Source organism: Bos grunniens, chromosome 18 (genome assembly GCF_055505025.1).
Source record: "Bos grunniens cultivar Pamir isolate PY7600 chromosome 18, Bosgru_T2T1.0, whole genome shotgun sequence".
Classification (NCBI taxonomy): Eukaryota; Metazoa; Chordata; class Mammalia; order Artiodactyla; family Bovidae; genus Bos; species Bos grunniens.
Window position 1 is genome coordinate 11,113,451 of NC_141182.1, and position 119,315 is coordinate 11,232,765.

The following is a 119,315-nucleotide window of genomic DNA, read 5'->3' on the forward strand; positions in this document are numbered from 1 at the left end:
AGGCGCCAGCGCCTCCCGGAGGCCGCCAGGCTCCTAAGTGGGGCGAGGCCGGGAGGGGCGGGGCCGGTGGGGGTGGGGTGGGGCGGAGCCGAAGGCGTGCAGGGGCGGGGCCACGGCGGCGCGAGCCTATTAGGGCCGCCGGGGGCGTGGCTCCTGGGTCTGGGCAGCCTACAAGAGGCAGCGCGTACGGTCCTCTGACCCACTGCATCCTTCGGCGGCCCGAGAGTTCCTCATCCCGCGATCTGCCCGCTGTGTCTGCTGTGCTTGCGCTGCTGTCGCTGCCACTCCGCGCAGGAGACGCCGGCAAGGAGGTGGTTGAGCCCTGCGGAGGGAGGTGAGTGTGCCTTAGATTCCTCTCTCTGCACCGTGCTCTCCACCCCCTCAATCTCCTAGGAGCTGGAATAACCAGAGCAGATGCCATTTCTTAGGGTTTACTGTGCGCAAGCAAGTTAGCTGTGCATGCCTCCTGCATTTGAGAACCATACTCGGCGGCATCCCCTTCTGCAGATGGAGAAACTGAGTCTCAGGGAGAGCAAGTTGTCTGAGACTTCACATACTAGAAGCTAGGGAGCCTGGGACTCAAAGCAGTTCTGACCGCAGAATCGTGCTCCCTGAGGCTGTGTGTACTCTTGCCTTCCCTGTGCAATTCGCCAGTATCTATTGCATCCCTGTGTACACTGTGGGCGTCAGTAAGTGGAGAGCGTGTGGCAGGAGTTTGAATGTGTTCTGCCCACGTGTGGAGGCTGCGGTGATCCTAGCGGCGTGTGTATTCTGCTGGGCCGTTTACAGAGCCACGCCCCTTTACGGTAGTGTTTGCGACAAACCTTCCAGGTAGTCTTCCTCTTCTATTTCAGAGGAAGGCATTGAAGGGTCAGGGAGGTGAAGTGTCCGGGCAGAGCGGAGGCTGGGACCCAGTTCCGTCTGCCTCCAAAGCCCCATAAGGCTGTGGATGTGTCCGGGCGTGGCGCATGTCCAGTTTCTACAGGTTTGGGAAGAGTTCCCGGGTTTCTTCAGCTAGAGTAGATATCTGTATAAACTTCTGATGGGGGGAACCGCTGGCAGCTGAGGGCTCAGCTCTGGGGTCTGGGAGATCTGCGACCCCCAGTGGAAGAGCCAGGGCCAGCCCCCTGGGCAGTGGAGACCCAGAGCCTCCCTGGAAAGGGCTGGGCTGGTGGACAAGCCAGCTGGCTAATGCCAGCTCATTGAAGTCCAGTTTGAATTGGGTGTCTGTTAGCTGGAAGGTGAGTTACTGCTCTGGTCAGGGAAGCAGCTGGGAGTTGACAGATGCTTAGCTCACCTTCCAGCCAAGAGTGGGCTTGTGAGTTTCCACTTTGAGCCTTTGGGCTCCTTACCCTGGCAGAGTAGGGTGAGCCTGCCTTCCCCAGAAGGGTCAGGGCATCTAGGGTCTAGAACCTGATAGATGAGAGGCCAGGATGTGAAGGACAGGATGAAAGGCGTGCCCCCTTCTCCAAACAGATCCAGAGGGGAACTCTTGGGCCTATTTGTTTTGTGCACTTGATGGCTGTGTGTGATGCTGTCACCTCAGGTCTATCTGTCTGCACTTAGCCTTCACACTTAAGGGCTGAGTCCTGCCTCCTTTAAGACACTTCTCTGTCCAATTGCTAACTCCACCTCTGAACCTGACCTTCAAACCTGAGGGATCATTTTGTTTGAGAGGGGCTCCAGGTAAAACACAGTTAGCAGAGTTGGGGCCAGCCCGTCCCTGACGATGCAGTCAGGGAAGAGAATGAAGAGAGTGGTCTTGATTTTTACAGTCTCTTAAAAAATCGGAGTAGGAATAGTAATGATCGCGTTTGTAGTCCTATCAGCAGCTGACATTCATCTGGCACTTACTGTGGGCCAGACATGCCTGGGGTTTTACATGGATGACCACTGACTTATTTGTGAGCTGGACTGTCCTCCTTTTTACAAGGAGGAAATTGAGGCTCCGAGTGATGAAGGCATGTACCCAACATGACATGGGCAGGGTCGGGGACAGCTGCCATCCTAGCTGGGTTCTCCCTCAGATCCTGGGAAAAGATGCTGGTCCGATGACTGGCCACATGACTGTCAGCTCAGAGCTTGCTTCTGGGCAAGGCTTCTGCCGTGTGGGGTCTGAATTCCCTGGCCCTGGTTAGGGGTGGGGCTGGAGAGGAGACACTGACACGGGGGCTTGGGATCCACTCTGCCAACAGGTACCTGCATCAGTAAGCAGGGGCCCTGCTGGGGAACCCAGAGCAATGCCAGCTGCTCCCACAGCCCTGCCTCTGGACTGCCAAGGAGAGCTGGCTGGATAGGGAGGGGCTGGAGCCTCAGGAGTGGAGCATGGGCCTCTGAAGAACCCCACACTTCATCCTTCCCTCAGCGACCCCACATTGGATACCTGGGTTTTTCTGTAGGTTGCATTTGAAAACCAGCTTTTAAAGGCAGGACCTCTGAATGCTGACCTCTTTGGCCTCATGGGAGCTGGAACATTTCTTTTCTCTGTCACCAGAGTAATTTACTATGTATGGGAGGTGCCTCTGTGTCTGCTTACTCCCGACCTAGGAAGACCCCCCCCCCTTTTTTTTGCAGACTCACTGGTTTTTGATCAGTCCCAGATGTGCAAACCCAGCATCACTCAAAGGGGCTGATGGCTTGTCAAGAAAGGAAAACGGAACATAGGCATCATTTCATCTTCAGTTCACTGAGCTGACTACGATTGGGATCTGGAGCCCCTCGCAAAGTCCCAAGGGGAGCACACTCTGTTCTGGAACAGGGAGGGACAGGCTGCTCTTGTTTTTTTTTTTTTTTCCTTTCCCTTGGAAAAAAATGATTTTAGTATTGTAAAATACTAATAGCATGAGACTTATCATTTTAAAGTACATAGTTTGGTGGCATCTAGTACATTAGCTGTGTTGTGAAACTATCAACGCTGTCTAATTCCAGGACATTTTCACCACTCTGAAAGGAAACCTTACAACCAGTATTAACAGTCACTCCACATTCTGTCCTCCTCAGCCCCTGGCAACTGCTCATCTGCTTTGTCTCTCTGGATTTGCTTAATTCTGGACGTTTTGTGTAAAAGAAACCATCCGGTATGTGGCTTTCTGTGTCTGGCGTCTCTCACTGAGCATGACATGGTCAAGGTTCATGCATGTTGGAGCCTGTGTCAGTGCTGCGCCCTTTTTCGCGGTCGAATACTCTTCCACGGTATGGGCAGGACAGACCACCCTTAGTTGATCCTCTCATCCACTGCTGGAAGTTTGGGCCATTTCCCCCTTTCGGCTGTTGCGCATAATGCTGCTGTTGACATCTGTGTACACTTTTTTTTGTACACCCATTTTCAGTTGTTTTGGTTCTTCCCCTGTGAGTAGAATAGGTGGGTCCCCTGGTAACCTTATTTTTACCTTGTTAAGGATCATGTGTCCCTTTTTCTAGAGTTTCATCTTGAAGAGGCATCAACTGAGATCATCTCCTTCCAGAAGGAATCAAGGCCCTCTGCCATGAGCATAGAGAATGGGGCGCCTGGGTGTTTTAGGGGAAGTGTTCACAGTATCTCCCCACCCCTCACCCTGGAGAGCAACTGGCAGAGATTCTTGTCAGAGATGTTGTCCTGGGGAACATCTTGTACCCCAGGCTGTGCATTTGTGGGTACTTGGTGATAGACAACCCCCCCCACCCAAGATTGTGGGGACAGACAGTTTCTTGTGGTCCAGCCCCAGGGAAATTTATCTTCTCTGATTGCCCCAAGTGCTGCGTCAGCTTAGAAAAAAACCACAAATTCAGGGGAAAAAAGAAAAGTCCTAATGAGGATTATGCAACTTTTGGACCATCATTTTAAAAAAATATTATAAATTATGAAATCCCACATTTTCAGTCCAAGTTTCTGGATCATTTCCCACTGTGAGTGCAGAATGGTAAAATCCTGGAAGGAAAAGAATCCAGCTTCCATTTTGTTTGTAGTCAAGTGGTCCGAGAATGGACCCCTCCCTGACGTTCTTTTGGATTGAAAACTTCTGGATCTCTCTAGAACTAGGGACTGGCATCCAGCTGGCAACTGCTGTGGCTGATTTGATAAGATCCTAGAAGTTCTTTTACTGGTGGCTCAGTGGTAAAAGGAGACGCAGGAGACTTGGGTTTGATCCCTGTATTGAAAAGATCTCCTGGAAGAGAGAATGGCAACCCACTCCAGTATTCTTGCCTGGAGAATCCCATGGACAGAGGAGCCTGGTGGGCTACAGTCCACGGGGTCACAAGGAGTCAGACAGGACTAAAATGACTTAGCATGCACACACAGAAGTCGTTTTAGAGCAAAGAGGCGGTGTTCCTGGCAAGGGAGGTGACGGTGGGTGGGTGGGACGTTGAGGGGTGTGCTGGGAGAGGGACCATGTTTGTGCAGAGGCCTGGAGGAGGGCTCCCCTGGTACCCTGAGAGTGACAGGAAGCTCAGCTGTCTGGGGTCTAGGGGTCTGGAGGTCAGGCTCAGGGTGGAGGAGCCTGCCCTGTGATGGGGTCAGCTGTGCTGAATTTGGAGCTCCTGCTCTGAGCTGTGGGGCACAGAGGAGTCACGGTGTGGCCTTCGTCCCTGAGAGTAGGTCACGGTGGGATGATTGGTGTCCCCCGCAGTGTGTGAAGCCCATCCCGGCCCATCCCCAAGGTGACTGAGCCTGTGTGCTGACCCAGCAGCAACCCACCCTTTACAAGACTGACCTCCCTTTACAACAAAGACAGAGCACCTTCTACAGTGAGGCCTCTGGTCCTAGCTCTGCTCCATGTTCACCCAGGTTCATCTCACTCCTGCTTTCCGGTCACAGCAGGAGGGATCAGGTTCTCTGCACATGCTGATCACAGAAGGCCCCTCCTCCCCACTTTTTTTTTTTTTTTTAAATTTTTGGCTGCCCTGCACAGCATTTGGGCTTAGTTCTCAACCAGGGATCAATCTGTGCTCCCTGCCTTGGAAGTTCAGAGTCTCAACCATTGGACCACCAGGAAGTTCTGAAGGTTCCCTTTTTAACATAAATTTCTTTGAACTCCCAAAGTGAACCAACAAATAAAAATAAGAAATATGAACTAGAACAGGGAGATGGTAGGAAGGTGGGCAAAGCTTGGGGTAGCGGGTGTGCCAAGGGCTAGAGTTTGCGAAACACCGGACTAAGGTGCAGCATGGGGAGATTTGAGAGGCTGGTGCCACCTAGAGCAGCAGTTCTCAAAGTGAGGTCCCAGGGCCAGCAGCAGCACCCAGGGGAGCTGTCAGGATGCCGATTCTCAGCTCCACTGCAGACCTCCAAAAGCTCGGGGGATGGGGCCAGCAATCTGTGCTTTAGCTCAACTTCCAGCAGTTTCTGGTGCAGGCTCCAGGGTGGGACCCACTGCCTGGGAAAGCCTGGAAGACTTTCCCTGGGCAGGGGCCCAGAATGGGGTGGGTGGGGCGGCTGATTGGGGCGGATGGTTCCGTTTACAGGACCTGGTATGAGCACAGAGAAGTCACGTGGCAGGGATGGAGCCAGTGGCTTGGGAGCTATAATGACCTCTTCTGTCAAGTCGAGGCCCCTGAGAGCAAGTTGCTGGCGTGTTCCTAGGCCTTTCTTCCGGGATGACGCTAGGTTTGCCAGCACCCATTGCTCTAGGGCTTGAGCAAATGTCCTGAGGGTTCCAGCCTTTTCCTTCAGCTGTGTTTAGAGCCCGTGTGCCCAGGACCTTGTGAAGTCCGTCTGTTGGTGACCCCTAAGCGGCCCCTCTGAAAGAAAGGGCTGTTTCCTCTCCAGCGTTCAAAATACATCTGTGTGTCTGTACATGTCTGCTGCATCTCTCCATCCCGCCCCCAGCTGGCTCCCAACACAGCCAGTCTGTTCTCATGGGGGGAAGCACTGGCTGCTTTAAAAACACTGTTTATTCCCGGGAACCGTCAAGGCCGGGCTTCCCGGGGACTGAGATATTTTCAGCTTTGGCATCGCTGGACAAAGTGCCCTCTCAGACCAGGATGAACCGGGCCCTGTCTGGCAGAGTCGCTGTCTGGCCGAGTTGGGAGGCCCCGGCCGCACAGAGCCTGCTCTGGGCTCCAGCACCTTCAGGTTCACTTCGAAGGGCTGTCGGAGTCCAGGCCCCGGACTTGTCTCAGCGCTGATACTCAGGGAAGAGCCCAGACGGTAATCTCTTGCCCAGTGCTCTTCTCCTGCTTCTGTGGAGGCATTCTTCCAACAGAAGCCAGAGCCTCTTTAACTCTTCTCTTAAACTTTTTATTAAAGTTGAACATGCTAGAGAAGGAAGCACACGCATTCATGCACAGGGGGATGGCGTTTTCTCCAAGTGCGCACGTGCAGGCTCGGGCCCCAGCGTGACAGAGCCTGACTCCCCCCAGGCCCCTCCCACAGCCCCACCCCCGAGGGGAACCATTTCTGTGCTTCTGTTGGAGTAGGTTGGTTTTGGCTGGTTTTGAAGTTTACATCAAGGGCAGCATGGATGTTTCATCACTGGAGTCTGGCCTCTTCAGCTCAGCATTAGGTCTGTGAGCCCCATCTGCGGAGCTGCATCTGCCGGGTTCTCAGAGCATAAATCAGACCCTGTCACCATTGGCTTCATCTGCTCTGCACCTGAAGTGTGCGCCCGTGTGCGCACGCACACACACACACACACACACACTCACACACACACACACACCCCACCCCCCACTCCGCTTTGCATTTAGAGTAAAATCAACACTCTTTGTCAAGGCCCTCGGGGCCCCAGGCTGCCTGGCCCTGTTTGCCTCTGTGACCCCATTTCTCCCTGGTCACACTGCTCTGACCCTTCTTGTCCAGGCCAAAGACAGTGACCATCTCAGAGCGTTCGTCCTTGCAGTTCCCACTGCCTGGAGTTCACCCCAGCCAGAGTGGTCACTGCCCCTACCTCTGTCCACCCTCACCGTCCGGTGTCCCAGGCTGTCTTCCTTCAGCCTCGGTATGGTCTCCTCTGCTTGCTGCGATGCCCGCCCCCCCACTGCGCCCCACTCCTGGGGACAGAGTCTTGCTCACTGCATACCCCAGGGACTCCCTGGCCACCTGAGGGCTTGCCCTGGGGATTTCTCCTGAGAGGCCACGTGCAGATTCCATAGCCTGGTGCTATATAGAAGGCTTGAGTTCGGTTCAGGGCTGTGACTCACCCTTGCAGGCACCGCCTGACACCGGTGCACCCTGCACTTCAGGTGGGAGGATAGTCCCGGTGCTGCCAGCACTGGAGCCTGGAGAGGAGGTGTCGGGGTGGCTGGTTTCACCCTCAAGGGGCGGGAAAGAAACACTAATTGAACACCAGTGAGTCTCGGGACTCTGCCGCTGGGCTCCTTACAACCACTATTTCCATAATCGGCAAATTCTCCCCCAGCCCTGGGAGAAACTCAGTACTTTGCTTTGCCGGGGAGGAACTGGAGACTCCGAGGGACTGAGGGACCTTCTGGGCAGCCCCAGGTCTACGTCACAGAGTCAGGATTCAAACCAGGTTTGACCCACTGTCCACACTTTTCTTTGATGTCTCCTGAGAGTCCTCGATTTCTTGTTTTTGGGAGCTGGAGGTTTCCTGCCACTTATCTAAAGCTTTCTGGGAGCATTGTTTCCAAGGAAACATCCACATGTCTGCGAGAAGGGAGAAAAGGGCCCCAGGCGTCATGTACTAGGTATTTGAAGAGTATATTAATTTATTATCCAGTCACTTTAAAGTGGCTTCTCATATATTATCTTGGCTTGCATTGAACAAACCTGTTTTTTTTTTTTTCCCGCACGGAGTAGATTAAGCGTAAGTGCGCTTTTTGTTCAGAATTGTGTATGTTCCCTGCATAGTATTTTAAAAACTGAACGGGTTTTATATATTATATTCAGTTAAACATACCGAGTTGTTGCCCTGTGTATCCCATAAGGACATATCTTTTGCTGAGGGGACAGGAGGAAAGAAGGTGCCCGTGGGGGTGGCCTTTTTTGTTAAGCCTAATGTCCGTCTTTGTGGGGTTGGGGGCAGAGCAGTTGACAAAGGAAGGGACAGTCCTCCATGGTCTTTCCCTAATTCTGTCGAGAAGGATTTAAGGAAAACTGGCTCCCGTGGAGGAGGGAGATCCCCGCCCTCGGCGTGTCTGGTACTTACCCAGCCGCTCTTCCCAGCCCTGGGATCTGCCCGAGACAGGCTGGGGTGTCCCGCCCCCCTTCTCCCAGCCGCCACTTCATTCCTGGAATTTCTGGGTGGTTTGTGGGTCTGACTCTGCTCTGCCTTTGGCCTCGCTCACATTCTGAGTTCTCCTTTATGCTCCTGAGGAAGCTTGGAGCCCTGATGCCCCTGCCTTTGGGGCAAGCTGTGGGGGCTCTTGCTGACATGGAGGTGCAAGTCAGAACTGCCCTGATATTTTGGAGGGCAAGGCAGGCAGGGAGTCAGAGCGTGGCAGGCTCCTTGCCGTCGTCTGCAGGCATTCTGCACAACTGTGAGCAAGTTGCTCGTCTGTGCTGAGCCTTAGTTTCCTCATCTGTAAAATAGGAATCACAGTCATAGTGACCCCAGCAGTCTGCAGAGACAGTAAAAGACAAGATTCTGGGAGTAGAGGACCCAAAACAGGTCAGCCACGTTGTCCTCACTCATCACGTGTTGGCTGGGTGATTGGTGAGAACTGTTTGTTGGGCAGTTAATACGCCCCGAAGTTTCGGGTTGAGTAAGACCCATTCGGCCAGTGCCATGCTGGAGCTGGCTCATACCGGCTTATGGGAGCTGATGGTTAAGTTTCCGGAAAAGCTGTGGGCCAGTTCAATCCCACCATCATTTTTTTTTTTAATTGAAATATAGTTGATTCCCAGTGTCGTGTGAGTCTCAGGTGTACAATACAGCGATTCAGTTATACACGTGTGTGTGTGTGCATGTGCGTGCCCAATTACTCAGTCATGTCCTTCTCTTTACAATCCCTTGGACTGTAGCCCGCCAGGCTCCTCTGTCCATGGGATTCTCCAGGCAAGAATCCTGGAGTGGGTTGCCATGCCCTTCTCCAGGAGATCTTTCCCCTCTAGGGACCTGTCTCCTGGGTCTGTGGCATTGGCAGGTGGATTCTTTACCACTGTGCCACCTAGGAAGCCCTCCATATACATATTTTCGGATTTTTGCTCTTATAGTTTATTACAAAATAATGGGTATAGTTCCCTGTACACACAACCACCATTATATGTTATATAAACTTACAATGAAATAAGTCTTACTTAAAATAAAAGTAGACTTCCTGGTCACACTGTGGACGCTTTAGCTGCTTCTACTTTTCACGGACTACGCGTCCCGTGTGGCTCTGCGGCAGCGGAAGCGGAAGCGAGTACGGAGTGGATACCGAAGACTCCCTCGATGAAGGACCCGGGGCCCTGGTTAAAAAAAAAAAAAAAAAAAAGTAGTAACTAGTCCAAACTTATTGCATCCTAATCTTTTACCCTGCTTCACTGTTCTCTCTGTTCTTGGGGTGGTTGCTGTCTACTCCATGTGTATGGTGGAAAAGTTGCATCACAGTGTGTTATCGTGGGACTCTTTCCAGAAACTCCACACTCAGTGACCCTACATCAATGGCTTGAAATTGCCGTGGTGGGGATATTTACACCAAGGGAATGGGTAGACACTACAGATTAGGGTGAATATTTCAAGGTTTTTCAAATGTCCATTATTAAACATTTGCCAGTCTAGCACTGGTTCCAGCCTCTCGAGAAGCGCCAAGTCTAGCTGGCAAGGCAGCTGGTGTGAGCAGACTTGAGGCAGGCTGCTGGCTCCTTGACACCCAGGGCTCAGCTGAGCCCTGGAAAGAGACCCAGCCTCAGGGCAGCAATGGCCACTGAGCCGGATAACTGTCATTGTGAATCCGGTTCCTGGCCAGCTGATCATATTCGTGCTGCAGACCCTGTCTGTGACATCTCGAGTCATCACTTCCCCAGAAAGCTGAGAGAAAGTGGCTAAGGCCCCAGGCATGTAGGGAACTGAAGCACATTTCAGATTTAAGGGAGGCCTTTTTATTTTTTTTATCATCCCCACCAGCATTAGACATCTAATAGGAGTTTTAAAAATTAGATTTGTCTCCAAGAAGAGACTTTGAAATAAGAGAGAATAGCCTTTTTCATTTCATTCACCATTATTAATCCCAGTCTTCCTCAAATCTCTTCAAACAATGGATCTGTGGAGCATTTAGCATCATTATTATTGTCATAGCCAATACGATTAGCCATTAACCACGCAATGAACCCTGTAATGTTGTGACCCTGTGATTCCTTGTCCCACGGCTCATCCCTTGATCCCAGCCTGGCTCCTCCCCTCACAGGCAGATCAGTCTCTGTTCCACAGAAAGACTCAGTGGAGGAGTCAAAGGGTCACCACTTTCCGGAAATCTCCGGGAGCTGAATCACGCCTGCAGACCTGTCGATCTTGTTCACCGACGAAGACGCCAACAATGTTCTATAAACATTTACGAAGTGAATGTACAGATCTCCTCGTTCAGACGAGGTCAGACTTTGGCGATTCAGTGGTGAACAAGGCGGACAGGTCTGGGGCCATGATTAAGCTGCGACCCCAAAGTTGAGTCCTAATCCACGGGCAGGAATTCATCCGCCGGGCCCCGGCGGGGGCGGGGCAGGTTGGGGTCACAGGCTGAGCCACGGGAACAGCGTGTGCAGGAGCAGAGAGCTTGGCACGGCCTCAGGGCTGCCGGCTGGCGGGTCCCATGAAGATTCATCTTTCTGGCAGACTTTCCTAAACACAGGCGAAAGCAGCCTGGTCAGAGTGACGCCTCCAGGTTCATCCACATTCTCTTTCTTCATTTCGCTCCTGAGAGTTGAGTTGAGTGGCAGGAGACCCTGAGGTGGATTGGGGGCATGTGAGGCTGTGGGTGCCCTTGACGTCCACAGACTCTTAGGCGGGGCGGAGGGTGATGGCAGAGCTTTGTGGCAGCAGCCAAGTGTACAAAGCCCTCCATGCTTCCAAGAAGTGGGATCTCAAGTCTTGGTTCCACATCAGTCCAGCCCCAGACATCACTCATACCATGGAAGATCACCCGGGCTCAGTTTTGTTTTCCAGAAAACAGAGTGGAAAACAGCCAGAGTCCAAATGTATCCTGGCGATGCTGCAGGAATCCGACCCCAGATTGAGTGGCTGTCGACCGAGGGGTTTGAAAGCTCTGTTGGTGTCTCCCCGCCGCTGCCCCCCATCCCTGGTGCCCTTATCTTGTTTGTGGTCTCTCAAGCTGGGAGTTTCAACTGCTGCCAAGGAGACCTCTCCGAGACTGCATTTCTGTCAACTGTGTGGCATTCACTCGGGTGTTTGATGCTGTTGGTTGCAGGCCAGGGACAGAGAGTGGAGAGGGCTTCTCTGGAAATGAGGCCTGCATTTGGCCACCCTGGGAGAAGCTGGGGGCAAAAGAGCCAATGAGTGTTGGCCTCCATCTCCAGGCCCCAAGGGAGCTCAGATAACCCACTTGCCTGAAGTGTGAGCCCCTCGGGATATCAGGAGGGCTGGAGGGTTGCAGAAAGAGTCAGAGCAGGCGTCATATTTGAGTCACAGGCAGATGGAGGCTGGGTGGGTGCTAGGCTCGGTGACGGGGCACGTCGTGGTGCAATGTCACCATGACGTAAATGTTTCACTCCCCTGGGGATGACACGTGGGTGCCTTCTTCTCGACAGAGTCACTGGCTGACCTGGAGTGGGGGTGGGGCCTGTCTCCGCTGAGCCCAGCCATCTGCCCAGGAAGCAGAGAAGGGCAGGGAGGGTCACAGTGTGAGCTGGGTTGTTTGCGGGGGTCCTGCCCCTGTGTGGGTAGTGATGGGAAATCCCCAGGGAAGCTCACCCCGGGGAAGGCGTGGTAGCACTGAGGAGGGGGCTCAGAGGCCAGACAGAGCTGCGTTCCAGCCCCAGGTTTTCTGCTTGCAGTTGTGTGACCTTGGGTGGGTTCCCAAAGACCCAGGGGCCTTAGTCTCCTCATCTGTCAGATGGGAGCAGTAGAACACAAACCCCTGGATCATCAGGAGGGTGGAGTGAGAAATGCAGCCACGGGCATGCAGTGGGTCTCCCTCCCGGTAAGCCCCCACCGGCCTCCCTGGTAGGAGCCTGTACTTGTCATTGGAAAGCCCCAGGTGGCAATGTGTGGGTCTCTGTTGGAAAACTTAAAAAAAAATGTATTTTATTGAAGTATAGTTGGTTTACAATTTTGTGTTTATTTCTGTTGTACAGCAAAGTGACTCAGTTATGCATATGCTGCTGCTGCTGCTGCGTCGCTTCAGTCGTATCTGACTCTGTGCGACCCCGTAGATGGCAGCCCACCAGGCTCCGCCATCCCTGGGATTCTCCAGGCAAGAACACTGGAGTGGGTTGCCATTTCTTTCTCCAATGCATGAAAGTGAAAAGTGAAAGTGAAGTCGCTCAGTCGTGTCCAACTCTTAACGACCCCATGGACTGCAGCCTACCAGGCTCCTCCATCCATGGGATTCTCCAGGCAAGAGTACTGGAGTGGGGTGCCATTGTATATATTCTTTTTCATATTCTTTTCCATTCTGGGTTTATCACAGGATATTGACTCCCTGTGCTCTGCGGGAGGACCTTGTTGTTGATCCATTCTGTAGATAGTTTGTTTCTGCTAACCCCAGCCTCCTGCTCCGTTCCTCCCCCACACCGATCCCCCTTGGCAACCACAAGTCTGCTGTTATGTCTGTGAGTCAGTTTCTTTTAAATTATAGATGGAAAGGGGGCTGAAGTGCTTTGTGCATAAGTTCTGATCGAGCTGTTTGGGCAGCAGAAGTTGAATAGTCTGCCCAGACCAGGGGGCTGGCGGGGCCTGGTGAAGTCGCCTCGGCCGATGGCCTTGTGCTGAGACACAGCACCAATCGCCTCTGCCCAGGTTCCAGCCGCAATCTCAGTCTTGGCTGCCCGATTTGCCTCCCTGTTCCCCCCTTACCCCCTTCCATACAGCCACCAGCAGGATGTTTAGAACCTAATTTTCATTTATTATCTGATGCTTGTATTAATATTAGTCTGCTAGGGCTGCCAGGACCAAACACCCGAAACTGAGCAGTTCAAACAATAGAAATTCATTCTTTCACCCTCATGGAGGCTGGAAGTCCAAGATCAAGGTGCTGGCAGGGCTGGTGTCTTTTAGGCATTGCTCCTCGGCGTGTAGACAGCAGTCCCCTCCCTGTATCTCACACGCTCATCCCTCTGTGCATGCCTGTATCCTAATCCCTCCTTCTTACAAGGACACCAGCCATACTGGAGCAGGGCCCACTTGTATGATCTCATTTTAACTTAATCACCTCTTCTAAGACCCTGTATGCAAACCCAGCCATGGTCTGAGGAGCTGGGGTTGGGACTCCAACGATGGAATTTGCAGAAGGCATAGCTCAGTCCACGATTCTGTGTTTCCCTCTGTATGCCAGCCCTGTGCCGTGGTCTGGAATAAAGTTGTGGGACACCAGACCTGTTACTGCTACAGTTCTGCTTGAATCTTCCGTGTTCTCCTTGGCCCACACTTAGAAGCCATCAGGATCCAAGCATTGCCCCCTCCCCAGCATGGCCCCCCAGCCCCCCAGCCCGCCACTCCCCGTCCCCGCCCCAAGCTGCAGACACGCCAGGCCACTTTCAGACCCAGCAGTCCTACCCGACATGATGCCGACCCAAGACAAGTCGGCATGTCTGTGCCAGCGACCGTCTCGAGGTGGAGGAACCACTTGGAGAAATGCCTCTTTACACTTGTGTTTCTCCCCAGGGGAAGGTTTGACTAAACCCCGTGGTTCTCCCAACTTTGAAGCTCCACCCGAGGCTTCATCAGCTCTCTCCTGTACCTTGGAGAGAAGGCCCCATCTGTGGGCCATGGACCGTGTGAGGCCGTTGAATGTTCAGAGTGAAGGCAGCTCACCAAGTCTTCTGGAATAAGGTCGCCCTTGTTGAGGAGAACATGCCAGGAGGGTGCACTTCGAACCAGCGGTGGTTTCATTGTCCTTTCATGCTTTAGCATTTTGCTTTCTTATATTCATTAATATTTTTTAAAAATTTGAAGTAGACAAGTCCAAAGGATAGACGGCACTCACCAGTGAGGTTCGGCCCTCAAGGACGCCCTGCTCTGGCTACCGCATCACAGCTAACTCACCTGGTCCACCTTGCATGAACAGAGCTTACGCTTTGCCACACGTGCTTGAGATTTTAAAGCAGAAACAATATATTAAAGATGAGTCCCCTCATATTCTCATTCCCGGTTCAATTTCCCTCCTAGAGTCAACCACCACCATGAACTGGTTTCACTGTACAAACACGTGCATGCACACCGTATGATATATGTACAAACACATGTAATACATGTCTGTGTAATACACACATACATACATATGCATGTGCACCTATGATATCCACAAACTTGTCTAAAATATAGTTTATATGCCTTAAAATGTACATAAATGGTACCGTTAGCATAACATTCTACGACTTTCTTAGCCCAACATTGGATTAGAGCTTTGTTGCTGCTCACAATCCCAGAGCTCCAGGTCTTTCTTTTACCTGCTTTATAATATTCCGCCCACACTGACCCACAGTTATTTTACCCCTCCCCCTACCGAGAGTTATTTGAATTGCACCCATTGGTGATTTAAACCAAACCCAGGTTTTGGTCCAGTCGAGTCACGTAAACAATTCCTGTTTCATGCCTTTGGGAGTGCCCTGCCCCTCAGGATGCTGAAGCACAGAGTAAAGCAAATTGGATGTTTCTCTGACGACCGGGTGGTCATTTTATGATGTCAGTCTTGCTCCCGCTTTGTCCCAAATCTTAACCCAGTGTCAGTACTTTTTGGCATCCTTTTCAGCCTGGCCTCTGCAGCTGGGAAATGGTCATATATGGTGGTGTGACTAAGCGGGAAGGCGGCAAGGACCCTGGGAGCGTCTGTGTTACTGACTTGATTCCCACGGGGCGAGTGAGCACACAGAAGCCCTCCCGTGGTCCCTGCGGCTCTGCCCCAGAGGGAACTCCTCGGCCGAGAGGCCACGGAGCTGGGCCTCCGCCTGGATGTCGGCTGCTTTTATCTGAAGCGTAAGCCTGGTCAGGACCCTGGAGAGTTTCCAGGGATGGAGATGGGAACTGCCACGTTCCCATCACTCCAGGCTCTGTGCTCAGCCTCTCAGGTGCCCAGGGCAAGCCCCAGAGGATCCCTGCCTTCCGCTGCCATCTTGCAGCCCCACGCCAACGCAACCAGTGAAACCCTGGCTGTTGCTCACGTGGGAGATGACAGGGGGGCCTCCTGGGGTTCTGGGTGGGCCAGCCTCCAGGCTGCCTCCCTCCCTGCTCACCCAGGGGTCTCTGGAGCCCTCCCTCCAGCTCTCCGTCCTGTCTTCAGCCAGGCCTATCCCACTGGTCAGGGGTTGGGGGCTTCCCTGCCGGTCTCCCCAGCCTAACTGGGAGCCCCTTGAGGCCAGGGACAGTGCCTTGTCCTCCTCTCCCAGTGTGCAGCACAAAATAGGTGCCAATAAAGGCCACTGGGTTACGACCAACTCTCCCTGCGGGTGAGACAGAGGTGAGAGGGTGAATGACAAGCCCTGTCCTGTCTTCTTGGACCAGACAGCAAGCCATCAGGAGGACCACACCTCGTGACCTGTAGTGTGACCCCTGGCCCCCCAGGGTGAGAGGAACCAGCGCAGCATGGTGGAAAACCCCAGGCTCTCAGGGACATCACACCTGGGTTTGAGTCTTACCAGTAAGCAGCCTTGGGATCAACTCTCTGAACCTCAGCCTCCCCGTCTGTAAAGTGGTTGCAAGGGCACACCGACCTCCTGGGTTGTCGTAAGGGCTGGAGATGACATGGATGAGGCGACTGGCCCCCGCAGAGGCTCAGGAAGGGCTCTGGGAAGGAGCACAGGCACAGCGGAAACTCAACCTAATAAATTATCTTCGGGCCAGGGAATTTTAGAATTAGTAAGTGTGTTCCAAGACTAAGACAGCTTTTCCTAAGATGCCTGCCAAGGAAGAAAGGTTAGTGAGAGGCGGTGTTTGGGAAAAGGGCCCAGAGCCCAAAGGCAAGGATGGATCATGAAGATCGTTGACGGGTCATAAAATGACAGCGTCAGGCACTGTGGATCTCAGAGGGGGTGAATCCCAACTGATGTGACCACGAGGCGTGCACCACAGCCCCTGGCCTGGCACGTGTCAGGAGCTAGGGTTCCAGAAACACTCCTTGGGAAGCACAGCCCCAAGAGGGGCTGGGAGGTCCGGAAGTCCTAGCCACCGTCTTCCATCCCTTCCTTGACCCCGCTGATGCAGCTGTTGGGTGCTAATCACCCATATGAACCATTCACTCAGCAGCCAAGAGGGTCACACCCGGCAGTGCTTTTAACAGGCCCACTGTCAGACAGAAGCTGGCCAAGGGAGGCTGCGTGCTGGACTGTTTGGGGGGTTTCCAGGCAGGGGACAAGGTGAGAGTGGGTACACAGGTGCCCCTGGGAGGCCCGTCTCTTTCTCTGAGGATCAAGCCAGCAGAGCATGTGGCTGGGCCCTGGGAGGCTATGTCATAGAGTGTGATGGTTACACACCCCGTGGAAGGGCCGTGACAGGAGGAGCCTGTGCAGGGATGGGTCTGGGGGTGCCTGACGGCCAGTTTGGGAACTGAGTCCTACTTCACAGGGACTAGGAAGTTTGCTACCCCTGTTGGTTCACGGCACATCCTTTGCTGACGTGAAATGGCTTTAGCAGTCTCTTTTGGGGGCAGGAGATGGAGTTTAATTCAGGCCATAGACTCACCGGAGCCTGAATGAGTCCAGATGCTGACTCAGAGTGAGGAAAAGGAGGCGCCACGAGAAGCTGAGTCTGGGAGAGACCGAGCCAGGATGTCCATGTGGCATCAGGCCGCTTGCCGTGCTGGAGGCCGTTGGCTTGAATCCCAGCTCCACCACTTCCTGCCTGCTGGATCTTGCTAGTGTGGCTTCTGTGAGCCTCAGTCTCCACATCTGCACAGTGGGGAGATGGGTGCCCGGTCCTCTCTGCCGTGGCGGGTTTGGCACTGACGGACTTCTCTGGCTGCCCTCTGCTTCCTTTCAGAACACGAGATCGCCCAGCTCTGCCTCAGGCGCCCAGGCCGCCCGTCACTCCCTGCCCTCGCTGCCGGCGTGGAGCCATGAGCTGTGTCCTGACTGGCGTCGTGCCCTTGGGGCTGGTGCTGCTGCTCTGCGGATCCCAAGGCTTTTTCCTGCCCAATATCACACAGTTAGAGAAGCTGCTCAGCAAATACCAGGGGGACCAGCCCCACTCACGGACGCGGAGGGCCATCTCCAGGGCAGACCGGGAGGAGATCCTCACACTTCACAACAAGCTTCGGGGCCAGGTCTCGCCACCCGCCTCCAACATGGAGTACATGGTGAGCGCGGGCCCAGGGCGGGGGGCGGGGCCCAGGCCCCGGGGCTCCTGGGCAGAGAGGCTCCCCTGGCTGCACCTCTCTGAGCTCAGCCCCAGCTCCATGCCCTCGACTCTCCCCCTAGGCCCTCCTGGAGTGGGGGCGGTGAGGGTCACGGGCTGGGCTCTGGCCTCCGTGTCTCCTTCGCTGGGCTGGGCCTTAGCACTCACTTGGTAGCTGGTGGGCACGCCCATCGCGTGCCCAGCACAGATGCTCAGCCCTGGGGCTGTGCTGGTGCCGTGGCCTCCGTGCAGCATGATCTCCACCCCACACTCTCCAGGTGCTCCTCTGTCCAAACAGTGAGGGGCAGCTGAGTCTGTGAGCAGTGGGGTGTTCTGCTGGGAGGAGGAGGCCGAAAAGGGATGGTGGAGGGTCCCCTGTACCTCAAGAGAAGCCCCCGCACTTAGGAACAGAAGGAGCGACCAGCTCCAGGTGCCCGTCCCCAGCCCCACCCTCACTCATGTGTCTCCATGTCTGGTTTTCTCGGCCCCATGAAGTGGGCACCGTGGTTCCCCCCAGCTTTACAGACTAGCCCGGGATCACACAGCTGGCAGAGGCAGAGGTGGATTCCGACCTGGGTCTGGCTGAGTCCAGGACCCACACCCTCGTTTGCCTGTCCATGCTCAGTCTGAACTCTACCCCACCCTGCTGCCCCTCTAGGTACCCGGGGCTCTTTCTCCACCTGTTTTCATCTTCCCTGCCCATGCTGTTCTCGCCTTGATTAGCGGGGCAGCCTCAGCCCTGGAGGGGCTCCCATCTTGCCCTCTGAATCCTGGCATCATGTTGTAATTCCTCAATCTTTATTCTTCCAGCCTTTCTCCTGGCAGGAGCCTCGAGGGCCCTCTGTGCTTCTTGCCTGGCACCCGAGGCCTCCTGTCAGGAGCCCTGGTCTGTCTGGTTAGCTTGTTTCCCTTCCTCCTCTGTGGCCAGAGAGGTCTCAGGGTGCTGTGCATACAGCCCCCCTCTGCACCCCAGGCATCTGCACCCTGTCACTCCCGTATCCAGCTCCGTGCAGCCCAGGCCCCTCTCCTTCCTCTGGACTCAGTTGCCGCTCTCTGTGTTGATCATGCTCTGACCTTGGTCACCCTCACGGTCGGGCACCTGCCAGTGTGGCTGTGGGCCCCTAGGCATTGCTGTGCCTGATGAGGTGGCCCGTCACCAGGGATGAGTGGATGCCCGCCTGGGAAGAGCCTGAGAAAGGCTGTCCCCTGGGGACTCCTTATGAAACCATTTCTTTTTTTCCCCTCAAGAAAATAGTCCAGGGGTTTGTTCTGAAGGGGCTGTGCTAATTTTAGGAGGCAGAGTGGGCACCCTTTCAAAATGTTAGTGTGCAGGGCAGCCATGCAGAGCTCTTTAGGGTTAAAGATGGAGAGAATTAGGGTAGGTTTCTTTTTAGGCTCTTCCTGCCCCCTGCCAGGATCCTCGCCTGCCAACGTGCAGCCACCCAACAACAGGTGGCACTGACTGGAAGAGAGTGTCTCAAATCCATGGCTTCCTGCTCAGCCCCGCTTCCTGGGGCTTTGAGCCACAGCCCTCTGAAACAGGCTCATCCCAAGAGGTGGACTATAAAACCCCATGGAGTTAAGACACCCTGTTTTGAGGTTTTACGAGTAGACAGGCTCTGGAGCCAGCCTGTCTGGGTTTAGGACTTGCCCCTGGATGTTGAGGAGTGCAGGTATCTTGGCCAGAAGGAGACGCAGGACTGGAGATGGGGGCAAGGGGTGGCTCCACGCTGGGGTCCCGTGGTTGGTGAACCAGTCTCCTGGAACGTCCCAGGGCCCTCCCCATACAGGCTGTCAGTGAGCACCTATTGTGCGAGGGGCTGGGCCTCCTGCCTGCCTGGTGACTCTGGGAGGGGGCGGGGCAGCCGCTGGCTCACAGCCTGAGGGCGCTGGGCATCAGATTCTCGAAAGAGAGAAGTGGTCTCCCTCACTTGGTTCACCGTTTTCTCTTTTGGGGAGTTATGTATGGGCCCTGTGCTGGCTGGGAGGGGAGCCGGTGGCAGATTCTTTGTCCTGCAGGTGGCAGGGTGGGCTTTGCCGGAGGGGAGCAGGACTGGGTGAGTTGAAGGCATTTCTTGCTACTTAGAAAAAAAAAAAAACTATATATACGTGTGTATATGTATAGGGTTATATATAGGCTTCCCAGGTGGCACTGGTGGTAAAGAACCTGCCTGTCAGTGCAGGAGATATAAGAGATGTGAGTTTGATCCCTGGATCAGGAAGATCTCCCGGAGGAGGACATGGCAACCCATTCCATTATTCTTGCCTGGAAAATCCCCATGGACAGAGGAGCCTGGCGGGCTATAGCCCATAGGGTCACAAAGAGTTGGACATAACTGAAGCAATTTAGCATGTGTGTGTATAAAGAAATATATATGTATATATAAAATGGTAAAATATACGTAATATAAAACTTACCATTTCAACCATTTTACAATGCACTGTTCAGTGGCATCAGGTACCTTCACACCATTGTACAGCCATGACCACCATACATCTCCAGGTTATTCATTCTCCCGTTTCACATATGAGGAAACTGAGGCTGAGAGGAGGGACTTGCCAGGGTTCCCAACAAGTTACAGGATGAGCAGGAGCTCTGAGCATCCAGGCTCCTCCAGGTTCTTTGCTGACCAGAGACCATCGAAATGCTCTAGGAGTCCTTGAGTCCAGTGTCGCAGAAGCTGAGCCTGCTCCTTAGGGTCGTCCTGGGGCCCGAGCTGGGGGCATCTGTGCAGTTTGAGTTCTTCCACACACTCCTGACCCTACCTCCTGGTGCCCATTTCTCGTCCCCTGCAGACCTGGGATGAAGAGCTGGAGAAGTCGGCGGTGGCCTGGGCCCGGGAATGCATCTGGGAGCATGGGCCCACCAGCCTGCTGGTGTCCATCGGGCAGAACCTGGCCGTGCACTGGGGCAGGTGAGAGCCGCCGTGGCCCCCTACTTGTGACCTGGGGTCTCACTCACACTGCCGGACCTCTGAGCATCTGTTAAATGTCACCCACCGACCTTCGCCCAGGTCAACTGGGCCGGTTTCCTTAGAGGAAGCGGGGAAGATGTCTTCTGACAGATTAAGACTTGCTGGCCATGTGCAAGGCACACGAGCTCTCTGAGTAGAGGCCCAGGAGTCGCTAGGGTTCCAGGGTCTGCTTCCACTTTGCCCCATTCATTGAAAAATCGATATGGATTGGACAGAGCCCCTGAAAACACAGGACGAGCTTTGCTGGCCTTCAGACCTACCATATCCAGTTTGTGAGCTTGGATTTTAACGGGACCCCAAGCCCCTGCACTCTCCTTTAGCCAGGGTTGTTCTGGGCAGGACCTGGGCAAGGGGTCATCACGGGGCTAGAGGCTTGACTTCGTGGAGGCATAGCAACCCGGTGTTGTTTTCTGCTTTTTATCCAGTCAGTCTTATGACAGCATCACCAGAAAATGTCTAAGAGGAACCCAACCCATGGACCCGCTGACCTGGTCAGCTCTTTCTGTGTTTCTGGGCTCCTGGGCTGCATCTGGCCGACATATTTTCGAATAGTTGTAACTGTGGCCAGGACAGCTATTGATTTTTTTTCCTTCTCATACGACATCAGTTTTTTAGTACATACTTGTCACGGTTATCACATTTTAAAGGCTGCTTGTGAGCCATCAGGTTGACAGACCAGAATTTAGGCATTCCATTCTCGTAGTTGGGTTTTGTTTTTCTCTTTTTCCCTTTTTGCTCATTTGAATGATTTCATTAGGAAAACTCCAAGGAGTAGGATTGATGGGTCCATGGCAAAAAGGCTGTTCCCTTTCTGTATCAATATTGCTGACTCACTTTCCAGAGGAGCCCCTCATCTGAAAGCCCCTCAGCAGCTGAATGTTTTCTTTCTAAAACTGGCCCAGCCTGGCAGCAAGCTTGTGGGACATGGATAGATGGGGTGGTGGGTACCCTGTGGCCCTGGAGCTCTGATGCTCTCTGTGTGTCCTTCTCCAAGCTGGCCCCAAGCAGAGAGGCGCTTTCCCTGGCCAGGGCACTGACGCCACCATTACCTGAGTCCTGACGGTAATCATTACAAGACCGCTGACTGCCCTGCTCCCCACGGTGCCCTCAGAAGTGCCCAGTTCCCCCTGCATCTGTTCTGCTTATTGAAACCACTTTGTATACACTTGCTGGTGACAGCAGCCGGGGCTTGCATCTGGCTTATTTTCTTTCCCAGTGCCAGCCTGGGGCTGAAGAGAGGGCCAACGGTCACCAACAAGAGGTGGGGAGGGTCTTCTAAGTGCTGGGGGCGAGGGAGGGCTCAGGTGATAGGATCCCAAATGGGAGCTTGGAGCAAGGTTTGCCCCCCTTCGGTCTTTTCTTATGCAGTAGTATCTGTGAAACACAGGATTCAGGGACTGCATATATTTCCCCAAATGTATATAAAAAGTACATAATTAATAGTATAAAAAAGGATTCACTGGGGCCAGATACATGTTTCCCATACACACAGGTGGTGTCTGGGTCACCCAGGCATACTCCTGGACTCTGAAGGAGGCCAGTTCGGGTTTTAAGCACTTCTAACAGGTGCCAGGTGGATGTGGGGCTGTTGGCCTGAAGGAGCGCACCCCACCGCCTCTCCCCCCCAGCTCCACCGTGGGTGGTGGTGCTGCCAGAAGGGGTCTCTGCTGTTGTGTGCATGTGGTGGCCGGAACTTAACAAGCTGGTCTGTCCCTCTGTCCCTGCAGGCCTCGTTCCCCTGGCTCCCATGTGCAGTCCTGGTATGATGAGGTGAAGGACTACACCTACCCCTACCCCCACGAATGCAACCCTTGGTGTCCGGAGAGGTGCTCCGGGCCCATGTGCACCCACTACACCCAGGTAAGGCCAGAAGATCAGGTGTGGCCTCAGCCTGGCAGCCCCAGAGCTGTGGGGCTCTCCCCCAATCAGAGGACCTCTGTTCTATCATTGCCTTAGTTTTTTCCCTTTAATTCAGTCCTACTCAAAGTATAACTGGTGGGTTGAGCTGTTTGTGGCTGGTTCACAAATATGGAAGCTGAGAATGAGCACTAGAAACTTCTATGGCAGTTTTACACTGCTGGGGCATTTTCCTTGTTTTGTTTTGTTCACTTTTCTGTTTTTGATTTAAACAAATGTCTGGATTGTTCATGGGCGAGGGGAAGAATTTGGGCCTCACTCCTTTACCACACACCCGTTTACTGTGGGCACCTTACGGATTCAGGCCAGATTATGTCACCCTGGCCATTTTCCCCTTAAACTTTGATGTATGGATGTCATCTTTTCAGATAGTTTGGGCCACAACCAACAGGATCGGCTGTGCCGTGAACACCTGCCCGAGGATGAATGTCTGGGGAGATGTTTGGGAGAATGCGGTCTACCTCGTCTGCAATTATTTTCCAAAGTAAGAACAAGTGACATGGTTTTATGGGTTGGGGTGTGTTTGCTTGCAGTGGAAGACCCAACTAGTACTGGCTTAAATGGTAAAATCTCTTCATTACTTCACATAACAAGGCATTCAGATATTAGTGTGTCGAGGTTAGCTTAGTAGCCCAGCAGTGTCAATGAGAACGTTCTGTCTTCTTACAGTACTGTCCTCTCCGCATGGTCATAAGAAGGCTGCAAAACATCAGGCACCAAGTCTTCCCAAACAGAAGGGAAGAGAATGGTAGAAAAGAGTTCTCTCCTTTGGCTTTTCTCTTGCCTGGCCCACTTTCTCCTTAAGTCATCTGCCAGAACCGGGCTACTCATGGACAAGGGGGAACAAGACTGCCCCAGTTGGCTTCGACCAATGAACTTGTCCCGGTTGGCTTGGCAAATCGTCCTCTGGGACTACTTGAATAAGTCGGAAGCAGGAATAGCTGTTGGCTGGGCAACTGGTGGAGTCCACCGTAAAGATTCTTTTTTTCTGAAAATATGCAGCAAAGAGCACTCTGGTAAATAGGTATTTTGCGTCTTTATATTTCCCCTCCCAGAAGGGGCCTCGTCAGGCTTTGTGGTCACAGCCCCTCTTCGTCTTCACGGCGTCCTGATGTCATCAGTGTGTCTCTTATCCCTTTACTCATTCGCCTCTGTTGCTCATGAGACAACTATGTGCTGATTCTCGGAGAGCAGCTCACCCAGTTTACAGCCTGTGGTTTGCGCACTGGCCGTGGGGCTGGCTGCCATCCTAGCACTGGGCCCTGCATGCAGGGGCCCTTAAGGCATATTTTCTCAGTGACTGCATGAAGCAGGAATGACCTCATTTACTGGGTTGGGTCAGGAGTGGCCGTGAGAAGGTGGGATGAAGGGGAATCGCTGAGGTTGGGAGGAAAATAGAAACTCTCCGTAAACCATCCGGCACGCTAGTGGTGGCAGTGTCTCCACAGCCACAGGGATGAGGTTAGGGGTTGTGTCATCAGTGGGGGGACCAAGCCCCACGGAAGGGCAGTAAGCTGGTCAGAGCTCCTGGAAGAGTGGCAGGTGGGGAGTGAGGAATCATTCAATTTGACTGTGTATTAAAAAACCCCAAACACTAGAAGATCCTACTAGAAATACCACTTCCCCCTTATTTAGCGCCTATCCCTTTCTTAAAAAAATTAATATCCTGTGTATAGTAATACACTAATCCTGAAAGTACAGCTGGTAAATTTTCACATGTATATACATGTATTAGTCAGCACAGGCTGCTGTAACAAAGTGGCTTCAGCAGCAGATTTCTCTCTCACAGCCCTGGAGGCCAGAAGTCCAGATCAGGGTCCAGCAGGGCTGGTTTCTGGTGAGGATTCTCTTCCCAGCTCACAGATGCCCACGTTCTCTCCATGTCTCCACATGGTGTTTCCTCAGTGTGTGCAGGGGGTGGAGGAGAGAGATGGAGGGGAAGTTGAGCTTCCTATGTCTCTTTCTATAAGGACACTAATCCTATTGGATCAGGGTCCCCACTCTTGTGACCTCATTTAACTTCAGTCACCTCCTCTGAGGCCTCATCTCCAAATGCACCTACCCTGGGGGTTAGGGTTTTAACATATGAGTTGGGGGGTGTGCACATACGTTCAGCCCATGCATCATGTATCTATAACATAGCACCCAGGTTGGAAGACAGGCTCCCAGGACGCCTGGCACCCAGCCCACGTCCACAACTGCTAACTCTGAGAGTTACTGCTCCAGTCCTGTGGCAGGCATGGTTTGTCACTGAGGAAACGTGGAGCCTACATATGCTGGCAGACTCAGCTGGGGGAGGGGAAGAGCCCATCTGGGGGCCCAAATGGTCTGAAGAACCTACTGAGCCCCACCCAGTGACAGGGCAGGTGCTGGGGTACCCAGGGTCCACCTGGTGATGGTCCATTTGTGGGGGTCAGCCTGAAGCCCTCTGTGAGTCCCGGCCAGCCTGCACGTGAGGCAGATGTGCTCAACAAAGCAGTGTCTGCAGCCTGCTGGGGATGTTATTTTGCCCTCTCTGGGTGCAGATTATGACAGCCCCTGCCCACCATCCCCGGCCGGACACCCACGTGGCCCTGGGTGGTTCCATTCCGCTATTTTGTGCTGACCAGGAGCAAACAGTATGTTTTCTGCAATTTGTCCCTTGGCCAGCACTAACGGGACCCCTCCCTCCCTGGCCACCCTGGACAGCCGTCAGCCCATCACCCCATGAGGTTGCTGATTTAGCAAGTGCTCAGAGACTGTGTCACCATCACCAGAGGCCAGCCCCGACGTGAGGCGTACATACAGCCACCTCCTTCATCTCACGACCAGCCCCCAAGGTTACCCTGTACAGAGAAGGGGGCAGAGGTTCTGGCTGGCAGGGCCAGGTCTAGCCCCGGAGCCTGCTCCTCATGGCTCGGCTACCCTTGGCCCAAGAGTAGGGCCCTGCATCTATTTCCTGAGAGGATAGCTAGTTGACTGGGGCAACCCTGAAGGAGGTTACTAGAACAGATCGCAGAGACTGGCCCCCAGTCACTCACTGCTCCAGCCTGTGCTGCCAAAGGCACCACTAGAAGGGCCTTGGAATCCTGCTCACCACCCACTACCCAGGCTCTGGAGAAATCCCATCGAGCGGCCTCTGGTTTTCCTGCCCTGGAAGCTTAGAGGGAGGCAGATCAGTGCCTGTGATGCCCAGAGGGACCTTGGTCCCAGCCCCACGAGCAGAGTATGGTCAAAGCTCTGAACCGCACAGGCTGAGGTCAAATCCCAGCCCTCACACTCACTTGCTGTGTGACTTTGGGCAAGTCACTTAACATCTCTGAGCCCGTTTCCTCTCCTGATAAAGGACTGAACTCTAGCATGTCCTTCCTAGGGTGCTGGAAGGATGGAGTGAGCAGGTGGTATGCAGTGAGAAGCCAGTAACCTCGAGGCCCTCCCTGGAACAGGCTGCCCATCACTCATTTGAGAAATGGCTTAAAAGGGAGGGTCCCAGCAGCTTCCCCGGCGTTGGTGTTGGGGCTGGGGGAGGGGGCAGTGCCACCGGCATTCAGAGTTGTGCGAGGGAGCAGCGTGCATAGGTGGGGGCCACAGGACAAAGGATGAGAAGGGGAAGGACGCTTCATGGCTCCTGGCTAGATTATTCTGTAATTCTCTAGATGCTGTGCACAGAGGGGCTCAGGGCAAGTGCCTGTCCCCCTCATACCTTCCTTCTTCCCTGACCGTGTCAGGGCCCCAAGAGGGTCTAGAACAGAAAGAGGGGTCCCCGGGCTCTGGCATGGCAGCCCTGTGATGGTGTTTCTGGTCTGTCCTCAGGGGCAACTGGATCGGAGAAGCCCCCTACAAAACCGGCCAGCCTTGCTCCGAGTGCCCGGGCAAGTACCGCGGTGGCTGCAAGAACAACCTCTGTTACCAAGGTAGGAATCCACTTCAGAGCCCTTGGGAGCGGGCTTCTGCTCCCACCCCTGAGTCGTAGAGCTGCCAATGTGAAATGGGGATGTTGGACAGCTAGGGGGAGAAATTGATCCCTTCCACCCTTGGCCTCTGCTCCCCTCCTCCATCTCCAGACTCCAGCCCACACTCCCCTCCTCCCCTCCCCATCTCCAGACTCAGGGTTGAGCCCCAGCTCCCCTTGGGACATCCCCCAGTGGGCGTCTCCCACGGGCGGCACTGACCAGAGGCATCCTGCCCTCTTGGTGCTCAGACTTTGGTATAAAACAGACAACAAACGAGGAATTTAAAGCAGCCGTGTGATGGATGGTCCAGGCCAGCTGTGGGCCGGGTGGGCTATCGGAGCCCCTCCTGCTTGTTCTTGTCCCCACCAGACCCCCACCAACCCACGTGTGTGGCTCACCCGGCCCTTACTCATCATAAACATCTACGTTCCCCCCGCCTCAGCTCAGGCCCAGCTAGAGCTTTCAGGCCATGTATTTTCCAGCAACAGGGCGTTTCCATTTACCCCACTCCTGTAAATAATGCACATTTTTCATGCCTGAAGTGCTCCTCATATTTCGGACTATTTCCTCCAACTCCATCCCGGCTGAGGCGCTGACCATGTGTCTGCGGTTAAGGTGTGTTTTTTTCACGTGGCTGCATCAACAGGTCCTGTGACGGTTGAGAGGGGCCTTTCAGGAGGGTTGGCACGGGCAGGAGGCAGCGGCCCTTCCCTGCTGGGGGTTCGTGGGGTCAGCCCAGTGGGCTCCAGGGTGAAGAGTGGATTCCAGCCCTCTTGGGCCAGTTATTCCCTGCTGATTCTGCCCACTGCAGCGGGGCGGTGGCTGGGGGAAGTCCTCTGAGGGGAGAAGCAAGGGTCTGATGGTGCGGCAGTGTGGCCCAGTCCATGTGGTCCCCTGGGTTATGACTTACGTGCGGGGAGCTGAGTCTCCGGGGGAAGCAGGGGCTCAACGCAGAGTCCAGACATGAGACTTCCGGCTCTGGATCTTAGTGATTTGAGGCTCTTTGCTCAAACCCCTCGGTCTCTCTGCCCGGCGGCAGAATGGGCCTGGTGACGCATCTGTCCGTGACGCATCTCAGACTCAGATGAGAGAGTCAGTGCATTTGGTGTGACCATCCTGAGTGCCTGCTGTGTGCCAGGATGTTGGTAGGTGATGGGGTGGAGTAACTATGGGGACCAGTCCCGGCCCTGCCCCGGGGAACCTGACATCCAGCGGGGCCGTTGCCCCTTTCAGGGCATGATACAGGTGCCTCGGGGCTGTAGCACAAGCCCCCGCGTGGGCCGGGTCAGGGAGGGCTTCCTGCGCAGGCAGCTGTCGAGGAAGACTGAGCCTGGTGATGAAGGAAGGGAAGGGCGCGCCTGGCAGGAAGCTGCTGTGCCATGGCACGGCGCACAGGTCCTGGCAGTGCCCGCCGTGCAGTAGGGTGCTACAGGCGTTTGTTAGGTGGAGTTCCTCCTGCTCCCCCTCTCCACCGTCTTCGAGACAGGGTCCCCACGCCCATCCTTAGTGAAATATTTCCACGCAGTCCCACTCCGATACCTGGATTCCTGGGACAAGCGTGGGTTTTAGAGTCTAGTACACCTGCTTGGGGGCTATCAACCCTGCACGTTCCAGCAGGGGGACCCCGGCAGGTCACCTCATCAGTCTGAGCCTCAGTCTTCCTGTGTGAGCATGGGGTGACGTGTCAGCCCCTGGGGGTAACAGGAGGGCTGAGAAGGCAGGCCGACACTCGAGCCATGTCAGGCTCCAAGTTCCCATTCAGGCGGGTCCTGTGGCTGCTATCTGGTCGCCCAGAGGGACAAGTCCCCTCTCAGATCCTGAGGGCTGGTTAGGGGACTGTGAGGGAGGGCAGACTCCTGAGGGCGCCCCCTCAGGTCTCCTGTTGGGGGACTCCATGTGTGCACGAGGCAGGCTGTTGCGATGCAGGGCGGGCAGAGGGGCCGGGTGTGCCAGGCAAACTGCTTGCCTTCTCTGAGCCTCAGTTTCCCCATCTGTAAGAGTAATGCCATCATCTCCTGCAGATGGTTTGCTGGGAGGATGTGGTAAGGAAGGTACAAGTTACTAGGACAGCAGCCTGCACATAGTCACCACTTTATGGACCCAGCCTGTTACTTTCTTGGAGAAGCAGGTGAGGAGGTATGACCTCACTTGTCACTTGGCCTGGAGTTCTTCACCTTAGGGGTTACTGGGGCCCCCATCCATCTCAGGATCCTGGCACATGCCTTCTTTTCTTGGAAAACACAATTGTGGTGTCACACCTCCTCTAGGAAGACTTCCCTGATTTCACAGCCAGGCTGCTCACTTGCCTCCACGCCCTTACTGCACCCAGACTCTCCATGAACTTGAATCACCTGTAGTTACAACCGCTGGTTCATGCCAGGGCCTCCAGGGGCACCTGGCAGGTGTGTTCTGCATGTTGTCTGAATAAATACACCCCCAAAGTCCACAGAGGGGCCTTGTCAGAGAACAAATGTACACAAAGACAGCCTAGATACAGGTTAACCCACCCAACGAAACCTCCTGGACTTGCTTCTTTATTTTTAGTGGAAAATACCCAACTTCACTTGGAGGGCATCCTGATTTCCTTAGCTAACCATGCAGAAAGTCTCCTCTAAAGCAGCTTATCTGCATAAGCTACTTAATAAGCGTTTATTGAGGTGCCTGGCAAAGCCTTGACCTCTCAATGGAGATGGAGCAGGGATAAGGATAGACCGTAAGAGGCGTTCCCACCCCTCTAGCCTGTCCCTGTGTGGCGATGAAGGGTGTGGGGTTCAGGGAAAGGAGTTTGACTCTCAGCTGTGTGAGCTTGGGCAGGTCACATAGCCTCTCCAAGCCTCAGTTTTCCCATCTGTGAAATGGGGCTGTTCACACCTCCCAGGGCAATGAGAGGATGACACGAGAACTTGACATTAGCTATGAGCTTTGTCCACACTTACAGAACCAGATGGAGTCTGCAGAATGATGTAGAAATGCTCGGTGCCCTGGGACCCCTGGTCCGGAGCTGGACGGTGCACAGGGTAACCTTGGTGTGAACTTGGGCACGGAATTTCCCCAGGCCTGTGCTGGTCCACTCAGGGGATCTTAATTAGGATGTGCTCAAATACAGCCCATCCTCTGGGTAAGCATTCCACTTTTCATGTGTGTGTCCGAGGGTGAGGACTGTCTGCCCATTTTCTTAAATAGTGAGCCCTCAAATGCTTTAGGCTGCTCTACCCAACTATATTCGGCTAAATAAAGCTGCGATTATGAGGTATAAAAATCCTAAAGGCCAGTGGAAGAAAACCCAGCTTATTCCAGAGACAGCTCTGGCTTTCAGTGAAGGGCAAGCCTGAATAGCCACATTGACGGGAAGACAGACCAGAGACCGCTGCTGGGTTCCAAGTGCTGTTTGCAAACCCAGCATCTTCGTAAAGATTTTGCCTATAGAGTTTAGCTACAGATAATGTTTCCTACATTACCCTTCCTGAATATCTTTAAACTTTGCTGGGACTATTTTTTTCCTCTCCAAAGGGTTCAAAGACAGAATTCATTGCAGGGGTTGGAGGGGGTTGACGGTCCTTCATGCAGCCAGTTTTGTTGAGCAACTGCTGTGTGCTGGAGCTCGTTGTAGAGTGGGTGTGAAGCAGGCTGGCTGCTGCCTCAGGGAGTTTTCAGCTGGTGGGGGAGGCAGGTGGTGGTGAGCCTGTTGTCCAGGAGCCGGACATGAAGGCCCACGAGCTCTGGTAATGAACTTGGGACTCAGGATTGATGTTCTCCTCTGGCTTCAATCCCGTCCATCCTCCTCCTCCCGTCCTATCCCCAGGGTTCCCCTGGGGCGGTGGTTGTACGGTGATGAGTCAGCCAGTGAAATGCCTGCAGAGTATCCTATCAAAAGGCATCCAGAGAAGATCTCTTGAAGAAATCTTGAAGTCGCCCTTCAATTGAATGGCTTGTGTCAACACAAAACAGTTGGTCTGCCCTTCAGAGAAGAAATGTTGTCACCCTTAAGGAGAAATGGAGATAAGGCTCAGAATTGGTGGACATTTGATGGGACTTGAGTCTTAATCCATTGACACAAAGAAGCCTGCGAGGGCCCCATACCTGCTCCTTGAACTTCTTATCAAAGCACATCTGTTGTCTTTTCTCACTGGAGAAGCTTAGAAGGCAAGGGTTTCCAACTCTGGTCCACGGCATCCTTGGCGAGTCCCCCAGCAGATGTGCACCAGCTCATGTTTGATAAGGGCACGCAAGCAATACTTTGCTTTGCTTTGGCTGGAGTGTAGGGCTTGGTATCCAAGTGGCCTATTACAGATCACAGTGACTTTCATGATGAGAACTGATGCTTAATAAATGCAATTTGTTTGGTGAATTAGAATGTTTTGAAACATGAAGGTTGCAATCATGTTTGGAGAAATAACCATATTTGGGTGGGGAAAAGATTGGGAGCCAGTGAACTAAGTTTTTTTAACCAAGAGTTGGGTCTTTGGCTCTTTGTAGGTGATGGTTCCAATGTTACTGGGTTTCAGAACTTCAGTGCAGAGAAAGGTTAAGTGATCTTGACCTTCGGGGGTGGGGAAGGGAGCAGAACGTGAGGGCGGTAAAGGGCAATGTGTCTAAGACCATGGACACGGGTATTCTTGCACCCCGATGGCATGTATCTAGGAGGACCCCTCCCTCAGTGAGAACCCAGGGCAGAGGGACCTTGGGGAGACAGCTGCGGTTTGGGGTCAGAAGATGAGGTAGCTTCCTGAAGCTGCTTCCTTGGGTAGGCAGTGGTGAGTAGGCAGAGATGTGACAAGAAGTCATTCTGACCATCCAGGGGTGGGTGCCAGGGCCTTCTAGCCTCCGGTCAGCCCAGCTGCTCTTGGGTTCCAAATCAAGCACAGCGAGCAGAGAGCCATCCGTCGCCTTTGGGGGAGAGAATCCCACCTGGCCAGTCGGCCCTGAGGTGGGACTTTCTCTTTGCTGCTGAAATGACCCTTTGTGAAAGCAAACCTCAAACTAGTTTCATCTCCAGATGGCTTTTTTACTTCTTCCCAAGTGCATTTCATTTGGATCCCAGCATGTTGCTTTTCTCTCCCCCCTTCACCATTAAGAGACTTATGGCCAGGAAACTGAAACGGACGACATGAACGAGGTGGAAGCGGCCCCTATTCCGGATGAGAAGCACGTCTGGGTCACCCCGAGGGTGATCAAACCCAAGAAGCCCAAGAAAGACTCTCCTGTGACCTACATGAGTGAGTGGGGCTCTGCCCTGCCGGCCGCCTCTGGAGGGGCCGTTTTCTCTGGGATGGATGGAGTAGGGGAGCCAGTGGGTTGAGAGGTCTTCAAGTCGACAAACAGCGGGGACCAGGGTGGGGTGTAGCTTGCAAAAGCACCACCCAAACATGTTTCTAAAAAGTGATATTTTAAAGTCATTTCAAAAGAAGCATTACAGGAGCTGTGCTTGGGTAGCCTTCCCCCCTCCCCGCCCCATGCAATTATTTTAAAGTTAGACCTTCTCTTGTCCTTTCAGAGAGGACCGGGGCTGAGGTCGGGTTCCAGTTGGGGTGCCCACCTCCCGAAGGATGAGTGAACAGGCAGCGTGGGGCCCAGCTCCCGGGGCCGCCACGCACACGGGTCCTGTGACTCGGACCTGCCTCTTTGACACTCCACGTGCTCATCTGTAAAGTAGGAGCCCTGATGCCTCTTGTTAGCACTGTTTTAGTTTAGAGACACGGGTGTGTGCATTTCCCGTGTCCGTATTTTAGGAGAGGCATTGTGTTCTTGACAGAGAAGAACAGAAGCAGTCACTAAGGAGCTAGGCTATGAATTCTAGACCTGGGCTGCATGTTCTCATCTGTCCCTCCTCACCCATCTCCTTGCCGGAGTGGCTGCAACTCAGTCAGGTTGCTGTGAGGACTCTTTACAGTCACATGGGTCCCCCCGTGTCAGCTGTACTGTGAGGTCCTCAGCGTTGCCTCCAACAGCTCCGTTAAGGTGGGAAGTTGGCTGTTTCCCCAGAGACTTTCGGAGGTCCCCAGATGCCCTGTTCTCACGCTCACCTCTGGTCTCCCAAGACCCTTCCCCTCCTGGGGCTCGCTTCTCTCTGCCTTTCCTTGCTCGGCTCTGATTCCTCCCTCCCCGGCCCGGGTCACGTGTGTGTGCGGCACGTTTACTGAAGTTTGGGGGCTCTAGAGAGCATTTTCTTACAGACACGGCACTAGGTATGGCTCCTCTGCCCGCCAGTGTCTCTGTTTTCCCTCCACACCATCACACAGCACACAACTGGACTCGGCTCTGAGCAGGGGGCCGGCTCACGCCCATGTTTCTCAGAAAGCCTTGGCTATTTTGTCAGTTGCCCTCCCGCCACCCGCACCCAGCCGGTGTTCTCGTGGGCCTTCAGTTATCTCTCCCCTGGGCTTCCCGCCTGTTTAGTCAGCCCATAGCTCTCTGTGACCAGGAAATACCCTGATGTCCTTGTCTGTCCAGAGGTTCCAAACTCTTTCATTATTATTTTATTTTTCCATAATGTAAAATTACAAAGTAATACGTGTCTTTCTGTCAAACTATAATACTACTCCAAGATTCTGATATGTCCCTATAAACCAAAATGAAAACTTGGCAAAGTCCTCTTGGCTGTAGGGGAGATGACACTGGGGACAATGGCTGGGTCCCCGCTTCCTGGGCTGCACAAGGCTCGCCCTCCAGGGCCCTGTGAGGCTGAGGGGAGCTCAGTGTACCAGGCTGCCTTCCAGGGTTGGTTCACTTTCTCTTCAAGGCTCAGAGAAACCCCTGGAGGTGGATACTGTACCCATCCCCAGTAATAAGTGGGATTTGAACCTCAGAGAGGGGAAGTAAGTGTCCGAGGTGATAGTGCTACTAGAAAAAGGAGCCGGGATGCAAACCTCCACCCTGCGCCTGCAGCCAGTGGGTGACGCTGCTGCTCTCATTATGATGAGGCTTCCAGGATATTCCAGAAAGTTCCTCAGGGTGGGGATGGGATCTGCTAACTCAGACTCATCTTCCCGTTTCTTGCCGTGACAAGTGTTTCTGCATTTCTCTCCTAGCCCAAGTCGTCAAGTGTGACACCAAGATGAAGGACAAGTGTAAAGGGTCCACGTGCAACAGGTAAGTAAGGGCTGGCCCCTCCCTCTCCTACCACCTGCAGCCCTTAGATACACCTGCTCTGGGTCAGGGGTCCCTTCGTGACCTGTCAGCTGATCTGCTGTGGAAATGCCAGGTGTGCTGTAGACAGGGAGATCCTGAACAATGTTTTGGTGCAGGTGGGTGCTCCTTTCCACCTTCTGCATGAAGGGGTCCCAGAGTGACCTGGAGCTCTGGGCCGCGGCAGCGTCAGGGCAGGCGTGGCCATGGCCGGGTCCGGCACAGCTGCTGCAGAGTCCCAGTCAGCCTGCTTCCCCAGGGCCCCACCAGACGAGGAGCAGCCAGCATCTCCCCCAGAGTGGAACGAATTAATCTAGCCAATGGAGTCACTTAGTATCATCCATTTCGGATGTTGAAAAACATCTGCCAAGAAGAAGAAGCTTGGTTTTGGCAACATAGCCACTGAGCTGCTCCTTCTGGCAGCGAATGGCCAACAGGTGCAGTGGCCACGTGCAGACCCTCAGGTTCACGGCAGGAAAACCGTGTCATTGGTGGAGGGGCCCTTGCTCTTCTTCCTATAGGTCCTGGCGTCTGTTCATCTAAAGCTGAATCGTATTATTTAAAGCACATGCTCATTGTGTATGCCCAGTAGTGGGATTGCTGGGTCATAACACAGTTCTATTTCCAGTTTTTTAAGGAATCTCCACACTGTTCTGCATAGTGGCTGTACTAGTTTGCATTCCCACCAACAGTGTAAGAGGGTTCCGTTTTCTCTACACCCTCTCCAGCATTTATTGCTTGTAGACTTTTGGATCGCAGCCATTCTGACTGGTGTGAAATGGTACCTCATTGTGGTTTTTATTTGCATTTCTCTGATAATGAGTGATGTTGAGCATCTTTTCATGTGTTTGTTAGCCATCTGTATGTCTTCTTTGGAGAAATGTCTGTTTAGTTCTTTGGCCCATTTTTTGACTGGGTTGTTTATTTTTCTGGAATTGAGCTGCAGGAGTTGCTTGTATATTTTTGAGATTAGTTGTTTGTCAGTTGCTTCATTTGCTATTATTTTCTCCCATTCTGAAGGCTGTCTTTTCACCTTGCTTATAGTTTCCTTCATTGTGCAGAAGCTTTTAAGCTTAATTAGGTCCCATTTGTTTATTTTTGCTTTTATTTCCAGTATTCTGGGAGGTGGGTCATAGAGGATCCTGCTGTGATTTATGTCAGATAGTGTTTTGCCTATATTCTCCTCTAGGAGTTTTATAGTTTCTGGTCTTACGTTTAGATCTTTAATCCATTTTGAGTTTATTTTTGTGTTTGGTGTTAGAAAGTGTTCTAGTTTCATTCTTTTACAAGTGGTTGACCAGTTTTCCCAACACCACTTGTTTAATACATTGTCTTTTCTCCATTGTATATTCTTGCCTCCTTTGTCAAAGATAAGGTGTCCATAGGTGCGTGGATTTATCTCTGGGCTTTCTATTTTGTTCTATTGGTCTATATTTCTGTCTTTGTACCAGTACCATACTGTCTTGATGACTGTGGCTTTGTAGTAGAGCCTGAAATCAGGCAGGTTGATTCCTCCAGTTCCATTCTTCTTTCTCAAGATTGCTTTGGCTATTTGAGGTTTTTTGTATTTCTGTACAAATTGTGAAATTATTTGTTCTAGCTCTGTGAAAAATACCGCTGGTAGCTTGATAGGGGTTGCATTGAATTTATAGATTGCTTTGGGTAGTATACTCATTTTCACTATGTTGATTCTTCCGATCCATGAACATAGTATATTTCTCCATCTATTAGTGTCCTCTTTGATTTCTTTCACCAGCGTTTTATAGTTTTCAATATATAGGTCTTTAGTTTCTTTAGGTAGATATATTCCTAAGTATTTAATTCTTTTCGTTGCAATGGTGAATGGAATTGTTTCCTTAATTTCTCTATTTTCTCATTATTAGTGTATAGGAATGCAGAATTGAAAGAGACACATGTACCCCAATGTTCATCGCAGCACTGTTTATAATAGCCAGGACATGGAAGCAACCTAGATGTCCATCAGCAGATGAATGGATAAGAAAGCTGTGGTACATATACACAGTGGAGTATTACTCAGCCAGTAAAAAGAATACATTTGAATTAGTTCTAATGAGGTGGTTGAAACTGGAGCCTATTATACAGAGTGAAGTAAGCCAGAAAGAAAAACACCAATACAGTATACTAACGCATGTATACGGAATTTAGAAAGATGGTAACGATAACCCTGTATGCGAGATAGCCAAAGAGACACAGATGTATAGAACACTCTTTTGGACTCTGTGGGAGAGGGAGAGGGTGGGATGATTTGGGAGAATGGCATTGAGACAGGTATAATATCATATATGAAACGAATTGCCAGTCCAGGTTCGATGCAGGATACAGGATGCTTGGGACTGGTGCACTGGGATGACCCAGAGGGATGGTACGGGGAGGGAGGTAGGAGGGGGGTTCAGGATGGGGAACATGTGTACACCCGTGGCAGATTCATGTTCAGTTCAGTTCAGTCGCTCAGTCGTGTCCGACTCTTTGCAACCCCATGAATCGCAGCACACCAGGCCTCCCTGTCCATCACCAACTCCTGGAGTTCACTCAGACTCACGTCCATCGAGTCAGTGATGCCATCCAGCCATCTCATCCTCTGTCGTCCCCTTCTCCTCCTGCCCCCAATCCTTCCAAGCATCAGAGACTTTTCCAGTGAGTCAATTCTTCACATGAGGTGGCCAAAGTACTGGAGTTTCAGCTTTAGCATCATTCCTTCCAAAGAAATCCCAGGGCTGATCTCCTTCAGAATGGACTGGTTGGATCTCCTTGCAGTCCAAGGGACTCTCAAGAGTCTTCTCCAACACCACAGTTCAAAAGCATCAATTCTTCAGCGCTCAGCCTTCTTCATGGTCCAACTCTCACATCCATACATGACCACAGGAAAAACCATAGCCTTGACTAGACAAACCTTTGTTGGCAAAGTAATGTCTCTGCTTTTCAGTATGCTATCTAGGTTGATGTATGGCAAAACCAATACAATATTGTAAAGTAATTAGCCTCCAATTAAATAAATTTATATTAAAAAAAAAAAAAGCACATGCTCAAAAGAGAAGGTGTATTGTGTCACCTGAAAGAGAGGGTCCTGTTTTACACCATGGGGACGTGGAGTCAGGTTTGTCAGGAGAACGCTCCACTCGCCTTTGGCAGGAAAGTCCTGGGACAGAGAGCAGCTGGGATCAGACGTTCAAGGGGCTCATGCGTTGTCCCACCAGCCTTGGTGATGGGCCAGCAAATACCACGAAAGTAGAACCAGGCAGTTTGGTGGTGAGACGAGCAAGAGGTGGCAGCGGGGGAGGTGGAGTAACCATCTGCCCCCACCCTGAACGTCGTCCCAGAGGGTCTCCACCCACAGACTCCCAGGTCTGGGATGCCCGGAGGCTCCCGAGCTGCCCCGTGGCGGTGCCGTGTCTTTCGAACCGCTGATTCATAATAAGAGCATCATGCCTGAATAGTCAGTGGGGAAGATGACAAGGTTTGGAAAACATTCATTGTCAGACGGCATCAAAAGAGTTTCAGGATTGGAGGTAGACGGAGCCCTCCCCAAGCATGAAGAAGGCAGGGGTCTGTGTACATGAAACCTCTTAGACGCCTCCTGTCAAGAAATAGAGCTCAGCCCATGTGTAACCCCCTGAACTCTCACGGTGCCCTTCCTGGATGTCGTCCCACCACCTGGCACGTCAGTTGTCTGTACATGGCACTTTTGCAAGAATAATATTTACTGGGATTTTTTTTTTTTACTTTAAGGGATATCCTTGTTCATTGTAATTCAGAAAAACAACCACCAAAACAAGTATAAATAAAATAAGTGTCCTAGAATCTCATTAGTATCAGTAATAATTTGATGTCATTTCTTCCAACCTTTGTTCTGTGCTCTGATTAGGCCTTTCCTATTGTACAATTTTGTATGTTACTGGTTTCACTTAAGATTTCCAAAGTCAATAACTATTCCTCAAAAACTTCATTTCTAGTGGCTGTATAATACGCTGACATTTGGCCACACAGAAATACATTTGGCTATTCCTTTGACACCTGCTGACTTACTTCCAGTTTTCCCCAGTTATAAACGGTTGGAATAACATGGAGGTCTGACTTTCTGACTTTTTTCTTGGGAGAGTCAAGAATCAAGAGATATAAATTTTTAAATTTTTTAAAATTGAAGCATAGTTAATTTACAGTGTTGTGTTAGTTTCAGGTATGTAGCAAAGTGATTCAGTTATACATATATATATATTCTTTTCAGATTCTTTTCCATTATAGGTTATTATAAGATACTGCATATAGTTCCTATATACAATATACAGTAGGTCTTTGTTGGTTATCTATTTTATATACAGTAGTGTGTATATATTAATCCCAAAGTCATAATTTATCCCTTCCCCAATTTCCCCTTTTGTATTCCTAAATTTTCTACGTCTGTGAGTCTGTTTCTGTTTTATAAATAAGTTCATTTGTATCTTTTTTTAGATTCCACACATAAATGATAGCGTATATTTGTCTTTCTCTGACTTCACTTAGAATGGTAATCTCTAGATCCACCCATGTTGCTGCAAATGGAATTATTTTAGTTTTATGGCTGAGTAATATTCCATGGTATATACGTACCATCTTTTTTATCCATCTATCTGTTGATGGACCCTTAGTTTACTTCCATGCGGATATTGTGACTATTGCTGGCATGACCATTGGGGTACCTGTATCTTTTCGAATTAGAATTTTTCGTCTTTTCAGGATATATGCCCAGGAATGGGATTGCTGGATCACTCGCTGGTTCTGTTTTTAGTTTTTTAGGGAACCGTCATCCTATTCTCCATAGTGGCTGCACCAACTTGCATTCCCACCAAGAGTGTAGGAGGCTTCCCTTTTCTCCACACCTCTACAGCATTTGTTATTTGTAAACTTTTTAGTGATGGGTGGTACTTCACTGTGGTTTTAATGTACATTTTTTCTATTAGCAACATTGAGGATCTTTTCATGTCCCTGTTGGCCATCTGGCTGTCTTCTTTGGAGAAATGTCTATTTAGATCTTCTGCTCATTTAGGGGGCTTTCTGATGGGATTATTTGTTCTTTTTTTTATATTAAGCTGTATGAATTTATATATTTTGGAATTAATCGCTCGTGGGTCACTTCATTTGCAAATGTTTCCTCCCAGTTTGCAGGGTTTATGGTTTAAGGGACATGAATTGTTAAGGCTTTCTGGAAAGATTAATTGATATGTGTTTGTGAGCATGGTCACCATCAATGAATTTTATTCTATTACAACACCCTTGTAGTTTGACACCTGGAACTTTTAGTCTGCACATCTTTGATGATTGATATCTGAGGACTTTTTTGGTGCCTTTGAAGCCACTTGTCTTTCTTCTGGACAAGCCATTTGTCCATCTGTTCATGGAAATGTCCATCTATTTGACTTGAATCTGAAGCACATGAAAATGGTCTTTAAAGAGGCCAAGTTGAATCTGTAATTGTGTCCATGTGTCTATACACTTCAGCCTGGGTAAATTGTGACTTGCTCCCAAACAGTGTATGCTAGATCACTGACACTTTTCTATATGTAATAATAGCTTTTGAAGGGGAATAAAAACAATAAATTCATGGCGAGGTTTTATCAACGTATTTTATTCAACTTATGAAAATCATCTTCTTTCTTTCCCATCAGGTACCAGTGCCCCGCAGGCTGCCTGCACAGTGGAGCAAAGATCTTTGGGACTCTCTTTTATGAAAGTGTAAGTATGGCCAGAGCTTCTTTAAATGGCTGGCGTGGACTCCTGTCTCTGTGTTAAAAGCAGGTGGCTGGTTTTCAGGTGAACAGATTTTCTTTTTGCTCAGTAGTCAAACCCCCCTCTTAGCTGAGGCTAATAGGCATAGCTGATCCATGCCTATTTCTGGGGTCACAGATTTGTGAAGCCACTTTCGGAAATGGGGGCTGACCCCTGAGCCGATCAGTCTCTATGTTAGCCCCAGCGTTAATATGCTCCACTGGAGGGGGAGAAAGGGCTGTTTGTCACTGTTCTTAGTTTGTAAAGCAACACAGATGAGTTTTTAAAGATAAGCAACCCCAGAAACAAAGACGTGTTATAGAGCGAGGTCGGAGTCAGCAGTGGGGTGAGCCTTGGCCCGGCTTTTTGGCTTTTTGTGGGTTGAGGACAAACATCTTGTGTGTTCCTGGAAATGATTGCTGACAAAGGTGAATTCAGATGTACTTACATTCCGGCCCCGCCCTGCAGGCGTCCAGCATCTGCCGGGCCGCCATTCACTATGGGATCCTGGACGACAGGGGAGGCTTGGTGGACGTCACTAGGAATGGGAAGGTTCCCTTTTTTGTCAAGTCAGAGAGAAACGGCGTGCAATCTCTGAGGTAAATATTCTGTGATCAGGGCTCCTGAAAACTTCTTTTCTGATTGTGAGAGTATTGTTGAAACCTTGGGAAGTTCTGGACCATATAAAGAAGTGGGAAATAATACAGATGACAATGCTATAACTCAGAAATCACCCCTATAAGCTGTTTAGCGTATTTTATTCCACTGGGTTTCTGTGTGTGTGTCTAATGTGTTGAGCTTCTTGTTTGTATGTTTGCTTGTTTTTGTAGCTTTGAGGAAAGTTTATTCCATATTTGAAAGTTAATACTGCTCTTAATTATGAAATGTACATATAGCCATTAAGATATAGAAAAACAAATAAGGAAATATTGACCCCTTCTTTCCCACTTGCTCGAGATAGTCTCGGTACACAACCTTCGAAAGTGTATAGTCTTGCAGTCTGACGTGAGTTCTGAATCCTGCTTTTTCTCCCTTGCTTGTCACTGAGACCTTTTCCAACACCTCAGTAATGACTGATAGTATCTTTGAGTTTGCAGGCTAATTGTTCACTGGCATTCCCTACATACCCCCCTACCCCCGAGAATGAAGCTTTTCATTTTTTAAAAATACCTACTTGTGTTTGCAAGGTGCTTTTCACATAAGGTATGTGGATGGGTCACAAGGCAGACCATCCTTGCCGTCCTGACTTTTGGGGGATGGAGGGGGCATGGAGACCAGCAGGAGGCCGTGTCTTCATCTGTCCATGGCACCTGAGGCATAAGGTGACCAGGAGATGGTGGAACCCACTGCAGGCTCTGGGGTCAAACGGACCCAGCTCTGCCTCCTCCCCGTCTGTTAGCCATTAGGCTAACACAAATTTGTTTTCATACTTTGATAATGATATTAATAATACATGACTTCCTTTTAATCTTTTAAATGTATCATATGCATTTAAAAAGCATTGTTCTGAGGGGGCATCCAAAGGCTTTACCAGGCCTCTAGAGGGATCCTTGGCACAAAGAAGGTTAATGAGCCCTGTTCTAGAATGTTCTCAGTCTAGACCTTGCTCTGGAATGTCCTAAGGGCTTTCAGGGTGATGGGAAACAAGTAGGAAGATATGAAATTGAGGTGGAAATAAACTAAGTACAGTAACAAGGGTGCATGTTTAGAAGCAGTTCTGTTTTGTATTCACCTAATGCTTCCTTTTACAGCAAATACAAGGCTTCCAGCTCATTCACGGTGTCAAAAGTAAAAGGTAAGCTGGACAGTCTTCTCTTATATGACCACAATCCACAGGTTACCCTGGAATTTTGTTCCCCTTAGTTACTGATTTAATGGATATCATAACTGTTGATACTGCTTTTCTCAGCATTGCCACAATATTGAAGAGGTTCCTGAGAAGGATTCCTTAGCTAGTTTCTAAACATATCTGAACTTGGCATTGGCCCTAGATGGCTAAGGCTGAAACACAGGCCCGAGTTCCCAGCTGACTATCACAGAAAGACTATCGCCTGGGTCTAGAGTAGCTAACAGGCTTCATAGGCAGTATTGATTTCTACTGAGTGGTAGTGGCTACCTGGAACATTGTGTTGAGAAGGATTCTGAGGTCCAGTTCTGTGCTCAGCAGAAAACGGAGCTGGAGAGGTTAGTCATGTCTGCCACAGAGGAGAGAGTGAAACCTGGGGAAGGACGTGGCCTATATCTGCTGTATCTCGTCCAGCTTTGTACCTGACCTGTGGCTTGTTCCTTTGGCAGGGCGGCATGTGACCATGGGAGAGCAGGCTGTAATCAGAACTGGGGTTGGATTTGTAGTTGCCCAGACTGGGCACTTGCCTGGAGGGGCTCAAGCAGGCAGGGGTGCATGGGCACCACCAGCCTTCCCCTCCCTGCTGGGAAGCTGCCCGCCTACCCTCTCTTCCTTTGGGAAAGCCATGCTTGTCATTTGGCCTGGATGCCAGACACGTTGTTCAGTCGTTCAGTCGTGTCCAACTCTTTGTGACCCCATGGACTGCAGCACGCTAGGCCTTCTTGGCCTCCACTGTCTCCTGGAGTTTACTCAAACTCATATCCACTGAGTTGGTGATGCCATCCAGCCATTTCATGCTCTCTCGTCCCCTTCTCCTCCTGGATACCTGACTACCTGGTTAGATATCTTTATAAAAATATGTACCATATTTTTATAAATTTTAAAAATTTTACCACATTACAAAATTAATACCTATTTATTCCAGATAATTTAAAAATATGGAGAATCAGTAGGGAAAAAAGAAAAAAGAAGACCTAAATTCCACCACTCAGAGATAATTACTCTGAACATTTTGGTGGATTTCTATAGAGTTTATTTTCTCTCTTCATTGAGTATATACTTTGGTAATATATACACTGATATGTTCTTAAAAATTGAAATTGGTAGCCTGATTTAGTTTTTGAATAATAATATACCAAGAGTATACTTCTATACCTTCAAGTGGACTTCTGAACCTAATTTTAATGGTCTCCCCAGCATCCCATTGTGTAACAGACCCTTGTTGGACCTCTGCACAGACCCCTGCCCATCTAGATGATAGGCTCTGCTAGAGGCAGGCAAACTACAACCTTCAAGGCCAAACCCTGCCTGCCATCTGTTTTGTAAATAAAGTTTTATTGGCATGGAGCCATGCCTATTCATTTCTGTGTTGCCTAAGAATGGTTTTTCAACAGTATGTGAACTGTGAACTTCCAGATGTTCAAGCTGGTTTTAGAAAAGGCAGAGGAACCAGAGATCAAATTGCCAACATCTGTTGGATTATCAAAAAAGCAAGAGAGTTCCAGAAAAACATCTATTTCTGCTTTATTGACTATGCCAAAGCCTTTGACTGTGTGAATCACCACAAACTGTGGAAAATTCTGAAAGAGATGGGAATCCCAGACCACCTGACCTGCCTCTTGAGAAATCTGTATGCAGGTCAGGAAGCAACAGTTAGAACTGGACATGGAACAACAGTCTGGTTCCAAATAGAAAAAGGAGTATGTCAAGGCTGTATACTGTCACCCTGCTTATTTAACTTATATGCAGAGTACATCATGAGAAATGCGGAGCTGGAAGAAGCACAAGCTGGAATCAAGATTGCCGGGAGAAATATCAATAACCTCAGATACACAGATGACGCTACCCTGCATTTAGTGAAGAAGAACTAAAGAGCCTCTTGATGAAAGTGAAAGAGGAGAGTGAAAAAGTTGGCTTAAAGCTCAACATTCAGAAAACTAAGATCATGACATCTAGTCCCATCAATCACTTCATGGCAAATAGATGGGAAAACAATGGAAACAGTGTTAGACTTTATTTTTTCTGGCTCCAAAATCACTGCAGATGGTGATTGCAGCCATGAAATTAAAAGACGCTTACTCCTTGGAAGAAAAGTTATAACCAACCTAGATAGCATATTAAAAAGCAGAGACGTTACGTTGCCAACAAAGGTCCATCTAGTCAAAGCTATGGTTTTTCCAGTAGTCATGTATGGATGTGAGAGTTGGACCATGAAGAAAGCTGAGGGCGGAAGAATTGATGCTTTTGAACTGTGGTGTTGGAGAAGACTCTTGAGAGTCCCTTGGACTGCAAGGAGATCCAACCAGTCCATCCTAAAGGAAATCAGTCCTGAATATTCATTGGAAGAACTGATGCTGAAGCTGAAACTCTAATACCTGTTGCGAAGAACCAACTCCTTGGAAAAGACCCTGATGCTGGGAAAGATTGAAGGTGGGAGGAGAAAGGGATGACAGAGGATGACATCACTGACTCAATGGACATGAGTTTGAGTAAACTCTGGGAGTTGGTGATGGACAGGGAGGCCTGGCGTGCTGCAATTCATGGGGTTGCAAAGAGTCGGACACGACTGAGCAACTGAACTGAACTGAAGGCTGGTTTCTATTACAACAGCAGAGTAGAGTGGTTATAACACAGACCATAGGGCTCAGGGAGCTGGAAATATTTACTCTGACTCTTTAAGAAAGAGTTTGCTGAGGCCTGGACTGAACAAGGACAGGCTGTTAGAGACCACAGGTATTCAGTATTAGAAGTACTTCCTTAGACACAGCATTTGACCTTGAAGGAGTCACCTACCCCTCAGGAAGGGTTTGAGCAATGAGCTGAGGCTGGGAATCAAAAACCAGACCTTCAGCCTGTCCTGTGCAGCCTCAGGGGGTCTCTTAGCTCTTTTGGACCTCAGTTTCCTCGTATACGTAATTAGAACAATACCTTCCATGAGGATCCAGCGTGATAAGGTAGAGGGAAAGACTTCAAAGTAGAAAAGCACAATGCTGGCCCCACAGAGAAACTGGTAAGTGTGATGACCTTTGACCTGTAGACACACTTGGGCTGTGAGTTTTGTCTCATTCCTTGAGTGGCCCTGGGGGAGGAGTTGGGAGCACTGGGGCCTGGTGCCTGCTGGGTGCTCACCCTGGCTCTCATCCGAGTTCAGAGGCCCTAGTAGCCCCCAGGACCAGCAGCCCCTTTCAGTCTGGAAGCCTGAGGCTCAGGCCCGCCCATGACCTGTTGCTCCCATTCACAGTGCAAGACCTGGACTGCTACACCACCGTGGCCCAGCTCTGCCCGTACGAGAAGCCGGGGACACACTGCCCAAGGTAAGGCTCCCTGGCATCTGGATTTGCAAACACGGGGTCTGGGCTGCGGGGTGGGTAGGGTGGTCAGCGCACGCAGCCACGCACGGCTGAGTTCTAGACGCGGCCCTGGCATGTGTCCACCTAGGAAGTCATTTGCTTTGTGGTCTGAGTCAAGGGCCCACCCAACTTCTCCCTGAGACCGCTCATTCTCAGCCCTGGCTGCACACTGGACTTGCCGCAGAGGCATTAAAAGGACGAATCCCGATCTCCAGGGGTGGCCCAGGAGGGCATCGCATCTTTGGAGGCTTCTGCATGAGTCCCTTGTGCAGCCCAGTGCCTGCAGCCCGCCATGAGGGACTTACCTGAGAAGGTGATTTGCCCTGCTCACTGTCGCATCCACTAGCAGGAGAGAGTATGTGCTTAGTTGCTCAGCCGTATCTGACTCTTGCGACCCCGTAGACTGTAGCCCGCCAGGCTCTTCTGTCCATGGCAAGAATATTGGAGTGGGTTGCCGTGTCCTCCTCCAGGGGATTCTTCCCAACCCAGGGATCAAACCCAGGTCTCCCGCTTTGCAGGCGGATTCTTTACCATCTGAGCCACCAGGGAAGCAGAAGAGAGTATTTGACTTCATTTGCTGCTAAGCTCTTCCCAGGCCCCAAGACAGACCTCAGGACCTGTCATTCTTGACCCCTTAGATCAGCTGAGAACTCTGGAAGCTGGTTGACACTGGTCCCCTTGGAATCTGCTCTTTGATTCTTATATTTGATCTGTGATATTTTCTGTGGGTCACTTTAGAACAAGCTTGTTAAAATCCAGCTTTTTGGAGGTAAAACTTACACACAGTGAAGTCCACCAGTAATAAGCATACAGGTGGGTGTGTTTTGAACAGTGTGCACCACAGTCCCGATAGAGGACGTTTTCATCACCGCAGCAGGTTCCCTTGTAGTCCGTTCCCCTCCCTCCGCCCTCTCCTGTATCCCTTCCAGCCCCTGATCAGCTTCCTGTCCCTACAGTCGTGCCTTTTCTGAAATCTCATGTACATGGAGCCATCACAGCAGAGACTTGGGTGTCTGGCTTCTTTCACTCCACACGATGCTTTGCAATTCACCTGTGTCCTAGAGCCAACGGGTGATTTGTTTCTTCTTTCACATTGCCGAGTGGTGGTCCACTCTGTGGATGTACCACAGTTTGTCTAAGGAGTGAGTTTTATACACATCTGCCTGAACCTTACTTGGCTGGTTTTTGGAAGATGGTGCGTCATAACTAAAGAAGAGGTGCCTCTGAAGTACCTATTAGACCCTCTCAGAAGATGGGGATGTAGCACCCCCTGAGCCCTTCTCCTGGCCTGGAGGCCTGTGGGTTCTCCAAGGGGAAGACTGACCTTAAAACCAACAGGTGAGGGACTTCCCTGGTGGTCCAGTGGTTAGGACTCCTGCTTCCATGGCAATGAGCACGGGTTTGATCCCTTGTTGGAGAACCAAGATCTTGCATGCTGGGTGCAGCGGACCCCCCAAAACCTAGCAGGCGGAGACCCCGAGGGTGAGCAGGAGGAACCCCGGGAGGGTGCTGACGAGGGAGAGGGGGCTGGACTGGGCCCCAGACTCCTCCCCTTGGCTACTCACGTTCCCCTTGGGGCTTTCTCACTGCCACTGCCACCTCCACCACCACGCTGACCTGCCCTGAATGTTCAAGGGAAAACGTCCCTTTAATATTTCCCCGCATGTTAAAGAGAAGCAGAAGGAAGTAATTTCAGAAAGTACAAACAAAAAGAAAAACTTGACATACTACAAGTATCCAGAATGTTTCTGACCTCTCATTCTAGAAGCAGGAAAGAACATTCTTACCCAGATTCTCTTTTTTTTTTTTCTGTTTAAATCTCAGACACATCCTTGTTCTCTCTGCCCACTCTGCCCCTTCGCCCCAAAGGACCCTTTCCACTTCCCGGTCGCTCTGCCTGGCTCTCTTCCCCTTCGGCATCCTGCCTGTCTCTGGGCCAGAGGGCTTCCGGCTGCCTTTTTGGTTTCTTGGTCCCTGGGCTCCAGCCCATGTGTGCCTGTGGCAGATGAAGACAAAAGACCTTTTCTTAAGTCAAGCTTGTGCTCTTTCTTGGTTTGAGAGGCTCCAGTTTGAGGCACTGTCCTCATCCCCTGTGGCAGGGATGTGGTGACTGACATAGCAGTGAGCAAACCCTTCCTGCCCCAGGTTATCAGTGTTCCCTCCCTGGAATATTCTGTGACTCACAGAGGTGAGCACCCCCACCCTTTCCTCATCCAAAACAGGGCAGTGGCCTTAAAAAAAAAATCTATTGATTACAATCTCTATAAGGTACCCGCAGTGTGAACCGGCAAACACCCAAGAATGGGAGATACAACCCCTTACAATTGCATACTCACCTCTGCTAGATTTTTGTTTCATTTCACCTCATTGTTTGTGCATGTCTTTTAATATGAAGAGCTTTTTTAAAAAAAATTTTATTGCAGTGTAGTTGATTTACAATGTCGGCTTAGTTTCAGGTGTACAGCAAAATGAATCAGTTATGTAATCAGCTATTGCTGTTGCTCAGTAGTGTTAGGCTCTGTGACTCCATGGGCTGCAGCATGCCAAGCTTCCCTGTCCTTCACCGTCTTCTGGAGTTGGCTCCAACTCATGTCCATTGAGTCGGTGATGCCATCCAGCCACCTCATCCTGTCACCCCCTTCTCCTCCTGCCCTCCATCTTTCCATCTATATCTACTCTTTGAGATTCTCTTTCCTTAGTCATTACAGAGTACTGAGTATAGTTGCTCGTGCTATACAGTAGTATAGAGTGGGATCTTACAGTAGGTCTATTTTATATATAGTAGTGTGTATATGTCAATAAAATTCTACATGTGCTTTTAAGAAAAGGAAAAATATCTTTTATCACTGCTAGGGCGAGAGAGGTATATATGTATTTTTTCTTAAAGAGTAGACTGTGGTAATAATTGCCTTTCATCTAAGTACTAAATCTTGATGAGCAAATAGAGGGCCAGCTGCTTTTCTCAAGAAGTTTTGTTTTCTGCCGATGATAACCATTCCCTAAATGCTTCTTGTTTTCCAGAGTTCGCTGTCCAGCGCACTGCAAAGACGAGCCATCCTATTGGGCTCCCGTGTTTGGAAGCAACATCTATGCAGACGTGAGTATTCTGGCCTTATCGGTGACCGCCTCACAGAAACCACGTCCCAGGGTCTGGACATCAGAAACTTAAAATCTCATTCCTGTGCCTCTAGATAAATTTATACCATCCATTTCTGCTACCAGTGCTCTAGTTTCTGCATTTTCAGAAGTATTTGTGCTTCCACCAATGTGTGCTGATGAACGCAGACATGGGTGTGCCTCCTCTTACCCAGACAGCTTCAGAGTTTGGTGAACTGACTCCTGCTCCCTCACTGACAAGCTCTTCTCATGTGAAGGCTGCCATGCATCACATACTGCACTCCCCCAGATACTTAATAACCTTTCTGGCTCTCCTGATGCTTGTGCAGCTGTTGGTCTTCTCTACTCATTGCATTTCTTTTTGGCTATGTACATACACTGAGCTAAAAGCACACAGAAGAAAATGCAAACTCCCACCAATTTGCCTCCTGTGATAACCACTCTTATTATATTCCACTTTTCCATCCTAACTTTAGCAAGGAAACTTTAGCTTGGTTGTTTTTTAAGTTTTATTGAAATATAGTTGATTTACAGAGTTGTGTTAATTTCTACTGTACAGAAAAGTGACTCAGTTACACATACATATTCTTTTTCATACTCTTTTCTATTCTGGTTTGTCACAGGATGGTGAATATGGTTCTCTGTGCTCCAGAGTAGGCCCTTGTTGTTTATCCATCTTACAGATAAGAGTCTGCAGGTGTGGCTCCTACAGAACAAGGTCTCTCCCTCCTGTGATCCAGGGTTTAGGGACACGGTGACCCAGGAGATGTGAATACGGTCACAGCTCTGCCCGGCAGGCTCTGTGATCTTCTTGACCAAGCCATTCACCTCTGTGTAGAATGAGCCAGGGCTGGGGTTTTCTAGTTCGGGGAATCCTCCAGATCTGAAAGTCCATGAGTAGATCAGCTTCACTCAACCCCAGCTAATGTTTTTGCTCAGCTTTCCTCATCTTCATTTCTGTAGTTCCCCTGCATCCACTATCGCCACCCCCACCTTTGCCTCCATCTGCCTTCATTTATTCTGGACTCCTGTAGTGTGAGCTCACTGAGTTCTATAAAGTCAAAGCAAACTTCATGACTGACCTCCCCCCACTCCTCATCTTTTTTTCCTCTCCTCTTTAAATGAGCCTTTTTTTTTTTTTTTCTCCTTGAAAGGTGCTTAGCTAAAATGGAGCTCTACAAGTTTAATGAGGGAATAAAACAATGTGAATCAATTGTTATACCAAATATTTAAGCCAAAACCTGCTACTGAAAGACAAAGTCTTTGATTTTCAAGTGCTTTAAATATAAAAGGACGAGCAAGATGATTCTAGTAAAGTACAAAAAGACAAATAGATAAAGCTGGAGTGGCAATATTGCTATCTGATAAAGTGGAATTTAAACATACTGAATGGGACGATACAATTCATTATGCAGTGGCACAAAAGGTACAATTAATGTAAATGTGAAATTCAAGTCCATGTGCTCCAAACAGTGTAGCAGCTAAACATATAAAGCAAAAAAAAAAAAAAAAAAGTTTAGAAATGCAAGGAAAACTTGATGAAATTTTAATAATAATATAAGGCTACATTTTACTTTGTTATAGGTTCTTAAAAACATCATCACTAGGTATTGTTACTCCCATCTTACAGAGACGGACAGGGAGGCTCAGAATAACCTGCCCCAGATCACGCCACTGGCAGTGGCAAAGGCGAGATGCAGATGAGGGCGTGTCTTGTCTTTGGGTCTGTTCTGCCTGCATGAATATTGCTGCACTTCTGAATACACAGGTGTGAACAGGCCTGTGTGAAAACCTGTATTCAGTCTCTAAGTTATTCACTAGGATTTTGAGCTTTTGACATCACTGTGCCGGTGCCCATGACAGGGCTTGGCGTATAGTAATTGTTCAATTAATGTTTGTTAAAAGAATAAGTAGATAAAAATACTGCAGTAGTCAATGCCTAAACATCTCTTGAGAAAATTTTTTAAAAAAGGAAGGAAGGAAGGGAGAAAGAAAGAGAAAACTAACCCCGTTTCAGAGGCTCTTTTCTGGCCTCGGTTTCTAGGTCACTCTGTATTCTGGGAAATGATGATGCCCCTGGAAAATGTCTGTTTAGCTAAGAGATTTATTTTGGGAGAGTTGTCTCCAGGCCTTTGAAGGACCCAACAGTGCCTCCCTCGGCGAGCGTTCCTTGGCAGACCCCGCACTTTGTGGTGAGCTGCAGGCAGGGGGAGCACCAGGGTACAGCCTGTGAACCACGTCTGGGTCAGAAGATGCAAAAACTCAAGCCCTGGCTGTGACATTAAACAGGCCTGGGATGGTGGATGAGCCTTGCCCTGTTCTGAACCTCAGTTTTCTGATCTGTCCCATCTCCCTCTGTGGCTCCTTGAGTTCTCACACTCGTGCGTGCACCAGAATCCCCAGAGGGCTTGTTCAGACAGAGTTCCGGGTCCCACCCCCACCGCGTTTCAGACTCGGGGGTCTGGGGCAGAGCCAGGGAATCTGCATTTCTAGCAAGTTCCCTGGTGGTGCTGATGCTGCTGGTCTGAGATGGCACTTCAAGGACCCCTCGGTTGGAGATGACAGTCCTGTGGGAATTTTCGATAATGGTGATGGTAAGAGCAATGATTATGGTGGTGTTTGTTTTGTTACCTGACATCTGTTGAGCACTTGCTGTGTGCAGGCCTGCATTTAGCCTGTGATCTTTACATAATCACCTCGCTAGCCCCTCTCGGGGTCTTATTGAACCCTGTGGAATAGTGTGCAGCTTGCCGGCTCTGAGCAGCAGTCCTGACTCTGCTGTTTGCCAGCCCAGTGATTTGGGGCAAGTCTTTAAACCTCTGTTAAGAGGGAATAATAGTGGTGGTGGTGATGATGACATAATAATAATGATGACGATGATGATACTGTGTAGGTTACTGGGAGTTACTGTATCAATCACTTGAAACACTCAGAACTTGGCCTGTAGTGATAAATGCTCAGAAAGATTACCTATGATGATCCCTGCTTTATGTTGAGAAGATAGAGCCTCTGAGGGTTAAAATAGGTCATCCAAGGCCACCCAGCCAACCAGTGGTGGGGGCAGGGGTGCTGAGACCAGATCTCTGTTGATAGTGCTTGTGAATAAGTATCCAGATACCGGTGTTGCCAATATGTTGGTGTTGGAGAAGACTCTTGAGTGTCCGTTGGACAGCAAGGAGATCAAACCACTCAATCCTAAAGGAAATCAACCCTGAATATTCATTGGAAGGACTGATGCTGAAGCTGAAGCTCCAGTATTTTGGCCATCTGATGTGAAGAGTCGACTCACTGGAAAAGACCCTGATGTTGGGAAAGGTTGAGGGCAGGAGGAGAAGGGGACGACAGAGGATGGGATGGTTGGATGCATCACTGGCTCAAAGGATATGAGTTTGAGCAAACTCTGGGAGATGATGAAGGACAGGGAAGCCTGGCCTGCTGCAGTCCGTGGGGTCGCAGAGTCGGACACAACTGAGTGACTGAACAACAACGAAGTTGGTGTTGCCTCGGGTCTTGAGGAGAGAAAGCAGATACCTTGTACCTTTGGGGAAGCAGAGGTGAGAGGAGACGTGTGGGAGGAGGAAGCGGAGGAGAGTGTTTGTCTGCCATCAGCAGTGGAAGGCGTGTGCAGTGATCACCAGCCCATGCAGTGAGGAGGATGAGGTCCTGGGTGTGAGGGTCCCATGCCTGCTGTTATCGTGGGAACTTCTGTACCGCTGGTGCCCAGACACCCTCGGGGGCCGGGGCAGAGGACCGTCCCAGAGGCCCCAACACCGGAGCACCTGGCCTCTTGGCAGCTGTGGTCAGAGGATATGCCTCCTGGGCAGGCCCTGGGTCTGGTCACTCATAGAGTGTGAGCAATACAGAGAGGGAGACGGAAGAACCCCCAGTCCTGCCCACCGGCGTACAGTGAGCCCCAGCTCAGCCCTGCAAACAGCAAACGTAGGAGGATTCCACAACGATCATTTCCTTCGTAGAGTCTCCCTGCCTCTCTTTGAGACGGAGCAGACTTATTGCTTGTTAATCTTCTAGGGACACAAACCCTTCTGAGAACTGGAAAGTTGTGGATCCTTCCTCCGAGGAGGTGGGGGTGGAGAAGGCTTCTTTGTATTGATAAAGTTGACCAACCATCCCAGTTTGCCTGGGATGCTGGGTTTCCCAGGCTCAGTGCTAAAACCTCGAAAGTTCTTGCCAACACTCTAGGCCCACAGAGTTCTGCCTGCAGCCTCAGGGCCTCGCAGATGTCCCGGAGCCTGCTTCAGGCTAAGGAATCCGGCCCTTATCTGTTTAATGTATGAACTGAAGACAAGATATGTTCACGCAGGATTAGAAAAACTGGCCTTCAGCGCCTCAGGTCAGTCAGTGGCGGGAAGCAAGAAATCCAGTTCTCTCGTCGTTAGTGTGAGGGTGCCAGTCGGCTCTGAGACTCTCCAGCTTTTAACAGCAATATTAACTTCCCAGGGAGCGGGCAGGGCGGGGCCTTCTATCGTGAGTGTTTTCCCTTCTTCTGCAAAACCAGCAGCTTGTTTGGAATAGCCTGGATTTGGAAGGGACATGGCAGGAGCTGGCAGTCTGCAGGGATGTTGGGTCTTTCTCTCTGCCTCTGACCCTCCAGTCTACCTCTTGCAAGGACCCTTGGAATTCCACTGGACCCACTGGGGTAATTTAGGACCCTCTCGTCTCGAGGTCCCTAGCTTTGTCACGTCTTCAGAGTCTTTGTGCTGTGTCAGGTCACGTGCCCACATGTTTCAGGAATGAGGGTGGGCATCTTCAGTGGGCATTTCCGTTATTCTGCTGACCACAGAGGCTCAGACTTGACCCTTCGCCTGATCTTGTTTGGAATTGCTACTAAACCATGAAGTGTCTTCAGGGCCTTGGCAATGTTGTCCAGTCTCACTGAGCCTGTGTTTCTGGACTATAAAATGGGAGTAACGTAGTCACCCATCTCACTGGAAGATGAAATGAGATGACAAGCAAAAGCAGCCCAGGGCTGGTATTCAGTAAGCTTAGTCGCCATCAGCTCTGCTCGCCGTGGGAGCCTGTCGACTCCACAGGTGGGCCGGCCCCCCTCGTGCCTGCAGCCCTGGCTGCACCTGGCAAACACAGCCTCAGGCTTCACCCCAGAGCAGCCAAATCTGTGGAATCAGGGGGCATAGGAAGGGCATCACCAGGTAAAGACCACAGCTGCAGTGAGGGTGGAGGCTCGCTGCCAAGGCCAGCGTCGGAGTCCAGCACAGGCTGGATAAAGGACCGCAGAAGGGTGTTACTTTGAGTCGGCCTCAGCATCACCTGGCCCTCACCTGAGGGGATGGTTCTGAGTCTGTAGGTACGTCAGGGTGAGCTCCAGGAGCCTGCATCTTTCACAAGCACTGGCCTCCCCAGCCCTGAATGAGTCTCCCCAGCTTTGAGAAACGTTGATTAATTACTCTCAGACAACCCAGTCTGAAGAGCGTTTTTCTACTGGATAAGTCAAGACCCTAATGGAAGTTGAACCCGACGATTGTCCTACCCAGGGATTGGATGACTCAATGACTTTAGAAAACAGCGTCTCCTGCCCTTGCTTGAAACAGGGGCTTGTGTGGCACCTGGAGTGAACCCAGATGCCCCAACGGCCCTCATGGCCCCAAGTGACTGGCCCCTGCTCACCTCCTCCCCCCTCTCCTGCTGCTTGCTGTCTGACTCACTGTGTTCCAGCCACCCTGGCCCCTTTTTCTATTCTTTGGATATGACAAGTTCACTGTGCTCCAGGGCCTTTGCACGGGCTGCTCCCTCTTCCTGGGACACTCCTCCCAGAGACGTCCCCATGCCTGTGGGAGTCTTCCCATATTAACTGTTCTAAAAGAGCCCCTTAATCTTATCTCATGATCAGGTTTTGTTTTCTTCGTGGGTGAGTTCCTCGTTTGTGTATTTGTTTGTCTGTCTCTCTTGACTCCGTGAAGGCAGAACCTTTATTTTGTTCCCCCCGAATCCTCTTGCATCTAGTACAGTGCCCGGCACATAGTAGGTGTTCAGAAAATATTTGTCAAAATAGGAACGAATGAGGGATGAGGCCAGGTCTCGCTGGAGAGGCCGCGGAGGAATTGAGGTAGTGATGGTTACTTCCTAGGGTTTGGTGGGGTCAACATCCTACCAACCAGCAAGCCAAGGCACGGTTGACCCCATGAGGGTGTGACTGAAGGCCTGACCTTCACACTAATCACAGCCCTCCTGCACTTTCAGACTTCCAGCATCTGTAAGACTGCCGTGCATGCAGGGGTCATCCGAAACGAGAGTGGGGGCTACGTGGACGTGATGCCCGTGGATAAAAAGAAGACCTACGTGGCCTCGCTCAGGAATGGAGTCCAGTCTGAAAGGTAGGGCTGCTTTCTTGGACACTCAACACCCAAGGCCTGTGGTGGCCGTTGGAGAAGGGCCACAGTCAGTGCCCTTTAATATAAAGCTTGGGCAGACTTGGCGCGTGTTCTCAGTAGAACACCCAGGACAAGCCTGTCCTTCTCTCTTCCTTTCTTTTTTCAAAATAAGAGCTTGTTTCTCTGCCCAGCGCATGTTTTTGTAGACAATTTAGAGGTGTCAGAAAAGCCCCAAGGAAAACCATCACCCATTTCCTCTCACCTGGGGGAGTTAGAGATCTTTGGTGTGCGTCCCCATGGTCCTTTTTTCGGAATGTATGTGTGCATGCCCCCCCGCCCCTCCCCTCAAAAGACAAAGGGATCAAGTTATAGTCACACAGCAGTTCTCTAGCTGCGTCACAATATAGCTGCATTCCGTTACCCAGCTAAGAGCCGAGTCTGGAGTGCAGCAGACCTAGGCTCTGCTCCTTCCCAACTTTGTGACCCAGAGCCGGTTGCCTGGTTTCTCAAGCCTCCGCTTTCTGGCCTGGAACGTGGGGAGAACTACAGTCCCCACCTCTGGGGGGTGTTGCAAGGCTGACGGGGCTGTTGCCCAGCTTTTCTGGCCAGGACACCAGCCACATTGGACTGGGGCCCACGCTGATGACCGCATTTACTTTAATCACCTCTTTGAAGTCCCCTTCTCCAAGTACAGTCACGTTCCGAGGGCAGCGGGGATTGGGAGGTCCACATGGGAACTTGGGGTGGGGGCGCACAAGCCAGCTAGCCCACTCCAGGGGAAATGATGAAGATGTTGTACTTGGGGGACCGCTTTGGAAAAGGCATATAGAGTCAAGGGTACAGACTGTGCCGGGCCCCGTGAAACCCAGGCTGTCGTGGCTCCCTGGCACTCTGCCACTGTCCGCACCCTCCCAGCCTCCTGGGGCGCTGCAAGGGCGGACCCTGCAGAATCAAATGACAGGGATCCTGGCAGGGGGTAGGGGCGCACGGGGTGTGCTCGGTCACAGCCATCAGCCACAAACACCCGGAGTTAGTGGCTTCTGCGTTTTCTCCTTCAAAGCCTGCAACCTCTGTGTGGGAAAAGCTTAATGAAGGGAAATTCCATTGATTTAATGGGAGGGAAATGAAGCAGCTGATTAGGTGGAATTTCCTGGTGGGGCTGGAAAGAAATCCCAGGACACCCATCTCTTGAGTTCACTGTGTCCCTTTGAAAGAGAAAACGCCTTGGTGAGAAGCTGATAGGCTGGCCTTCTTATCCTTGAGAGGGCCCCAGCAGCTCCACCCCCGCCCTAGGCTGGGACACAGGGGGGTCTCTAGGGAGGACTGGGGACCAACAGAGGGTCCCCCAAAGTGCCTTCTTCCCCACTGTTGACTGCCCCCGTCCATCTGTAGTTCTCTCTGCCCAAGGAGCCGCCTGAAATGCTGTCGTTCTACCTGCCCTTGATGCTCACGGTGCCTTGGCTCCAGGGCCCCCCAGGATCCCCCAGCCCGAGGGTGCTCAAGTCCTTATTGTCGTTGTGGTTGTTTAGTCGTTCAGGCACGTCTGACTCTTGTGACCCCATCAACTGTAGCGCGCCAGGCTCCCCTGACCATGGGATCTCCCAGGCAAGAATACTGGAGTGGGTTGCCATTTCCCTCTCCAGGGGATCTTCCTGACTCAGGGATCAAACCCACGTCTCCCACATTGGCAGGCAGATTCTTTACCTCTGAGCCACCAGGGAAGCCCCCAAGTCCTTATATACAGTGACAAAGAACAGGAGGCCGTCCACATCCATGGACTCCACAGCCACGGGTGGACGTGGAATGGATACAGAGGGCTGACTGTGTCTCACGGGCAGCCTTCCCCAGGCCCCGGAGTGGTTGATGCCCACTACTCAGACAGGTTCTACTGAGCAGACAGTTTGCTTCCCTTCCTTCTTGGGCTCTTTCCCCCTGAGTAGGTCGTGCAGGCTGAAATCTGTGATCAGCTGAATTCTGTGGTGAGCTTCCCGACCTGTAGAGGGAAAATGATAGCAGCCACCTCCAGTGTTGGGGAAAACAGTGGGTCTCCAAGTAGGCTCTGCAGAGCAGCATCCAAATTGACTGGGAGTTTGCTAGAGAAGCACATTCTCTGGCCGACCCGGGACAGACACTTGGGGAGCGTAGCCTCCCCTTGGGGGCCCTGACTCCTGCTGGAGGGTGACCGCTGCTGCCAGAGGGGGTGATGCAGGGTGGCCACGTCCCGGCACACACAGTTGCACTGTCCGTGATTCTGATAGTTTGTGAGGTAGTGTATCTGCGGGGGCCCAGACCCATGCCGGGATGGGTGGGCGCCAGGGGTAGTCTGCCCTGCGTGTGCAGGGGAGAGGCCAGCCCAGAGGGAACATGGGGTCTGAGGGCAGCTGGGAGCCCTCTGCACTGCTCGTCAGCCGGGTGTCCTGGGGCAGGCAGTCTCCCCAGGCCTCCGTCAGTGTCTGCTGTGAGGATTAAATGAGAAAGTATGTGCAAAGCGCTCACCAGCGGCTTAGAGCAAGTGTCTAATAGACCCGCTGGTCTGGCCGTTATGACACCTCAAGGCCAGTTTTGAACCTCAGGACGCTTTGGTTCTTTTCACGTAGGGTCAGGTAACGCGACTCTAGGAAGTAGCCTACATGGATTATTCCAGGACAAGGGAGAAAGCATCGTGCAGGAATTACTCTTTCATCCTGATATCCATCCGTTCCGCATGCTCTCACCTATCAGATGTAACACATGGGGTGAACCCTTACAGTGTCCCAGGCACTGGGACCCAGCGGGGAACACATAGTCCCCATCTCCGCCTCCCGGGACTTGTCACCTGGTTGCAGGACAGACAGTGCAGAAATAACAACTTCAGTAGCAGGGCACAGGCATCTCTGCTGTGGAGGGTGGTGCCGGGAGCCGAGCACACCCAGCAGGGCCCCATCTTACTGTCAGGAGGGGCCTCTGTGGTAATGTGGCTCCTGCAGAGATGTCTGGCTGCCCCAGGCAGGGCAGCCCCCTCCTCCCCTTCTTTAGATGGGACCTCAGAGCCCCTCTGCGTACAGACCAGTGCTGAGAAATTTCCCTGGAGCCTGTTCCCATTAGGGACTGTGGGAACCCAGCCTGAGGCTGGTGACTCTGTCCTCAGTGTCTGCAGGGCCCCTGGAGTGGTCATAGCTGTCCCAAGGGAGACTGTGGACACTGGACATACAGCACCCGTTCACAGAAAGCCACCTTTAAATTTAGGGAATCCTTCAATCAGTCAAACAAACAAACCTCCTCAACAGAATTCTCAGTACACGGACCAAAAGTTGGTTCTGCGTCAAAGTGTCTTCAGTTTAGCAATTGTCTTTTTCTAGAAGAGGATTTCCTGAAAGTTTTGAAAGATGACCATGCAGAACCGGGACCACGTAAGACGACAGGCACTTTCTCTCTCTCTCACACACATGTGCCCATGAAAGCATGGAAGGGAAAGGAATCCGGGAGAACTTTAGATGTTGGGACCTGGGTTTGTCCAGATGTTCTCAGAAAGAAGTGACAGCTGGAAGAATATCAGTTCAGGATTTTTTTTTTTTTTCCTGAGGCCAGGACTGATTTTAAAGACAGATTTCACAATGAGATTGGGAAATATACCAAACAATGACAGATAATACTCTTGGTCACAATGACCTGTTTACAGAGGTTGATGGTATATACGTGGATCAATGTTTACCCAAATAGTAGGCCACCTGGAGTAGCATTTATGGGGCAGCTCCTGTGTGCTGGGCACTGTCCCTGGGGCTGGGGCCACAGCAGGGTCAGAAGAAGCCAAAATTCTTGTCCTCAGAGGCCTCTGTCTACTGGGGCATGTACAGATACATACCGTGAGCCACACAGGGGATTTAGAAACAAATGATTAGAGCACAGTTGATCTACAGTGTTGTGTTAGTTTCAGGTGTACAAGACAGTGAGTCAGTTCTACATGTGCATATATCCACTTTTTTTTTTTAGATTCTTTCCCCAACACATGGGGATTTTAAGGTTTCTAGTAATCATAGTGAAAAAGAAACAGAAGGGAGAATTTAGAGTACATTCATTTCATCCAATGAATCAACATTATTATTGTTTCAATATGTACAAACAGAAGTGTTGGTGGGAAACTTGCACTCCTCTTTTCTCATAAGAGCTGGGAAACCCAGCGGGTGTGTCACACACACAACGCGTCTCAGTTTGGGTGAGCTGCATTTCAAGCCCTCGGTAACCACCGTGAGCTCCAGGAGTCTCGAGGGTCAGGTGTCTGAAACTCTCTCAACTTGTGCAGAAACTCTGGGAAGCAGAAACCACTGGGCCATTATTTCCAGATGGAATGAGCTTTGCACTCTCCCCCAGGCTGGCTGGACCAAGCTGGGCTGGTTTCCCCCGGCGTCTCCCTCCCTCTCTGCTCCTGTTTCCCAGCACTCTCAGATCTGTACTACCATTAGCTCAGCTCACCTCCCAACAGTCCCATGAGGCAGAGACCACAGTTACCCACATGTATCAATAAGGAAAGGGAGGCTTAACAGAGAGGTTAAAGGACTTGCCCAAGGGCACCCCAATAAGCGGCAGGGCCCATACTTGAACTCAGGCTGGTAACCAGCACATGTGACTTCTCACTGCAGACAAGTTGTTGACCGAAGAAGGGGCTGGGGTGAGCCTTAACACTCCTAAGGTACACTTGTTTGTAAACTTTACGAATATTAATTAGAAGAGAAATACTTATTATTTAAATAATAGTGCTTCCCTGGTAACTCAGACGGTAGAGAATCGCATCTGGGACCCCTCTGTACTGCTTGCCAGCTGGGTGTCCTCGGGCCGGCAGTCTCCCCTGCCTCTGTCAGTGTGTCCTTACAATGCAGGAGACTCAAGTTTGATCCCTGGGTCAGGAAGATCCCCTGAAGGGAATGGCAACCCACTGCAGAATTCTTGCCTGAAGAATACCATGGACAGAGGAGCCTGGCGGGCTGTATAGTCCAAGGGGTCAGCAAAGAGTCAGACATGACTGATCAACTGACACTTTCACTTTCTATTTAAATAATATGTCTAGGGATTAGAAAAGAAGTGTTCCTATAAGCATTCTGTTAATCTCTGTTAACTGCTTTTTTTTATAACTTTTCCAGGCTTCCCCTACCCCACCCTGGGCAATACACATAAAAATGAAAATGGAGATTGTATTTTTTTCCCTAAAAAAATATTTTCTAAAATTGTTTTCTCCTAAAAAATATTTTCTATTTCATGAAATGAGATGAAGAGGTTTGAGGATTCCTTGGGGATTGGGCTTATGCATGGATAATTCACTCGCCGCCGTGCACCTGCCCACCATTCCCTTGATGGGAGAATGTGGTTTCAGTCTTGTGGGGTGACGCTGTCCATGGCCCAGGGCTTGAGCTCCGGTCAAGTGCACAGCACTGACCCAGAACCTTCCCTGGATGAGCTCATTCACCTCCTACAGGGCCCCTGAGGAGGGGGTGCTTTTGCAAATTCTGTCCTCAGAAGCAGAAACTGAGGCTCAGAGAAATGGATTAACCACCCCAAGGTCTGATAGATAAGATCTGGAACTATTTCTGTCTGACTCTTGAAGTTTCCTGGAAGATCAGTAGAGGGTGAGAATCTGGGAGAACAGATTAGAATATTTAAAAAAATGTTTATGTATGTATAATACGCTATACATATAAATACATACATGTTCTTGTATGCATATAAGTGATATTGCTTAGTACTAAAAAAGATGTTGCACATTTAAAGCCAGGATAGCAATCCTCTGCCATCCTTTTGTCGCTGGGTTCCATACCCCCGGGGTTAGCTGCCAACTAGTGGACCGTCCATCCCAGGACAGAGGTACACTGTCCTCTCTCTTTAATCCAGTCTCTGTCATGTGCTGCCAAACGCCAACCACTTCCTCCCTGAGTAATTTTCGCCCGCAGGAGTGAGCTTCCAGGAAAAGCCTTATGCTTTTGGCTCCTGGCGGACCTGCAACCTCCCCCCCTCCCAAGGGGCTCCCAGAGTTTGAGCCCCAACTGCCATGTGGGGTTGGCCAGTGTGGTCCTCAGCAGTGGTGTGGCCACAGCCCATCCATTTAGGATGAGGGTTGGGAAAGGGTCCCAGAGCATCCACAGAGCTGCATCCGTGTCCCAGCTGCACCTGGAACAGGTGTTCTGTTTGGGGCAAATCACGTCACCTCTCAGAGCCTTGCTTTCCTTTCTGTAAGTGGGAGGAACCCTGGAGATCTCTCGGGGGGCTGCGGGGACTGGATGGGGTAAGATTACATAACGAACGGAGGCGGCAGTGGGGTGCGGCGGTGTGTGTGCCAGACACAGCCGCTGGCTGGGAGAGCTGAGCACTGGTGCCCAGGGCAGGTGAGGGGCCGTCACAGCACTCCCCAGGGCTGGGCTGTGACACCACCCGAGGCTACAGTGCCTCAACCTTTCCCAGATCTCCCATCCCAGCTCGTCAAGTAGATCAGTGACCCTGGGGATGCCCCAGAGGCTTCCCAGGCCAGCTCCGGTTCTTCCCCAGTTCTCAGAGGGGGTTTTTGTGCTGGTTTTCCCTCCCTTCCCCCTCCCTTTCTCTTTCTTTCTCCCTTCCTTCCTTCCTTCCTTTCTTTCTCTTTGTCTCTTCCTCCTCACCCCCTAACTTTTCATAGTAAGATTAGAGAAATTTCAAGAAATAGTGCAAATAGTTTTAAGAAACTACTATCACAGAAAATGCCACTGTAAACACTCTAGTGGTTTCCTTCCAGATTTTTTTTCTGTTTGCACAGTAACAGTTTATTTCTTAGCTTTCTTAATTAATTTTACTTTTGGTTGCGCTGCATCTCCGAGGGCTTTCTCTAGCTGTGGCGAGCAGTGGCCACTCTCTAGTTGTGGTACACGGGCTTGTCTTTGCAGTGTCTTCTCTGGGTGCAGAGCACAGACTCGAGAGCACATGGGCTTCAGGAGTTGCAGCTCATGGGTTCTAGAGCTCAGGCTCAGTAGTGGTGCACAGGCTTAGTTGCTCCATATAACGTGGAATCTTCCCAGACCAGGGATCAAACCCGTGTCCCCTGAATTGGCAGGAAGATTCTTATCCACTGTGCCATCAGGGAACTCCCTTGTGATTTTGTTTTTTTTTCCTAGAGAAAAAGGAATCAGACTGCCCACATTGTTCTGTTAATTTTTTTTCAGTCAACAACAGTTGTGAGTGTCTTCCCAATACTTCCCATGCCTGACATAGCCACACCATCATTCCATGGCTCCATGATATTCTGTTGCATGGACGGACTGTTTCTTTACCCAGTTGGCTGACATCTGGGTTGGTTCCTTTTTTTGTTTTTGTAAACAACACAGCAAAGAACATCTTTGCACAACCTGTGTGCTTTCCCTACACTTTGCTTAGGTAACTTCCTGTTAGCAGCATAGCCACAGCCACCAATTGACCTCTTTCTGTGATGCATGGCACGTCTCTCTCCTGTTCAAGCCCTGCTGAGAAAAAAATCTCCAACTCTTATCAGGCAGGTCACCCCACCCACTTCCCCACCCTCCTGGTACAGCATCTGCCTTGTCACAGCAGTGCCCCTCACTGGCCTGCTGTCTTTCCTGGATACCTCAGGGCCTTTGCACCTGCTGGTACCCAACCCTGGGCCCTCCCAGCTCCTATACCTCCCATGGCTGGACCCTCATGTTGTGCACATCTACACAAAAATGCCAGCTCCCCAAGGAGGCACCCTCCTGCTGTGGGGTCTCCATTCACCCTCCCCCCTGACTGTGCCCCCGATCTAACCAGATCCTCAGGACCCACCACTGTCTGCAATTACTCCTTACACCTATTTAGCAGTTGATCTCTCACCCCCAGACCGTAAGCTCCATGAAGGTAAGAACCCCTTCACAGGTGTGGTTAACCCCGTGTCCCCGACACCCACCCCAATGCCCATACATAGTAGGTGTTCAGTAAATACTGGTTGAGTGACTGACAAAATGATGAGTTCAGCTATTTGTTCAGAACCAGTTGTAGGATTTTTAATACCCTTTATGAAAATTATTCAATAATTTTGGGAACATCATCCAACACCTTTGGTGAAAATTGTTCAGAAATGTGCTGGTTTACATTCCCTCTTGGGAGCTACAAACTAACCTAGAAAGAGTCAGAGGGCGAGATTTAGAAAAGGAGGTTGTCTTATAATTTATCAGGTCACACTTGGTTTTCATCAGACCCACACAGTTGTCCACTTTGCTAGCAGAACTGGAGCTTGGTAAACGTTTGAAGCATGGACCTTGCCTGAGGCAGCAGGAGGGACCCATCTGATGGCACATGAGACCCAGTTGGCCCACTGTCTGATGTGCTGAGAAATAAACAGCCCGTTCAGCAGAGCTTGCTTGTGCCTTCTGGGTGGGGTGGTTGTTCAGTGGGAATGTCTGGCAGGAACCTTAGGGTTCCCGTCTGGATGACAGCCTGAGTGGCCCCTGTCCCTGGCTTGTTGGGGGTCCTATGGATGGGGGCACCCACTGCCCCATCCGTAGAGTTTCAGAATCACAAACCCTGGTAATTGTCCCCAGCACGTGTAATAGCCGAGGGCGTGTGGCTCTGAGTGATTCTCCCAGACGATTCATTTGGGCAGAGAATCCAGGAAAGTCTTGCAGCCCAGAGGCCCGAGGAGGGCCCTGAGCTTCTGAGAAACCTGCAGGGCAGCCAGGGTCACCGCAGCCCCCACCACAGTGTCCACCCTCTGCCTCTGTGGGCCCATGGGGGCTTCTGGCACCAACATTCCGTCATTTCTGGGTTCTGGACTTTCTCCACTGCCCCCTCTTGCCAAGGCTCCCATCTGATACACATTTCCAGAAGACCCAGCTCAACCAAAAAAATATGAATGGTAATAAAAAAGCCACATGAGGGGCTGTGCTGGAGGCACGTGGGTTAACAGGCCACCCCGTGCGTAGTTGAGGAGGTTGTGAATCACGGTAACCTTCCTGAAACACAATTCAGCAGGTTGCCCACATCACCAGTGGGCATTCCTCTGATGCAGTAATTCCACTCCTAGGAGCTTATCCCTGGGTGCCCTCCTATAGATATAGGCAGCCCCCTGGACCAGGTTGTTCTCTGTAGCATTGTTTGCAAAAGCGAAACATTAGAAATGGCTAAATATCCATCCTCAGGGACCCAGTTAACTATATGATAATAGCGTGGCGCAGTGCCAGTGCCAGAGCCAGAGGAGACACGGGTTTGACCTCTGGGTCGGGAAGATCCCCTGGAGGAGGGCATGGCAACCCACTCCAGTATTCTTACCTGGAAAATCCCATGGACAAGGGAGCCTGGTGGGCTACAGCCCACAGGGTCGCAAAGAGTCGGACACGACTTAGCGAGTGAGTACACGATAGCTTCCTACGAGAGAATACTATGCAGTTGGATCAAAAGCACGAGGAAGCTGTTTTTGTACAGGGAGCCAATGGCTGTAAAAGGGACAAAAACAAATGTTGACAGGATGTGGAGAAGCTGGAAGATGCTTATGTGTCGCTGGTGGGGATGGAAAACAGTGCAGCTGCTTTGGAAAATAGTCTGGCAGGTTTTTAAGAAGTTGAGCATACATTTAACACACGACCTAGTAATTCCACTCCCATGTATATACCCACAAGGAGTTGAAAGCATACATTCACACAAGAACCTGTATGCAAATATTCATCGCAGCGTCATTTATATTTGCCAAAAATTGAAATCTAAAGTCCATCAACTGAGGAAGGGATTAATGGTGTGTGATCTACCCAGGTGATGGAATATCACTTGGTAAGAAAAGTAATGAAGTGCTGAACACACTACAACATGTTGCTGTTTTGTTGTTTAGTCACTAAGTCGTGTCCGACTCTTTTCGACCCCATGGACTGCAGCTTCCCTGTCCTTCACTGACTTCCAGAGTTTGCTCAAACTCATGTCCATTGAGTCAGTGATGCCATCCAACCACCTCATCCTCTGCTGTCTCCTTCTCCTTATGTCCTCCCCTTCTCTTCATGCCCACAATTTTTCCCGTGTCAGGGTCTTTTCCACAAGTCAGCTCTTCACATCAGGTGGCCAAAGTCCTGGAGCTTCAGCTTCAGCATCAGCCCTTCCAGTGAATATTCAGGGTTGAGTTCCTTTAGGATGGACTTGTTCTCCTTTAGGGATGATTGGCTTTCTGTGATTGGCTTCTGTTCTGAGCATGATGTTTTGAGGCCACAACATGGGTGAACGTCAAAACACCATGCCCAGAACAGAAGCCAATCAGAATGTCACACACTGTGTGATTCCACTGACATGAGAGGTCCAGAAGAGGCAGGTCCATAGGCACAGAACTGGCCAGGGGAACTGACTGTAAATGGGCACCAGAGACCTTCCGGGGATGACTGTAATGACTTGGACTGTGGAGATGATTGCATAGCCCCCCCAATCACTAAAAGTCACTCAATTGTCCACTTCAAAAGTATGAATTTCATGGCACGTTGCATCTCAATGAAGCTGGGTGGTGGTGGTTGTTTTGTTTTGTTTTTTTCCTTTTTAAAAAAGGATTTAGCTCCCATCTTGAGAGGGTGGTTTTTTCTGGCTGTGTGACTTGTAGAAACTGACTTTCTCCTTGCCTCCATACTCTTGCCTGCAAAATAGGGATACAAATGGCTCCACTGTGGGAAGGAGGTAAAGGCGGATAGAAAATGCTTCCTTTACAGCTCAGTTCAGTTCAGTTCAGTTGCTCAGTCGTGTCTGACTCTGTGCGACCCCATGGACTGCAGCATGCCAGGCTTCCCTGTCCATCACCAACTCCCAGAGCTTGCTCAAACTCATGTCCATCGAGTTGGTGATGCCGTCCAACCGTCTCATTTTCTGTCATCCCCTTCTCCTCCCGCCTTCAATCTTTCCCAGCAGGGTCTTTTCCAGTGAGTCAGTTCTTCACATCAGGGCTTCCCTTGTGGCTCAGCTGGTAAAGAATCTGCCTGCAATTCGGGAGACCTGGTTTCAATCCCTGAGTTGGGAAGATCCCCTGGAGAAGGGAAAGGCTACCCACTCCAGTATTCTGGCCTGGAGAATTCCATGGACTGTATAGTCCATGGGGTCACAAAGAGTTGGACACTACTGAGCAACTTTCTCTACACTCCTATACAATATCTGAGCCCAACTGTGGTGCCTCTTTTAATAACTGGAATACATGCACTACTGTTTTAACACCCTGTTAATCAGTCAAGCAGGTGGCTTCTCTTTGGGTTGACAGGTGGTAGCAAAACTAGGCAGAAGTCCTAAAGGCTGAGTTGCGTTCAGACAGACGGGGGCCAGCCAATTCCAAGTTAACAGAAACACCTTAACAACCCAGCCCTCGATTCAGACCCAGGTGTGTCTGCAGAGGTAGAGGGCTTTGCCAGCTGCTCCTGGCCGGGGCGAGCCCTGTTCCTGTAGCTTTAGGAAGCATCTCTTGGCCACACTGCTTCCACTGAGGGGACCTGTGGACACCCAGCTCCCCCATCCCAGCTCGATCCCTGCAGAACTTTCGGTAACATGCGCTCTTCCTTCTTTTTCAGTTTGAGGACCCTTAGAGACGGAAAGGCCTTCCGCATCTTTGCCGTCAGGCAGTGAACTTGCAGGGCTGGGGAGAAGGGCACGTCCTCAAGACGGCTTCAGGGGTTCTCTTTTTATTTTTATTTTGTCATGGGGGGGGTGGGCCGGGAATGTGGGGAGTCAGGAAGCTTCCTTTGATTGGCATCCAGCGTCCCATCTGCCGTGCCTTGGGCTCAGCTCCTCGCACCTGGAAGAGAGAGCATCCCTGGGGTCCTGAGCAGACAGCTGGTGATCATCTTGCTGAGGCCCGGGGGTCTCCCCGCAGAGGCGTCTTTCTATGGATGGAGAGAGGATTCCTACCGGAGGAGAGAATGAAGGATTTGGAGCTGATACCGCGAGGCACTGGGGCCATGGGAAGAGGCGCACGGAGAACACTTGGGGGGCGGGGGAGTTTCAGGGATGGAGTAGAGGTAGCTATTTAAAACATTCAGAAACACAATCTGTCCCTACCAATGGTGAAAATGGGATTAATGTTTGCTGGTCAGACAAACGGGCTGGTCTGGGGGACTCTGCCCTGGCGCCTGTCCTGCTCCCGTCCTGCTGCATGCGGGCTGGTTCTATACACAGCAGTGCTGGTTGACTTCAAGTTCAGCCCTAATTCCAGAGATGTGTCTTGTCTTGGTCCTTCCCTACGTCCACGTGGCCTGTCTGCCTGCTCGACCTTTGGTCTCATTGAGGACTAACGAACCAGGACCCTTCTTTGATCCCCTCCTCACTGCGGCTCACACTCCACCCAGACTAGTTTTTTTGTCTCCCACCAGGGTCTTTGCTTAGTAAGTGATTCTGTATGAAGCCCACCTTTTAATTTCAACCCCTCGTTCTCTGTGGGTCCCACCAAGATGTCTAAAAACAGCCAAAGAAGGGCTGTTTAGTTGCTGCCTTTAAAATGGCACTGAAGTGTGCAGATTCCCCATCCGTTAGATGACCTATTTTTCTGCAGTGGGAGGAATGGCTTCATTCTTCAGTACATTCCTCGCCGAGGTTAGCAGCTCTGGAAGGAGACACAGCCTGTGGTTATGAAACCATCTTGCGGCATAATAACAAGAGATGGTAACACGCGCGGGGGATTTCTCTTCCTGTTTTTGTGGAACGGTTCTTGCCAAATGTTTCTGAGGCTCCGAGGAGCGTGGTGCTCTCTGGCTGCCATTGCCATATAAAACTTCATAAGCCTCGACCTGAACCCACAGTGAAATAAAAAACTCTTCTGTAAATAGTGTTTCTTTGCAGAAGGTAAAATTCCACCTTCCACCACCAGACCGGCCAAAAGATCACTTTCATGAATGCCAGTTTCAAAGTTGATTTCACCCTCAATCAGCATATTTCTAAGGCAAAAGAGCTAGCAAAAAGTTAAAAAAAAACTAAGATCGTCTGGACAAGGAACTCTACCTGAGGAACCAAGCTGGTTGCTTCCGTTAGTGTGTCCGTAATTAGAGCAGAAACAGAAGTTAAATACTATTCCCAGCTAGCGGGAGTTTGTAGAAGGAATGAAACCGTTAACCTTGACAGAGCTGAAATGAGCAGGACTGTTTTTGCTTTGCACACTATGGGCTTGTTATAATTCATAAGTACTGACTGTCTGACTCCAAATGTCAGAGTGGAAGAATTTGGTCAGACTGTCAGATACTCATCTTGTCCCTGCCAAAGATCTGAGTCCTTGGATCAGATGCTAGCTAGGTATTACACTGTTGGGCTTCTGCTTGTCACCAGGCTTTGGTGGCTGTGACCATGTCCAAACTCTGAGTTTGGGTTTTCAGAATTAGTGACAGTCCAGGGGAATTTCAGGTTTGCTTTTGAAGCATTCTGCCCGAGGGAGTCTGAAACATCCAATAGGAGTGAACTCTATCATTTAAAAGTAAAATTCCCAGTTCCTTCATTAACTGGCCCATATAATGGACTAGAAACTCCTTGCCCAGAACCAGGTCTTGCTATCTCTTTCACTCTCACAAACATTTTGAAACTGGAACCATTTATCTTCCAGAAATGAACACAGGGCTTCAAAGGAGAAGCTCTCCTACTAATCAGGGACCTCCTTCTCATTTAATGTTTAACAGTGCCTACGGCGCCTTCAGCACCTCACCCATAAGATGATAAATCTGGCCGACAGTGTTACTGGGACCCCCAAAATAGAAAGTTTTGGTTTCCTTCCGGTTTTTCCCGTCATGTTCTGATTTTTCATACTGTCTGTAGGCTCACTCAGCCCGCAGCTTACATGTGTGCTTTTTTCTATGAAAAATGATGTATTTTACTACTTCCTATGTACAAAAATTTATTGTAAATTTATGTGTGCTTCGCTTGAACAGGGACCACGTTGCTGTCGTTTCAATAAAACTGATTTTATTTCTAAAACGTTTCTGGGACTTATCTTTTAAGGGCACACCTCATCTGTGTAATAAAAAGTTTAAAAGCTCCTTCCAGGCTGGTTGGAGAAGGATATGGCAACCCACTCCAGTGTTCTTGCCTGGAGAATCCCAGGGACAGGGGAGCCTGGTGGGCTGCAGTCTATGGGGTCACACAGAGTCGGACACGACTGAAGCGACTTAGCGGCAGCAACAGGCTGGTGGTTCTTTTCCATGCCATTCTCCCGGGAACGCGGCGCACGGGCGTGGAGACGCTAATCGTGGAAGGATTTCTATCTCCGATGTGCGTAAAGCGTTAAGTCATGTAGGGCGTGAGGATTTGGGCGCGAGGACGTGGGGGTGTGAGGACGTGGGGACGCCAGGATGTGGGCGCGAGGACGTGTATGCGTGAGGACGTGTGTGCGTGAGGACGTTGGGGGGCTGCGGACATGGGGGCGTGAGGACGTGGGGACGTGGAGGCATGTGTGTGTGAGGATGTGGGTGTGTGCGTTCTTGTGGGTTCCGGTCGGCCGGGCTGGGCTGCGGCCTGAGGGGATGCCTCCTGACCACCTAGTCGCACGGCGTGGTGAGTATGACAGCCTTACCCTCACTCCATCAGCGTCTTAGTCCTCTCGGCTGCCCACGGCGCTCCCACCGCAGAGTCTGCGGACCCCACAGCTCTGGAGGCCGGAAGTCCAAGATGAAGGCTCAGAGGGCCGCTCTCCTCAGGCCTCTCTTCTGGGCCTGCAGGCGCCCCCTTCTCATTGAGTCTTCTCTGTTGGAGCATTCCTAGTGTTTCTTTTTCGTCTTACGAGGACGGGTTCTGTAGGATCAATTCCTGCCATGTAGACTCCCATTTAACCTTAGTTATCTCCAGAAGGGCTTTCTTGGTGGCCCTGTGGTAAAGAATCCGCCTGCAGTGCGGGCAGATGCGGGTTCAGTCCCTGGGTTGGGAAGATCCCCTGGAGGAGAAGATGGCAGCCCACTCCAGCATTCTTGCCTGGAGGGCTGTAGTCCAGTGGGTCCCAAAGAGTTAGATGAGCACGCTCATCTTCAAAGGCCCCATCTCCACATACAGACATAGCAGGCATTACGGCTTCAACACATGAATTTGGGGAGGGGGAAACCCCGCTCAGCCCTAAATAGACGTCATCTTCCCCGGTGCCAGTCCGTTTTTGTCCAGTTGAGTCGTGTGTCTCTGTGTGTTTCGAGCGCCAGCATCCACAAACCATTTTGGGGGTTCCCGGCCGACCTTTTTCATCTCCCCATCCACGCTCTGCCTTTGCCTTCACCGGCCATCTATTTGTAAGAAGTGCTTCTCATTCCCATGGATGGTGGGATTAGTGGTCCTTTATTCTTTTTTTGGCAGTGGCATGCGAAATCTTACTTAAACCTTTGCCTCCTAAGGGAAAGCTGAAGAGTACTAACTGCTGGACCACCAGGGAATTTTCAGCTTTCCTTTTTAATAAATGCACTTGCGGCTTTTTAATTTTAGAGTTTGTTTATTTGTGGCTGCGCTGGGTTTTCATTGCTGCAGGCAGGCGATCTCTAGCTGCATCGAGCGGGGTTACTCTTCATTGTGGGGCCTGGGCTCACATTGCAGTGACTTTTCTTGTGGAGCGCCGGCTGTAGGGCGCATGGGCTTGAGTAGTTGTGGCTCCTGGACTAGAGCTCAGGCTCAGTAGTTGTGGCACATGGGCTCTGTTGCTCTGTGGCAAGTAGGGTCCTAGTTCCAGGACCAGGGTTCAAACCTGTGTCCCCTGCACTGGCAGGTGGATTCTTAACCACTGGACCACCAAGGAAGTTCCCATTTAAGGCTTTTTAAATGTTGATTTAAAAATACGGCATAAGCAGGTCTGTGGGTGGGTCACAGAAATCACAAAGATGAGATGATGACTACTGATGTTTGGGAAATGCAGGTTTCTGACAAATGCTTTGTCAAGGCCATAGGCATGCCCCCCCTCCCAAATCAACGGCAACTCCGGGCACTGGGAGCGGCCCTTCCAGCCTTTCTCCTACAGAGCCTGCAGCTTTCCTTGGTGCCCACACCTCTTTCTCCTGCTTCAGGAAGTTATTCTGAACCCCCAGGATGCCGCAACCCTGGGTCCTGAAGTTTTTGCCCCTAAATGTCCAACACACAAAAGATGCACTGGCTGAGGAGACAATGGCAACTTGGAGGGAGCTGGTGCTCCCTTCTTGCAGAGTTGGTCTGAGACACAGCAAAGGTGTGCAGGAGTGGTGTGAGCAGGCTGAATGCCAGCATGCTGCTTGGGGACCCCAACAGAGGAGGCGTCGCACAAGGTGACCCAGGGGCTGAGCACTGACCGGAGGGTCCCTGGCCTGCCTCCCACCGCCTTACCAACTGAGGAAGCTTGGACAGTTTTTTTTTTTTTCCAGCTGCACTGTGTGGCATGTAGGATCTTAGTTCCCCAGCCAGGGATCACACCCATGCCTTTTGATTGAAATGGGGGAGGTTTAACCACTGGCCTGCCAGAGAAGCCACTTCTGCCTGTTTGGGCCTCTGCTCATTTAGGAATTTCTCACAGTGACCTCACCGCAGAACAGTGATTCCAGGGGAGCTGCGGGCTGAAAGGTGCTCTAGTAATCATGGCCACTGTGCTGGGTGACACGCTTTGGGGCGGCAGCTAACACGAACCCATGCGGTAGACCCAGGACTTGTCAGAAGAGCAGATTTTTAGGTCCCAACCCAGATCCTGTGAATCAGAACCTGTTGGAGTTCACAAGCCCTCAGGATGATTCTGGTGCTGGGTCCGTTGGAGAATTATCACTCTGAAAACATCCAGATATCTCACATGAGAAGTCAGAAGGGAGGTGATCTGGGGGCAGAGGCTCAGGGATACTGGGACAGCTGGTCAGCATCCATGCAAACCTCCCCCCCTCCTCTGTGGGCAGGATGGCTGCCGGTCACAGACTGTCCCCACACTGAGTCTGAGATGGGAAGAAGGGACGAGGGGGTGGGTCCTCTTTCCCACAGTATTCTTTTATTGGGGAAGAAAATCATTCCTGGGATTCCCCAGCGGGCCTGTTTTTGCATTCATTTCATCACCAGTGGGTCACATGCCCAGTCCGAGGTTTATCGTGAGCAACTGTGACAGAAAAAGGTTTAGAGTGAAGAAAGGCAGACCGTTGGCCATGAAGGGGTCACGTGGTCTAAGAGTTACGAGCCAGGATGCAGACGTGCCTGAGTTTGAATCCCACATCAGCTCTTCACCAGCGCTGTGACACTGGGCCAGTTGCTGAACCTCTCTGAGCGTCGGTGGCCTCCTCTGTAAAGGGGCAATAATGAAGCGCTCACGGGGTGCTTGTGTGGATTCAGTGAGGTCATACTTGAGGCGTGCTCAGCCCTTGGTGGGTGCCCGCGGCTGCCGCATGTATCACTACATTGCTTTGCAGCATGGAACTAATACCAGTGGGTACATGCCACAGGGAGACAGGTTTCTACCAAGTACAATGAGGAAGATTCAGATTGCAGGACTTCCAAAAATGAACTGGGCCTTATGAAGAGGGAGTGACGCCTCTTCCCTGGAAGAATATGAACGGAAGCTGGAAGATCCTTGAACTAGATCGACCGCAGAGCCTTTTCCCTGATTTTGGCTTCCAGCAGAGACCTGCCTTCCCTCTTTCCCCTGCCCTGCCCCGAGGGCCCTGGGGACCCACGGAAGGGATGGCAGGAATTGTGAAATCCTGGCTCCTCAAACCATGGCCACTTCATTCTAAAAAGGAAAAGTGAAAACCCTGCAGCTTGGTGGGTGGTCCTGAAACCGTTACATGTTTTATGGGGTTGATTTGTTTGTTTGTCTTACCCATTTTCCTTCCAATTTTTCACACTAAGACCTGTCCTAGACTACCACTGGGACTTTAAAAATCTTTTAGCCCCTTAAAAAAATAAATTTGGTGCTGAAGGCCCAGGTTTCGAAACCTTCATGGTGTTCCTTTGACTCATCCTGGCCAACTAAACCGGTAGCAGCCTTCATCCAAGGACCAGGAGACAGACCATTAAACCAGTTCTTCTGTCAGTGCCTGGCCTGGATCCCACGTGGGCAGAAGGCTGCCCTCTGGGCCCTGCTGCCACCTGAATGGGGATGGGCTGGCCTGTCAGCCAGCAGGCTCCCAGCTCGTGGGCTCTCACCTTCTCATGGCTGTGGTCCAAGGATATTTCCACTCCATCCCACTGGCACCAGTCCAGACCCACTGTCCCCCTGCCCCTGTCTGACCCAGGAAGGCAGCAAAGGAACCCACCTGTGCCAAGTGCCACTACATGCCAGGATTAACTGGGCACCAAGCTTGTGCTGTCTCGTTTAATAAGCACCCGTCTCCATCAACAGTTTGCTAATTCAATATACGTGTCGAATATAATTCAAATCCTAATTAGATTTTCTTTGTCAAAATGTCAGCTGGGAATGCATTGAGTTGCATGTAACGGAGACCCAACCGCAGTGGCAGGGAGGTCCCGGGGATGCACGCTTGCGGAGTCCTCCAGGTTCTTTTCCACTTACTGCTCTGCCATCCTCAGAGAGTGGCGTGTGTCCTTGTGGTTATGAGTCTTCACCTCTACCCCGTAGCAGACCTTCCAGGAAGGAAGCGATACCATGAAGGGCAGAAGCCACATGGCTGTTTGATTCTGCCTCTTTTCTTCCAGGTAGTGTATTTTTCAATTCTGGAATTCTGAGCAAGAACCTGAGTCTGCCTCAACCAGAAAAACCACGGAAGCATAGCTTTCCCAGAGGTCTCAGCCTGTGAATTTCCACTGATACCTTCTTGGTCAGACTTGGGTCCCACAGCCACTCCTTGCTGCAAGGAAGTTTGGAGAGATACGTCTTTTTTCCACGTTGAGATCCAGCTGTCAAGTGGGTCCTGTGAGGACGAATGGGAGAAGGGACCTTGGGTAGGTCAGGTCCGGCTCACCTGTGAACAGGTGAGAACTATAGGTGTCGCTTCTTAGAACTGCTGTAACAAATGACCATAAATCCAGTAGCTTAAACAGCAGACACTTACTCACAGTTCTGGAGATCAGAAGTCTGAAACTTCCTAGAATTTGAAGATTCTAGGGGAGGATCCTTCCTGCCTCTTCCAGCTCTGGGGGCCCCAGGCATCTCTTGGCTTCTCACCACATCACTCCAATGTCTGCCCCAGGTCATGTGGCCACCTCAAGCTCCTTAACTAATTACCTTTGCAAAGATCCCAATTCAAAGTAAGGTCACATTCTGAGGTTGCAGGGAGACATGAATTTGGGAGGGATACTATTCAACCCAGTCTTCGGAGAAGGCAATAGCACCTCACTCCAGTACTCTTGCCTGGAAAATCCCATGGATGGAGGAGCCTGGTAGGCTGCAGTCCATGGGGTCGCTAAGAGTCAGACATGACTGAGTGAGTTCACTTTCACTTTTCACTTTCATGCATTGGAGAAGGAAATGGCAACCCACTCCAATGTTCTTGCCTGGAGAATCCCAGGGACGGGGGAGCCTGGTGGGCTGCCGTCTGTGGGGTCGCGCAGAGTCGGACACAACTGAAGTGACAGCAGCAGCAGCAGCAGCCTCAGTTTCCTCATATATGAAATGGGAACAATAATAGCAGCTACTTTGGCTTTTTTAAAAGTTTGTTTTGTAGAAGTGTAGTTGATTTACAGTGTGTTAATTTCTGCTGTATAGCTAAGTGACTCACATATATATATATATATATGTCCTTTTTCATATTCTTTCCTATGATGGTTTATCACAGGATGTTGATATAGTTTCCTATGCTATACATACGGGCTTCCCTGGTGGCTCAGAGGTTAAAGCGTCTGCCTGGAATGCAGGAGACCCGGGCTCGATCCCTGGATTGGGAAGATCCCCTGGAGAAGGAAATGGCAACCCACTCCAGTACTCTTGCCTGGAGAATCCCATGGAGGAAGGAACCTGGTAGACTACAGTCCATGGGGTTGCAAAGAGTTGGACACAACTGAGCGACTTCACTTTCACTTTCACTTACGCTATACAGTAGGATCTTGCTGTTTATCCATTCTATATATAATAGTTTACGTAGGCTAATCCCAAACTCCATCCCTTGCTCACCCTCTCCACCCTGGCAACCACAAATCTGCTATGTCTGTGAGTTTGTTTCTGTTTCATAGATAAGTTCATTTGTATTGTAATTTAGAGTCTACATGTGATATTTGTCTTTTTCTCTCTGGTTTACTTCACTTAGTATGATAATCTCTAGGTCCATCCAAGTTGCTGCAGATGGCATTACTTTGCTCTTTTTTATGGCTGAGTAATATTCCATTCCATATGTACCGCATCTTCTTTATCCATTCATCTGTTTACATTCAGATTGTTCCGTGTCTTGGCTATTGTGAGTAGAGCTGTAATAGCAGCTGCTTTGTATAGTTGTTATGAGGTTCAAACAAGTTAATATTTTTCTTAAAGCATTTGGAAGCCTGGCACATAATAAGCGCTACGTACATGTTAGTTTATATCATCATTTTAACAAATGTGTTTTGCATTCCTTGTTTTTTTCCCCCTCAAGTTCTGCCCTAAGCCTTCAGGCAGCAGCCCCTGTTTTTCTCTGGGAAGGGAGGCCATAGCAGAAGAGCAGGAACAAAGACGTGAGTTTTATTTAGCTTTTGACTTACTAGACAGATTTTTGTTTCTTCTTTTTCTTTTGACATTATTTCAGACTTGTAGAAAAGCCACAGAAATACTCCAGAGGATTCTCCTCTGCCCTTCATTCAGCTTCCCCAGATAGGAACACTTACTGCTGTTCCTTGATCTTCTTTCTCTCTCCTCTAAATTATTTAAGAGGGAGTTACAGACATGAAACCCCCTTTATCTCTAAATACCTAAGTATGTGTTTCCTAAGAACACAGATGTTCTCTTCGGACGAAGGAGGCATTTTCTTCCATAACCCTGGTGTAATTATCTGAATCAGGGAAATGAACATGGATGCATTATGTAATCTAATCCGCAGACCTTATTCAGATTTTGCCGATTGTCCAGGAATGTCTGTTACAGCAAAAGATCTCAGATCATGAATCACACTCAGTTTTCTCATCTCGTTAGTATCCTTGAATCTGGATAAGCTTTTCACTTTATGCTCTTCTTTTATGATGCTGACATTTTAAAAAAGATGACTGACCAAGTGTTTTGTGGAATGTTCCTCACATCAAGTTTGTCTTACGTTTCTTCCTTATGAGATTCAGATGACATGTTTTTGGAAGGAATCTCACAGAAGGGATATTGTAAGTGTTAGTGCCTCATACCAGGGGCCATGTGCCTGTTCGCTGTGGGGCTCTTATGTCAATTTGATATCTTGGTTAAGATGATATCTGCCAGGTTTCTCCACTGAAAAGAGCCTATATTTTTTGGTGGTAAATATTTTAATTATCTTGTAGCGAGATGTATTGGAACTGTGTAAATGTCCTACCCCCATAAAACCTTCAGTCCCCAATTTTAATATCTGGTGATGATTCTTCCCTGAAACAAGCATTTTGTGATGGTTATCGGATGTTACTTCTCATTACGTTGTGCCTTCCACATCTGTCAGTTGGCAGTTTCACCTCAGGAAAACGTTTCCCTTCTCCTCCGTTCATTCATTTATTCACGCAGTGTATTTTATAAATGTATATTCCATGTGTATTATGTTATATACAAACATAGACTCATGTTTATTGTTACGGACTCATTCTTATTTCATGTGGTGGATTACATTTTTTTTCTGTATTTTCATGCTCAGGTCATCCCAGATTTGAGCAGCAGGAGCCCCTTCCAGCTGGCCCTATGTCCTTCTGACACAGCCCCATCAATTTTGGCTCAGCCTTCTGGCACATGGTGTTCCTGGCTTGCCTTGTACTTAATTTGCCCTAGTCCTGGAATCAGCCATTTCTCCAAGGAACCCTACTTCCTTTTAGTGGAGATTGTATCTAAATAGACATATTTAGTTGAGAAAATGGGTTGAGGGAAAAAAAAGTTCAGATCTCAAAAGCCAAATCTCAGGGACCACACAACAGATCTGGGCAGGATCTGGTTCTTCACCCTGCCCAGGCTCTCCACACAACGGGTGAGTGGGAGCCCAGACCCAGCTGTTGACCGTGGTCTAAGCAAGTCCCCGACCCCAGGAGGCGGAGCCCCCTCCTGCTGTAGGAGCTTGGAGACGGTTGCTTTCCCAGAATGCCTTGCAGCTAGGTGCAGACCTAGGATGTGTCTGTATGACTTCAGACTGGGAGCCTCTGATGTGAGGGAGCTGGTGTCTAGAGACTTGTCTCGGGGAGCTGTAGGGGCTTCAGGGACAGCAGGTGGTGGTGCCAGATTTAGACAGAATAAGAACATTAAACTATTGCATGCCGCATACCTTTACTAAAATGCTATTGTTTATCTGCAGTTTATAGTGGACTGGGTTGCCTGTGTTTCGGGGCCTAACAGGAGCGTCTGGACTCCAGTCCCATTGGGCCGCATGGCAGTCACCCAGCAGGTAGGTCCCACCCCCACCAGGCCTTTCTGTGGGGTGGTCTCTGGCTGCAGAATGCTCCCACCTGTGCCTCCAGCTCTCCTTGAGATTCTTGGGAATCCACAACATTCTTGTAATGGTCCATTTTTTGCTTAAATAAGTTGTGAGTGCTGTGAAGGGCCATCTGTGCCTGCCTCTCATTGTGCTGGAGTCAGGTGGGGAAAAAGAGAGGAAACCCCCAGATCAGTTCTGGAAACTGGAGCGGAGAAAGGTCTTGTTCCCCACTTCCTTCCAGAATTTGCAGAATTCCCCAGCCTGCAGACTGAAGACAGTCACCTACACGTCCATTCATCATCTACCATCTACTCGTCTTCCCATCCATTCATCCACCCACCCACCCTCCATCTGTCATCCATCGTCTACAATCTGTCCATCCATCATCTACCATCTGTTTATCCACTGTCTGTCCATCCCTCCATCCACCTGACATTCAGAATTGAACACCTGCTCTGTGCTAGGCACTGTCTGGGTCCTGGAGACACCACCGATGAAGACACAGCAGATACAAATGTGTCTGTTCCCACGTGGAGCTTGCCTTCCTGTAGGGAAGGCAGGCATTAAGACAAGTTACACACGTATGTCAGCTGGTGAGAAGTGCTGTCAAGATAAACCCTGAAGGGGGCGGGGAGCACTGAGGCAGGGGCTGTCGGTGTTCTACCCTGAGTGGTCAGGAAGGCACCTTGCAAAGGGGCGGCGCGTCCCAGGTGGAGGCAGCAGCGAGCCCCAGGGTGCTGGGGAGTCAGAGCGCCTGGTCCGAGGGACCCCACCGAAGCTGGAGGGAGGGAGGGCAGGGGCAGGGGAGGGGAGGCCAGAGTCCAGAGCGGTCAGGACAGCCCTGAGGCTGTGGGAAGGGCTGGGATTCAGCTCAGAGAAACCGGGGCTGCGAGTGGGACCTGAGCCAAGGAGGTTTGGGCTCTGATTCCAGTTTTAAAGGCCATTAAACGCCACCTCAAGGAGAAGCAGGGCCTTCTGAATGAACCAATTTAAACTTGAAACGACAGCAAAAACCAGGATGCTTTTCCCTGAATGACTGATTTTATTCTACCAAGTTCACTAGGCATGGGCAGGACTTGAGATCGAAAGGTCAAGTTACTTATAGGAGTGGGTGGCTGGAAAACTCCTCACACCTCATGGGCATCCCCTGTTTATTCCTCACCACAACCCTACAATACCCCATTTACAGATGAGGAAACAGGCCCAGTGTAGCCCAGCACCTTGTCCAGGGGAGGCCTGAGTGGGGTTGGCAAGGACAGTTTTCCTCCCCCACCAGCCTGGTGGCAGGGCAGCCTGGCTGGGAGTGAGCATGTGGATAGAGAGCCACTGTCCATGGCTCCCAAGGCCGCTGGGATGACCTGCCTACTTGTGGACGAGGCTGGCAGAGCCACGAGACGTCTGCTCCCAGATGGAAAATTGAAACCACGCTCTTCCGTCACTACAGCCATTTGTCACTGAACTGGGGTGCATATAAACAGCTTAATTCAAACCATACTGCCACCCCCTCCCCTCCCTCCTTTCCTGAGCCTTCCCCCGGCTAACTTCAGGAAGGTAACAGACACGGCGCAGTGTCAAAATGAAGGGCCCCATTTGCTACTCTTTGTTGAGCTGAGCCTGCTAAGATGCTGTGGGTTGTCTTCACAACAACACCAAGACTTAAGAATTATTACCAGGCCCACTTGTCAGATGAAGAAACTGAGGCCTGACTTAAATCGTTTGGCCAAAGTCATGCTGACAAGAGGCAGAACCAGGTTCTGGCCAGACCTTCCTGTAGAACCCAGATGCCACTCTGTGACCTCCACTGCTGACTTGGGACACACAGCAGCCAGATACACACCAGAACCCTGGACCTAGGCTGGATCCCAGCTCCACTCCACCTGCTGAGTGTAGTTGGCCTTGCAGAACCCTCTCTGAGCTCCAGTGGGAGACCCACCTGCCTTAGAGACTCATCACACACCTCACATGCGCCTGTGCTGGTTTTCATCCCCCAACTGCATGAGCATCAGCCTCTCACCATCTCGAAAGTCTATTTTTCACCCCCGCCCCCATCTGTATCATCAGACAAGGGAGTATAACTGAAGAATGAGGAGCTCCCGGGGTGGAGTCCTGTTGGGGCCTCTTGCAGCTATGTGACTTTGAGCAAGTTCCTTAACCTCTCTGTGCTTCCATTTCCTTAACTGTACAAGAGACATAAGTTCTTGTCTCAGAGCGATCATGAGGAGTCAGTGAGATAGTGTGTGTAACATGTTTGAAACAATTTTTAATAAAGGACTGGACTATTTAATAAAGGCTGATGGATAATAGCCAAGAAAGCCCTGTAAGTGTGTCGATAACATCACAATAACAAGTGAAAGGTTATAAAAATAACTGAGCAACAAGAAGTGATCATACCAGGAACAGGTGGATAAATGAGTGAGTGAGTGAATGAATGAATGCGAAACTGACCAGACTAGTTCAGGAGAAGTCCATGCAAGCCTGGCCCCTTTTTCCAGTTTCAGGAGCCCTGGGCTGCAGGTGAAGACATGTGGTTGTAAACTGAGCCCACACAGATGGAAGGGGGAGAATTTGAGTTCCCTTTGGGGGAGACCTGCAAGCCGGAGCCGCAGGCTGCTTCCTCAGCTCAGAGAAGAGGATTTGTTTCTGTAAGGCCTCCTTCCCCATGTTCACCCCGCCTACCTCCTTCAGTGATTCTGAATAAAATAGGGGAAAAGTGAAGGGGGATAGGTCTCTGGAGAGTCCTGGACCCAGGAAATAAAGGCTTCTTAGCGGTGTCGCTGAGATGACCTTGAGAGTGAGCGGCGGGTTAGATAGGAGTAATGAGGTATACTAGAGCATGCAGAATGCGTTCATACTGTGAGACCCCAGCAGTACAGGCCAGCCTTGGTCTATTGCTCTTCACTTGATCGCGCCTTGTGAATATCCATTTTTCACAGATTGCTGATTTGCGGTGACCCTGGGTCTGTGTGCTGTCCTTAGTCGCTCAGTCGTGTCTGGCTCTCTGCGACCTCATGGATTGTAGCCTGCCAGGCTCCTCTGTCCGTGGGAGTCTCCAGGCAAGAATACTGGAGTGGGTTGCCATGCCCTTCTCCAGGGGATCTTCCCAACCCAGCAGTCGAACCCAGGTCTCCCACACTGCAGGCGGATTCTTTACCATCTGAGCCACCAGGGAAGCCCAAGAATACTGGCGTGTGTAGTCTGCCCTTCTCCAGGGGATCTTCTCAACTCAGGAGTTGACCCCGGGTCTCCTGCTTTGCAGGCAGATTGTCCACCAGCCGAGCTACCAGGGAAGCCCACCCTGCGTCTGTCACGTGCCATTTTTCCAACTGCATTTGCTCACTTCCTGTTTCTGTGTCATATTTTGATAATTCTCTCAGTATTTCCAACTTTTTCATTATTGCTATATTTTTATGGTGATCAGTGGTCTTAGATGTGACTATTGCAGTTGTTTTGGGCACCATGAACCACGCCCATACTAGAAGGCAGATTTGATTCATGAATGTCGTGTGTATTCTGACTGCTCCGTGACCAGGTGTTCTCCTGTCTCTCCTTCTCCTTGGGCCTCCCTGTTCCTGAGATACAATATTGTAATTAGGCCAGTTAATAACCCTGAAGTGATCTCTCGGTGTTCAAGTGGAAGGAAGAGTCAAACGTCTTTCACTTTAAATCAAAAGCTGGAAACAAGCTTAGTGAAAGCCAAGGCAAGCCAAAAGCTAGTCGTCTCACACCAAACCATTAGCCAAGTTGTGAATGCAAAGGGAAAGTTCCTGAAGGAAATTAAATGGGTGCTCCAGTGAACACATGGACGATAGGAAAGTGAAACAGCCTTACTGCTGATACGGAGGAAGTTTGAGCAGTCTGGATAGAAGATCAGACCAGCCACGTTCCCTGAAGCCAAAGCCTAATGCAGAGCAAGACCCCTACTCTCTCCAGTTCTGCGAAGGCTGAGAGGTGAGGAAGCTGCAGAAGTGGTTCGTGAGGTTGAAGGAAAGACGCCATCTCTGTAACATAACAGTGCCTGGTGACACAGTGCACCGTGCAGAAGCACTAGCTCAGTTCATGCGTGACGGCCCTGCGGTGAATAGCAGACGTTCAGTGCAGGCGATGAGACAGCCATTAAGAACATTCATGATTCTTGGGAAGAGGTTCAAGTATCAAAATACACAGCCCTCATGGACAACTTTGAGGGGTTCAAAATACAGTGGCGGAATTAGCTGCAGATGTGGTGGGAACAGCAAGAGAACTAGCAGTGGGGCCTGAAGATGTGGCTGAATTGCCGCAATTTCATGATCAAACTTGAAGAGGAGATTCTCCTTATGGATCGACATGGAAGTGGTTTCGTGAGATGGAATCCATTCCTGTGAAGATGTTAAGACTGCTGAAATGACAACAAAGGATTTAGACTACGACCTCAACTTCGTTGATAAAACAGGTTTGAGAGGACCGACTCCAATTTTGAAAGAAGTTCTGTTGTGGGCCAGATGCTGTCCAGCAGCACTGCAAGCTTCAGAGAAGCTGTTCACCAAAGTCAGTCACTGCAGCCAGCCTCACTGGTGTCTCATATTAAGAAACTGCTGCAGCCACCACCCTGTCGGTCAGCAGATCAGTGCTGAGGCAAGACCCTCCACCAGCAAACAGAGGAGGACTCTCTGAAGGCCCAGGTGATGATTAGAATGTTAAAACAATGAAATATGTTTACATTAAGGCACATACATTGTGTTTTCAGACATAATGTTATTGCATGCTCAACAGACTACAGCATAGTGGAAATATAACTTCCATAAGCAGCAGGAAACCAAAATATTTGTATGATTTGTTGCAATATTTGCTTTATTGCAGTGGCCTGGAGTCAAGCCAGCAACATCTTGGAGGTTCCCCTGTATTATATTCCGTTAAAATGTTAAATTTCCTGATTTTGATCATTTTATTGTATTTGGGTGATAGAAAGTCATGTTCTTGGGAAATACACACCAGAGTGTTTAGGGAGAAAGGAGGCCGATGTCTGCAACTTACGTATGTATGGTATTTACATGAACACATAGAGAGAGAAAGAATAGGGCGAAATGTCAGTGGTGGTGAATTTGGGTGAAGGGTACACAGGAATCCCTTATATTCTTGCAACCTGTCTGTTGAATTTATACCAAAATAAAAAGTTACAAAAAATAATAACTAAAAAATGAGTAAGCAGCCCCAAACCTGTGATGTCACGCTGTATCCCAGCACTGCTCTTTCAGGTTCTCGATTTCCTCCAACCCTGAAACACGCTCATGCCGGCTTGGTCCGCCCCCCCCGCCCCCCCCCGCCAGGGCACTGGAGACTGTCCTGCTCAAGTGGGTGGCCCATTCCTCGGATGGTTTGGATGTCCTTATCCTCCTCCTCCTAGCTCGAGAGATGCCAGAAGCATCCACTCACTACATGCTGGGCTCTAGCGCTGACCCTGGTGGGTCAGTGAGAGAGACCCTGCCCCCACCTTCAGGGAAGCAACAGACACAGGACAGGAATTACAAGGGGAGGAGGGTGGGAGGAGAGGGGCTCAGGGACCCAGTAGTCTGGAGCAGGGTGGGAGCAGGAAGGCTTCTAGGTGGAGATAGTTTACACCAAGATCCAAAGGAAGAGGAAAAAGCTAGGAGAGGAGAAGGGGCAAAATGCTTCCCAGCAAGTCTGTGAGTTAGGTGTCCTGAGCCCATTTTACAGGTGGGAAAACTGAGGCTCCAGGTGTGTAATTAACTTGCCCCAAAACAGGTGCCATGGCTGGGACATGCTGGCCCTGGGATCCTCACTGCCCCACCTTCCTGTAAGTGAGAAGGGTGGCATCTATGGGAACCGGAGACAGCTCTAGGAGGGGGGACATCTGGGGTAGGGGCTGCCTCTTCCATTCCCAGGAGGCCAGGATGTAGATAACCAGCAGGATTTTCAGGCACCACTGTCTCCAGTCTCTACTTATTGCGGAGCTATTTCCCCAGAATTCCATAATCTTAAGAGCCAGGTTTCTCCCCTGATAATGAAATTGGAGAGATCACTCCAAGGGGAAAATCGGGCCACTCAACCTGCCCTCTCAACTTCTCAGCCTTCTACCTGCCAGAGCTGCCGGGATGTCCGGGGAGCGGGAGAGCACCGCAGACCAGATGCCCAGGTAAGGAGCCAGATGCATAGCCCTGCCGCTTAGAAGCCTGATGTCTCGAGTCTGGGCCTCCGTCTTGTCCCTAAAACACCGGCACCAGTGGTGCTGCAGCCTTGGCTCAGGGTTGGACGGCTTTATAAGGACAGCGGTGGTGTTGATCAGAATGACGGTCGTTTTGAGACTGAAACACCTCATTTTCTCCCTCTGTGGCCCAGATACCGAGGAATGAGGTCCAGTCTCCTTCTCTGGCCGGCTCCACTCCTTCCAGACTGTGTGGTGGTTTTTCCCCTCATTGCTTTGCCAAAAGTGAGTCACAGACTTAACCACCTGCCCTTCGGAAGAAAATCATTATTTTAACCAAGAAGACAGGGATGGCAAACCTTAGGAAACAGTAGGAAACTCCTAAGGTGTCAGCAGGGATGGGTCTCAGACTCCACATTCACCCCACGGTGGCCTCTTGGTGTGTCTGCTGCAGGGGCTTCAGGGACCTAACCCCAAAGTACAGTTGGGGAGAGGGATTTAAGAGGCTGGCACCTGGAAAGATTCCAGCGGCTTCTGTGTTTAGGCTGGACCTGTGGCCTCAGCTTACCTGGGCAAGCTGCCTTTCAAAACGGCCCCAGGAGGCTCCGTCACTGATAATGGTCCTCAGTGATTAGCGTGGTCAAAGGACCACTGCATCTCCTGACTCCAGGAGAGGGGACATCCCTCCATCCATGCCCAGGAGGCAAGGATGCAGATAACTAACAGGATTTTCAGGGACTGGAGACCAGTCCCTGAGACAAACTGAGTTATTTTTGCTGGGCTATTTCCCTAGAAATTCTGTAGACTGAGAACCAGATCTCCCCCCTGAATAATGACATTGGAGTGTCATGGCATCCTCAGCATTTAAGATGGCCATGCCAAAATTTTGTGGCCATACAGAGATGTGCTGCACTGGGTGATCACATACCCTGAAACACGACGTGAATGATAAGGCTGCTCTAGTACTGTGTTGATGGATTGCTTTCACTCATCTAACGCAGATGTATTCTCAGAGTGCTTGCTCTTGGCTGAGCACTGACGATAGGGAGCTTCCCAGGGCGCCATGATTCAGGGAGGCCGGATGGTGGGCCCATTGACACCCGTGAGAATGGCAGTCGGTGGCGGGGTTACGTGGTGCTATGAAGTGGGAGTGCTTGTGTGTGCAGTCAGGGAGGCTTCCTGGAGAAGGAGTCCGGTGTTTATCCTAAGAGCAATTGGCTACAGCAGTTGAGGTTTTAATCAGGGGGTGATGGTGATCAGATTTGCATTTTGAAAGTGTGTTCTGCCGACATTGTGGAGAACAGCTTGTTGGAGTTGAGGGTGGGAGCCAGGGAGGAGGCTGTCGCCCACCCCTGGTGAGAGGCCTCAGCCAAATATTTCTGAAGTGCTTCCCACTCTCTGGGCTGAGGGGATGGAGAAAGGTGGATGGGTTGAGAGATACTGAACGGACCATCCTGACAGGACTCGGGTTCACAGGTTTGGGCAGAAGGAGAAGTCAGAGTCACAGTTGCCTCCAGGTGTCCGGCTTAGAGAATTGGGCCAGGCGGTGTCTGCTCGTCCAGGTAACTCATGTGAGAGGGGGAAATAAAACTCTTTGTCATCATAAACTTAAAAAGTACAAAACGTAGCTTACAGTACAATATTGTCCTTGTTTTTAAATGTATGGAAAAAAAGACTGAAAGGAAATTCACCGAAGATTAACAGAGGTTTTCTCTGCACACAGGATTCTCGACTTTCTGCTTTTCTGTTTCCCAAATAATTGTTAATGACCATGTACTAATACAATAATTAGGGAAAACCACACATGAAAAGGGATGTGTATTTCATCAGTTCTAGGACAGTCCAGCCTCTGATGGAGGTAGTGTTTCATTTTTTCCCAGAGAATAAGTCTAGCTGGTCAGAGCAGAAAAGTTCCCGTAGCTGGCTCTGCATAGCTTAACCTCTCCGTTTCCATCAGGATCTGCCAGCCAGGCTCAGCCCCCATTTCCTCTGAAAGCAGTTCTTGCTCCATTTGTTGAATCCAGGTGTGTAGCGCTCCGAATGTTATAAGCTCGTTGCCGTTTTCTTCTGTAAGGTCAATGTCATGTTTTCTCCTGTTCTCCCAAAGAAAACTTGTAAAGCAAACTAGCTGCATGCGCTCAACATCTTCCCGCAGTTGAGTATTACTCAGCCATTAAAAAGAATACATTTGAATCAGTTCTAATAAGGTGGATGAAACTGGAGCCTGTCATACAGAGTGAAGTAAGCCAGAAAGAAAAACACCAATACAGTATGCTGCTGCTGCTGCTAAGTCGCTTCAGTCGTGTCCAACTCTGTGCGACCCCATAGACGGCAGCCCACCAGGCTCCCCTGTCCCTGGGATTCTCCAGGCAAGAACACTGAAGTGGGTTGCCATTTCCTTCTCCAATGCATGAAAGTAAAAAGCTAAAGTAAAGTCGCTCAGTCATGTCTGACTCTTAGCGACCCCATGGACTGCAGCCTACCAGGCTCCTCCATCCATGGATTTTCCAGGCAAGAGTACTGTACTAACACATATATATGGAATTTAGAAAGATGGTAATGATAACCCTGTATGCGAGACAGCAAAAGAGACACAGAAGTCTAGAACAGTCTTTTGGACTCTGTGGGAGAAGGCTAGGGTGGGATGATTTGGGAGACTGGCATTGAAACATGTATAATATCATATGTGAAACAAAACGCCAGTCCAGGCTCGATGCAGGATACAGGATGCTTGGGGCTGGTGCACTGGGATGACCCAGAGGGATGGTATGGGGAGGGATGTGGGAGGGGGGTTCAGGATGGGGAGCACGTGTACACCCGTGGCGGATTCATGTTGATGTATGGCAAAACCAATAGAATATTGTAAAGTAATTAGCCTCCAATTAAATAAATAAATTTATATTAAAAAAAAAAATGAAGTGTTCCCTTCCCTGGCTTCAAAAGGCCGGACAGCTGCTCTGTTTTGTTTCACATCTGGCCCCAGGAAGATAGGATTTGGGTCAGGAAGAGCCCCTTGGAAGCAGCCTTCCCAGTAAATCCAGTCTGTTTGCTCAGGAACGACAAAAGGTTGAAACGCTTTAAAACATGAGCCTGCAGGATTGAGTCTGGCGCAGGGGGACCCCTGACTGTCTGGGGAAGATTGTGACTCCATTCCTGGAGATTAACCCCCAGATGCAGATGTCGGGGAGGGGGCTGCACTCCAGGTCCCTGCAGCCTCCAGCCGTTGATTTCCAAAGGGCTTCCCTCCCCGCCGGGCACAGCCTGGCACTGCAGCACTGGAGACCTGGGAGGACCCTGACCCCTTTGGTTCTGCAGAGTGTCGGGTTTTTAGTCAGGTTCCTGTTCCAAAAGTCCTAATCTCAGCCTGCGCGAGAGGTGGTTGTCCCTCCTTGAAGAAGTGTGGAGGACAGAGTGCTTCTGCCTTGACAAAATAGTAGCAGAGCAATAACAGTCATAGTAGCTGGAATACTAACAGTGATAGTACTAACCGTAGTCAAAATAGAAATTGTAGTAGCAATGTAGTAGTAATAGTTATGGTATTACCATTAATACTAGCAATGATAAAAAGACTAGTAATGATAGTAACACAATGGTTATCATAACAGTGACAATAATATTAATAGTAATAGTAACAATGCGTGCTAAGTTGCTTCAGTATCTCTGACTCTTTGCGACCCCATGGACTGTAGCCCACCAGGCTCCTCTGTCCAAGAGATTCTCCAGGCAAGAATACTGGAGTGGGTTACCATTTACTCCTCCAGGGGATCTTCCTGACCAAGGGATTAATAGCAGTGATAATGGTTCAGTTCAGTTCAGTCACTCAGTCGTGTCCGACTCTTTGTGACCCCGTGAATCGCAGCACGCCAGGCCTCCCTGTCTATCACCAACTCCTGGAGTTCACTCAGACTCACGTCCATGGAGTCAGTGATGCCATCCAGCCATCTCATCCTCTGTCGTCCCCTTCTCCTCTTGCCCCCAATCCCTCCCAGCATCAGAGTCTTTTGTAGTTACGGTAATAATAGTGATGGTAGGAGGTAATGATAGCAGTAGTAATAGTAGTGATCATAATCATGGTGGGAATGAAGGAGGAAACAGAACAGGCTCCATCTTGAAAGCAGGACTGCACCTTGGGCCGGACTGTGGACTTTGAGCTCTATGCCCAGTGTCTATGGAAACGACATACCAACTGGAAAACCAGGCCCCCCGCCTGCTCACAGGTCAATGCTGCCTCTCGGCACAGACAGAAACCTCCAGGGACTCAGGTAAAAGGCACGCTGCCCTTTGAACACCTGGAAGTGGACTTCACTGAAATGAAACCTCACCGACACTACCATTACTTGCTGGTCATAATATGTACTTTCTCGGGATGGGTAGCAGCTTTTCCTACCCGGACTGAAAGAGCATCAGCAGTAGCCTGGTGTCTGCTTAGGGAGGTAGTTCCCAGATTTGGATTTCCTACCGGCACTGGATCGGCTTTCGTAACTGATTTAGTATAGCAAGTAAGCAGCACTTTAAACATCAAGTGGAAATTACATACAACATATAGGCCCCCGAGTCCTGGGATGGTGGAAGGAACCAACTGGACACTTAAAGCGACAGTCTCCAAGTGGATCATAAGAGACTGACTCTTCCTGGGTGGACTTGTTTCCAACAGCTCTGCTCAGACTCAGGATGACGCCACAGTCCCAAGGCTCTTCTCCATACAAAATTGTATATGGGAGGCCCCCTCCCATAATAAAACAGGTGCCAACAAATTTGCCTCAGGTAAGGGGAGATGAGATTTCACAGCAGATGGAACAACTGGGTAAGGAACACCTTACCAGGTGATAAATCAGGTAACTAAGTTTGTACAAGAAAGGGCGCCATCCCCCCTTGGGGAACAGATTCACAAATTTGTGCCCAGGGATCAGGTGTGGTCAAAGCCTGGAAACACGACTCCTTGGCCCCACACTGGAAGGGTCCATATACTGTTGTTCTGACCAGCCCTACTGCAGTTAAAGTTGCAGGTGTGGATCCACCACATGACGGTGAGGAGAGCATACCACGCAGACCCGGAGGACGCCGAGTGGACTACACAACAGGCCGCCACTGAGCCCCGTGAAACCAAGATCATCTTAAAGAAGAAACAGAGGGGAAGCTCTGCAATCAATTGCTGCTACAAGGACTTGCTGGTATCATCTTGAGACTAACCAGAGTTTCAGTACAAACAGGGACCTGTGCTATGATTAAAGTTGAATGTTATGTCTGTATTCCTGATTTATCTGGCTATATATCAGCCACCCTAGCTGTCACGAAAGGTCAGGTAAAATTTATGTCTGATGATAATCTTCCTTGTTGGACTTCGGTCCTATCTTGGGTGAAGGGTGATTGGTGGAAAACTGTATTTCCCATTGTTATAGCTGCCTTGATAGTTCTGCTTTGTGGACCCTTTATTTTACAATGCATTATGAACTTTGTAACCCAAAGGTTGATGACGTTCTCCCAAATTAGAGGTCGGAGAGTCAGGGTGCAATATATCCCTATGAATGGTGCTCATACTATGAGTTAAGAGCATCAGGAGTGGGGAATGAAGGAGGAAACAGACAGAACAGGCTCCATCTTGAAAGCAGGACTCCACCTTGGGCCGGACGGTGGACTTTGAGCTCTATGCCCAGTATCTATGGAAACGACATACCAACTGGAAAACCAGGCCCCCTGCACGGAAGAGCCCCAGGACTCGTACCTAGACTGTCTCTTGCCTAAAAGAATACCCTAATTATCTGTGTAACCGAAGAGAATCATAAATTCTATTATGCTTATTGGGGTATGACCACCGGCCTACTGATAATTGTCCCCTGTTAACTACCTAGGCTTTGATTGTATCTTTCTTTTCCTTTGTTCAGACTAGTTTCAGGGAATGTGGGGAGGTGGGTTTGGCACATACACTTAGGGTATATAAGGTTTTCAGAAAAACGGGTCAGGGTCCTTGGCTAAGAGGAGACTCTGCCTTGGGCCGCTGGTGTAATAACTGCACCCCACCCTCTGCATCGTCCTTCTGAGTGAGTCTGTTTCCCGGAACGCGTGGCTGCGAAGTAATACCAGTGGCAACAATGATAGTGGGACAGTACCGCTGTCACTGCCGCTTCCTAGGCACTGTGTACCCGGTGCCGCTGGAAACGCGAGACAGAAGCAAACACAGTCGCCTCCCTGACGCCTGCGGGAAAGGTCCTGTCCTCACCGTCCCCTGTGTTCTTACCAAGACATTGAGGCGGGGGCCGTTCACTTGGTTGCCCCAAGTCTCTCAGCTGTCAAGAGGCGGGGCCAGGATTTGAATCCAAATTTGGATCCGTGTCACTTCACAGGCTCTGTGTGGGTCCCAGCCTGGCTGCCCCAGAGGATCACTGGATCCTGTGATCCAGTGTGCCTGGCCCCTCCAGGGACTCTGCTCAGCCAGTCTGTGGAGAGCTTGGCCTTGGTTTTGTGTGGTGAGCTCTGAGGGCGATCTGGCACTCAGCCGGGGTGACCATCACCACACTGCACAGTAGTTCCACGCCGGGGGCAGCAGGACCCCTGATGATTACACAGCTTGTCACCCACCTTCTGAGTTTCTGATTTAAGAGATCTGGGGGGCCCCAGGAAACTGCATTTCTACTAATCTCTCAGGGGGTGCTGAGCTGCTGGTCAGAGACCTCCCCCCCGAGAAACCGCCCCCTCCCCAGAGCAGAAACTGTCCATGTGTGCACGCGTTCACTCAGCAAACTCTCGTGAGCGCCTACTGTGTGCAGCCCTCTGCCAGGCTGACAGGGCAAAAGGGGAGGTTACACACTCCCGTCTGTCCTTCCTTCCCTGACAGCATGGAGCCCGTGGGGGCTGTGGGGGGCCTGAGGGATGAGAGAGGGTCCTCGTGGCAGGCACTGGACTGAAGGGGCTTCCCGGACCCTCAGCCCACTGTATGGGGAGCTCCTTTGTCCTCAGCCCCTAAGCTAACTTCCAAACTTTCCCTTTAAGCCCGTCACATAAGTGTTCCCTGAGGCCTCGAACCTTCCAGATGGGCCTGTGGCCATCCCACCAGCTGCTCCTGGGATGTCAGCCCCGACCTCTTTCCTGGGCCCTGGAATTCCTGGAGCAGCCTGACACGGAGCAGCTGCCGAAACATCAGGAGGCCACGTCAAACAGCCTTTGTGCTCCTGGCTCCTCCTGCAGGCAGCTGCAGTGGGGGAGGGGCTGGGTCCTCGTGACCCCAAACCTCTGGGCCCACAACACACACCAGCCTCGAGGCAGGGACGCCGGCCACCTCCCATCCACAGAACAGCCTGTCCTTGTCCCTCCTGCTCTCCTTGGATGCATTCCCGGGCCCTCGGTGAGGAATCTCCTCCCACTGCCCTCAGGCCACCCTCATGACCGCATCCAGGGGCCACTGGGGGTCCCAGGCCTCCAGGTCCTTCCGAATTACCTGGAAGCTGTCATAAAATAGCCAGCTGGGGGCCACGCCTGAGAGCCTGATCCTGGAGGTCTGGGAGGAATCTTCATGTTTGATGAGGTATCCAGACCGTACAGGGGTTCCTTGGACCACACTTTGAAAAGCACTGGTGGAGATAGTAAACTCTCATTACATGATACGTTTTATACACACACACACACACACACACACACACACACGAGAGGCTATTTTGTATCTATGTACGTATAGAGATAAAAGGGCTTCTCAGGTGGCTCTATTGGTAAAGAATGCAGGAGACGGAAGAGTTGTGGGTTAGACCCCTGGGTCGAGGGGATCCCCTGAGGAGGGCATGGCAACCCACTCCAGTATTCTTACCTGGAGAATCCTGTGGACAGAGGAGCCTGGCGGGGTACAATCCATAGGGTCACAGAGGGATGGACAAGCCTGGAGCAATTTAGCATCCACACACATATGGGTACATTGATACCATGTCATATTAGTTTCCTAGGGCTGCCATAGCAAATTACCCAAACTGGGTGACTTAAATCAGCAAACATATATTCTCCCACAGTCTGGAGGCCAAAAGTCCAAAATCAAGGTGTGGGCAGGGTCAGCTCTCTTGGGAGGATCCAGGGGAGGGTCCTTCCAGCTCCTGGTGGCCCCAGACATTCTTTGACTTGTGGCCACATCCTTCAAAATTGGCCTTCAAGCAGAAGGACAGGGAAGATGCCCGAGTTCAAGTCCACCCCCCAGGACGGAGCCGCAGGCTGGATCCCTGGCCCTGTCTCCAAGCAGTCAGGCTTTGCCCCACAGCCAGCAAAGTGGCTGATCAAACGGCGCGTTTTTCTGAGACCGCACACTTCCATCTGGCATCTGTCAGTCAACACTTACAGTCCTCACCCCTCGCGGTTCCTCACCCTCCCTGGCCTCTCCTGCCAGCTCCTGTCCTTCTCCGTTTATGCCCAGCCCTGGGCCTCTTCCCTCCTCTTAGACCCACCTTCTAAGAGTTTTAAGTGTCATCGATGTGCGGGTCACCTCACACCCCCTTTAGCTCTTGCCTCCCTGAGTTCTGGGTCCATAGAATTCCAGGGCCAACCACTCAAGTGTCTTCCAGTTTCCTCACTGGCCAGTAATGAAGGTAGGAAAGCTTGTAGCCTATCTGAGCCCCCGCTGGTGTCTGTGGCCTTGGCTGGTGTCTGTCTCTCAAGGCAGATGCAAAGTGCACACCCGCCCCTCCAGCTTGGAGCTCCCAGAGCTGGGAGCAGGGCCACGGCCAGCTTCTCCTACCTTCCAGGGTCAGAGGAGACAGCTGCCCTCTGTTCTCGGAAGGACCCTACCTGCCCTTCTCGGGTACATAAAACTTAAAGCCAGCGGCAAAGCATTCCTATCCTCCAGTATGAGCTTTGGAGTTCAGGTGGCACTCTCTGCTGGAACGAAGTGCAAGGACTTGAACTTACTCTTACTAAAGTGTAAATGACTGACAACAGATCAGTTCCCAAGGAAAACCAAGTATGAGGACCCTGGTTCTGGGTCAGGGAGCAGGCACCCCTGCCTACAGTCAGCAATCGAGGGGCACCTCCCAAAGGAGGTGGTGCAGAATTGCCCGCCACTGGGGGGCAGCAGAGCACCAGGGATCAGTTTACAAATACAAAGGCAGGGGTCCGAGTGGGTACCTTGATAAGTTGTGAAACTACTGCCCACCCGTCTAGACAGCCCTTCTTCCTTCCAACTGAAGGAACAACGCCCAAGGATACAAAGGTCCCAAGTGCAGCAGGGGCCTCATCCCTCACGGGCAGGCTTGCCCAAGTAGAGACAGAAGCGCTTCACACCTTGTGCAGGCCTTGTGGCCCAGCCCTGATACACCTGGCTTCTTAGTGACCTGGAGCGTCAGCCTCGCCCGGGAGCTTGCCGACTCTCAGCCCCACCCCAGACCCATAGGCTCAGACTCTCAGAGGGTTAGGCCCAGCGGGTTTTTTTCAGTTTATTTTATTGAAATATGCTTGATTTACAATGTTGTGTTAATTTCTGCTGCACAGTAGAGTGACTCAGTTACACATACATATTCTTTTTCATTTTCTTTTCCATTCTGGTTTATCACAGGATGTTGAATATAGTTTCTTTTTTTTTTTTTAATTAATGTATATAGTTTTATTAAGACAAAAAACTGACAGTGTTGATATGAAGTTTACATTTAAATGAAAGTTTTCACAAAAACCTAACACACGCCTAAAAATTACAATAGAGTTCTAGATGCAGATCAAGACGATGTCAACAACTGATGGATCTCATGACTCAAGACAGCGTTTTGGATTTTAGTTAATTCTTAGGATTAAAAATTTGTTTTAAAGTGAACCACTGCCCCAGTATGAAAATTTATCTTCTCCTGAGATCAGGGCTTTTGAAATCATTCAGCTCTTGAACTTGTGCTGTCAGTGCCTGAACCCTGCCACTGATGGTTTCAGAGTTCAAAAAGCAGAGGCTCCAAGAGTTTTCCACCCTATGAGCACCAGCCCTCGTCTTTCCCTACTAACTCACTTCCTATACCACTCTCTGCCCTTCCCTAAATACTTCCCCAGTGGCTTGGATGGAGAAGCTGATATTTGTAACTTCACAATAGGAAAAGAAAGGGTCTTCTTGTCAGTTTCATGAATAGCACCTCTAAGACAGAGTGATCTGCCTGTGTACACACTCCAATAAGACTTTTCCTCCTCAACCAGTTTCCATCCCCCAAATGGCACCTTTGGTAGCTTCTTATTCCTTTGTTGGGAACAGCATTACGCTCAGGCAGGGAATACCTTGGCTTCTAAGTTTCAGGCATTCACAGCTTTTAAACAGCCTCTCACAGTCCTCATTTAGGTTGCCAGTGACATTTTTGAAAGGATACAATATTCTGGACACAGAACCCAATCATCATTAGTTGTTCTTTCCTTTGTTTCACCGTTTCCCCAAATTTTAACAAAAATGATCCTAACCCATCTCCCTTCTTTCCCACCCCACCCCACCCACCCCAAATAATACACCAGTAATAGCCCAAAACTACACACATGCTTGGAGAAGGCATTGGCACCCCACTCCAGTACTCTTGCCTGGAAAACCCCATGGATGGAGGAGCCTGGTAGGCTGCAATCCATGGGATTGCTAAGAGTCTGATACGACTGAGCGACTTCACTTTCACTTTTCACTTTCATGCTTTGGAGAAGGAAATGGCAACCCACTCCAATGTTCTTGCCTAGAGAATCCCAGGGACGACGCAGCCTGGTGGGCTGCCATCTATGGGGTCACAGAGAGTCGCACACGACTGAAGTGACTTAGCTTAGCTTACACACGTGCTATGCTGTAAAAATGCAGAGTTAACACCATTGGGAAGAAGGCTGTGTGGGTTGTGGAGATGCTCTTTGAAGATCTACAGTATCTCTTGCTCTCCCACATCCCGTTCTACTTTTTGTCCTTCATAGAAGGCCCTTTGCTTTTTTTTTTTTAAGCAAAGTTCAGAACGGGTTGCCTTGAAACACTGACCCTCCTTCCCCTCCACCGGATGGGTGTGCAGCTTTGAAGCCCTTGGGCTGCTGTAGGGCACACAAACTATCCTGGCTCTTCAAAGGACATCTCGAGCCACCTTTATGGCATCAAGACAAGGAGAACACCTTCTTTCCCCACTTGAAACCCAGTCAGATGTGACAGGGGCTGGTATTCAAGAAAGTTAATTCTTACCATCTTTTTTGTCATCATCCTCTGAGGGGTAAGAATGCCACGTCGGCCCTTCCTCATAGAAGGATATGACAGCCTGCTGGCACTTGACCTTGCTTCCTTGGCAGGGACCGGATCAGCCTCATCAGAGTTCTTCCGTTTCATTAGGAACATGAGTTCTCCACTGGAGTCCATAGCTCCAATAATCCGCTTTGGTTCCAAACCCCGGGCAAAGCCTCGTGGCTTCTCTGACTGTTCTTTCTTCTTCTTTGGTTTGCTCTCCTCCCCCTTATCTTCCGAATCAGAATCAGCTTTGTGCTTGCCTCCCTCTGATTTATCTGTCTCGTGTGCTGTTTTCTGTGACTGCAGAAACTCAGCAATGAGGTCAGGGCAATCAGGTTCTCTTCTGGATCCCGTGTGTTATCCTCATCTGAGAACCCCTTCCACTTTAGGAGATACTCCACTTTGCCCTTTACCACTCGACGGTCTAGAACTTTTTCCACCACATATTCTTCCTCTTCTTCTAGCACCTTTTCCACTTTCTTCTTGATTTGTTTTTTCCCCATAGTGCTCGCCAGCTTTCTGGTATAAAGGATGATGCTGCTCGGGTCTTGCAGTCGTCAACCCTCCCTACGCTGGTTCAAGCGCCCAGGCTGTCCTGTCTGTCCTCTTCCCAATTTACTATGTTTCCTCTCCAGCCCAGTCCCCCAGCTGTGCACCCAGCCCACGTAGCATGGTCTTGGTCTACTCAGGCCGAAGGGTGACGCGCAAATGCTGAATATAGTTTCTTGTGCTATAGTAGGACCTTGTTGTTTGTCCAGACTATATACAATAGTTTGCATCTGCTAACCCCAGACTCCCAATTCATCCCTCCCTCGTCCCCCTTGTCTCTTCTCTGTTTCTGTTTCATAGATAAGTTCATTTGTATCGTATTTTAGAGTCCACATATAAGTGATATCGTATGGTGTTTCTCTGGCTGACTCACTTCACTCAGTATGATAATCTCTAGGTCCATCCATGCGCTGCAAATGGCATTATTTCCTTCTTTTTTATGGCCAAGTAGTATTCCATTGTGTGTATATGTACTGTATCTTCTTTATCCGTTCATGTGTTGGTGGACACTTAGGTTGTTTAGTCACTTGGGGTTTTATGGCCCCCGGGATTCTGCTCAGCTCAGGGCCGAGAACGACTGCTTTCAGTTCGGCAGGCAAGCTGGGAAAGTTGGCTCACGTGCCGTCATGTGTCGGGGCTGCTGTAAGGAAAAAGGCCTGGTTGGGTTCTGTTCTCCGCAGGGATGCTGGTTTGGAGCAGGGATTCGAGCCGGCAGGCCTTTCCCAGGGCTGAGCCAGGTGGACCGTTAAGGTGAAGGACGAGTGAGTCAGTTACGGCCACACAGCATCGTGACCCGGCCTCTGATCAGTTCCCAGGAGGAGGAATTAGAAAGTGGTCTTTGGGTTGTTAGTTCTTCAAAATGAGAACATCTCTGGCTAAAAAAGAAGCCCAGTCCTCCTGACACTGGAAGCAGGCCGCCTGTCCCAGGTCTTCAGGAGGGAAGGGACCACAACCTGGTTCATATCCCTGCTCCACACTTAGCAGCTGGGCCCCCTACTCAGTGACTCAGCGTCTCTGATTCCCAGCTTCCTGCCCTGCACAGTGGGGACGGAAGCAGTACGCGCCAAGCGAGCTTGTCGTGGGGCTGAAATAACGGCAACATTCTGACAGCCTGACCAGAGTAAATGCTCCGCAAGTGTTAGTGAGTTTTTCATAAATGCTTCATTTAAGTTATAATACTTCATGGTTTCCCAGTCTGGCTGTTACCCAGAAAGTTAGATGTAGAGTTACTATATGATCCAGCAATTCTGTTTATATACCCAAGAGAAGTGAAGAGTTAGGTTCACACAAAAACTTGCACACAAATGTTCGTAGCAGCAGTATTCACAGCCTCTAGAAAGTGGAAAAAACCGAAATTTCCATCAGCAGATGTATGGATAAGCCAAACATAGTCTGTCCACAGAATGGAATAGGATCTCTTGCCCGTAAAAAGGGATGAAGCACTGACTCTGCCTGCAACGTGGATGAGCCTTGGAAGCATCATGCTCAGGTCAAAAAAAAAGGAGAGGAAATTAATCTCTCAGTCGTGTTGTGCTGTTTGCAACCCGTAGACTGTAGCCCGCCAGGCCCCTCTGTCCTTGGAATTCTCCAGGCAAGAGTACTGGAGTGGGTAGCCACTCCCTCCTCCAGTGATCTGCCCAACCCTGGGATTGAACCCGGGTGTCCTGCATGGCAAGGCAGATTCTCTACTGTCTGTGCCACCAGGGAAGCCCAATCCAAACACAAAAGACCGCAGCTTGTGTGATGCTATGTATATGAAATGTCCAAAAGGAAATGCAGAGAGACTGAGAGCAGATCAGTAGTTGCCAGGGGTGGAGGGGTTGGAGGTGATGGCTAAGAATCCAGGGTTTCTTTTAGGAGTGGTGGAATGCTTTAAAAGTCATTGTATTGATGGTTGCATGACTCAATATGCTGAAACCCATGCAACTGTGTGCTTTAGAAGAGTGAATTGTGTGGCCTGCGAGTTATATCCCAGAAGAGCTCCTTAAAAAAGCTATGTTTTCCCCATCAGATGCCCTAAAGCTACTTTTTATTGTTAATGAGGGCAGGGAGGGAAAGAGTGACCTGTGAACGTTTTAATTTTTTCCCGAAAAAGCAAAACAGGTTAGAAACATGAGCTACGTACCATCTGCAAGCAAAGGCTCTGCCCCGGCTGCCCTCAAGGTCAGGCCTCATAACACAGCAAAGCAGGGCAGCCTGCTGAACTGTGGGCTGTTTTTAAAGGCTGCAGGCTTTCCAGCTGCATTTCGTCTGAAAACATCACACAGTCTTTGAGGTGGGTTAAGCCCCTAGGATCTTTGGGGGCTTTAGGCTCAATTATCATCAGAAAATGGCAGCATCTCCAGGCTCAGGGAACCAGGCTCTGTGTCCACAGCTGTCCTTGCAGCAGCTGCCATGGACGCCTGCCTGGGCCTTATCTCCAGGAGGAAGTCACCCCACCCTGTTCCAAATGCTTGTCCAGAGGGATGGGGCCAAGCAGAGTCCCAAGGGGCGAGGCAGCCCCACATCCCCAGCCAGAGAGAAAGTCTTCCCTCCCTGCCCGCCCCAGCCCTGGCGGAGGAGGAGAGCCACTGGGGGATGGATGGGGTTCCCGGCACGTGTGCTTCCCACGGGGACCGAGCAGTTCTGTCCCCAGCCTCATCTCTGGCTGGGACCCGCTCACATCGTGCTGTCACCATTGCATGGGTTCAGCTTCCAGGGTGGGGGCAGCCCTAAGGTCTCACAACCTGACTCGGCCCCCGAGACACACTTGTCACTTCTCCCCACTCCCTCACACCCCAGGGCCTTTGCACAGGCTGTCATGGAAAGCTTCCACCAGGTCCCAGCCGTGTGCCCTTGAACAGGTCACTCCCTCCTGGGCCTCAGATCCCTGGAGGTTATTTGAGGAGCTTCCTCAGTGACCAGTGGGGATCTGAAGGCCAGGACTCTGGGGCTGAGTCTGTGTTCCGACTGCCTCCAGGACTGCTCTTTCTGCAGAGTCAGACTGCTCTCTGCCCACTCATCCTTCCAGCCTCAGCTCCCCTCCTATCCCTGGGGCCTTCCAGGATGTCCTGGCACTTTTGGGTTCCTGGGCCTATCTGTGATGGTGTGGGGGCCTTCTTGTCCATGCTGAAAACTCCTGGAGGGCAGGGCGGTCCCCCTAGCAAGTCCCCTCCCCAGCCTGGCCTCACAGGCTCTCTACCAAAGTGTTTAAAGAAGCACAGCTGAGTTTCCAAAATACTTCCTCTTTCAGGATCTCATTGGTCCTCTCCAGCACCTGGACACAGGAAACAGGCTGTTGCTCCATTTTACAGATGAGAAGCTAAGTCTCTGAGCGCTGGGCTTCCGGCCAGCCTGCCCCTCCTCCTCAGTGTTTCCCAGGTTTCCGAGACAGCAGGAGAGAGCCTTGTCACCTCGGGTGAAAGTGGGGCTGTCATGGCCCCTCCGTGGGCTTCTTGAAAGGATGCTGTTTAAGCAGAGCCTCCCAGCCCAGCCAAGGAGAGAGGTCACGTGTCCTTTGGCAGAGAAGAGCCTGACCCTCAGGCTGGGCCGCGCTCATGCTTGCTGATTCATCACTCCTGGCCCCCGAGTTCTCTGCCTCCCGCCCAACCAGCAACACACAACGCCAGCTCCGTTTATCTTCCCATCAGGAAAGGGGGCAGTGGCCTGAGGGGACCCTGAGGGCCACCCTTCTGGAAGCAGATGTGAACAGGCTGTTCGGGTCGGCGGGAGGACGTGTTCTCTGCAGGCAGCTCTGGCCACAGACCAGAGTAGTGGAGCCACAGGAGGCTGTGCCCTGCCAGCCTGGGGTCCAGCTTCCTCCTCTGCCTCCCGGCAAGGTGACCTTGGCGGAGCACTGGACCTCTCCACCCATTTCCTTCCTGCCGCAGGGGCGAGGGGTGCGTAACAACATCCTTGTTGTGAAGGGTGGCCGTGAGGTCTAGAGGTTGTGGAGGTCAGCTTGTGTTGGGCAAAGCACCTGTGCATAAGAAACCCTTGGTGAAGATCACATATTTGTGAAAAGATTACTTATTTGTAGAATTCATCAGGAATCCTCTAGATAGAGGCCAAGGGAGAGAAAACTGCGCTTTCAGAGTCAAGAGAGGATTGTGGGCCCCTCTGTGGGGGTCAGGGGGCGGCAGGAGCTGTGATCCACGAGGTGCCGTGGGCGCTGAGGTGACAGCAGACACTGGGGCTTGAGAGACGGAGCCTGGCCTGGGGGCACAGTGAGACCAGCCACTCTTACGGAACAGGAGGAGAGGGAGGTAGTGTCTAGAGCCACTGCAGGGACCTCTGGACTGGCTGCACTCACGTATTCTCTCAGAAGTTCCCTGGTGGCTGCAAGGCGGAGAGTGACGGGAACTTTGAGGACTTGCTGAGCCCCATGGGGCCTGGGTTCATCCGGGTTACTTATGATCGTCATCAGTTAGTGAAAGCTAAGCTGTGCTTGGTGAGGATGGCTCCCAAAAGGGGTCTTTTGAGGCCGCTGAAGGTCTGATCTGAGTCAGAGCAGGGTCTGTGGGAGCAGCAAAGAGCCCAGGGCCCTATGGATGCAAACTGGAGGGCCCCGCTGAGCAGCAGGCTGTTTCTCCCCGCACAGCCTCCCATGGCTCCTGTTAGCAAACTGCACATACCCAACACCTTAAAACCGCACGAGCGTGTTCTCTTACTGCCCTGGAAGCTGGAAGTCTGAAATGAGTCTTTCAGGCAACAATCAAGGTGTGGGCAGGGCTGCTCCTTCTGGAGGCCCCAGGGGAGAACTTATTTCCGGGCCTTTTCCAGCTTCTAGAGGCACCCACGTCCCTTGGCTCACAGCCTGGTCTTCAGTGCTCATCCCTCCGCCCTCTGTTTGATCCTCATGTCTCCTTTCTCTGATCCTCCTGCTTCCCTCTTGCCAGGACCCTCATGATGACACGGAGCCCATGAGACAAGCCAGGATCCTCTCTTCACCTCCAGGTCCTTAATGACATCCACAAAGTCCCTTTTGTCATGTGAAGTCACACAGTCACGGGTTCTGGAGGTTGAAACATGCATGTCTTTGGCGAGAGGTCAGTATTCCACTGACCACACACTCTGTATCCACATAGTTGGGGTGGGCAGCCTCTGCCTAATAAGGCTGTTGGAATATCATTCATATAACTTTGAGTTTTAAAATAACAACTTCTCTTCCTGCAGGTGTCACCAGTACTCACCGTCTTTCTTCCTTTAATGATAGAATGCTTCAGTTTTCACTGGGCTTAAGACTGCTCACTCGCCAGCCTACTTTGCAGCTAGAAATGATCGCATGACTATGTCTGGCCACCAGAGTGTGAGCAGACGCATCGCATGTCCTTATGTGTGCCCTTAAAAAGCACGGGCCTGGGCTGCCTTCGTCTCTCCCCACTTCCCAGTGTCGGGCTTGTGGACACCACGGCAGGGGCTGCAGCAACCACTTTGGATCCAGAGAGAAAAACCATGTGTTGAAGCTCACAAAATCGCCCTGCTAGTAGTCACCTCCCTCTGGATTGTGAGAGAAATAATATCTTGTATTGTTAAGCAGGTGTATTTGGGGGCCTCTCTGTCACAGCAGCGGACCTTGTACCTGACTCAGACACGTGGGCCTGTGTGTCTGAGAGGCTGCCTTGCTCCTCCCACTGCCGATGACTCCAAGGTCGCTGCCGCCTCTCTCCTAGATCTTCCCTCTGCTGAGCTGGTTGCAACTGCAGGCAAGAGGATCAAATCCTCCCTGACTTGGGCAGAGGTGAGGCTTTTTCCCAAAGGTGCGGGCTTGAAGCCAGTAGCCTCAGCATCACCTGGGAGTTTGGTTGGAAACGCAGAGGCTCTGGCTCTCGTTCAGACCTTGCGCCTCAGATTCTGCATTGAATACGACCCGCAGCTGGGGGTATGCAGCCACTTGAGAAGCTCTGGTCTTAGCATTCCATGTCTGTGCTGAAACCCCTTGCTCTCCGAGTCAGTGGACTTCAGGCTGTACCCCAGTCCCTGGGGTTGTCCATGGGCCTAGATGCCTCACCCCTGCTTAAGTAAGGCAAAACCACATTTGGGGGTTTATTTGATGGGGTTCTGCATAGGCTGATTTTCTGAAGTGGAGAAGTATAGAAGTCCTGGTTCTGGGTCACGCCTCCTCTGATGACCACCTCGCTGGGGCCGCACAGGGCATGAGGCAGCAGGGGCAGCACCCCAGGGTGAGCGTCAGGAACCCCCACCTTCTCTCAGTCGTCTAGAGGACTGTCCCCCAGTTTCCTTTGCGGGAGGCAGTCTCCTTGGGTGGAAGGGCCTGGAAACTCGTCTCCAGGTGCACTGAGATCATTCATTCTCCTTCATGTTGTTTTACGTCGTTTTCATTGCTTTATGAGTGGATAAGCGTTCACCAAGTGCCAGGCGCTGTTCTGTGATTGGGAACACTGCACCGATTGCACGCAGGCTTCCCTCGTGGAGGTCACACTTTACTGTGGTTGTGTCTGGGAAAAGATTTCCAGGCAAAGGGAACAGCCAGTGCAAAGGCCCTGAGGTCATTGGTGTTGGGAATGTTTAGGGCAGTGTCATGGCTGGCTGGCACGCTGCAGCTGGTGGATAAGGGAAGGCAGCAGGAAGGAGGTGGGGCGATTAGAGGTTTGTAGGGTGACAGGGCTGGTGGGGCAGATGCTACTGGATGCCCTTGCCCATGTCACCTCTCAGCTCCCCGCTGTGATGCATGCCAACGGCTTCTTACTTGCCGTGTCCCATCTGAGGTTTTCTCTGGCCACAGGAGCAAGCCCGGGGTGCAGCAGTGTTCCCCAGAAGAGCCAGAGAGTAGGCTGACCCACTTGCATCTGGCTGAAAGTCCCAGAGCCCAGAAAGCCCTCAGTCCCAGGCAGACGAGGATGGGTGTCACCTCGTGGAGGAGTTGATGTTTGGGGAGCTGCCCTGAGGCAGGGAAGGACGAGCATGGTGTGGGGAGCCTGGGTCCTGCCCCTCTCGTGGGACAGCCCAGAGGCTCACCCCTAGTCGTGGGTTCCCCAGCAGGCCACCCGCTCGGGACCACTCTCTCCCTCATCTTTCCCCTGCCTTCTCCCTTCTGCACCCCTCACCTGCCTTCCGGGAGCACCTCTGCTATATTCTGTTTGTCCCAAATCCTTGTCTCAGGCTCTCTGCCTGGAGGCCCTAACCTACAGCCCAGGGCAGAGGGGCTAATGAACATGGGGGGAGGAGCCAGGCTACCCCTTTGAGTCCCTCTTGCATGGAATGCTTTTGGAATTTGAGGAGTGTCCCCATCCCAAGGCCTCTCCAGGCCTGTGCTAAGCCTGGCTTTGAGTCAGAGTGGACGTCACAGCTAAGAGGCCGGAATGCGGGTGCCTCCCCAGACACTGAGATCATCCCAGCTTCCCTGTCCTCACCGCCTCCTCCGCTGACCCTTCACCCGCCCCTCCCCAACAGGAGGCAGCCGAGGTCACAGCAGAGAGTGAGTGAACTGTGTCCTCAGGCCACAGCTGGGGTTGCTGCCGGGAACCCTGGGCTCTCCTTGCCCGGCCGGCCCCGCAGTGCTGACCCTGGCTGCTGCCTGCTGGAGTCCGGGGCTGCGTGGGGCCGCCGGCCTGCCCTGCCCTTGCCCCCTCTCACCCTCGCTGGGCACCGCCAATGCTGACCTTGAGTTGCTCTCCTGGCCTCCAGACCTTGGCCTCTCGCTTCCTCTTGCCACGTGGTGCCCAGCTCTGCTGATGAACTTCCCAGGTGGCAGTGGCCCTTCCCTGTGCCCTGACCTGCAAGGGCCTGTGCTGAGCCACAGACATGGCCAGAGTGGACTTCCTAGGCCAACCTGGTAGCCCTGGCTGCCCTGGGCCGAAGCCAGGGGCTTCCTCTTGCATCACATCCCACAGAACAGTGGCTACTCAGGAGCTGTGCCGGGCGGGGGCCACGCTGCTCTTCTGCAGCCCCCTGCCAGGCTGCCCCGGACCCCAGCACGCACACAAAGCCCCCCTCACTCACTTCCAGAAGCCCCTTCCCCCGTGCCTGCTTTCCGTCCTGCCCCCGTATCAGCTCATGGGAAGTTCCTTTTCCTCCAGCTAGCTTCACAGCACAGGCTTTAAGGGTCTCTTTCGGTCATGGCGTTGAAAGAATGACTCAGTGGTGAGGTTGGCAGACCACTTTTTTCAAAAGGAAGGTCCCTTTTCTTTCGGATTAAAGGACTGTTTTTTCTGGCTGTGCCGTGCAACATGTGGGATCCTAGTTCCCTGGCCAGGGATTGAACTCATGTCCTTTGCCTTGGAAGCACCAAGTCTTAACCACTGGATTGCCAGAGAGGTCCCCTAAAGGACTCCTAGATTCAGAAGACAGTCATGCCTTTAGCTGACTGAGCCTTGAACAAACAAATCCCCTAGCCTTTCTTGATCTTCACCTGTTTCCTTCATAGTAAGTGACCTCATATCCAAGACCAAAATCCTGGTGCTCTCCTTCTTTCTGGAGCCTTTGCAGAATGAGCCCGTGTATTAAGTGTAGGGAGAAAAAGTCCTTCACTGTGCGCCATGTTTTCACTTTATAAGAATAATAAGTAATACTGTTTCTAAGTGTTCACAATGTGCTGTGCTCACAGCCTCCCTGTGAGGTGGTCCAAGTACTCTCCCCATTTTATAGATGGGGAGAGCGGGGCTCAGAAAGGCTAAGTCAATTGCCCAGGACACACAGCAGGACTCAAACCTGGATCTTTCCAAGAGCCAGCGGCGCCCTGAGTGACTCATTCCAGGCTGTCTCAAGGGCCCTTCTGGACTCATTGGTCTTACTCTTCTGTTTTCCTGTGGGTTTTGTCTTTCCAAATCAAAACCGGTTGTTGTTGTTCTGATTAAGTTGGGGCCTGGTTGGACCTCCCCAGAGCTGGAGAAGACGCCTTTCCAGGATAAATGGAAACTGTTTACACAATAGTTGTCAGATGCTTTAGCAGGAAATAAATCATATGGGATAACACTGGAAAAGCTGAAATGAATCTGTGTGGGCAGCTGGGTTTAACCCCCAAATTAGTTCCAGTCCTTTAAAAAACATTTTCCCCCCTCTCTTCATGTTTGTTTACTTCATTTTTTTTTCCCCTTGCATAAATTTTCCAGATCTGGCTTTCAGAGAGGCTGTTGATGAGTCAGACCATTCTGCTTGTCTCAGTGCTAATCAGGGCCACCCTGTCCCCAGTTATCTTCATTCCCACAAAGTCACCACGGTGGGAAGGGGGTGGTGTCCACACGAGCTGGGGGTCGTGGAGGTTGCCCAGCCCTAGACTCCAGGTTTAGGGGTCGTCCCTCGAGAGGCTGCAAGCCATTCCGTCAGCCGGAGCCCTTCAAGCCTCTCCACACTGGGGTCCCAGACCAGACCTCACACCCGAAGTGGCAAAGCCCAGGAAAATGCATTTTGATGCACAGCTCTGTTTTTGACCCCTGCTCTCTTGAAGGAAACTTAGACTCCTGTACCACAGTTCTGGGAGCACAGCTGGTTCTCTGGAAGATTCAGGATCCCACAGTCCCCACCCCAAACCCAGTCCAATGGGCAGCTCTGCCCACCCAGGGTACAAGCCTCGGAAGGTTTAAGAGCTGAAGAGCTGTGACGAGTGTTCATTCCCCTGCAACTCTCGGTTGCTTCAATGTTGACAAGAAGCTTCTGCTTGTATCTACTTCCTTTTCCCTCAAAACAAAAATACAAGCAGAGTTAGGAGCTCTGTCATCCACGTGTCACTGAATGCATTTATAACAGGAGAAACAATGGAAAAAGCATTTCTCAGGGGTTTCTAGTGATCCGTCCAGTTACACAGCGAGTCCTTTCCTGATTTCCACCATGCACAAGGCACAGACAGTCACGAGCAGCCAGACACACCCTGCCCACCTGGGCTGGCAACCAGGAGACAGACCCTGAGATTTAGTGTTTAATGGGGTGTGCAAGAGCTTATAATGGGAGGCAGGCAGTGTTTCTGTGAGCTCTGAGGGGTGCGGGGAACATCCAGACAGAGGCCAAGCACAGGGAAGCGCCCCCGGCTCCTGTGTGAGGAAATGAAGCCTGAGACGAGGCCTGGCGCACACATGGAAGGTCCTGAACCGGCTGCCTGCCTGTCCTCAGAGCGCCCGAGCGAAAGCTGCCTCCTCAGCTGGCCCTTGGCCACTGAGCGCGGCATTCCTGCCACAGCCTGGCCCCTGGCCCCGCTCCTGTAGGGACATCCTCTCTTCTGCACCCCCAGACCTGCGTCTGCATCCCGAGGGCAGCATTCCCAATGCCAAGGGCATCAGTGTAGACTGGGAAGTAGACTGACAGCTTCCAGATGTCTGTGGACCCGGCCTGGCTTCTAGAGGGTCCACTCGGCTCGGCCTTCTGAGGTTTACAAACAGCAGGACCAGTTCCCTGCTGACCCTTGTGAGGCAGGGGCCCCAGCCTGGTCGGTGGATCAGGGCAGTGCCCTGGGGTCCTCATGTGGGCCCTCCCAGCGGATCTGCCCTGATCCAGCTAAGGAAGGCCAAGCATCTGGATTCTGCCCCACAAGAGAAATGGATGAAGGCAAATTCCACAAGCCCCAGGGAAGGGGCTCATCAGGTTGGTGGAGCTGGGAAGACCCCGGCCATGCCCCTGACGCGAGCATAGCCCCCTGTCACCCTGAGAAGCCCAACCTCCAGGGCCACACCCAGCCCAGACACACTCCCCATCTGATGCCCACTGAGCTGACAGCAGCCACTCTGATCTCAGGGCTCAGCCCAGAAGGTGGGGTGGGGAGAGCCGGCTCCAGAAAACAGGACCCACAGCCTGTCTTTCCAGAAAGATGTTAGCAGTCCTCCCACCGACTCACTGGGTGGGAGATGCTGTGGACCCCACACCTCCACCCTGGGAGGCGCCCAGGCACCACAAACCCGACACACAGATGGCTCATCACTTTTCCTCCTGAAGCTTCCGGGGGCTTTGTGCTCCAGACGCTGATGAACCCCGCTATCCACCCAGGCCTACAGAAGCCGGGGCTACTCCTCCTTTTCCGTTTGTTGGGGGTGGGGCGTCCTTCTGAAATCCCAGCACATCCCAAGTTCCCCCACCCCCGCCCTGCCTGCACCTCTCTGCCGCGGCCTCTGAGCAGCACCTCCAGCTGGTCTCTCCGGAGTTCAGCCTTGCGCACTTTGGTAGGTTTTGTTTAATTTATTGAGGTAGTGTCAGATAAAATTAACGCTTTTAAAGTGATCACTTTAGTGGCCTTTAGCACGTCCACAGCGTTATAAACCACCACCTCTACACAGTTCCAGAATGTTCCCTCACCCCAGAGGAAATCCGCACCCAGGAAGCTGTTTCTCCCTCTTTCCATTCCCCCTGCTCCTGGCAGCCACCCACCTACCTTCCGCCTCTGTGGGCTTCTCTCTTCTGGACATTCCACATAAAGGGAGCCACATGATCTGTGACTTTGGGTGTCTGGCTCCTCTCACCTGGCACGAGGCTTTCCAGGCTCATCCGTGTTGCTGCTGCTGTCAGTGCTTCCCTCTCTTTTCTGACCAAATCATACCCCACTGTCAGGACAGACCACCCTCGGTTTATCTGTTCACTGGCTCTTGAGCTGTTCCACCTGTTGCTGTTGGGAACTGTGATGCTGTGAACACGCGTGTATGAGGGTTTGTTTGCGTCCCTGCTTTCAGTTCTTCCGAACGTGTGTGTGGGGGCACACACCTGGTCGTAAGGTGGTTCTGTGTTAACTTTTTCAGGCACCCACATCTGTCCACGCCTTCTTTGAGGGCAGACCCTGCGTGAGTTTCCCACTTGAATGCCCAGCATGGAGCAGAGACTTGTACGTGAAGTAGATGCTCAGAATTCATCCTTGAGTCCCCAAGAGAGAACCAGGAGGCAAGCAGGACAAAAAGGAGTGTTCTGTGGCCTTCCAGAGGATGGACCTGGGTGAGCTCGAGCCGTCTTGCTGTTCTTCTCACTTATTCCCCCTTGCTGGGTCGTCGTTGCCACTTGTGAAGTCTTTACTTGTGGCAGGTGGGCTCTAGTTCCCCGGCCAGGGGTCGAACCCCCACCCCCTACAGAGGAAGCGCAGATTCCTAGCTGCTGAACCACCAGGGAAGACCCTGCCTTGCTGTTCTTCAGACACACCAGGCGCGCTGCTGCCCTGGGCCTTTGCAGCTGCTGCGCCCTCTGCCTGGAATGCCCTCTCCAGCAATCTTCCTCGCCACCTTCCCCACCCACCCCACCCCACCCCCCAGACCACATCCCCCTTTCTTCCTTACTGGTTTCCCAGATCGCTGTTTAAAAACGTGTTTTTACTCATTTTCTTGTTCATCTCTCACTATACTGTAAACTCCACAAAGGCAGGATTGTCCTGTTCTTTTCATTCGCTGCTGAATCCCAGTGCCCAGGAGAGTCTCTGGGACATGGTAGGCATTTAATAAATATTTGGTGGAAGAGAAAACTCAGGAAGAGAGGGAGGCGGAGCAGGGAGGGAAGAAAAATGAGGTGTCAAGAAAGAAGGAAAAAACAAGGTGAGAGAGGGTGAGTGGATGGAGGGAGGCAAGGGGGAATCGCGCCTCTTCTGCCCCATTTAGGCCCCTGAGTCCCTACTCCACATAGGAGCAGGTCTCCCCGTTGGGCTAGCTCATGCCCTGAGGCTGTTGGTCAGTCCCGGCTTCCCTCCAAGAACTGAGTCTTCTTTTCGAAGCCAATTGACATTTCCACTTAAAAAGACGCTGTCCAGCCCCTAAAGCCCAGTGCACACTTCCGGCCTCTTGCTTTCTCAGCTGTGGCCTGGGCTTGGCCAGCTCAAGGCTTTCAACGTACTGAGCCTTTTCAATGACCCCAATGTGGCCCGTTTTTAGCAATCTCTGGCCCACCTGCCATCTGCAAGCCATTTCCCGCCCGCAGTGGGCACTCGGCTCTCATTTACCAGAAGCGGAGCAGTGAGGCCTCGCTGTGGGGCAGATGCTGGGTGGGACTGGCAGAGTAAGCGTGGTGGATGGCCTTGGCCAGAGGGTGGCTCTTCGTCTCGATTGTACTTTAATGCCACTTGCCTCAGTCAGAAAGGTATGTGGTTAGTTTCATGTCATGAACAGGCCCCCACAGCAACCAGAAAGAAGCTGTACCAGGGCAGCCTTGCGTGCCCACAGCATGGTGGCTGATGGTCATGACTGATGGCATGAGTCCCCTGCTTGAGGCTTACAGCAGGCCTCGCGGGCCAGGCCCTGGGTCATTGTGCATCTGTAAAGGGGAAACTGAGGCCCGCAGACTCTGGCCAACGCTAACAGAACTGGCCACGTAATTTCCTCTCCCTTCGATTTCCATATGCAGGGCAGACTTGTTAAGGTGTTTTTCTCTTCTAAGCACTTCGTGCGTATCACGTGTGAGTCGTGCATGTGACACACGAAGCTGGATCAGGCTGAGGCCAGGACTGGGCATGAAATCATACGCTCTCAGGCTTCATCCTGTCCCGTCCTGCTCCTCAACTCCCAGGCCCTCCCGTATCGCCTGCCTGCAAGGCCTCCCCTCGGGGGTACGAGGTGACGACTCTAAGCCTAGACACTTGCGTGTTTGGGGGTTTCCTCCAGCGCCCAGCATAGTGAGCGCATCATTGACTTAGTCACGTTTTTCATTCAATGATTTATTATTTTACTAAATAGATATTTACTGAGTACCAGTTGTGTGCCAGGTACTACTCTAGGTGGTAGGAATGTCTGCACACGTGTGTTTGCGTGTCCCTGTGTGTTTCTGCGTGTGTCGAGGTGTGTGGGGGCATTTGAGGAATGGGTGACGGTCACACAGATGATAGGTGGCGGGACTGCTCCTTCCCTGTGTCCCTCACAGGGGACCCCAGGTGAGGGAGCAGCTGCCCTCTGGGCTGTGAGGCTCGGGTCACATTGACAATTACAGGCTCTCACCGGTGCCATGACGTGCCCTCCCAGGTGCCGAGAGTGATGTCCAGAGACTGGACTGCAGTGGGGCCTTGGGTGGGCCTGGGGTCAGCAGTGAACATGGCACCTCAGATGCTGGTGGTCTAGCTGGGGACACAGTGGACGAGCCACAGCAGAATTAATGGTCTAATTGCATCCGTGGTAAGTGCTGTCGAGAAGTGCAGGACACCAGGGCGCCGAAGGGCCACGTAACCTCATCGCGGTGTTGGAAGGCTTCCCTCGGCACCTGATCTGATGCTTATTAAACCTGAGAGACCACCGGGGTTCTCTTGGTGCAGATGAATGGGAGAGCCTCTGAGAAGTGGGCAGTGATCGCAAAAGCCTATGGATGCAGGAAGTGTCCTCTCGAGGAATGGGGAGAAAGCCATTCGTGCTGGAGCACAGGGCAGGGAGAGCAAGGTGAAGCTGGAAAGGTCAGTGGCCAGATCACGGTCACGGCCGTGTCAGTGGGTTTACAAAGCTGGCCTGTGTCCTGGGAACTGCGGGGAGCCTCGGAAGGGTTTCAGAAGGGGAGTGGAGGGGCGGTGCTGGACGGCACCCTCTGGTGGCTGTGTGAGGAGCCGCAGCTTCGGTGCGCTCGGCCAGGACCTGTCCTGGGCTTGGTTCTAATCCTCTGCTGCGGACCTGGAGATGCAGTCCTTCTGAGACTGCCTGCCCCGTTAACGCCGGTGGACACGGCTCACAGGGGCCGGCCTCCAAAATGGCATGCCACCAAGGCATGCTGTCCAGGAGACACCAACCGGACATGCCAGCACTTCGTGGAGCAGACCCAGACAGCGAAAGGTCTGGCCGGCCTGGGTTTTCTCCAGCGGGGTGCCTGGTCTGGGTCTAACTTCAGACAGGATGAAAGGGAGCCTGATTACCTTCCCACCCCCATCCTGGGGAATCTTGGACCTCACATGGGTGTGTGCTTGTGAGTGTTCGAACAGACAGACACCCTTCCAGTGAGGGGCGATGGAATGGCAACTCAGATCCCCCTGCATTACCAAAGGCAGATAAGCCCCAACCAGCCAGAAGTTCTGGACCCCGCAGCAGCTTTCCCCACCCTCCCTGGCATGCTTGTGGCCTGTTTCTGCCTGAAACTGCAAATGCTTATCGCAGGCAAGTGATGAGTCATGGCTTGGGTTCTTCCTCAAAGGACGGCCTCAAGCAGGAGACGTTGATCAGCTGCTTTTCTTCTTTATTTTCAGACAGGATGGGTTGAGCCAACTGAACTTTGTGGAAAGGGAGGGGAGGTGTTTTTCCCCCTTCATTCTTGGGAAGTGTGACTGTGCTAAAGGGCACTTGAGTCTCCCTCTCACCCTGGAGTCGCACTTCCCTTCTCACCACCTTCTCATCTGCCGTTCCAGAAACACCAGATACAGAGCAGCAACCAAGGGTCCACCAGTTTCTACAGAGGTTTTGCTCCCATAAAAACAGCCTGTTTTTTGCTGGCTGAACTGGCTTTACTTCTCTAGGGGAAGAAGATTTTGAAATAGCCCAGTGCCTTTTTTGAGGTGCCCCCAGTGGCACCCCTTCTGTTATCCCAACCAGGCCACAGATGTGGCTTGTTGCTCAGGGCAGAGGAGAATGACTGCAGAGGACTAAACACAGCTCTGAGCAGGAAAGTAACTTTTTTGAGTTGTCTTCTTAATCCTTGGTGAAATAGTGGTCTCGAAAGCCGGGCTTTCGAGCATGAGTAACCGTTCCTGGAATTCCCACTTCTGGGCCGTCTCCCATGAAGAGTCGCACAACGAGGACTCACCTCGGCGTGAATCAGATCACAGCAGGGGGATGTGAGATGCAGCTGAGGGGGAGGAGAGCCGGGGGACAGGGTAGGTGGGAGAGACGGAGCCTGGCCGCAGCCCGACCCCGGGGAGGTGAAGACCCGGGTAAAGACCCCGCTCGGCCTTTCCCTGCCCTCCCTGGTGGGCCCAGAAGTGTGACCGCAGCAGGGAGCCTCACTGTGGGCCCACGGGGCAATCGAGGTCCAGCCCAGGAAACCGACACCCTGCTGGGCCTTTCAGCAGAGGGTACTGAATGCAGGGAATTGATGATACAGGTGATGGAAGAGCGGAGAAGCCAGACAGAGCAAGGGGAGAGCTGGAGGGGATTTGAAGGACTCCACAGCACAGCGCCACCTCCAAAATGGCCCCAAATGATAGACTAGAAATGGTGGAGACTGGGGCTTGAGAAAAGAGCCCGCCTTCTCGTGGCCCATGTGTGGCGTGTGAGGGCTTGAGGAATGCCATGTACCCCAGTGGGGAGTGTGGACTAGGGCTGAGGGGGCAGGTTGAGGAGCTCATGAAGGGACATGGGGTCACCTCTGGAAGGAGCACAGATGGAGCGGGGGGAGCCTTCCTGTAGGAACTTGGTTCCCATGTCCTGGGTCCCATGGGACAGCCTCACTTCAGTGCCCACCCCGCCCCCCCACAGGGCCACCTGGAACGGAGGACCGGCTAAGACATGGTCCCCACCCTTGGGGGCTTTCTGTGTCTGTGGAGTTGACAGACCCAGGAAGGGCGGACTGAGCGGAAGTCCACACTACTGTCCGTGGGGCAGGAGGGCACCTGGGAGCTTCCGCTAAAGGCCCACATCCTCAGCAGAGCAGCCTGCCTCTCTGGAGGGCTCAGACCTCTGGGTCTCACCATCATCACCCTTCCCACCCTCTGAGCAGGGCCAGACTCTGGGAGCTGCCCGTGGCCTGCAGGTGGGTTATTCATACGTGTGGTCTTGAGTGAATGACTATAGTCGAATTTCTCACCCTCAGGTCTCTTGACCATGGGCTCTGGATAATCCCTGTTGTGTGGGTGGGTGGGTGGGTAGGGTGTGCCCTATGTACTGCAGGGGGTTGACCAGCAGCCCAGCCTCGCTCTACGAGATACTATTAGCATAGCTCTGAGTTGTGACCAGCCGAGATGTTCCGATTTGCCAAATGTCCCTTGGGGGCAAAACTGTTCCTGGTCAAGAGCCACTGGCCTGGAGAGTGGTTCTCACACCTGATTTACACATTTGAATCACCTGGAAATTACAGAAAATGACTAAACCAAACCCTGCAGGGCCACTCCTAGGTACGGGAATGAGACAGGAGGCACGTCCACAAAACCGTGGAACTACGTTCTTGTCAGCTTATTGATAGCTGAAGGCGGGGACAGCCGAGGTGTCCATCCATAGGATACTAGACAGACAGGTTGGAGTCCTATAGTAGGAAAAGGAAGAGAGAAAAAGCCATCAGCATGCATGCACTGCACTGATACTAAGTTCCGCAAAGGACACCTCACACAAGAGTCTGTGCCGTACGATCCCTTGTATGTGAAGTTCGAGAGCAGGGAAGACCAGACTTTCCTGGCAGAGGCGGGCAGAGGCCTTGCTCCTGGGGAGGGTGGAGGGTAGTGCCCGACCCCTGGGGTGCTGGGAACGTCTGTCTTGGTCTGCAGGGTGACGCGTGCTGTGTGGGTGCGGCAGTTCATCGTGCTGTGCACTTCGGATTTGTGAAGGTTATGCCTTGAGCTCATTTCCTGTGACAGCTGTAATAAATTACCATAGACTTGGTGATTAAAAAACACAGCAAAAAACAAATCAGGACTGTATCCTCTCACAGTTCTGGGACCCAGAAGCTCAAGCTCAGGTGCTTCAGGACTGCGTGCCCCCAGGAGGCTTCCGGGAGGGCCCCTGTCTCCCCTAGCTTCTGGCAGCCTTGTGGCCACACCCGCGTCTCTGCTCCTCCCACCACTCTGCCGTAGGCTTTGTGGGTGTCAGATCCTCCTTGGCCTCGCTTATAAGGATACATGTGATAGCGTTTGCTTTTTGTTTTCGTTTTTTCAAATATTTATTTATTTATTTGGCTGTGCCAAGTCTTAGTTGCAGGACTCGGGATCTCTGATCTTTGTTGCCGCGTGCGAGATCTTCAATTTCGGTATGTGAACTCGACCGCTTAATTGTGGCCTGTGGGATCTAGTTCCCTGACTAGGAGTCGAACCCAGCCCCCACCCCCATCCCCACCCCCAGCATTGCGAGAATGGAGTCTTAGCCACTGGACCACCAGTGTGCATTTAAACCCACCAGATAACTCAGGATACTTATCTCATCTCAGGATCCTTAGTTACATTTGCAGGTCTTTACCATAGAAGGTAACATTTATAGGTTCCATGGATCAGGACCTGATACGATGGGGGGTCATTATTCAGCCTGCTATATAACTAAATTTGAAAGGGAAATTTTAAGTTACCAGTGTGATGACCCCACCCTACACACTTGAATTAGACTCTGCTGTTTCTGTCAGTAAATCACGCAGCCCTGGGCTCAGCGCGTGGAGAGACCGTGATCTGGAGGTTGTGCGTCCCGTCTCTGTGAATTCAGGATGCGCCTTTCTTGTTCATCACTTACCACAGTGCAGAGTTGACTTAAGCAACTTGTTAAACATTGAATGAGTTAATGCATGAATGAATATAGTTACTGCTAAGGTGTGGTGTTTGAGAAGACTCTTGAGAGTCCCTTGGACTGCAAGGAGATCCACCCAGTCCATCCTAAAGGAGATCAGTCCTGGGTGTTCTTTGGAAGGACTGATACTAAAGCTGAAACTCCAATACTTTGGCCACCTGATGTGAAGAGTTGACTCATTGGAAAAGACTCTGATGCTGGGAGGGATTGGGGGCAGGAGGAGAAGGGGACAACAGAGGATGAGATGGCTGGCTGGCATCACCGACTCGATGGACATGAGTTTGAGTGAACTATGGGAGTTGGTGATGGACAGGGAGGCCTGGCGTGCTGTGATTCATGGGGTCGCAAAGAGTCGGACACGACTGAACGACTGAACTGAACTGAACTGAAGGTCTGTGTTTCATGTGTAACACTCCTGACACCAAATATGTAGATTTTTCACAACAAGCAATTTTCTCATTCTCTACGGACATCAAGTGGGTGTCCTACAACTTAATTCAGTTCTAACACTTAACTGCCTGGAGTCAGAGCAGACCCCACAGGTGAAGGGCTCAGTCCCAGAAGACTGCCTCCACTTCAAATGCCAGTCACAAGTGGTGAGTCCCCAGGTGACACCCACTTCTTTATGGTTTGGCTACAAATCAATAAGTCCCCTCCTCCATTCAATAGCTTGCTATGATGGCTCTTAGAACTCAGGAAAATACTTTCCTTATGTTTACTTTTTTTTAGCCAAACCACGTGGCTTCTGGGATCTTAGTTCCCTGATCTGGGATTGAACCTGAGCCCTCAGCAGTGAAAGCATGGCGTCTTAATGGCTGGACTACCAGGGAATTCCCTCCTTACATTTATTATTATTGTAAATATGAATCCTTTACATTTACTGTAAAGGATACTGATGGAAAAGTGTACATAGTGGAAGGTCTGGAATGGGCTCAGACCTTCTGTCCCCATGGAGTTTCAGGTCTGATCTTTGTTGATCTTTGTTGCACACCCTCTGGACACATGGATGTGTTCACCCACCCAGAAGGGTTTTCATGGAGGTTCCATTATATAGACAGGGCTGAGTAAATCATTCGCCACCGGTCTTTCCCCAGTCACCTCCCTGGAGGTTGGGGATGGGGCTGCAAGTTCCAGCCCTCTAATCAGATGGTTGGTTCCCCCCACAACCAGCCCCCACGTGAAGCTCTCTGGGGGCACCAAGAGTCATCTCATTAGCATAAACTCAGGCACGGTTGAGAGGGTTTTGTTAGGAGTAGCCAAGGACACTCCTATCTCTCCGTCGGCAGATTACACGGGTTCTAGGAGCTCTTGTCCCAGGAACCAGGACGAAGACCATGCACGTATTTCTTATTCTGTCACAGTATCACAAGAGAAGTGAGTGTGGCCACAGTCAGCTGGGATGATCTGAAGTCCGAGGACCCAGCCTCAAACCCAGCCCTGCCACTTACCAGCTAAGTGACAGGGCCCACGTCCCCTCTCTCTCCCACCCTGTTTCCTCGTCAGGAAATCAGGGACCCCAGAATTGTTGGGGTGGGAATCCATGAGCTGACATGTGAACCTGTTGGAAATCCAAAACAAGTGTGCGTCTTCATGCGAAACATCTAATCCTGAGAGTGACTTCCTGCGCGAATCCATTCAAACCAAAAGATGCTGGGTGTTAGACAAGTGGGACATATGTGCCTGCCTCTGTGTCGGCATAAAATATGCTGCCTGTAAATGTGCGGAGCTTGTGAAATAGCTGTGTGCTCTTTGAAGGCTGCAAGGAGGGACCCTGGAGGATACGAGCTGGGTGGGGGAACAGATAAGATCCTTGTGACGATTACAACTGTAAAACCCTCTCCTAAGTCAAGGGTAATGTCCTAACCAGTTCATCATTCCTGCGTGACAGTGTGCCGGGTGCTGTTTAGTTTGACAGGGAAAACACACAAACCAAAGAAAAGAAAACACCCAAACAACAACAGACACCTTCTCAGGAGAACTTGGAGTCTGATGGTCCTTCTGTAAGATGCCCTGCTTGGTCTGGGATTTCGGGCAGGTCTGGGAGGGGGAAAGGGCCTGGTCCGGTGGAAATTTCCAAGTAGGTTTATTTTGAAGCAAAGGTTTGGCAGCCCTGACCCCGTCTCCTTGGCTAGACAGAGCTTCTTTGAAGAGAGTCAAAAACAGCAGGGGTGGGAAATGGCCCTTGAGTGAGCCGGGTGTAGTGGAATCCTCTTCTTTCAGGAAGAACTGCCAGGACCAGCCCAGGTTTCCCTTGCTCGATGGAGTTCAACTCGGCTCACCTGTGGTCAGCAGAGTACCGCCCGCCCCCTGCCCGCCCCGACCCCAGCCAAGACGCCCTCGCCTGGTTCCTGGAACCTGCGTGTGTGTGACCTGGCGTGGCAGAAGGGACTTGGCAGGCGTGATTGAGTGAAGGGCTTTGTCATGAGGGATGGTCCTGGGGTGATCCCAGTGGGCCCCGTGGAATCACAGGTCCTTGAAATCAGAGTCCCTTTCCCAGCTGTGGTCAGAGAAAGAGGAGGCAATGGAGGTGGGTCCGAGACGCAGGGTCTCTGGCTTTGGTGATGGAGACAGTGCCATGAGCCAAGAAAGAGGGGCCGCTGCTGGATGCTGGAAGGGGCAAGGACAGTTTGTCCCCAGAACCTCAGGGGCCCCACTGACACCTCGGTTTGACCCAGTGAGACCGGGTTAAAAGTTTCTGACCCCAGACAGCAGACACTGAGCATGTGCTGTTGAAGTGGTAAAGTTTGCAGAAAAGTATTCCATTAGCAGTGGAAAGTTAAAACGCCACCTTTCTTTGTGTGTTTTTTTAAGTTATTGAAGTATAGTTGATTTGGTGCTGTGTTAATTTCTACTGTGTAGCAAAGTGCTTCCATTACACATCTGCATACATTCTTGTTCATGTTCTTTTCCATTAAGCTTTATCACAGGATAGTGAATGTAGTTCCCTATGCTATACAGTGGGACCTGTTTATCCATTCTCTGTGTAACCGTTTGCATCTGTTAGCCCCACGCTCCCACGCCACCCCTCTCCTGCCTCCCCTTCCCCTTGGCAAACGCAAGTCTGTTCTCTCTGTGTCTGTTTTGTAGATAAGGTCACTTGTGTCATATTTCCAATTCCGCATGTGAGTGACACCGCGTGATATCTGTCTCTGGCTGCCTCCCTTTCTGTGATAGTCCCTGTGTCCAAACGTGTCACTGCATCGGCATTACTTCGTCGTGAATCTTACTTACGGCTGAGTGATGTTTCCATCTTATACCTGTACCATGCCTTCTTTATCCGTTCGTCTGGTGATGGACACGTAGACTGCTTTCATGTCTTGGCTGATGCAAATAATGAACATAGGGGTGCCTGGTCTTTCCCAGTTACAGTTTCCCCAGACATACGCCCAGGAGGGGACTGCTGGATAACATGGCGGCTCTGCTTTTAGTGTTTTGAGAAACCTCCAGCTGTTTTCCATGGTGGCTGCACCAGTCCACAGTCTCACCTGCAGTGTAGGAGGGTTCCCTTTCCTCCACGCCCTCTCCAGCATTTGTTGTTTGTAGACTTTTTTTAGTTGTACTGGGTCTTTGTTGCTGTGTGCGGGCTTTTCTCTAGTTGCAGCGAACAGGGGCTACTCTTGGCTCCAGTGCTCGGGCGTCTCATGGCGGTGCCTTCTCTTGGTGTGGGGCACAGGCTCTAGAGCGTGGGTGAGTTGCTCCTCGGCATATGAAATCTTCCTAGCCCAGGGATCAAACCCATGTTCCCTGCGTTGGCAGACAGATCCTTATCCATTGCGCCACCAGGGCAAGTCCTCTTTGTAGACTTTTTAATGATGGCTATTCTGACTGGTGTGAGAAATCACTGTCGTTTGGATCCGCATTCTCTAATAATTAGCAAACGTCACCTTTCTTGAGCACCTACTATGTGCCCGTTCCTGGGATGGGATCCCTAATCCTTGTGAGCACCTGTGACGCTGAGCTTGTGATCTCGCTTTACAGATGAGTAAACTGAGCCTTAGCGAGGTCTGAGGTCTCAACTGGCATGCTGAGATGGTGCGAGAGGGGACAGGAGCCCCTGGATGGCTCCAGCCACCCCACGCCTCCTGCTGCTCACAGGCAAGATGGGGGATGGGAGCGTGAAGCACCTGGTGCACAGTAGGTGTTTAGTCAGAGCTGCTTTTCTCTCTCTCCTTTTCCAAAGATCAAGTGTCCAGCAGGCCTGGCTTTGAAGTGGGTGACACTTTCTTCCTGACAATACTGTAAAACCATTATAAAGTCAACCCTGGTTCCCAGGGGCGAAAGCCTCCCCTGATAGAACCACCTCAGTGGGTAAAAGGCTTGCATTGGCAGAACTGGGAGGCAGGTCTCTCTCACGCTGGCACTGAATGATCTCTGTGTGACCTCAGGCTGGTTACCACCCCTCTCTCGGAAGCGTGTAGTTCTGGTTGACTCAAGTCCCCCCTGCAGCGTCAGCCTCCAGGGAGCCTGTGAGCAAACTCTGGTCTGCATCCAGAGGACCGAGGTCAGGCCAGGTTGGTGGCTGCTGCCATGTCTCTGCATGCATCCTGGGGGGACACAGAAGGGCCCTCGCAGCAGAGTCAAGCCCTCCTGCCATCCGAAAGGCCAAGGCGTGGATCCCTCTGCTGTGAATCTGCCCCTTGGCGGGGCCGGTTTCCTGGCCTGGGGCTGAGGCTTTGAGCTTCTTCCCCAGGAACATGCCCAGGTAACAGTCCAGCCCTGGCCCAGCACTGAAGGTCCGTGTCTTAGCCTGGCTTTGCCAGCTGCCAACTGGCTGCCCTCCAGACAGTTACTCCTTGGAACGGAAACATGTGAGGGAAGCTGGGTCCGCCCAGGGGTCCCCAGCTGTCCCTGGCGGTCCAACCCTTCTCCCCAAGCTGGGAGGGCACCGTCCCTCAGATCCATCTTTCTTACACTTTGCTGTCAGCATGGGAAGGGCCTCGAGGGTGGAGGTGCCCTGTAATGCTGGCCTGCTCAGCCAGCTTGAATGATGTCCCTTAGAAAGATCTATGCCAGTCCTGCCCCTCAGAACCTGTGAATGTGACCTTATGTTTAGAAATAGGGTCTTTGCAGATATCATCAAGTTAAGACGGGTTCTTACTGGATTAGGATGGCCCTAATCTAATGCCTCGGAGAAGGCAATGGCACCCCACTCCAGTACTCTTGCTTGGAAAATCCCATGGATGGAGGAGCCTGGTGGGCTGCAGTCCATGGGGTCTCGAAGAGTCGGACACGACTGAGCGACTTCCCTTTCACTTTTCACTTTCATGCATTGGAGAAGGAAATGGCAACCCATTCCAGTGTTCTTGCCTGGAGAATCCCAGGGACGGGGGAGCTTGGTGGGCTGCCGTCTATGGGGTTGCACAGAGTCGGACACGACTGAAGCGACTTAGCAGCAGCAGCAGCAATCTAATGCCTGGTGTCCTTATAAGAAGAGGGGAATTTATTGACTTCTTTATTTTTAAAGCAGTTCATTTTTATTATTTTCTTCAAATATCTCTACAGCCCTTAAGAGCAAATATGTCCAGGCTTAACATTCATGATTGTTTACAGGATATAATCACAAATACTTGTATTACAGTCATTGCAAACATAACATATCCAAAGCAAAACTCATCTTTACAACCCCACTTGAAGCTGGCTCAAACACTTTCTTCCCTACTGTTGTTAATGACTCAGAATATAAGTTTATTCTCATCTTAAGCCAGTGCTTCACCCCATTATTCAGTCAGAAGAAGGGAATTTAGACACAGACCACCTGGGAGAGGCCATGTAAGATGGAGGCAGAGATGGGAGTGGCTCTTCTACAAGCCACAGAATCCTCCCTGGAGCCCTCAGAGAGCCCTTGGCCCTGTGGACGCCTTTGATATTTTTAAACTTTTTTAAATTAAAAATTTTTGTTTCTTTGTTGTTTGACTCTGCTGGGTCTTAGTTGCGGCATGTGGGATCTAGTTCCCTGATCAGGAATCAAACCTAGGGCCTCTTCATTGGTTGGGAGCACAGAATCTTCGACCCTGGATCACCAGGGAAGTCTCTGCCACCTGGACTTTAGACTTGAGGGCTCTGGACTATACATTTCTGCTGAGGTTTTTGTTTGATTTTACTAGTTTTACTTACTTTTGGCTGTGCTGGGCCGTCACTGCTGGGCAGGCTTTCCTCTGGTTGCAGGGAGAGGGGCCACTCTCTAGTCGAGGTGCACAGGCTTCTCGCTGCAGGGGCTTCTCTCATCGTGGGGCGCCGGCCCTGGGGCACTCGGGCTGCAGCAGTTGCGGCGTGTGGTCTCCACAGTTGCAGCTCCGGGCTCGAGAGCACAGGCTCAGTAGTTGCTGTGCACAGGCTTATTTGCTCCGAGGCACGTGGGATCTTCCTGGATCAGGGATCGGACCTGTGCCTCCTGCTTTGGCAGTCAGATTCCTTATCACCGAGCCACCAGGGAAGCCCCATCTCTGCTGTTTCAAAGCGTCTAGTTTGTGGTGCTGTTACAGCAGCCCCAGGGTACTTGCACACCCACTGCCTGCTCACGTCCGTTTCCCAGTAGTCGGTGCTTTGAGGAAACGTGAGAAAATCACCAAGTGTCCCTCCAAACCGAACAAAATTCAAACAAGAGGACTGACCTTTGCTCACAGCTCATGTCCTTCCTCCATTGCTGGGAGTTATCATTTTATGAAGGGATGCTGGTCAGAGATGGCTGTGGAACTTTATTGATCCTTTTTAGTTCTCAAAAATTTTTTCTAAATTTCTGCGAAATTCACAAGTCTGGGGACGTGGGTTCTGGAGTTAAAAGAGTGCTTCAAACACCCTGTGTGTGATTTTGGAGGGGCACCTAAACCCTCAGCGTCTTCCCTGCCATCAAGAGGGTTGCTGCTGCTGCTAAGTCACTTCAGTCGTGTTCGACTCTGTGCGACCCCATAGACGGCAGCCCACCAGGCTCCCCCGTCCCTGGGATTCTCCGGGGCAAGAACACTGGAGTGGGTTGCCATTTCCTTCTCCAATGCGTGAAAGTGGAAAGTGAAAGAAGTCGCTCAGTCGTATCCAACTCTTAGAGACCCCATGGACTGCAGCCTACCAGGCTCCTCTGTCCATGGG

General features: G+C 51.1%; 1 protein-coding gene, 2 long non-coding RNA genes and 1 pseudogene across 4 annotated transcripts; 3 read left to right on the plus strand and 1 right to left on the minus strand.

Annotated features, from left to right (window-relative positions):
• The first annotated feature begins 201 nt into the window (after positions 1–201).
• On the plus strand, positions 202–67,613 carry CRISPLD2 (cysteine rich secretory protein LCCL domain containing 2). The gene is made up of 15 exons (XM_086350178.1): positions 202–334; positions 17,007–17,322; positions 20,157–20,275; positions 22,063–22,195; positions 22,621–22,736; positions 26,045–26,145; positions 31,260–31,400; positions 33,213–33,273; positions 38,970–39,036; positions 39,538–39,668; positions 40,821–40,864; positions 44,157–44,229; positions 47,287–47,362; positions 53,599–53,732; positions 65,231–67,613. Exons 2-15 carry the CDS (start codon positions 17,083–17,085, stop codon positions 65,283–65,285), a joined length of 1,491 nt encoding a protein of 496 aa, XP_086206304.1. The 5' UTR covers positions 202–334; positions 17,007–17,082; the 3' UTR covers positions 65,286–67,613.
• Positions 67,614–74,128: 6,515 nt separating this feature from the next.
• Positions 74,129–83,883, plus strand: LOC147353034 (uncharacterized). Its single transcript, XR_015145317.1, has 4 exons — positions 74,129–74,210; positions 75,983–76,072; positions 82,167–82,232; positions 82,436–83,883. It is a non-coding gene; the product is annotated as an uncharacterized LOC147353034 (long non-coding RNA).
• Positions 83,884–93,221: 9,338 nt separating this feature from the next.
• Positions 93,222–96,197, minus strand: LOC147353035 (chromobox protein homolog 1 pseudogene; annotated as a pseudogene). Its single transcript, XR_015145316.1, has 2 exons — positions 96,086–96,197; positions 93,222–95,292 (listed from the first exon to the last, which is right to left on the minus strand). The product of XR_015145316.1 is annotated as a chromobox protein homolog 1 pseudogene (transcript).
• Positions 96,198–97,192: 995 nt separating this feature from the next.
• Positions 97,193–106,179, plus strand: LOC147353036 (uncharacterized). The gene is made up of 4 exons (XR_015145318.1): positions 97,193–97,838; positions 98,838–98,987; positions 99,115–99,679; positions 105,615–106,179. It is a non-coding gene; the product is annotated as an uncharacterized LOC147353036 (long non-coding RNA).
• The last annotated feature ends 13,136 nt before the right edge of the window (positions 106,180–119,315 follow it).

Bases quoted from the DNA above. Each gene is read 5' to 3' on its own strand.
- CRISPLD2 (XM_086350178.1), top strand. From the start codon at position 17,083: ATGAGCTGTGTCCTGACTGGCGTCGTGCCCTTGGGGCTGGTGCTGCTG. The intron at 22,196-22,620 runs GTAAGGCCAGAA...TCATCTTTTCAG, and splicing joins TGTGCACCCACTACACCCAG to ATAGTTTGGGCCACAACCAA. The intron at 53,733-65,230 runs GTAGGGCTGCTT...CTTCTTTTTCAG, and splicing joins AATGGAGTCCAGTCTGAAAG to TTTGAGGACCCTTAGAGACG.